A 122,500-nucleotide genomic window follows, 5' to 3' on the forward strand; every position below is an offset into this window, starting at 1 on the left:
TCCTTTTTATCTTTCATCATTATCATTTATTTGTTAACCTCCCTCCTCACCATCTTTCCTCTGATGCATATTGCTCCTCCTCCCCCACTCTCCACACATTATCAATCTCTTTCTCTTTCTTTCTGTCTCTCTCTTGCTCTCGCTTTCTCTCTCTCTCTTTACGGTTGAGTGGTGAGCAGACAGAGGGAGAGAGAGAGAGACATAGAGAGATGTGAGTCTTGGCCAATTTGTCCTGACACATAGAGATGCTCAGGTGGGAGAGAGGTGTCAAACAACAGAGAGAGAGAGAGAGCGAAAGACGGGTTTGTAAGAAGAGAAAGAAAGAAGAAAGACAGAAGGGTGGAGAGATGTAGTGGAAAGAGCTTATACATATTGTATATTGCTACTCTGTGGGCCCGATCCAAATTTGACTCTTGGAAAACCTGTCAGAATCCTTAAAAAAGGAGGCCAAATTCAAAACCAGGGACAGTGAGTCGTACTATGTTCAGGATAGGTGCAAGGTTAGTTAGACCCAATACAAGATGCTGACAACATGGACTGATCCAAACAGAGAAAAGGTCAAACATTAACAGTGCATGCCATTTTCCTGGATTTCACTCTTCATTCCCTATGTCATCTTCAAAAACTAATTTTTCTTCTGCAATGTGTATTAAGAACCAGGTGATCAGAGCTGATAGTGAGCCGCTTGCAGCTGCTTGGTGTTTCTGTTTTGGACACGTAATCAAAAACACAAATGTCACCTCAGACTCCCAACATATGACACCCTCTATATTTAGGCGTAGGGCTGGGCGATATTGCTGAAAACTGTATCACGGTATAAGTGTTTTATATCAATCGATATCGCTAATTATTGATATTTTTTATGACCTTTTTATGATGAAAAATACACCAAATTTAAACATTTTTATTTTAAATTTAACCTTCCTCTGATTATAATCCCCTCAGCTATCAAGGCAGAAAGGAAAGGAAATGTCAACACAACCATGGAAAACACTCAAATAATAAATGTAAATAAAAGTGTAAAAATGTAAACAGAGAAACCACATTGGTCTGACTACGGTCCGACTTATAAAATCAAAAAACTGCCATACTGTCGAGCCGACTTTCCCTGTTTTATCGACAATTTCTTCGCTTGCTGCAGCACTCACTTTCTATTTCTCATCTCACTCCACGCGAAGAATCAAACACGAGACAACGAGAACTTGATACTGTTACATGATTGGCGTGTTAGCGTGTCACTCCCACTAATCAGTGATCACTCCCTACGTTACCTGAGAGCGAGTGCCTTTGTTCATGCAACCAACCTTGCTTCGCAACTTCTGCTTTCTTCTGATGAAGAAAAAAAATTATCGAATGTTTTATCGAAGGCATTTTTTATTGATATTGATTACGTGTCTATCGCGAGACATATCGTTATCGTTTTATCGCCCAGCCCTAGTTAGGCGTGTGTCTTGCATGATGTTTAACACCCCTTTGACGCTGCAACTGTAGCTCAAATGCGTGAAATGTTAAAATTCAACAAAATAAAGGGAAGGTGAAAAGAGAATGAAGATGGATGAGAGAGTGAGGGAAAGTGTAGAGAAAGAGAGTGATTTTATATGAGACAGGGGAGAGAGCGAGGCGGAGATGGTTCCCGGGGCGTCCCCCTGTGATAGTGGCATGTTCCCCTTGTGTCGCAACAAGAGAGAGAGTGGGATCGACAGAGAGAGAGATGTCTAATCTTAGAGGGTAAGGGAGCGTGGACTCCCCAGGGCTTGTCGTGCTCAGCACCTTGTTAACCAGACATCTCTCTTTCCATCTCTATTTCCATCTTTCCTTCCACCTTGCTCATTCTCTCTCTGTCTGTCTCTTTCTAGCTCTCTCTCACTCTTTTTGTCAGACAGTGCAGGAACAATCAGGCATCTTGCCACTATTGTCATTCTCACCTTTCCAGTTTTTTCAATCCTTTTCCTACCAATAATCTATCTCTGTATACTGGCTGAGTTTACATAGTCTTGCATCTAGCTATCTAGCCATCTGGCTAAAGGTCTATTTCTAAAGAGGCGCAAGCAGTCAGTGTTGACAAACAGTTTGTGTCTATGTGTGTGTTTTCCTGTTGTCAGTGCATTGTCAGGTTAAGGAAACTCCTGTCTCTTGTTAATGGAACATCAGCCAAGGTTAACACAGACTGGCAGCAAAAGTCCAAGCATACACACACACACACGCACGCACGCACGCACACACACACACACACACACACACACACACACACACACACACACACACAGAGTAGCAGGGTAGTTGCCAGTCTAAAATCTGTGGAGCAAGTCTGGTTGTCACATGTAAACAGCTACCATGATAACAGTAAAGTGCTGTCTCTGGATCTTGCAGGTAAACACGTTCTTGCATTCGTTAGTACAACAAGCCCCATGGACCACACACAGCATCATACAATATGCAGACTGATTTATTTGGCATTTTGCAGTCACTATGAATCTGTTAACTTATATGCTCCTTCATATGAGACATTAGAGATTTTGATTGTATTATATTGTTTTCCATTTTTAGCCTGTCTTTAGGTATTCACATGTGCAGCATTCATAAAAGCCTCCCTCTTGCATCATGTGTGGGCTGCAGCTGTGCCTCAGCAGCTAGCACGGGTCATCTATTAATCTTAGAGTTGGCTGTTCAATCCCAGGCTCCTCTGGTCCACATATTCAGATGTCCTTGAGCAAGACACAGAACCTCAGTCACTCCTGATGGTCGAGCCAGTGCTTTGCATGGTAGCTCACTTTGGATGCATCTTATTTTCCATTTACTGTGTGCCATGCACCACTGTATCTGAGTTCAGGACCTGAAGCTTCTAGAAAGCTCATGAAGGTGTGTCCTTCAGAGGACCTGATGGGCTGTGTGAACTTCAGACAGTCTAGACTCACGGGGACCAAAACAAATTCTGACTTTAGGTGCAATGTCCCATCAAATTGGTCTCTCAAACTTTTTTTCATGTATGCGCCACTTCATTGGAAGGATTTATTTTAAAAAAGTTTGAGAAATGTCATCCGATGAGTTTGGCTCATGAACAGTTTTTGACGACAGAGTTCCAGGCCAAGGCGTCTGTGTGGGACTACAGGATATTATGCTGCTTAGTGCTGAGCTTTGAGGTTTCAGGATGCTGTAAAACAATGTGAGAAGCACTTTCTACTCGTTCAGACACTGCCGTAATGAGAAAATACTCTTAATCCAGCTCACACATACACACACACACCGACACGCGCAGAGGCGTATTTCTGCTGCCGAGTGGTTTCTTGGTGAAAGCATATTGCGAGAGAAGCAGTTTAAGGAGTGGCAATTATAGTTTTGGACAACGTCATTGATTTAAACTCCTGATTAGAGGAAAGGTGACAGAGGTGGTACACACAATGGTGTGTGTAGGGGTGGGGTGAGGATGGGGGAATGGCACACTTGCATGCATGTACACACACACACCCTTACTCTCTCCGTCAGTCATGGGAATGCCTTAGAATGGCAAGGGTCCCCCCTTGCTCTCTTTCTCTTTCTCGACACACCTGACTGAAATATTGATGTCTCCCAAGCGCTGCTGTTCATGCCTAAGTGGTTGTTTTTGTTTCAAAGAACAGGTGACTGTTTCTCGCTCCCTCTCTCTCTCTCTCCCCCACACACACACACACACACACACACACACACACACACACACACACACACACACAGACATAGAGAGAGGAAGGCACACTTGGCTTCCTTGATCGCATTAGTCTACTATACAGGTTTTACATGCTTAAAGGGTTATCTTTGTATGTTGCAGCAAAATCTGATTCCTGACCAATCTTGAATAGGTCTGCTCTTAAAGTCTAAATGTATCCCTTCATAGTTCCACATATGATTATCAGCATATAGCAGTATGGACCTTTAGTTTGCAAAAACAAAGGCAAATCTATTATCATTAAATGTTAATATCATTTAAAGGCCAGCGCATTGTCAAATTGAGACAGAGGGAATTCCCTTCTTTTGACATCTAGGTAGAAAACATTCTGGTTTGGAAGTTAACTTTCATTTGTCATTTCACCATAAAGAGTTCAACTACTTGCTGCAAATCCACCAAACTACACAACAACAAAATAGGTCATTTGTGTTTGCCACAATAACGACTCATATGAACATTTTCTGGCCTCAGGTATCAAAGTTGGACACTTCAACCAGGTGATAGGCAACAAGATGTCTGTCACCTGAAAATAAAGCATTTCATTTCCTTTATTTAGACTGTGTTATTACTGATTGTGTTACATTGTTTCCATAGGGAGTACCTTCCCAAAATATTAACATGCATACTTATATTGTACCAGAATGTTAACATGGTGAGTTACTCTTGAATTTTATTTCAGTCCCACTGGCATTCGTCTTTCTGCACAGCAGGAAAATACATGCATGTGTACACACACACTCACTCAGAAATGCTGTTCTGTTCTGTGCTGCCTCTGTGTTACCGTTTAGCATATCCTATTAATATTAGATGAGAATCATTTGTATCTGAGCGCACCATTGACCTTAGTCTGCGGAGGCATGTAGACTACATGTGTATGTGCGTGTCTGCACACTCAAGTCCCTGCTCTCAGAACCTGTAATAGTGGATGTTACTGTGTAAGCAGAAAAGTCCCTTTGGTTTTATTTCTCCAAAATAGGAAAAACACAACAATTCAACATCCTCAGCTGATCATTATATGGATTTTAATTATGAGAGAAACCATGTGCTTATCATGGTGACATGCAAGTGTGTCAGTGTATTATAGTACATATTTCATTTTAAGAAAAAAAAAGTGATGTAATCCATCAGCTAAGCGAAGGAATCCTGTTTGTAAAAGAGTACAACGTTTATGTAGATACCAATGTGACCCCACCAGAAGTCAACTTAAATGCTCTGTGTTGATGATAACTCGAAGAATATGATGCTATGTGAGGTTGGTAGCTGACTCTGTAAGTAAAACGCATTAAAACACAAACTCATCAGGGCCGGTATCATCAGCCTATATAGGCTACCATACATTTGCTGGTGTGGGACCTCTTGCACTTGTCTTCCCTGGTTGCTTGTGTGTTGGAGGAAAAAAAAGGATTTTAAGCAATTTGTACAATTTATTGTTCCACACACTAGATAAAAATGTCAGCTAAACACTTGGTAGTAAATAGAATTACCAGGTTACACCAGAATATACGCTTTCTGTCTGATACCACTTTCATTGAGAGCCTGATGAAACCTGTGATATCTGCTGTGTTACGAGATTCATTTATACTGAAGTGTGTTAACTGCTTACTCTGTATGTGTGTGTGTGTGTGTGTGTGTGTGTGTGTGTGTGTGTGTGTGTGTGTGTGTGTGTGCGCGCGTGCGGGGGAGGGGGTCTTTGGCAAAGCTGGGGTCTACAAGCTGATGTCAGATTGTAATTGAGTAACTCTAGTTCAAATACTTCTCCATTTGCTCTCCCTATCAGTGGGAGCTTACTCTGAGCCTGCACAAGAGATACACAGCCTCTAATCTACCCAGTGTTGCTACCTGTAAAGGATTTGCAGGGTGACTCACAAACTATAGTTCATCTATGAGACTTTTGCTGTTTTTAAACATGTTGGTGGACAATACAGGTTTGTCTTTTGATCCACTAATACAGGTATTTCGTAAATGGCTTAGAAAATGATGATTTCATTATATGGCATGTGGGCCAAACCTGCTACAACTTGGTATACATCAGTAATAATAGAAATTAAATTAAGAAAATGCTGGTCTTTATATGGTGATTGAGTGGCATATGTTGTGCCTGCTGCATCTTTTTAATTTGTGCTGTGATTTTGTTTTATATTTATAGTTTTTTTTTGTTTTGTTTTTTTCTTTACTTCCTTGTGGGCAGCAGTCGGGTTCCGACATGTCCCTGAAAACCTGAAAAACAATTTTCCAGTCATGTAAAAGTCAAATTATTTCAACATTCTGTTTTCCTTTAGCTGAAAATGAACTTCACAAACAGATAACATCGCCATGTGAAAGTGATAAGTGATGTTCAGGATCATATTAACATTCAAATGGTAGTTAATGGATGAGAGTATTTTGAACATGCACGTTGGATAACATTACAACTTAAGTGGCTGAAACTCCAAATAATTTACATCATTCTTAAAATGTAATTTTAGTCAATGCTGGCAGGCAACTGGTAGTATTAGATTTATGGATTAATGTTGCTTTCTTGACTTGTTTTAAACAGTTGAATAATGTTAAATTGTTAGCATGTTTGGATCAGTTGCTAAAGTTGCTAGCTTATTTGCCTGTAAAGGTCCTTTACCTTTACAGGCTTGTGAGAAAACTCTGGCTTGGAGCAGTGGTGTCAAATGTGTGTTGGGCATTGTTGACAGAGTTGGATGATAATGAATGGGAAACCAGGGTCAAAATGATGAATGGGAGCCAACTGTATGTGAGTGAAACACCAGCTAGATATTGGCTAACAGTAATTTTGTATTTTGCTTGCATCGTCTGTTTAAATGCAATGCTGTATTGTGAAGGTAAGGTAAACATTGTATGCTTGACCCATCCAACCACCCCAACCTCCTCCATAACTAGACTTTTCTCGCTCTTTGTACTACGTCATTTGACGCATTGCAAGTAAGAACAGGCTGTCTATAGAAGTTCATCAAACTACCCTGCATGTTGAAAAATGATGCTTAAGTGGTGCCTGGTGCCTTAAAAAGTAACATCAAGTGGTCCTGTCCTGACCAAGCGTCTGTATGTACGCGTGAGTAGTGAGAACCGGCTCATCTTGTTTTGAAAGTTATGTAACCACTGTGACATGTTTGCATTCATTAGTCAACTATAACTGACCATACAGTCAAATGTTACACTGACGTTATTATTGTTTGATCATGCTAAGAATATTATGCTTCAGATAGCCAAACATCTAACTCAGTTAAGTTAGTATTAGGTGATACCATGGATGTAGTGTTTGTAAGTACCATGACATTTAGAGATACAAGGGAATAGGGCTGGGCAGTATACCAGTTCACACCGAATACCGGTGTATATTTTTGTTATGATATTAATTTTTAATACACTGCCACACCGGTGTATGTGATTACACAATGTCCGGAACTTTGCATCGCGCGACACTGTTTCAGATGGGACCATTTTCAATGTTGCGCTTCTAAACAGGCAATGTGTGGGGCATGGTGAGGGTAAACTGTAGTGCTCTGGTGTTACGTTACGGTGAAGATGGATGGGACAGACATTGAAAGTTCAGAAACTGAAGCTGCAGAACTAGTAGAACATGATGACACAGAAGAAGTTGTGCCAAAAAAGGAGCCGTGTCTGTTGTTTTGTTTTTTTTTGTTAGGCTAAAGTCGTCGCCAGAGGCGGCAACACGAGCAATTTGCTCCACCACCTTAGCCGCAAGCATGTCTTGTAACAAAAAGACAAAGGTAGCGTATGTCCACTTTATTTCACCACTTCATGCAAACCACACAAGCCCGGTATCATATGAAAGCAGAGAGTGATGATCACGAAGATGTCTGCCTCCTCACTGTGCGACGAAGACAAAGAGTAGCAGAAAAAACTTTGCTAAATCATACAGTATGTCTTGCCTTTACTGTTTTGTGGTGAACAGTTATATTCCAGCTCGAAAAAATGCTGCTAATGTCTCCTCCTATGACTCTGTGTTAGTTTGAGATCAATAACACGAAGGTCCTGGTTGTTTACATAAAGAGGAGGGGGTTTCTAGAGTGGAGGGAGCGCTCTTCATGCAATAACCTATCTCTGGGCTTACTTCCTTCTGGATTGTCATTGGTGTTACTGTGGTGAATTTGGGTGCTGCCGCTCGGATCTCTTGACTCTGACTGGTCAAAAGAGGTGTCGATCATCAAAGTAGACCAATGGGTTGCTGAGCTATTGACAGGCCTAACTGCGCAGTTAGTTTCACCGCTCTGTCTCATTTACACATGAATGAGCAGAGCGCTAACAGGGGACTCTGCTGAGCAGCCCATGGTGTTATTTTACTGTTTTATTTGCATTTTGCCCTTTTATGAGAGATAAGAACATTAGCAAGCAGAAAAAAAGGCTGAAAAAGTGTTTTCAACAGGAGTTTCTCCATATGTTTGGACGAGATAACGGTACTCTGCCCAAATGAGCGCCTGGATATACCTGTGTTAAAACATCTGTCTTCTAGAAAGAAAAAAAATACCGCCATATACCGTGAAACCGTTATAATTTTGAAAAATACCGTGATATACATTTTTGGTCATACCACCCAGCACTACAAGGGAATGAACACACGTAGTTTGTGTTTTGAATGCTGTGGTTTACTATGGTAGTCCTGAGCAAATGAAACTGCACTCAGTCTGAGAAAAAGTTGCAGTGCAGGCAGAGGTCAGACTCATCTAACAGGCTATGAAAAGGTAGCTCAGCATTTCTGCAGGCATTGTGGATGCAGCTCAAGCTGGCCAAGTCAGGCTGTCTTTGTGATGTCTCTTTGCAAATGCAATAAAGAAACTGTCAGAAGAGTGAATGAGGAATAAAAGGATGTTTTGGTACCTTTTACTAGTTAACATTAGCTAGTTATAGACTGGAGGCTTATAGCTAGCTTTTAAGATGAAGTGCTTAAAAAATATATAAATTAATTCCAATCGGATTATGTAAACTTTGAATATTCTGTTTCCTTGCTTGGAGAAAAAAGTGGCAAAGCATTGTTCCATCGTTCCAGCTTCACTACACTATGGACTTGTATGATAATATGACACATTTCCACTCTGTATTCTAAACAGATTACTGTTCTCCTGTACAAATGCATGTCCTACTCTGTGATATGAGGGTTATATGAGGGTTTAACAGGTTGATAGAGGACATATGGAGGAACAAAAAGAAAGAGAAATGTTGAGGACCTCGGTAAAGATCACAGTTCTGAAAGGGAGGGAGTCTTGGTCAAGTGACAGACGGCTCTTGCTGTATGAAAAGAAGAACATACAGAAGAAGCTGTCCATCACTGAAGGAGAGAACATAGAGTTGAAGGCCGACCTCCAGAAGACAAAAGAGGAGACTGGACAGAGACAAGAATAGATTGCCTTCCTTCACCACCATCTCTCTGCTCTGCAGGAATGATATGATGCAACAATAGTTGCCCGGAGAGAACTTAAGAAAGAGTGTGAGTACGCAGAGGAGGACTTGAAAAAGAGAGATGAGCAGATCATCTTTCTTCATCAGAGCCTTCATGTTCATAAAGAAGAAACTGAGATAACAAGAACCTCTTTTGATGAATGGAAGACTCCAGTGATTTGAAGGGTACGGAAGAGAGGTGGCAGAAAGAAGTCATCAAGTTTACAGAGCTCCTCACCGAAGAAGACAAACAGATCAGTAGGGCCAGTAAACAGTCACATGGACACCTTGCCCCCACTGAGTGACACATAGTCAGCTCTAAACCAGAGCAATCTGATGTGTGATGCTCTTAAGGAAAAACTCTGAAAACAGCTAGAAGAAAGGGATGAAAGCAACCAGAAAGATCTCTCAGAGAGAACAGAGAGCTTCAAGAAGGAGCTCTTGGAGTATGTGAAGAAGGAAGGAAGAATCATGTTGGAACTCTCTGACTCTCTGATATCTTCCAGAGGGAGCTCTCAGATGGACTGATACAATCCAGAAAGGAGCTTTTTAAACTTGCTCAAATTTGGGAGAGAGAGCACAGCAGTGGGATAAAAAAAAGAGAGAGAGCTGGAGGAGATGCTGCTGGTGAAAGAAAATATATGGAACCACAAAGAGGCAGAGAGGAAAGAGGAGATCCAACGCCTCACATCCACCTTCAGGCAGCTCAGCTCATCTCTTGGATTCTAACAACTTAATTGAGCAGACTTCACACCTTTGGAAGTGAAATAAAGGAGTTCACAATGGGAAAGAAGAGCAGCTTCTGGAGCCGGTGGCTCGACAAACCCCTTCACCCAAATCGCAGTTTGCTTTAAGGATTGATCATTTTTAACTTTCCTTTTAATTCAGTTCATTCTCAAAAAAGGACACAATAATAACCTTACATTTGGAGTGCCTAAACTTTTCAGCAAACCCCACACTGACAGAGGTATTCTCAAGCATGAAAGTGGGACTAAAATGTTAATTCCTTTTATGAAGGTATGGCCCATAAGAGTAGCCTCTATTTATAGACGCTGTACGTGTTTTACTGTGTGTGTGTTTGTGTGTGCTTTCAGTGTGTCCTCTATGCCCCTACATTGTCCCCCCCCCATTGTTTTTCTTCACAAAAAGTCATGGCCTGACAAGGTGCTGCACGCTGTAAAAATTATGCCCTGTTTATACGTATTTATTTCCCCTTGACAGTTTAATTATTTCTGGCCCCATTGGAGGAAACCACATAAAAAACTCCCCATGTTCATACAGATTCTAATTAGGAATGCTGGGAAATTAAAACAGAGTTGTTTCGAAATGCTGTCATTTTTCCAGGGCCTCGTCTTGGAATTATGTCTCAATCAGCACAAGCGGAAATAATTACTTGTATACCTTCTAACTGCCAACATTTACCAAATGGCAAAGCAATTTACAGCCATCATGGCCCGAGAAGCAATCATTGGGCCAACTATAAATTCACAGGTCGACGGTTTGGAGAGCAACATTGGAAGGAAGGGTTATTGTGGAGAATTAGAGTGAGAGATAAAGGGTGGAGGGCTTTCTTTCTACCTGTGTACTCCTTTTTATCTCGTTTTCTGTTCCCCTTTCTCTTTTCTTCTACTTCAATTCCTCTTTTCCCCTCCTCTCACCAATCATTCTCACTATTTTAAATCTCTTTCTCCCTCCAGACTTTCCCACTCATGTCTCCACCTTTCAGCTTATTTTACAGTGAAAACATAGCACCAAACACACACACACACACACACGCACACACACACACACACACACACACACACACACACACACACACACACACACACACACTTCTCAAATGGAGGCAGCGTGACGATTAAGTGATTATTTCCACACACACCATTAAACACACTCATTGCTGGCACAGACATAGAAAAAAAGGCCCAGATAAAAACATACATGAGCACAGACACTTAAACACCCGCACACATTGGCTTTAAAGTAATTACTCACACACGTCATTAGACACAGACACAGATGAAGTGGAGTGTGTTTATGTTCTCTGTATCTTGCAGTGTGGCCTATTGTAATACCCTTTTACTCTTTGGATTTGATCTATTTAGTATAACAAATTAACATTTTTTTTACAATCTTACAGCACAGACAGTCATATAAGTAGCTCCAGGCAATAGCAGAATGCTGAATATCAGCCTGAAGTCTGAACACAGCTGTTCACATTGACAGCAACCACATATAAAAAGAGTGGGACTTGTTTATCATTTTGCTTCTCTGTCAGCAAAATATGGGAAATTTTGGAAGCTGCTGAAGTACTGCAGAGAGAATATGGAAATGAAAAGGAATATTAATTGTGTCTGAATGAAACTTCATGTCATTTTATGGGTAACACACGAGTAAAAATGCTTGTGAATGTTTTCTGTAGTGTCAGAAGCCTCCTGAACAATATCCACAACAGTAACTTTGTTTCTTGTCTTGTGTGCTACTGAATTGATTTAAAGTGTGTTTTTATTGCTTATTGTGATTCCTGGTTAAACTGGCCCGAAATATTCAAACATTGGGTTTGTAATTGTTTTTTTTTTGTTGTTTTTTTTCTCCATCTGTGTTTTGCTTCCTCTTCTGACCTCACATCTCCACTTATTCAGTGTCTGCCTCCCCCCTTCCCCCTCTGATCGGCAGAGGAGTTCTTGACTGACTTGACTGTTTTGGCTCTGTGTTTTTGTCATTAGCTGAGGATCAAATAACTAGAATATGAAGGAAGGTTTCTTTTATTGAGGGTTGATGAGGATTGGGAGTTTATGTTAATTCAGCATTAAGCTGCTTTTGTCATCATGTTCTCCTCACATCAAGCAAAATTGATGAGTCCACTTTGATGTAATTCTGTCAGTCAGCTACTCACATGTTTTTGATTACAATAGTTTTGAGCTGTGCTTTGTACCTCAAACCGTGCGTGTTTGAGGCACAGTGTGACTGAGGTGTGTCTCTGTGCTGTGATGGTTAGATTGCTAAGTTGTTGTTGCTTTGGGCTATCTCTAAATGGACAGAGAAATTATTTTCATATAGCCACTCAAATAAGTAAACTTTTAAATTATTGCAGAATGTAATGGTAATAATGCTGACCAGTAATGGTCACCCTTTCTTTATTGGTCAGCGGTAAAGTAGGGAGAGCAGGTTAGGACTCAACACAAAAATAGCTCTCCACCTTGAAACGCAACCTAATTCATCTCTTTAGCTAATGTCTCCTCCAAGTCTAAAACCATGGACACATGGCTTGTTTTACACTTTGGCTTGCTGAACAAGTGCACAGCTAATTTCAGTTTGCAGACCTGGTAGCTTATTAGCAAGTCAGCTGTAGCACTCTGAGCAGATGAAAGACTGGAAGACCTGGAAGAGCCAACTTTGGTCAGTTTAGACACTGGTGGTCCTTCAGTTTCATGGGTCCTACATGCTCAGATGCTTGGAGGCTTAGTGAGTATTTCTGATATATCTCCACAGACCTTTGTGTTTGTTCTTTGTAATGATATAATAAGAACAGATTTGAAAATTGCTTTGAAATCACTTCTTGTAAAGTCTGTTGGAGCACAACGTGTGTTAACCTGTGAGTAGGCCGACTTAATACTTGATAACGATATACTGGGTTTAAATAACATCAATATTTTTGAGAAAGAGCCCTTAGATTTAAACAGCAATTTTAAAGTCTAAAGTACAATGACAGTTGGCCAAACTCCATCTGCTGGGGAAAATTTTTTGATATGAATGCTCCAGAACAATTACTAATGGACCATGTGCTAAGATTGTTTTTTCATCCCCAAATAGTTAAAGAATTATTATTATTTTTTTTTATCAAGTGGGACATTATACATTTGAAATGTGAACCTTTTATCTGAAGGGCAAACTCACTGACCTCCAACATACAGTAGCAAATCTACACTGAAATTTCTTATTACTTATCGGATGACTAATATTGTATTTGTGTCTATTTAACTTTGACTTTAAATTCCTATTTCTACAATTTTAAGAGACAGACACATGAACACAACTGGTACAAATCACATATTTATGCTCGCCAGTTTGAAACTGCTGATTGATGTTGAGGTTAGTTTTCACATTTTGTTGTCCTTGAAAATCAAATTTTTTCTGTAGGCTTACCTTGCCTCTCAAGCCTTTACTCCCCCTTCTTCTACCTTTGCTGTTTTATCCCTTTTCACCCTTCATCTCCTCAGTACGCACGGTCTCTTACCGTCTTTATTAGTAGTGGAATTATTCACTTGGCTTGCACCTCAGTTTGAATAAATTGAGTGTTGAACTATTGGAGAGAGGGGCTTTTTTGGCAGGCATACATTTGTGTCTGAGTATGCGTGTGTGTTATGTGTGTTGCCTTAACAAAGAGACAGCATTGAGAGACGACTAATCCCAGCGGAATAGCCCACTCATGTTCTGTTTGAGAGCGGTGTAATTAAAGGAGCGCACCTCTCCGAAGTCACCTATTTCAATACAAAACACTGCTTTACACAGACACACAGAGAGACAAATACATGCACACACGTGCCCTCTCTCTCTCTCTCTCTCTCTTACGCACACACACACACACACACACACACACACACACACACACACACACACACGCTCAGTGCTTTCTTACCCAGGGAAAACTCACTCTGTATATAATTACATCCCAGGTCTAATTTATCCCTGGGAATATATCTAAACCTGAGGATGAGAAGGAGGGAGAGTGGACAGTGGTAGCTGTGAGGTTCATACAAATCGTAAGGTCAAGAGAATATAAGAAAATAGTGCTGTGGTGACAAAATAATCAAACTATTTTGTGTGTTATTTTTAGATACCCAATCATTCTTTCTATTTCTCTATCTGTCAGTTGGTCCCCTTTCACTACATCTTTATCAATGCAGCAACTTTTCCAATAAATAACTTCTGAGAGTCCCCCCCCCCCCACCCCCGGATTTTTGGCATTTCCACTCACAACCAAATTGAAGATATGCTCAAAAACAGGCAAATGAATACACACAGTTGATCACTGTGGCGTATCTCTTCCCTTTGACAGACAGTAAGAAAGATGTCTCTAGTGTGTCTGTGCATCAGACATACAGAGACGTCTTGGATGTAGAATAGAAGCTTAAGTGGAAGTCTCACTTGGACTGGGAGGATACACGTGTGTTTCTGTGTGCTCACACAGCATTTTGCTGCAGCAGTGTATGTGAACATTGACTGAATAGAAATGTGCTCACACACACACGGACACACTAATGCACATCTTCAGTGTTGACATTTATCATGTCTGCCCTGTCTGTCCACGTTTGATGAGGTTACACCCCAGTCCAGCCCAAAGTCTTCCCCTTTTCTCTGTCCCTGCTTGATGAGGTCAGTCCTTTCACTCTTTGATGAGGTGCGGTCCAGCCAACCTTCAATCTGACCACTGACAGGATAGTGACCGCAACTGACCTAGTGTGTGTGAGTGAGAGAGGATGTGTATGTTTTTGTGTGAAAAAGTCTGTTATCCTTTTTGTAATGTATTGAACTTGATGGAAGTTAAACTTGATAATGGCAACATTTATCAACCAAAATATCATAGAAAATACATTTACCTGTAAATCTAATTGTGTATACACTAAGCCAAAATGCATTTATGGAACAGTAAAATAGTAAAGCCATGTGAAGGTTTAGAGGATCCATCTGACTCTTTCTCGTCCTCTTTTTGTCACCTTATTACACACACACACACACACACACACACACACACACACACACACACACACACACACACACACACACCTCTCTCTCTCTTTCTCCCTCTCTGCATAATATCTGTCTGTATCTCTCTCTGTTGCACACACCTCTGTCTTCCTAGCTGTGGATCCTGCCTGACCTTTGTATGGAATAACAGAGCTGTCACATGTCTCTCTATTCTAAAGAAATCACAAGATGCTGTACATCCCCTGAGATTAGAAGCATGTGTATCTGAGTGCATGTGTGTGTTTTTTAATCTTTTAATCACAAATGTGTTACACTGCACCGTACACTGTATGTCTTGGAATGTGATTAAATTGTTGATGTGTGATTGCATAAGTGTATGTGTGTGTGTGTGTGTGCGTGCGCACACGCACGCGTGTACGCACGTGCGCGCGCACACACAAGCGTATGTGTGTGTGTGTGTGTGTGTAACGCACCACACGCTCTCCTCCAAAGGTTACCAGACAGAGTTTTGGTGACAGGCTCCAGAAAGCCCCTTAAACCCAGCGGCTTTTCCCAGCAGCTGGTGTTCTCTCCTTGGCCTTGATCGCCATCACTGCCCCTTCCCTCCCTTCAGGTGCCTTAGTGGGACACACACGCACACTTGCCCACACACATATGTAAGAAAGTGTGGTAATCCAAGCCATGATATCTCTTCTAATCTTTATTGCTATATTTACCAATTTCTAACTTAACCAGCATGTGATCTATGTAGGTGTAAGACTACATTGTGTTGATTATTTGACCAAACGGAGTGGTTCCACCTGTGCATGTGCTCATTTACCATCTATGCATCTGTTGTGCTAAGCAAACAGCCAAGCCTCAGTGTGTGTCACTCTCTGTCATATTTGATGAAACACTGAAAATCTCAATCCAGCTGTAATAGCTACTTATATGCATCTGGAAACTAGCTGTGTATATGTGCGCATTATACAGTATGCAGTACCTTCACGTGTTTAACTTTGGACATGTCTGTGTCGTTTGTGTGTATGTATATGTATTCATTGTGTAGAGCAAGGAGACCTCTTTAAAATCAGGACATTTTTTTGTTGTTACTTATTTCTGAACTGGGGATGCTATGAATAAGTTAAGTGTTAAGACCCGGCATTAGAATTAGTTTTCAATAAAAAATTAATGACATTTATCAATATCTTACTTCTCATTTTATAATTACAACTATGGAAACAAACTTCTCGAGTCCAATTTTAGTGACTATTTTTGCATTATTATTCTTTATTTCTACTAAAGAATGTGTATATTATTAATTCACGTTGTATCAGTCTTGATGTGTTTTTCTATATGAATTCTTTATTGCAGCTAAGTCATGAAAGTTTCCTCTGCTGCAGCAGTCTGATTTTCCTACACGGATAAATAAGGTTTCATCTTTAAACAAAGCATTAGAAAATAGTCCAAATGCTGCAAAACAGTGTACTTGGAGATGTGGATAAACACTCTCTCTCTCTCTCTCTCTCTCTCTCTCTCTCTCTCTCTCTCTCTCTCTCTCTCTCTCTCTCTCTCTCTCTCTCTCTCTCTCACACACACACACACACATATACACACACACACGCACACGCCTGAAATGAACTGCAGCTTAAGTGTAGTGTTTATCTAATAACACCTTACTGTAAAGCCTCACTGCTATTACACCAATAGGACAGTTTGGTGACAGAGATGTCTTTCCAGGTCTCCCTCTCACTTTTTCCTCCCTGCTTTGAGATCCTCTCTCTCTCTCTCTCTCTCTCTCTCTCTCTCTCTCTCTCTCTCTCTCTCTCTCTCTCTCTCTCTGACACACACATACACACTCTATTTCTCCCACTCACCCTCCCTCTTTTTCTGCTTTTTCTCTCTTTCTGGGTTCAGTGGATAGCTGGTTGGAGGGCTGGGCAGGGGGTCTGTGGTCAAATTGGTCGTTTCCATGTTGTGTTCTGCTGTACCTGCTGACAGAGCTATCAGATAACTTAGCTCCATCTCTCCTGTCCCTGCTGGCAATGTAACACTGTGTGTGTGTGTGTGTGTGTGTGTGTGTGTGTGTGTGTGTGTGTGTGTGTGTGTGTGTGTGTGTGTGTGTGTGTCTGTCTGTCTGTCTGTCTGTCTGTCTGTCTGTCTGTCTGTCTGTCTGTTCATGTGTGTGGTCGAGAGAGGATTTGTGGTTCCCTGATGTAATTGGATGTTATATATGAATTTTTATTGTTGGTATGATTTTTATAATTTACTATTATTAAATCTTGCATGCTATATAGATAAACACATACACTCATGCATACACGCAAGGCTCTGTGCTGTAGTTGGCTTTAAACTGACCAGAGCCCATAGCTCCCTCTGTTGGCTAGCAGTGAACTACAATCTCTCACGCTCTCTATCTCTCTTTCTCCCCTGCTTTGGCATTTCTCTTTCCCCTTACTAAAGCACAATTCAGTGTTGTGTTTTTTTTGTTTAAAAATGAAAAGTTCAGTTTCAGTTTTGCACCAGCTTTACTTTGTTTATTGTCTAGATTATTGCATCATTGTGCCAGTAGTTTTCATAATTAAATTTCACCTAATTAGCATTAAATGACAATAAGACAAAACACCCTTGTGTTATTCAGTTTGCAACACAAAAGTCATGTTTGTTTGTGGGTGCGGAGCTTTGCTTGCCTCAGCCTAGCAATGTGTTTATGACTGGCACACGTCTCGATGGGTGTCCTGAGGTCAGCTGCTTAAGTGACCACCTCTTGAATTTCTTAAAGACTGCTTTGACCAGCACACCCACACACTCACATATACACACTCTACCCAGAATGAACTTTCTGTGGCCTATCGAGTGGTGTGATTGATGTCAGTGAGAGTTGCAATGGATAATTCTTCCACAGATGTCAACAGCCTGCCACCACAGGGTCAAAACACACACACGCACACACACACACACACTCACACTCACACACGCACACACACACACACACACACACAGAGTTATTAATATAGTTGTATTCTACATTTTGAATGGATTGGATGGTTGTTTTTTTAATTATAAAGCGTGTATTTTGTTCACAGTCAAAGCATGGAAATGCCAGGGGGCAGACACACACATGAATAGACAGGGTATTTCCCTGCCTTTTACTGTAATAGCTTTGTGTTTAAGAGGTCTGCATGGCAGCAGGGGTTGCCCAGTGAGAGAGAGCAGTGGCCTAAAGGGGTCACTGTCAACATACACACTGACTGAGAAGCAATCAATAGTCAGGGGGACAGGATGGGTGGGGATGGGGGTAGAAATAGGAAAAGAGGAGGTAGGGGTGAGAAGGCATAAAGGTCAAATTATAAAGATTTCAAATAGAAGATTCAGAAGCTCTAGGAACGTGTGCAACATATGTGTGTTGACAGATTTTGAAGAACACTTTGTGATTTTGTGTGTTATAGGACTTTAGTGCGTAACAATTCTTCCCTATTTTCATAATAGACAAAAGCATTTTAAAGCATCACTCAAAGCACATATGCAGTGTGAATCCTGATCCTAGATTTCATTCTTATGCTTTTTGTTTTAAATCAAACACATTGCTTTTTGTTCAAAATCTAACTGTCAGTGTCCATAAACTGCATAAATGCATAAATTACAGAATGTGGAACTCTGCTCAGAAAAGTGTCATTGAATATTTTCCAATGTAAACTGCAACAAACAAGTACGCCTCCACAAACACGACCAGTTCATCACACACAGACTGCTTAATTTATTTTTGTGTAAGTCAGATCACTGATTTTTCAAATGTTTTTGTTTGTAGTGCAGAAATGTATGAATTTATCTTCACATCTCTGCTGCATCTCCAGACATTTTCTCCTCTCATTGTTTCACTGAAGGAATCATCTTTATATTTTTATAGGTGTTTGTGTAAAATTAATTTCCCACAGGTTTCTTTTATTTTTAGTATTTACAGAAATGGTAGATGCTTCTTTTTATATGCATTTGTGTGTGTGTGTGTGTGTGTGTTAGAGAGAGAGGTTTTGGTAAAGGATTTGTTTGCCCAGTCGTGACGGCAGCATTGATTCACACTCATCTTTGTCGATGCTTATAAGCCCCTGGATACATCATAACTGTGTGTGTGTGTGTGTGTGTGTGTGTGTGTGTGTGTGTGTGTGTGTGTGTGTGTGTGTGTGTGTGTGTGTGTGTGTGTTTTGTGTGGACGTGTGTGTGCGTGTGTGTGCGTGTGTGTGTGTGTGTGTGTGTGTGTGTGTGTGTGTGTGTGTGTATGTGTGTGTGTTGCTTGTGTACATGAACCTCATAACATCTGTATATACATGCATTTGAAAACATGGACCTCTGTGGAAATGGCAAGTGTGTGTGTGTGTGTGTGTGTGTGTGTGTGTGTGTGTGTGTGTGTGTGTGTGTGTGGGTGCACGCGTGCGTGCCTGCTTGTGTGTTTTGTGTGCTTGCAAATGTCATATAAGCCCCATTCTTGTTTGTCTTTGTTACTCCTAAAAACATTTCCACTTATGTGCATGTTTGTAAACTGCCAAAGCATGAGATGTCTTTATTCCTGAACAGACCCTAAAATAATAAAGATGCAGTAAATGTATTTATATCGCTGGTTATGTTATCATTAATACATATCTAGATATATTTTCAGTGTATTTCAGTACTATACATACTCTTGGTCAAAGGAATTAGGTAATAACCAAACTCAGCGACATGTGTGGAAAGTGACAGTGGATGAGAGTTGAGTTGTCCATGTAGCTCCACACACACACAACACTAATCTTCAGATGTTGTATGCTGACAGAGAAAGTTGTAGTTACAGTTGCGCACACGCCTGCGCGCATACACACAAACACACACACACACACACACACACACACACACACACACACACACACACACACACACACACATGCATACATCAAAGCAGAGATTGGTTTCAGGAAATGTTTTATTATCTGTTCTCTTCCAAAGCTGCTAATCACAACCACTCTCTTTCATCTTTGCATCCCCCTTTCCACCCCTCCAATTTCTTTCTTTCTGTCTCCCTCTGTCCTCCACAGTTCCCTCTTCCATCCTGTGTGCAGGAGTATCTGAGCGTTGGAAAAGTCGGATGGATGGAAAAAAGGGAAACAATTTTGAAAGAAAGGATGAAAGGAAGGAGGGAATGAAGAAAGTGTGTGCATCATTGTGGCAGAGCAGGTCCGAGTCTCCCTGTTGTTTTCCCATTTCCCTTTTTAGAGAGGAGAGCTTTCCCTCTCTCCTCACATTCCCTTTTCTCTGTATCCTCCTCTCTCTGAGGTTGAGGAGCGGTGAGCTAATTCTTCTGGAGAATCCCTCTCGCGCCAACAATACCTACATTCCAAGTTGTTAGATATAGTGGAAATGCTGGGAATATCCAACCCGCTGGTGCAGAGATGGCAGAGAGCTCGACAAAACAGCAAGCAGCAGGGGAAACCTTGTCCCAGTCATTCCCAAATCATGCCACAACAAAGGACAAAGGCTCTGGAATTGCAATAATCCAGTATTTTACTGCTGAGCTGTGATGGGCTCTGCTGTACTGTGTGTGTGTGTGTGTGTGTGTGTGTTTGCAGCGTGACATTATTTAGGCTCAGCCATACACTTTTTCCTTTGATCTTGCAATTCTCTGAATTTGATGAGGCCAATTATGTGTTTTGCAGCTGAGCGGACACAAATCTGTAATTTGTACCTGAAACATACCTGGAAACATGGTGTAACTCAGATGTTTATCCTTTGCTTGAAAGATTTTCATTCCAAACTTTTTGTGAGGTTGTTGAAACCCGCAGAAAGAAAATGTGTTTTTTCCACATTGTCTTAACATGGCAACTTTCTTGCCGGAAATGCACGTGATGGGATAAATAGAGCCCAATGGAGAGACACTTTTGGGAAAGACTTGGTCTGAGAGACAGAAATAGAAAGATTGGCTGATAAAAAGACAATGAATGAAAGAACGAAGGAGAGCGGGATGTCTTGCTTTAAATCTTTCCCTCACCTGTCTTTTTCTCCTCTCCGCTCCTTCCTTTCCTCCCTCCCTCCCTCTCTTCCCCTCTATTGCTCTTTGTCTGATCCCTCCCTCTACACCTGCTCTTCTCTCCCTCTCTCGCCCTCTCTCACTCTCCCTCCTTCTCTCCACCCCTTACTCCGCCTCTCCCTGCAGCCATTGGTCAAGTATCCACCAATCACAGCAGAACTAGGGCCTGAGGGACTGCATATGCAAAATACTGCTTAATATTCATGAGCTGCTATCGGGGCTTTAAGTCGTTGATTAGGACAGCGGCACAGCTTTCCGTCCCAACTGCCTGACTGGCTGGCTGTGTGTGTGCCTATAGCCCCCTCTCCCTGGCTCTCACATACACACACCGTGCACACACACACACACACGCTCCCTCACATCCACACACACGCAGAGCCGATCAGTGCAGGCAGCGCAGAGCCTGGTAATTGTATTGCTCCCTCCAAGCGGAAGGAAGGACCGAGAGAGAGGAAGACCAGAGAAAGAAGAGGAGGAGAGAGAGGAGAGATATTAAAACTTTGATTTTTTTGAATTTTCTCTTTTTTTTTCCCTGGAGGAGGTTGACATGACAATGACCCGCTATCGCCGATGGATTCGGTAGGACACCCGTTATCCGAGTGTTTTTTAATGCACTCTGAACAAGAGTAGGTAAATTTTACCTTTTAAATCTTATCCCTTTATTCATCATTCAACTTGTCATTGTCATTGTCATTCACTGTGTATGAGTATGTGTGTGTGTGTGTGTGTGTGAGTGTATGTGCTGGTATGCAGCGGAGGTGGCCGGCACCATGTCAAGGTTGTTTCTGCTGTCAGGTAGCACGCGTTCACTGTCTGTGTGTGTTTGTGTGTTTGCATGTGTGTGTGGCTGCAGTATCCGGACAGCAGCACTTACTCAGTGGGTAGAGGAGCAGAATTTCTGTCCCTCCACCTGGGAGTGAGCCGTACACACACACACACACACACACACACACACACACACACACACACACACACATATAGAGATACACACTCATTAATTACATAAAGACACAGTTTTTCCTTCACTTTCTCTGTTTTTAAGAGACTGTTTTACTTTGAGTCAGATTGTTCTCAGGACAAAACAGCAACCCATATCGACATGTGTGTATGCCTGTGCGTGTGTTTATGCTTGTGCACATGTGTCTTATGTGTGTGTTTGTCCGAGCAGAGAATCAGCAAGGTAACAGGGCATTGAGGTTACAGGAATAACGCGGGGAGACGGGAGGAGAAGGGCCCATAAGAGAGGCGGGAGGAGGAAAGGGGGAGAGCTGCGCTCTTAAATGCCAGAGGAGGTAGAATTTCAGACGGGCAACTCAGCGTGTGGCCCCGCACAGGAATTAGAGACAGTCACACACGCACACACACACACACACACACACACACACACACACACACACACACACACACAGGCGAGTGCCGCTGAGCTGCTCCTTTCGCCAATGCTTTGCTCTTTTAGGTGTGTGTTGAAGACACTGTTTAAAATGTAGATTAACTGATTGGCAGAATGGACACCAGTGTGTGTGTTACTGTGTCTGTAACATTCAAAGTGTGTTTTAGGAAAATGCACAGTGGGACAGACAAACTCATAGATTAAAGTGTATTAAATAGACCAGTCTACACACACTTTGTCCTTTCTCCAACATTACAAAGTAAAACATGGATTTATCTGAAGTGATGAGTATAATTCCAGAAGTGGACTGCACTCTCTTTGCATGTAGCTGTGAATCCAACAATAGCACTGATACTGTCAAATTTGCATTGCCAATAATTAATGCCAGAATTTAATTGTAAATATGTATAGAAATAAAAAATATGTGACAGGTTAATTTTGTTCCCAGTGGTCATGGCTTATAGTAAATAAATTAAACTGCTTTACAGTGAATCACAGCCTCAGTTCACAGTAGAAAGTCAGAAGCAGAGAACTGAAAGGACAAAGTCAAAGCAGGATGACATACCGATGTGTTTCCTGAACATGACATTAATGACATTTTTAAAGAAAGCTGGCATTTTTTGTATACTTTGAAGCTCTCACCTTTGTGTGTGTGTGTGTGTGTGTGTGTGTGTGTGTGTCTTACATGCAGAGACATTCTCATCTACACAGTATATAGAATAAGCAGAAACATGTTTAAGTAAAAAGAACAGCTGGCTGAATAATGACCATTGCTTTTATCACTGAACTTGACTTTAATCATTTTTAGAAACTGATTTTTGGTAGTTTATGTCTGTCATAATTTGATTTTCAGCAAATACTAGAGATTTTCAAAAGCCTGAGTGATTCCTTTTGCACTTTATGCTTATTCAGTGATTAAATAAACACCTAAAGGGCCTTTAAATGACCATTTTCAAATATCAGTATGATGTCATACATCAGGCTTTTGCTAACTTTGAGGTTTTCATCTGAACAAAGACTCTTTAGAACAACCTTTTCATCGAGCATGCTGACTGCCTTTTGTAAATCAAACGACTGGATGTCCAGAGCAAAGTCTGCATTCACTGCATTATCGACTGTAAGGTCCCACCCCGTACACTTCATATGAACAGAATTTGTACATTTTTCCTTCAACTGCAAAACGATGTGTATTTTTAGAACCCACAAGTAAATTGTGATTTTTAATTGTGAATTAGAAAGAAAAAAGTAAATACTTTTGACCAGATTTTGATCCACAATGGTCGAAGAAGTGCACAGCGTGAGATCTGTGTTTAGAAATCAAGCATAAATACATATCCTGAAAAAAGAAAAAAAGTTTGGCTCAGACAGTTATCAGTGAAATATGCTGCTTTACCTGCGTTTTTGTCTGTGAGTGCAAGTAAACTGCGACTGCTCTCACATATTTTAGTGGACCCTCTGGTCCATTCCTGCATCTATCCGTGTGTCCGCACCAACATCCAACCACCCATTCATCCATCCATCCATCAATCCATCCATCCACCGTTCTCTTTTCCCTGCTCAGGCTTCCCCTCCTTCGCTCTCAGGCACTGCTCTCCTGCACTAATTAAAATATTAGGGATAATGATGATCATACCGATGATAATAATAATAATAATAATAATAATAATAGTAATAATAATAATAACAAGTACTGCTTAAGCTGTTAACATAATTGCATTCCCTTCACGCCACCATATACATACCATTTGCATATCATTAAGAAATATTTCCTACAGTGACTTTTGTGAATTTGGTGGGTTCTGTCACTGGGTATGAAGGAGACGGGTGGGGAGGATTGCACAGCGGCCCGGCAGATCATTCAGTTTGAGGTTTGCAGTGTGAGAGACGAAGAGAAATGCAGGCAGAATAAATTTTTCACATCACAGTTATTTTCAATTAGTGATTTTTGTAGACATTTCGTTATTTTTTTAATCAGGTGGGAGTGTTAAGCAAATCAAATGTTTGTGATTGTGACTGAAAATCCTGTTCAAATCAAGTCTGAACAGTTTGGTACATGTTTGAAATTACACTCTTGAGGTGTGCCCTTGATGAAAATTTGAAATCCATTACACTAAATTTATACATGCCAGAAAAATGTGAACAAAATCATTTCCTTGTCATGATTATTATTTGCTGTTTGGATGGATTTAATGATTAACCGTGTGCACGAGATCGCGTCCAGTGTCCACCCTGTAAGTGAAACCCAAAGTGTTGTACCATATTGTATAAGGCAGCAATGAAAGCAGTCTAAGCAGATGAATTCCATTGTTCATTGTCTGTAGTTGGAGCAATACGTTTAACTTAAAGATTTCATAATGACCAGTATTTTTTCAGATTTTCAACTGACATAATGCAATTTAAATAAAATAATAAAAGACAATCTAATTGTTGAAACTTGAAAGCCAAGTGTTCTGCTTACTCTGTTAGTTAAGACTTTTTTTTCCCCCTTTTTGTAGCCGCTTTAAAAATAGGAAAAGAAAATGTGCCCCTGTTGTTGTCCAAATTTGTAGTGAAGAAAAGCTCGACATATATAGAATTAATGGGAATGAAAGGGAAATATTGCTTCCCATATAAGAAAATCAAGAACATTTATTATTCTTCTCCCTGCCTTTTTTCCTTTTCTTTTTGTCAGTCTCTCATGCAGTCTTTTTCTCAGACCATGAGGGAGAGAAAGCAGTAGAAAGAGAGAGAGAGGTAAAGCTGACTGGAGGGAGGGACGGGGGACCAAAGCGAGATTGCGTAAATTAAAATCCTTTTAATCTCCTTATAAAATCATTTACTTAATTCATCTGTCAAAGCATGTCAATATGTGCTGCACTGATTTGTTGGCTGTGTGTGTGTTTGTGTGTGTGCATGTGTTTGTGTGTGTGTGTGTGTGTGTGTGTGTGTGTGTGTGTGTGTGTGTGTGTGTGTGTGTGTGTGTGAGAGAGAGAGAGAGAGTGCGTGAGAGAGAGAGAGAGAGAGAGAGTGTGTGTGGGTGGGTGTGCATTTGCATGTGTTCGTTGTCATGCATGGGTTGTGCCTGCCTGCCCACATTTTGGATGTGTGTGTGTATGTGCATGTGTGTGACCTATTGGTAGCCTGTATGAGGAGGTGTTGCTCCTCTTTTTGTGTGTCTGTTCGCTTGTCCGTCTGTCCCTACGGCATTCATTGTCTGTCAGTTTTTGCATTGTCTAAGCCTGTGCACATGCACAAACACACACAGAAACACACACTCTTGCGTACGGCGGCCTCTCTCTCCCGTGAAGGGTCCGAGCATTCCTGTGGTAATTTAGCCCCGTAAAGAGAGAGAGATGCAATGAGAGACACAGACAGAGCGAGAGATGGGAAGGGGGGGGTGCGCTTTTGTCTGACACCAGCACTTAGGGGTCCGCTGGACACGGTCATGTCCGCATGAATGCACACATGCGCGCAAACACACACCTTCACACACATTTTTTTCTGCATTTGAAGCTAAAAAGTAACCAAAGTGTCTCAAACATGCATACTGTACACATTCACACATGTATGCACCCGTAGGTACGTATGCACCAGCACATAGTTGTGTTTGTGTGGTCTTGATGATGTGAATTTCTCTGATTTATTCTCAATCTGTCAATGCCATGTGTGTACGTGTGTGTGTGTGTGTGTGTGTGCGCGAGAGAGAGAGTATGTCATGGGTCAGTGCCGGCCTTTATGTGTTGAAAGAGCAGTAAGAGAGACTGTACCAGCTGTGGCACACACACTCACTGCAATTAGCCATTACACCACACTGTTGCTGAAGCTAAATGTGCGCGTGTGTGTGTGTGTGTGATTGAATGCCAAAGCACTGATTGAAAGAGAGAGAGAGAGTGATATATAGTGAGAGACAACGGCGCTCATCTCTTCTCATCTCTTATTCTTTCCCCTTTCCTTCCCTTCACGCCTCTCATCCACTCATTCCTCATGGTCCATCGTCCATACATCAAAGTGTGCATTCATTCATTATTACTGTTATCACAATCCATCAAATCATCTATGCTTTGACTAAGAATTACTCTTATCGCTGCTGTGTACTGACTTTTGTGGCTCATTCAAGTCTATTTTTATGACGTTTCTATTTTCTGAAGCAGTGTAGGTTGGAGGGATACGGATGAGAAGGGGGGGGGGATCTTCTTTGCTTCTGTGCAGATTTGTGCTGTCAGTGTCAAAGGATGTGGGATTTTCCTTATGTGAAAAATTAGGTCTTTTTCCAGATCTCTCTGTTGGATTTTAGAGAAAATAGAGTTTTCTTAAGTAATGTCTCTTTCAGAATTTTTACTGTCACTGCTGTGGCTTCATTATTCTTAGAGATGGAGTTAGTAAAATGTGATTTCAGCTGTTCACTGGGTAACCTATTGAGCTGCGCTTCAGAACAGGGGAACGTATATGTGTGTGTGCGCGTTCGCATGCGCGCCCATCGTGTCGTGTTTAGGGCTTCTAATGCTGCCTCTCACTCCTAATGGGAGGAGACAGCGGAGACTGGGCCACAATAGAACAGATTTAGATGGAGAGGTGCCGTGTGTGTGTGTGCGTGAGTGTGTGTATGCAAGAGTGTGTGTGCACGAGTTAAAGAGGATCGAGAGAATGATGCAGGTTCAAACGTCTTGTCAGTCTTTTGCACTTTTCCTGTTCTGCTGTTCCTCGCTGCCTCTCCTCCTGTGTGTCCGTGGGGAGAGTCCCATAGATTGGCTGCTTGGGTTGTTCTCCCGCTCTACATGCCCAAGCCTTGTATAGTATGATTAAATTGTCATTGTACAAAAGACAAAAGGGAAAAGATACAGTAGAAAGGGACATGGATATAAACTAAGGGACTAAGGGGGAGAGGGAAAGAAATGAATGACCATGCTGCCTTCCGACTGACAGTGAAATATCCCTCCTCTCATCCTCTCATCATGCTTCATGTGTGTGCCTGATGGGGAGAGAATGACAGGCCAGCCCACCACCCCACCTCTCTCTTTAGGTTTTTTTTTTTTTGTCTGCCTCTCTCGCCTTTTTCTCCTCCCGTCTCTCACATGTGCACTTGGTGTCTTACTCCTATGGTGTAATTTACCAAATTAATCACATGCAGATTGCAAATAAACTTAACCATCATACAGATATGTCAAAAACCACTCATGCATCCTCTCTAAATGTATTGTCATTCTGAATCAGACAACTGTGATTCAATAAGACGTGAGGAGTCTTTTTAGTAACAGTGGCTATACACTGAAGACTAAATGAAAATATTTCACATAAGCATTAGAAAATAGAAGAAAACTAAAGAACACATCTGGCAGCAGGAAAGTAAACAAGCACTTTGTGTATTTAGAAGAGCGGTAATGCCCACAGCTTCAATCACTGTTTTCAAACTTTTTCAGGTGCACACTGGAATTCTTGTGGACAAGGAGAAACTTCTAAAAAAGGTTTTTAAATTTTCCTCTGTTTGCTTGCGCATAACTGCTGAGTGCTCTTTAACTTCAATTGATTTCAGCACCAAAACAAAGAAAGTATTCAAACTTAAGAAATGTGATACACATTTTGTGGAAACAAATGGCAGTTGTGAAACAGTAGCTTTAGTTAATGTCATATAGTGTTTTTACATTTTTTTTTTCTTTCTTGCTCTCAATTTGTCACTGACAAACAAAGCACTTTACAAAGGCAAACAGGCAAAACTTACTCTCCTATCTCAAACATGGTGCGTAACATGGGCCTCTCTGTGTAAAATGCATGATTTGAAATGTGATATGAAAGTTTATCGTGTCATTCATATTCCGTGGTGTTTTTGAGGAAAAGCAAAGGTTTTTAACAGATCAGTTGAGGACACAAAGCAGCTCATTTTGCAAGGTTTTGTCCCGTGTTCCTGCTTCTTTACGTCTTCAATTGTCCCAACAATTCAAGCCTTGAGACAGAACTGTGCACATGTGAAACACTGTATCGACGTCTTTGTCTGCCTAAGAGTGGACTTAAACAACCTAAGCTGTCTTAGAAAACAGAAGCAAACTAGAGAACACTTCCTTTCAACATGAACACGAAAAAGGGTTTTATATATTCCGAGGTGCAGCGAAGCCCACAGCTTCTTTGAACATATTCAGGTATTCGGTGGTGCTGTGTGACTTTGACAACAACTCTTCCATATTCAGAAACTTTTTTTTTTTCATTTTGTGTAATTTTAGAAATAATGCTGTATCATTAGGACAAATACTTTGGGTGTTGGCAACTCTAAGCACAATTGACAAGGTGAAAACCCTCCTGTTTGTCAAAATATATATACATTCAAATGTACATATTGCATTAATTCAACATAAACACTTCTTGCCCCCAGGAGGTGCGTTCCTCTGCGCAGCTGATCCACACTTTTCTTGACCTCCGCAGATAATTCAATTCCCCTTTATCCCTGTCTTCCCTCACCATTCACCCCCCCACACACACTCCTCCTCTTCCTCCCCGCATGCCCCTCCCTCGTGGAGCTGTCACCTTTCTGCACCCGCTCAGTCCCTATTAAGGCCGACAGCCCATCTGCCGCCTGCCCCGCTAACAGCTCCCGTCGCTTACGCTAACGCACACACACATCCACATCCACTCAGACACACAAAGGGCTGCGTCGAACCCCACCTGCCCTGATGCACGTGCAGACACACGAAGAGAAACACAGTCACACACATCTGTATACAAATATATTTATGCAGGCAGTATTTGTGATTATCTGATGATCATTTTAATGTCTCCCTGGCACACATACACACAAACGTTTATATGTCTTTGTCAGACACTATTTACGAGACTTGATGTTTTACAGATATGTTATCATCATATATATATATATATATATATATAAATAATACATTAAATTCCCATTTTTAACAATTTCCTGACACTGTTATCTGGAGTAATTAACAATATGTATACCATGTGCAGTCACCTCACCAATATTTACCACCTAAGAGCCCAGAGGTGGAAAAAAATCTGCAAGGAGCGCCACAGTTTTATCGTTAGGATGCCAGAAAGTGAACATTTATCAGCGCTCATACATGAATGCTGCTGTGTTTGTTTATGAAACTATGTTTATGCATGTTTGTGGATATGTTTGTGACTGGAAGGCATCACACTGCCCTGACCAGAGGGGTAATTAGGTAGGGCTGTTGCAGCCCCATGTGCGTATGTGTGTGTGTGTTGTGGCATTTGCTCCCTTCAGGGATAGGTGCGTTTTGCATTAGCAAGAATGGCAACTGTCTCATCAATCACTGCATCACCATGTCACACACACACAGACACACACATATATACGCGCACACATACTGTGTCATGGTCATTCTGTTCACAGATGGGCCAGCAACACATGAGCGAGTCACTGAGCATCAGAAAGACACCCACGATCTCCCTACGTTCACACACACACAAAAAAACCTTTTCACATCCACAATGTGAGCGTGTGTGTGTGTGTCTGTGTGTGTGCTGGTGCCGCTTACATGTACTGACAGGAGCGTGAAATAGGTTAGGTAGAATCACATAGGTTAATGCTCTCCCTGTTATTTTCTCCTTTTATGTTATATGCACATATAAATATTTATGACCAGAGAATTTTTATTTTGTTTCTATGTGAGTACTTTGTGGTTTTGAATGCTGCAAATGAAATATTCCTTAAAATAATCTCTTCAGAGAGAGAGAGAGAAAAATGTTTAGTTGGTTACATTTTAATTTCCATCTCATACGTATGTCGTACAGCACCAACACCATGTGTGTGCTGTGCTTTTTTCTCTATTGAATAGGATGACAAACTGCACTTAATGCCTGACTTGAAATCTGCTGAGTTTAAGACGCCTTTTCACCTAAATTTAATCTTCTGGATTGAATAAAGACGTGAAAAAATATCCGATTACCTTGCCATAAGGTATAATGTAATATAACAGAATGTCTCTGTGTAATCCCGAGCAGTTTTAGACTCCGGGTTAATGCAGATGGCAGACTGGAGAATGATTTCATGCTAAATCATTTAGCTAAAATAATACATTTATCTCAGAATTTGGTAAAGTCAGGTTTTCTTTCTAAAACCACATCATGGTTTGTTGTAATGAGGATGCTAAATAATAAGTAATTTCACCCTTCACGTCAGCTGAATTTCTTCCTTTTTCTTCCTGTATTCATCTCTTCTGTACTTTTACTTTGCCTGTTATGACAATTTGTTGAACATGGTACTGGGAATTCAGCGATGGGGATTCAAACAGCAACGTCACGTGTACAAGGTACTGGATGTACCTTAGTTTGGTGTCACACCAGGACTCTCCCCAATAAAAAAAAGCAGTATTAAGTGTTGCCTGTCTATATAGCATTGTGACACCGCAACCAAAGCCAATAAGTGTTTGAAGCAGCAGCAGCAGCAGCAGCAGCAGCAAGATATCGATTCCTCCTATTCACCAGAGTGGAACTAAAACCTACATATTACACACCCCGGCCCTCCACCTCTTACTGAGCCGACCCAGCTCTGTGGATGGAGGGAGGCATGGCTGTCAGACAAGTGATTGGTCTGTCTACCTGTCTGTCTACATGGCCCTCACCTAAACAAGAACCCACAGTGGGACAACACACACACACGCACACACAAATGTCTGTGTGATGTGTGTTTGTGTGGTAAACATGTGTCTATCAGTTTGTGACACATACCAACATCCTACTCTGTTTACCGATACACTACGTCTGAGGCAACATGCACACAGGAATGTAGTAATGACAGGAAGATTCGAGCAAAACCACAACAATAACTGCAAAGAAATGAGATTATTTTGTGTAGTAGCTGGTTCGCTCATCTCTTATGCATTTTGCATGATTTTAGAAGGATCACTTTATTATCATTTGTGTCCTGACATCTGTCCCCCAATCTGAAATGGTTTCTGTATTTCCTATACTTTGCCTGTAATGAAGTGCTTTTCTTCCCAACAGCCCCTCTCCATCCTCCCCTGATAGTTTCCTTTAAATGTAGGCCACCCAGCCAATTTTATTCCAAACCCTCTCTCCCCTCCTCTTTGACGTCAGCACTAAGTCCTGTCCCTCTTTCTCTCACGCTGTTATTTAATTAATTTATTTTTTTGCGATGGATGATTTTGATTCTGTTGCCCGCGGTGACCTTATCACCCCGACAACAGCTCCTCCTCTGACGACATCGCTGGTTTTGATTGATGGATAGCAGTCCCTCCTCCGGTGCCTTTACTTTTTTATGCCCTCACTTTGAAAAAGCCCTTTCCAAGGCTCAAACTGGTAAAACTGCTCTGACGTTAAACACAGCCGGGGTGTGCTTCTGTTCACAGTCTGACGCATCAACCGATGCGTGTGTGCATAGACAGATGTGTTCGACAGAAATATGTTAACACAGTCCAGAACAAAAGACTTGTGTACTGGGTAAAAGTTAGAACCCGTCCTCTGTGCATCTGTCTGTCTAGCTGACCGCTGTCTGTCTGCATGCCTGTCGGTGCTGTCAGCGTGGCGGCCTGTGTGTCTTTGTGTCTTCGGACCTGTGTTTTTTTACTGTTTGCATACCGGCCTGTCTCTGTCCTGCCTGTGTTCAGTAGTTGCATACTCGTATATCAGTTTCTGTGTACTGTAGCTGTTATATCTACTGTGGGAATACCGGACAGCAAAAAGTACACATTTGGACGTGTGTGTGTGTGTGTGTGCGTGCGTGCGTGCATTAACTGCATTTGTAATAATTACATAGTCTCAGATTCATTTGCCTCACACTACATTTATTGAGGAATACTTATTCTGTCTTTGTTCTTCTGTATCTTTCTTGAAGTTTTTTCTTCATTTTTTATATCCCTGTCAATGTCCTCACCTGTTGTAAAAAATTTTAAATGAATGAATGGAAAAGTGACAGATGTTTAGTATGGTTTCTAGAGAACTTTATGTTTTTGTTTACGATGTAATGCTGTACTTTTTATTCTTCATCTGAACTGAAACAGGAAACTGGATTCCGGTACTTAGAAATCCTTTATGTAAGCAATTGATGAAAGAAGCTTGGTTTGCCTTTTTTTCCCCCACTTATTCTGCATTTCTTTTTCCTCTACATGTTTCCACGTTGTATTACATGAACTGCATTTTTTGAATGTCCCTAAACAATAACCTTTTTAACAAAAAATAGTGTGATAGTTAATCCCCCCAAGTTGGAAAGGCCGTGCCTCAACTGCTTTTTCCCACCTGCCGTTTCTTTATCTGCTTCTCTTGCACTGGCCATATTTTCACCCCTCCTTCTCTCACTTTGCCCCCGCCTACAGAATGAACTTATCGAAGGGACCATTGGTGAACAGCAGCAGTGAAGATAACTCCAAGTCAACCTATAGCAAATGCGGCGCTGGCGCCTGGAGGATGCACCAGAGCTACGATCCACTAGAGGCCAACCACATGAGAGACGCACATGCCCTCTACAACCCCAGGTAAGATGAAATGACGACAGGACCGAAGACGCAGAGAGAGAGAGAGAGAGAGAGAGACGTGAAAGAAAAAGAATCTATGAACGTGTTAGGTTGTTTTACACAGAAGGCACACTTGACCTCTATAAACCTCAGATGAAAGAGAAAGAAAAGCGAGCACTTTGAGACATCAAAACCCAGTGTTTTTAGTGGTGTGTCTGTGTGTGTGTGTGTGTGTGTGTGTGTGTGTGTGTGTGTGTGTGTGAGTGTGTGAGAGAGAGAGAGAGAGAGAGAAAGTGCGATTACAGCACTGACAGAAGTAACTTTCCTCTATTAGAATATGAGGGTTATATATTAGTGCTTTTCTTCATTTTCATTGATTTATTTCCTAATACTGATATTTCTGCAGACTGAAGTACATTTTACATTTTCTGCATACACACTGTGATTAGATCAGCGTTTAAAATAAGCTCCTCTGCTTTTGTGTCACTATGTGCAAATAGAAAAATTACACTTGCAGGAAGCAGATTGACAGTATAGTATAGATGTGTGGTTACAGTGTCTGCCACATGGTCACAACTGTGGCTGGTTCGATTCCAGCTGGCCCAGGAGTGGCCCAGTGGAAAGTTGAAGTTCCACTCTCTGTTTGATTTACATTTTGACAAACAAATTTTTACCGAAAAGAAAAATAACATGGCAAACTAACATAAATTAAGTCAGAAGAAAGACCGTTTTCTGCCTCTTATTAGTTTGCCTGTGTGTGTGGTGGTGGGATCTGTGTCCATGCACGTGTGTGTATTTGCTGCTAATTGTCCCCAACATGTTTTGCTCTGTGTCCAAAGGCAAACCTTATATTTATATTATGATAGTACCTGGGTAACCCTTGTAGCCACTGCTACGCACTTCACCTATAGTACTATCTTTTAACGAATATTTTCACAGTATATATGCGCTATCACAAGAAAGTGGGATTTAACTTCCGGCTCAAGGACACTTCAGTAGTGCAAATGTGTCGCAACACAGAAGCTTTAAATCATATCATTTGGTTGAAGGACAGTCGCTTTTACCATAACAGTAATCCCCCATGCCATCTGCATGTGCAGTAAAGCATGAAAAGCTTTAAACAAAGTGAAATTTCCCTTTAAAGTTCTCCAGTGGAGACCAGTTCTAGGTTTGTGTTGATTGAGGCAGGTGAAACTGAGGGCTGCCACGGTCCATTTTTAGAACATAAACTGTAAATATGCTGCTTGTTTCATGTTAAAACACAGTAAATGTGTGCCGCGTGAAACACGGACACACTTTCCCTCTCTTCGTACTCTTCCTCCCTCTCTGCCCCTTCTTCCCTCTGTCTTTCAATTATTCAAAGTTCCTCTGGATAACAGCCACATGCCCAGATTGCAAAACTGTAATTGTAAGTATGTGTTTTGTGTATTATAATTAGCATAATGCAGGCTTATTGCACTATTATATGCAAATGAGCATGAGTATGTGTGTGCTTTCTGCTGTATGTTTAGATTTTATTATATTTCTTCTAACCTGAGCTTGCTGTGGCTAAGCTCTAAAAAAATATTTGAACTGACTGCACAGATAAACTTGCCACTCTCTTGGTTAGTTGTTCTATGCTGATAAATGTGGAAAGATTTGATGTATTTAGTCAGTGGTCATGTCATTATTCTGCCACTAAACAACATTATGCTGCTCGATCTCACTCACTGACATGACTACCTGAATTAACATTACTATCATGTATTTTGCTGTTATTGTTCTAGTATTATTGCAGCCTATTAGAACACTATTGATTAGTGCATTGGTAGGCTTTTGCAAAGCCCTTTAATTTTAAGTGTGTGTGAGCATGTGTCTGTGTGTTCGAATGCCCGTGTACACTGTAGACTGGGAAGTCTTAGTCCAATAGGATTTCAGGGTTAGTCTGGGTCAAGCCAATTAGAGGTCTGGCAAGCCATTCTCACGCAGACTCTCAGCCAATCACCAACAGGAGTATTACTCGCAAAATATGGTGTGTGTGTGTGTGGGTGTGTGTGTTGGCAGACAGTGAAGTCTGGTGATGAGAGGTGTAAAGGTTTGCCAGGGGCTAGGGAGTCACGCCATGGCTTGAGGTCACACATTACATTCGCACACACAGAGAGACACACATGCTACACTATGAATTGGGGAACATTATTTTCCGCTGCATTGGTTCAAGTTTTGGACCAAGTCAAAACAGCTGACAGTGTAATTGTGAATTCAACTGCCAAATCTGTGTCAAGACTCAGATCTGACCCAACAATATTCCCCAGTTGGGAGATAATAGAATAACAATATATCCTGGAGTTCCCAACTTTGGTCTTCAGAATTTATCTCCAGACCGCGATTACATTACTGTAATACAAGAATATGTAATGTTACAAATCAGAACAAAAAGACATCTGTAGTGACAGTTTATGGTCGAGAACAAGCTCGCAATGGGCCTTTTTCACAGCGAGCACTTTGACTTCTCATGGCAGGACAAGCACAGGTGTTACTAATAACATTAACAATGGCTCTGTTGTATTCACATGTCCCAGTAAGATATGACAATGTGACAGTGAGCCAGCATGAACAATACCAGGACCCTGAAACTGAAGCAGCTAAATGGAATTCAGCCGTCATTAATCTGATTCTTTACACCTGTGTTTTGTCTATTGTGTCAAAGATGGCATCAAACAAAAGAACTAATCAGGGACTAAATAGTGAAGATGAAGTCTGCTCAACTTAGCTTATCCTCTCACACCAATACAAATCCATACATTTTTTTTTTCCAGGGGTGATTTTATACACACAAGCAGTATCACATGAAAAGTCTCTCCAGGATATCTGACCTCCAACTGTGTTGATAGGATGTAGTCACACATACACATTCTCACACAAACATGCACTTGACACAGCTTTGGGGAAAAAAAACTCCAATTTAAATTGTTATTCCACAGTATTTATATATTTGTAGCCAAAATATAAAAATTTTGAAAAAATCAAAAGGTATGTAAATTATTCTTGATTTGTAATAATAATTAAATTTTCTGAGAATGTCAGTCGCTCAGTAAATCCATCAAAAAGCTCAGCTGTTTCTACAAAAGTATTGTGAAAACTTTTCGTATGCTTTGTTTTGAGGAGCTTTCACTCATGAAATCTTTTTTGAGTTCTGAAGAAATTCTTAATTTGTTTTGGGGGAACTGCTGTTTTCATTGGACAGCAACAATATTATTCCTATTTTTATTTAGGCCATCAAACCATGGGAATGTGATTAATGTCAGGCAGCCAGGGTGCACTTGAATGCAGACACACACACACACACACACACACACACACACACACACACACACACACACACACATATGCACGCACACACACACACACACACACACATTGCTGTAAACTGAGCCCAATGTAATCATAATGATAAAGCAGATTGCCTTAACACACAGATGGGCCTCCCAACAGCTCTGTGTGTGTATGTGTGTGTGTGCGTGTGTCTGTGTTTGTGTATGTGTGCGTGTGTGTGTAAGTGTGGACAACGCTGATTGGATTGCAGATTTATAGAAGAGGATTACTGCTAGAGCAGAGAGAGAGAGAAAGAGAGAAAGAGGGTTTCAGACACTCACCTCTCATTAACTTCCACCCCCTTCACCTCAGCTCGCCTTATTCTCAGTCATGGATAAACAGACACACATACCTACACTATACACACACATGAACATGCAAAATTAAGATGCTGCATCGATGTAGCTCCTAATGTTTCCATAAAATGTCAAATTGATGCTTATATATTAATTTTACCATCAAATGCTGAAGCAGTATTTAAATTCTTGCAATTTGCAATTATTTGAGTTTTTACGAAAGCAAAGTTTAAAACCCTGTGAGAGCAAAGCCAGTTCTGCAAAGACGAGCAGTAGTGTATAATACACATTATACTGTAACACAAACAAAATATTTAAAACCTCAAACTTCCCACAGTGAAGTTGTTCTGTCATTGTTCCTGCACTAGTGCCAGTTTTGTGTTTTTTACTGAAGTGTATAGGAAAGAATAAAGAGAGGAAGATGTTGATGAAACATCCAAATATTGGAAAACTGAATTGAGACAGACAGACGTGGATGCTATAAATGAAAGATAGGCAATCAGAGACAGAATATAACATAGACAGAAAGATGCAGGCAGGCCAGAAAGAGACAGAGACACAGAAAGAGAGGCAGAGACAGTGGGCACTCCAGCAAACCTGATTATGACTGGATGTGAATTAGATTCCCTAACAGATGGTCCAGGAGCGAGGCTGTAAGGTGCATCAGCCAGCAGTGAGGGGAGGGAGAGCGGGGGGAAGGAGGACAGAGGGAGAGAGAGGGAAGAGAGGCAAGGAGGCAGAGGGGACGAGTGTCAACAGCAGCTGGTGACAATATAGATCAATTCAGTTCAAAGCGTGCAGCAGCAAAATGTTTTGTCTGCAGGATCGAGTCTTGCTTTCAGATGATCATTATATATATATATATATATATATATATATATATATATATATATATATATATATATATATATATATATATATATATATATATATATATATATATATATATATATATATATATATATATATATATATATATATGTAAATATTGTATCTTCTTCCTGTTTCTAAATGCATTATTTCGAGAATATTGAATACTGGGTTGAAAAGTAAGCTGTGAACTCAGCCTGTTCAGGATGGATTTTCTCAATTTTTACAGATGCTGTGCATTATTGTACATACTCTAGCTCTGCTTCTCCCTCTCTCCCTGTGATGGATAGGTGTAAATCATCACAATCCTGTAGTGACAGCCCAATTTCCCCAAATCTGATCTGCTTAAAGAATGCAGCCTTGATGCTCCTCTTCCTCTCCTCTCCTCTCCTCTCCTCTCCTCTCCTCTCCTCTCCTCTCCTCTCCTCCATTTCTTTTTCTCCTTTATTCTACTTTTTTCCCCTCATTCTCTCAGATCAAGCGCCCCTTAACTTCACACACACATACACACACACACACTCACACACACTCACTCACACACACACACACACACACACACACACACACACACACACACACACACACACACTATCTCTCCTCTCTTTTGCAGCATTGCGCTCTCTTTTCCCGTTCCCTCCTTGTCTGTATCCTCTTCCTCCCCTCCCCTCTCTCTGCCTCCCTCCCATGTCACATTTGAAAGCCTTGTCATATTTACTAGAGTGGAAATCCTCTTTCACCATCTGTTTAATAAAATGTGTTTTTAATCCGATGGGGGGTATTTTGTTTTTTTTTTTTAAACACTTTTTTTTATTATACTTCTGTGCAATTTCATTTGATACGGCACCTTGCCCGGGTCTCTATCTGTCTGAGTATGAGAGAGAGGGGGGGCGGGAGTGTAGCAGAGCTGTATGTCTCACTGTACACAAATGGTCAAATGTGTAAGTGTGTATATGAATGCATGTGTATCTGTCACAATGGCAAGCATTGTTAAGTGTTTGGAAGAGCTGTTGCACCCCTAATGCTCAGCGATAACACTGCTAATCCACACACACACACACATTCACACAGAAAGGCAGACGAACACTCACCTTGATCAATGACCTTTCTTTTATAAAGGAAACCAGCCTACAATGTATATCCCTTATTCCTCTGCACAAACATTGCATGTCAAGATCATGTGAATAAGCAGTATGAATATATGTTCATCAAATTTATTGTGTGCATCATTTAAAGAAATTGAGTGAACATGTACCTGTATATACTGTTCATTATATCTTGGCATAGAAAGAAAGATTACTAATTTCACTTTTGCTATATACAGTATCTTTTATAAAAGGTTTACCTAAAGAGAGGATGCATTCAGTATTTTCATTGATTTTCCCTCTTCACCCTGGCCGGTAAAAGGCTGGAGGTCACTTCAAGTATATGGTATGCAATTTAGTCTGCCAAGTCCCAAAGTAGAGCAGAATTAGACATCTAATTTGCTTGTCTGGATTTGAGTATTTAGCCAATAAATGCTTGAATATGTTTAACAGACAAACTGTTAACTGTACTGCTGATGTGCAGCCTGCTGGATGTTTCAGATGTTTGAAGCACTGCTCTTACAGTAGACAACCACCCTTACAAATACAATGACACACAGCAGATAAAGGAGACATAAAGAGGGGCAAAGAGAGAGAGAGACAAAGAGGGAGGTATGGAGAGAGAGAGACATGGTGACAAAGATAGTGCCTGGCAGCAACACACTTATCAGCCCCTGCTCCGCAAGAAAATGACCTAAATCATCAAGATTCCCATCTGACACACACACACAGGGTTAGCGGTGCACCGCCTTAACGTTTTTGCCCCGAACAAGATCAACCTCTTCATATCTTTTCACTTAAATAACTAGACCAATGCAGTCAGTCTCTCAAATCCAAATCATCCTTTATTCAGACCAAGGAAGACTTTGACCGAGAAAAAAAAAAAAAACTCCCTCAAAAATCTGGAACGTAATCACATTTTAAGAGAAGAGAACTGACCGAAAAAGAAAAGAGAAGAAGGAAGCACATGAAACCGTCTCAACAATAGCATGATGATTGAAAATAGACGATATACATTGATATCCCCAGACTCAACATGATATCCCTGAATAGTCTGCCGTCTGCAGTTTGGAAAGCACATAATTCATAATCAATCGTGTTTGGCTGAGCCTGCCCTGTGTGTGCTGTTTCCCACTGTTTGTCCACTCACATCTACAGAATGTGTGTGTGTGTGTGTGTGTGTGTGTGTGTGTGTGTGTGTGTGTGTGTGTGTGTGTGTGTGTGTGTGTGTGTGTGAACTTTATAAACCCCAGGAAGCATCATAACAGCTTTAGCCCTAGTAGTGTGCCTCTGTAAGTCTTACCCAATTCATTTCACACCTGTGTATGTGTCTGTAGATAGTTGTGTACAGCAAAGGTGTGTGTAAGTTTGTGTTTGTTATATTAAAATTCATACCTAGAAGGAGTGTCTAAACACACACACACACACACACACACACACACACACACACACACACAGAGTCACCGACATATACACTCAGGAATATAGACACACACACATTCACATTGCCTCTCCTCTGCCAGTCTTTACAGCCCGGCAGCCCATTGGGCAGAATGTGTTTTAGCCATTATCACATTGATTGTATGTAATCAGGGGTTTATTCTGCAGCCAATGAAGTGAATTACAGGTTTCCTGCCCGCCTAACACTGTAACAATTGATCTGCTCCCTGATGTGTGTGTGTGTGTGTGTGTTTGTGTGGGGTGGAAGGTGGTGTGTGTGATAGGGTGTGTATGAACGAGAAAGACAGAGTGTGTTTGTGTGAGAGGTAGAAAGGACCAGCGAGAGAGAGACTGAGACCCAAAGAGAGCAGGAAAGAGAGGGTGAGAGAGAGCTCAGTAGGAGGGAGAGTGGTTTAGAGTGACTGTCGCTGCGTGAGTTTTTATTTCTTATTTTATTCATTTCTCTCCCTGAAAACAACTATAATCATCGACACACTGTGAGTCTATGGAGCTCGACTCCAACACAAGCACTCACACAAAAACACACACCACGGCAGCACACATTATTTTCTCCCCATATTTCTCTGCCTTTTAACGACGCACACACCATACACAATGCTCATGCAAAAACACAGATTCAATTACAACTTACGTGGAGAACACCACACATGAAAAAGATTTCTTTCTGTGCATTTTTTATATGCACGTGTCTGTTTTTTTTCCTGCCCTTGTCCAATAATGCAGCCAGCAGAAAATAGAAAAGCACAACAGCAGTCACCTACTCATCAGTGTGCAGCTAACAAGTCAAGCTTGTGTGTGTTTTTATACACCAGTATTTTTATCACTAGTGCATTCATTGAGCTGACAAGCTGACAAGCAGTTCAACAACCCTCCACAGATAGGTGAGGGTTGAAAATGGACTAAAATTGAGAGAGAAATAGAGCAAAGAAAGAAAAATAAACAGACGAGTGTAAGGGCTGAAAAGCAATTCAGTCTATTGATGAAATCATTCTATTCATTTGACTATGGAAATGTAAATGCTTTTTTTTTTTTTTTTTTTGCTCCAGTTCCCCTCCTTACCCCATTCTTTAATTCGGTGTATTTTCTTTTCTGTATTCCATCCTTCCATAACTTTCCCAAAGCATTGCCGGTATCATCTAGATAGAATTGTGTGGGTTTTTTTCCTCTCTCTCTCTTTTTCTTTTTGCTTATTGGACTGTGTGTTCTTATCAGCATCGAGAGCACAATGCTTGGTGTGATGGAAAGGTATTAGCCAACCCGTGGTAGCTACATTGTCAGCACTTCTCTCTTCTCTGTCTCTATTGCTACCACTTCTCTTTCCTCTCTCGTCTTATCCTCCTCTACTCATTTTTATTGCTTTTTCCATAGGAATTTGGGTTTTAAGATAACGTCTGGACAGTGAGATGCTTCATTCCTCTGCATGCACTGAAGTTTATCAAGGTGTTTTCAAATGTGTTTGTTCTTAACAGGGTAACATATATTTTGAAAGCTGTTTTGCTTTAAGCTCTAAATGTTAACATCTTAGCTGCTCATTGTATCTCTGTAAATGCTCTTTATATAAAAAAAAACATGTGTTGTTGATCATATTTTGGTCGTTGGACCAGCATTTTTACTCACTAATGTAATTCCTCAGATCTAGTCAGTATTGACAGAAGAGTCCAGCAGGTCAAGCAATGTGAGCAGTCAGACAATCAGGCAGGTTATAAACAAACTGAACAAAGTGTTTTCTAAACCTCTGATTTGGCGGTGGTAGGTGAATGTTAAAATGACAGCCAGACTGTCTGTTTTAAACCTCGATTCAGCTCTCAGCTAACCTGCACTGCTCCATCCTCCTCTCTTCCCTCGTCTAACCTGGGGTGGGACAAAAGCAGTTTGGAGTAGTTTGTGGATCAGTTTGTGTTTATGACCGCCATCTAGTGAGTCAGTCGCACAAAGATTGTATATAATGAAAGAGCGCACACAGAAACACAGGAGCGCACGGCAAACAGCACAGAGACACACAGCGAGGCAGAGAGTAGTTGCTCTAATACGATGATTGTATGTTTGTCCCTGCCAGTTGTCAGGGAGCTGCATCAGCCCACCGCTCTAATGACAGCTTGTCATAAGAAAGTGGCCCACCTTCCTTCAAAACACTTCCTTCCTCTTCTTTTTCCTTCCTTTCTTTCTTTTCGAGACATCGTTCCATTCTGTCTGTCGCTCTCTGTCCGCAGATCCACATATTTATCTCTCTTTCATGAGTCACTGTGCCTTCAAAAAGTGAGAAATGAAAAAACAAAGACAAAGAGAAAATGACAGGGATTGGGGTGGAAATGGAGACAAGGGAAGGTGGTAATCTTTCTGCCCTGTGTGTGTGTGGGGGGGGGGGGAGTGGGGGGGGGTAGTAAGGGAGGGGTAATAGGACTGCTGAATATTTGATGTCTGCAGAAATTAAACAGCCACTTTTGTCCCATTGCTGTAACTGTTTGAGAAACAGTGTGTTCAACTTTATCACAGGCACTAATTCTAAAATACAAACATTGGTGACTTAACTCAAGTTATTTATTTCAAAGCGTTCAGGAAATGCTCCAACAAAATTAATTTTTGGATGAAAGTGTCCACTAGTTAGCCTTCTTTTTGTTTGATGTTGTACACATGAAACCTTTCTGTGTGTCTGCTTTGGTAAGTGATAAGGTTCTGCCTGAAATTACACATAACATCGAGGAATGAACAACAGAAGTAATTGCTTTCATCAAAATGAAATAAGAAAATTATTTATGCCAGTTTGAGCAAAAGAAGCTTCGTACCACTTCTTAGACATAAGACATGCCATTCAAAAAGCAAAAATCTCATGTATGTCAGAATATGTTGCTCTTCCGCTGACGTGCGACAAAATGTGGTGAATAGCAGAAATAAAAAGAAACTCATAACGCCTTTTCTGCAATAGAATTAAGCAAACCAGGCAATACTAAAATCTGATTCCTGCTTCTCTTTGTGTTTTTACTGTAATCATGTCATAACACACTGCTCGTGTCTTAGAGCTCCTTGTGAAAGGACAAAAAGAAGAAGAAACACACTCAAGCCTTTTCCTCTTTATATAAATCTCTTTAAATACCTAAAAACATACAGAATTGATTAAAAAATTGAGACCCAACTCCTTCCCTCTCTCTCTCCACACTCATCTGAAGAGCAGACAGGCACAATAAGACTGCTCTTTCAGCACTGAGCCGTAGTTACATAGCGCCATAATTATACTGATAACATACATACATAAATGCATTCAACCTCTCGCTCGGCACAGCGCACTGGCTGTGATTTCTTAATCTCCTTTCCTCTTCTCCTCTCCTCTGCACGCATGTCTTCTTTTTTATTCTTTTTATTCCTCCCCCTTCGACTGCCATTATTTTTCATTTATAAGCAGAGAGAGAGAAAGAAAGAGTGAGAGCACATAGGAGAGATGTGAGCAGGAGAAAAAGAGATGGTAGAGGAAAAGAGAGAGAGAGAGAGAGAGAGAGAGATGGAGCAAATAGGAATGGAAAGGAAGAAGGAAAGAGAGATAGATGCGAATTTGAGAGAGAAGGAAAAAAGCGCCTGAGATCTTTTGGCACTTAAACTCTTTCACTTAATGGTACTCAGAGGGATTGACGGTCGAAGGGAGGGGGCACAAAAGAGCATAAAGAGTGAAAAAGGAGAGATTAAATCATCACCATCACATCATCTACTTAAATGGGTCTACTCTCTTTTCTGTCGCCACTGTTTTCCCCCCCTCTGCCTGAACATAGACAACCCCGGTGCGATCTCTCACCATCCCATCACTCTTTCCCACATTTACATTTATTTCTTCTTTGCTTACTCTAGCACCTTATATACGTTTTTGGCTCTCCTTCTGGATCCCTCCATCCACTCTCTCCATCCCTTTTTACCTCCTTCCCGTTCTTGATTTGTGTCCAAACCTTTCGCAGTGTCCCCCTCACTGCAAACTGAAGACTTACCTTAGCATCAGATAAATGGATTTATAGACACAATACCACAAAGCCACGATTAATAGAGTCACTGAATTAGAAGAACCTGTGAGGAGGGGAGAGAAGAAGGGAAGAAGTGGTGGTGGAAATAAAATATATGATGAAAGGTTGGGGGGGCCAAAGTATTGTACATTTTAAATGTCATGTCACTTTATGAAAGGAAAAATGGACTCAAAAAAGCATTGAATTTCTGGTAAAGGAGCGTGTTTGCCTCACAGTGCCTGTGTAGTTCGGCTAAAGATAGAGGACAGCTTTGTCTCATCGTGCTGCTCACCAAACACATTAAAGTTCTGCTGCACATTATAAATCCTAACAATTCAGATGTGAAACTGCTGTCTGTCATTTGGCCATCATCAATCACTGCAGCCAGCTCCTCTTTCTCTCTTTCTGCCTCTTTCTTGCTATGGCTGGCTGTCTGTCTGCCTACCTGTTTTCCTGTCTATATCCATTCCCCACTCCCCCCACCCGTCCCTCACCCAGCCAGCTCTCCATTCTCCGTCAAGGCGCTGTCTGTGTTTTATGGGTCCCTGTAGAACAGGGATCTTTTACAGGCCGACTGGACTTTTGAAGCCCCTCGTTTAGCAGCATCCTGCCTTAATTAAAAACCCCTTTTGTGCTTTCTGCCTTTAACAATGAAATGGGAGAGAAGGGAGGGAGGGCAGGGTTAGAGGAATAGAGAGTGGTAATGCAAAGAGGATGAGAAAGAGAGAGTGGTAAGAGTTAGAGTGAGAGAGAGAGAGAGAGAGAGAGAGATGGCAGTGAATAGGAAGTGATAGGGAGACAGGCAGATAGATAGTAAGGTAGACAAAGGGAGGGATGGAGAGATATGGACAGAGAGAAGATAGCTGTTAATTACAACTGCCATTAACAAGACACCAGTCAGCCTCCTCAGGGAGACGGAGAAGGAAAAGCAGGAAAGGAGAGAGGGAGGGAAGCAGAATAGAGGAAGGAAGAGAAAGCAGAGAAGAACAAGAGACGAGGAGAGGAATTCAGTAACCGTTCAGAGCGATTAGCTGAGATTCATTTTTTTCAATATGGTTTTGTTTAGCATTTCTTCCTCTAACTTCTTCTATGTCTCTGTCTGTCAGTGTGTAAGTGTATGAATCTGTGTCTCTGCATGTGTGTGTATGTGAGCATCATGTATGTGTGAGGCTGTCTGTGGGATGATTGAGCAGCAGAGAGCCTGCTTACTGATTACCTTCATGTAGAACAAGCTGCTATTGACTGGAGAGTGACGGATGACCGTCGGCCCCGAGCATGTGTATGTGTTTGTGTGACTGGGTGCTACTATAGATGCTTGTCTGCTACTCTCTTTTCCACACGGTTCCCCTAATGAGGCACATTCTGTTTATTTTTTATATTTAAGTCTCTTAGTCTTTTATTACGTCGTCCCTTCTGTCTCAATCCGCACAACTATCATTTCTCTCAAGAAAAGAATAAAAAACGTGATGGATGGATTGTGTGCATACGTCTGTGTGTCAGGCTCAGTGGAAGAATATAAATCCATCATAGAAAGTGACAGTGAGGAAATACAACATCATAACAAATTATTGCTGCAATTGGATTTTCAAAAACGGAGTTTCATTCATTGAACGTTGCCTTAACGCTGTCAGTTTTTCTCTTCTCTACCTCTGCCTCTCCTCTCACCCTTTGCTCTCTTGGTTTTTGTATGAATTCTTCTACGTTTTACACGTGACATTTTCTTGTAATACTTTCTTCCTCTGCTTTGTCTGATTGTTCCTGTCTCTCACCCTCAGGCTTCTCTGCAGAATGTCCAGTAAGGAGCGCCACCTTGAATCCAACTGTCCGTCCTCTTATATAAAGACTGAGCCGTCTAGTCCTGCCTCCCTGACTGACAGTCTAAACCATCACTCCCCTGGTGGCTCCAGTGACGCCTCAGGCTCCTACTCATCCACGATGAACGGTCACCCCAATGGCTTAGACTCCCCTAGCCTTTACGGCTCCAACGCAGGACCCCTGGGTCCTGCTGGCGGTCCCGGATCAAAGCGTTATGAGGACTGTTCATCAACTATTGGGGAAGATTCACAGATTAAGTGCGAGTACATGTTGAATTCGATGCCCAAGAGGCTGTGTCTGGTGTGCGGGGACATTGCATCAGGGTACCACTATGGAGTGGCATCCTGTGAGGCCTGCAAGGCCTTCTTCAAACGCACCATCCAAGGTTGGCTTCCATTTTGACTTTCTGTCCATAATTATGTCTCTATGTACATCTCTCTACATATCTGTCTCTGTGCACATCTCTTACTGTATCAGTTGTACCATCACAGATTTGCTTTCTAATTGTCTACAACCTTGTCTTCACAGAAACTTTGAGTGTCTGTGTTGTTTGTTAAAAACTGTAGACATTATTAGCTGTGGTCTATTGCTGGCAGGCCTTTAACGCTGTCAAGAAATGTTTTCCTAGTAATTGTAATTTGATTTCTTCCAAATTTGCATTTATGCAGCAATGACAGTATATGAAAGGTCATGAATACAGACACAACAATAGAAGCTGAAGAGTGTTTTTCTACATCTTTATTTAAAGGGCACAGCCTGTCAAAGAAATATTGCGCACAAACTGTACAGTAGCACCAAAAACATAAACTCTGATTTTCCCACATGAAGTTCATACACACATAAACACACATGAAGTGCACTCTGTCCCACATGCACATACTCCTGAGCCATTATGCTAGATCCAGGATATATGATGAAAGCCCCGGGCCAGATGTGAACCCAGATTTTTATATGGTACATGTATCCTCCTCTCTCTGCTAAGTGAGCCACCAGGACACCCACCACAGTCTATTTTTTCCTCTGTCCTTCACCATTTCTCTTCCTGTCATGCATGCACATACACACACTCACTTATACGCATCCAATCAGGTCCATGCATGTACACCATGCACATCAACTGAAAGACACACCCTCCTTTCGCCCTCAACCTTGACTTCTTCTTCATCAACAGCAAAGAGTAATTTCCAGGTAGTGTTTGCATTCACAGATCTAGCTGCTTATGCTTCGCAGCAAGGGTGTTAGCTATAAGCCTGTTGTCTAGGAGATAACGTAGTGTCAGAAGAAGGTCAGAGGTTATGTCTGGGGGTCAGGAGTTCAGGTTAGGGGGTAGAGGAGAGAAGGGATAGAGCAGTAATCCACATGATGAGAAGAGTACCAGGAATTAGGCTCAGTAATCCTTTGCTTGTCTCTTGTTCAGGGTAGAAGTAGTGCAGCAAGTGCACAGGTATTTATCCCCTCCAGTTTTGTGGATTTTCAAGTCACACTCAACCTCGCAACTTGATCAGCATTTTGTCCTACATTTACCCTTGTAAACAAAACACAGGTCATTCTGACAGACAACCAATTAGTCATAAAGGGAGCCAGTAAGTCAGCCATTTGTTCATTAATCCACCCAGTTCAATGATTATGCAGCCATTCTACTTTCATATAACTTATATCTCGGACAGAGCACAAAGTCTACAACTTGACTGATAAATTTGTTGGGTTTTATGATGGTTTTCACACGTTTCTCTCCACAGCAAGCACACCTTAAGCAGATACTTACCAAGCTATTTGTCTCTTTTTTGATAGTTTATCGGTAGCAATGGAGCTCTGTGGCCAAATTATTGGCTTGTGTTCCATGGGATTGGATTTGAAAAAAATATGTAATATCACCTTTAATAGCCCATTAAACATATATGTATATGTATATGAACCTTTTTAGGTTGGTTTTTTGACCTAGCAAGACCGCCTTCTTGTCAGTTTTTATGCTGCTGCCATAACCAAGCTACCAGTCAGCTGGCCAGCCAGCCATCATCGATCCACCGAGTCAGTCAGTCAGTCAGTCAGTCATATCAGACAGGATTCATCTATCTGCGTTTTCATCCATCCACCTATCCGTCGCTGCTTTCTTTTGCCACCGATAAGCAGCTTTCGCAGTAAAGCCCTAGAGAGAGAGCGAGACACAGGGAGGTCGAAATCTTACATCCACTAGATGGTCACCACTACCTAGAGATGACCTGTATGTGTTTATTATGGGATGAGATCAGGACACGGTGCAATCTTCACAAAGAGATTGCAGCACACACATACAGAGATAAAGGCAGAGACATGCACTAACTCAGAAGCACATTCACACATGGACACCAACACACATGCACAGACAGTCGCACACACGACTTTGTAATCACTCTGTGTATAGATTTAACCCTTGCTTCATCTGTCATGGCTGTAGTGTCTATTAGTTGACCAATTCCACGTGTCTCATTTCATTTTGAGGGCTTGTTAAAGGTTACATAGGTGAGGACACAGTTACAGATTAAATACAAGGGCTCTGCGAAAGTATAGATATGATGCCATGTTGACAGTAGAGCCTCTTCGAAGTATGACCTTGAATAGATTTAAAGCAATGCTCTCTCCCACCTCTCTCTCACTCCCTCATTTTCACTCTATTTGTAATCCTCCCTTCTCCTGTAGTGGACATGTTGCAGATCAGGAAGGCTCAAGTTTAAGGTTATGGGTCAAGACTTTGGCAAAACTTGTTACAGGACAGTCACGAAAGGCTGTTCAGCAAATGGATGGGAAGCCATATTGAGACCAGAGGCCACCAAGGCGATATAAATCATAGCCATTATTTTGCATTTTTGCAGTCAAAATTAAGATTTAATTTATGGATGTTTATTAAGAATTTGCAATTAGTCAATTTTGAATGGAAACAACTTGGAATTAAGTAAAGCAAATCTATCACTGTGAGGCCAGCAAACTTCAGTTTTATCAATATGTATGCTACAGTACTGTTTGGGCACAGACTGAGCAGTCTTGGATCCACTGGAACAAATGGGTCATGACATTATCTTTGGCTACCACGCAAGCCAGCCACATCCACAGATCGTGTGGATGTGTGCATTATCCTGTGTCTGTGTGTGGGCTTGTGTTCATCCATGTAAATGAGTGCAAGTTTATGTGTATGTCCGTGCAGATATGCCTGTGTTTATGTGCAGTTGTGTGTTAGTGTGTGTGTATCTTGGCTGGAAAGCAGGGCCAGCCTCAGATGGGCAGCAGCAGACATATTGGTATGTTTCAACCCATTAGCCAATAAAACCGCAGGTAATCACCAAAAAAACACCTCCAGCTGGACAGGGAGGAGAGCATGGGGTGGGAGAGGAGAGGAGAAAAGAGAAGAGGAGTGGAGAGGAGAAGAGGTGTGTACACTGGTTTGGATAAAAAACAAGTTGAAACAAGGAATGAGAGAAAGAGGAGAATGAGGAGGGTGGATTGGACACATGGATGTAGGAAGGAATTAGTGGTATTTTTGTGTGTGTGTGTGTGTGTGTGTGTGTGTGTGTGTGTGTGTGTGTGTGTGTGTGTGTGTGTGTGTGTGTGTGTGTGTGTGTGTGCGCGCGCGCCACAGCATGGAGGAAGTGGCTGTGGCAGCTGCTGTTTCTGTGGCGTCAGTCCAGCGACACCTGACAACCTGCATCTATCACTCCCTTATTGAGAGAGAGGGATAAAGGGGAGTGAGGAGGAGGCCAAAGTGTGGGAGAGGGAGGGATAGGCCAATGAAATGGGAAGAGGAAGACAGCAAGAGGGACAAAGAAAGGTGGATGAGAGCAGGAAAGAGGAAGACGAAAAATGTGATGGTGATGTAGAGCAAAGGAATGAGTGCAGTGAAAATGGTAGGTGGAACCATCCAATGAGGGGGTCTGTGCGATAGTTCAGCTCATACTGACTTAAAGGTAAACAAATTCCTCAATAGCTGAACAGTTTTAAATGTGCAAATGCATATCACCAAGTCATTTAGATGTAAAATGGTCAGGGGCATGCCATGTGTGTGCATTCGAATCTGGTCCGGAAACCTTGTCCCCTTCTCCCCTCTGTTGCTTTCTACCTATATATTTTCTGTTGCTCCCCAGTTAAAGCTATCTAATAAAGAGCCAAGGTAACAAGAAAAGAAAGCAAATGGGAGGGAGAGGCGGAACTGATGTCAAGACAAAGTTAGAGCTGTAACGTAGGTAAAAAGAGATAAAAACAGCAACAGCTCAAGGAGTATGGCAGGCCAAAAGCACACACACACACACATGTCACATTACACAGCCTGTACAATGGCGGTCAATTGTCATGCAGCAGGTGGACATACACACACATCTCAAAGGAGATTGCAGGGGATTTGAGGCCCTCAGATATCCCCCTCACTCACACCAACGCACCTGTACGAACTCACATGTTATACATAGAGGCTTCCAAGAACCTCTCTGCTCTAAGCCCACCCCAGTGCACAATAAGACACATAAAGGCACACACACATACACACATGCACAAGAGAGAGAGAGAGAGCTATGACATTCTGATATAAACCCTTCTTTTCTAATTCATACCCTATTCCCTCACTCTGAAGAAGGGTGTTTATGTCTGTGTGTGTGCATACAAAGAATCTACCGCCACATGACCTATGTCACACCTTTATATCAACCTGTAATTTATGCCTACAGTACCTAACCCCTTTCTGAATATGTACAATCTGTAATATTAAATTAAAATCCATCACACTTTACGTAATATCACTGTTGAGTTGAGGTACTGTAAATTCAGGTTTCACAAACATTGTTATATCCGTCATGGATGTCACTTTAATCAACAAATAATAAGCAATATTATCACTGCCCATGGATGCCCACTTCCACAGTAGCACTCAGTAATTGTAGCTGTCAGCATTTTTTTTTCTCAGTCAGGATTTAGCACATTTAGTGTTAGTGCTGCAGACCTATAAGAGACTCTTTACTGCAGTTATCCATTTAGCAGCACTTGCCTGTTAAGCCTTCCACAACCAAGGCCTTTTTACTGACCACCCATTAACCCACGCAGATTCTGTGTCAATAGCACATTTAGCCTTAGCGCTAGGTACATGCCGCTCTTAACTGCTGAATTAGTCTGCTCCTCCTGTATCATCAGCATGTAAAGGTGAGGTGTAAGCTAACTAGTCCCATTAGTAGTATCCATTAGACTGTAAGGGTTCCCCCATCATTTAGCATGTTTAGCCTTTAACTAACAAGGCTGTTTAATGAGCATCTTGTTGCCCATTAAGAAGTGTTCATGCATTTAGCCTTTTCCCAAGCTAACTAGCCCCCTTAATCAGCCCAGTAATGAGAAAACATCCTCTCCACAGCAGCAGTCAATAGTAATCACTGTTTGCTCTGTTTCAGTGGGAGATGCATTGGCTTGCTGGGGTACTGTAGTTGTCAGGTGGGCACAGGAGGAAGGGGACAATGGGCTTTCTGGTTCAAATCTCAGCACAGTTCATACTACAGATAAATAAACCTTCCTGAAGAAATAAACTTGTTTGAACAATTCAGTAACAGTCCAAACTGCCCTAACAAATCCATAACTGTTTTTTGCTTTAGAACTGACTGGAAGCAAATTATTAAGCAGAGGAAATGAGCAGAACTGGTGGGGACTGAAGCTGAGAGTGAGAAAACAAAACAACCAAATAAAATGGGAATGAAAACAGGAGGCGCAGTAGTCTGTTAGAAAAGGGTCTTATTTAGACATACAATTAAAACCTGAGTTGAAAAATAGCAAAGACAAAGGATGTACGATGATACAGAAATAGGAAGATGTAAAGAGAGACTGATGAAGCATGGTTAAAAGGAAGGTAAACAAGAGAAAGATATTATTATATATTGAATGCGCAGTGGTGTATTCGAAATGCTAATTAGTAAGTGAGTTACCCACAACAAAGAGACAAGACATAGAGGCAGTCGCCAACTCCAGGTGTTTCTGCTGGCAAAGGTTGTGAAGTTAATAGACTTAGGTCAGTTAATAATCTTAACCTCAGCTCTACACCTGAGTGTCACCACGAGTGAACCACAGCTAGTCACGCAACCTCAGCGTGCTCTCGCCATGACATATGCACATTTACTGTATATTCATGTAGTGCACATGTATATAAAGACACTGTTGTCTTCGCCAGTTTTTTAAACAGAGTGATAACTTTATGAGGAATTTGCTCTGTGCTGTATGTGGCCACTATGCCAACAAAGGGCCAACTTGAAGTCAAAAGTCAAGACCAGGGTTTGTTTTGATGTGATAGTTTTCTCTGTCTGTCCATCCAAATGAAAACATACACAGTATGTTTTGTTTTTTCCTATGTCTGTGCTGAGTACTGATGTCTAACAAGCTGTCTGCCCTCCCGTCTGTTGATGTGTCTGTCTAAAATGAGACCTTCCTTTCTGTCTTCCTCCAACATGTCTACACACAGGCAACATTGAGTACAGCTGTCCAGCCACCAACGAGTGCGAGATCACCAAGAGGAGACGCAAGTCGTGCCAGGCCTGCCGCTTCATGAAGTGTCTGACTGTGGGCATGCTGAGGGAGGGTAAGGGAAAAGGTCTCTTCCTTATCTTTCTCTGTTAACCGTGCTACACGTAGCATTTTAAAGCCTATTAAATGTGTTTATTTATCCGGTTAATAGAGACCAATGGTGATGGGATCAGCAACTTCTACCATCCTCAGTGCAGCATTCTGCATCACATGCCAGTGCATTAAATTTAGGAAGTAATCAACCAGATTTATTTATGGCTCCTACATATGCTGTTTTACAGAATGAAACACTAAAAATGGCTGCGGTTTCACTTCATGACACATGGTGAAGTAAATGTAAAAGGTATGGAAACATTAGGTCAAATCTGTTGATTCCGGCTAAAGATTCAATCAGTACATACATAGGACCACTATGAGAAGTGCACCAGCATGGTGTCATGGTTTATGGTATATATACCAAGAAATAATGCTACATGTAACACTTCTAAGAAATTGTTAATACTTCTTTTATACACAGTATATTGTAATCTGTTTCTGTTTGCATCACGTCCCTCTTGTTGCCTTCTCACTTCAATCTTTTACATCCACAAATGTTCACAGCTGTGCTTCTTTCTTACCTCACTCTTTTCTTACCATGACTTAATATTGATATATGACATACATTTAATAGTTTCTGAGGGCACGTTCTCTCAAAAAGACCCTTGTTTCACATTACCAAAATGAGATAAACATAGAAATTACTGGATAATTGCAACACTCACACTCAGCAGTTGTTCAGTGGTGAAGAAAGGTAAAAAAAAACAAGAGATATTATCTGCCCCCACACCACTTTGATTAAATACACTCACTCTCTCATTTTCACACTCCCTTGTTGCCTCTGCCTTTTTCTCTCCCTCTCGTCTGCCCAACTCTGACCTTTCTACTCCCACTGCACTTCCAACGATGAAAGGAAGGAGAGGAGTGGCAAGGGATGAAGAGGACGGCCGATAGAGGGAGAGAGAGACAGAGGCGTAGTGGGAGGGGGAAGGTGGGAGAAGGCTGAGGGGAGGGAGGGAAGAAGGGAGGGAGAAGAGATTGATTTATAGGAGCAGAGGAGAGGGACCAGGGGAGGATGAGAGGCAGGGGGAGGATGGTTGAATGAAGCAGAAAGTGTGTGAGAGAGAGAAAGGAGAGGAGAGGAGGGTCAAGGTTGTAATTGATGGGAGACCTGGCCTACGCCCCCTTCCTTACAGTGGTCAGGGAGCATGCCTCTGCCGACGCCTGCCAGCCCTCCCTCCATCCATTCCTGTCTTCTTCGCTCCCTCCAGTTCTCCCACTCAGTATTATTGTACTGTTTCTGTTGCTTCTCTTATGCCTCATATCCATCCATTCTCCTCTCAACCATGTTCTCTCCGTCCTGTTGGCACCATGACGCTCATCCATACCTGCTGCTTCTCACCCACTCAACATTATTATGTGAAAGCATGACAGTTAGAGGTAAACAGCTGTTGTCCCATGTGTGCACTATGAATTTTATCCACAAAAACTATGACAAAGCAACATGAAATGACACATTTTTCACAAAGAAAAGATTAGTGTTATTTTTGACTGAAACTACAGTTAAACTTTCAACAATTGAATATAATTAAATACTAATATTGGTTGTGGAAAAAAGGCTAAAATTACAAAAGAAAAAATCTAAATGAGATATCTAAATTGGAGCTTCAGACACTCACAAAATTCACAGATTTCACTGCCTCCGACAGCACAGTTTTACTTCACTGTAAAAGGATGCTCATCTCTCTCTCTCCTCTTTCCCTCTCTGTCTTTTTTCCACACACACACACACACACACACACACACACACACACACACACACACACACACACACACACACACACACACTCCCAACAAGCTGCTGTCGTAGCGTTTGTTCTCCCAGTTGATCTGACATAGGCAGAACCTATGTCTCATCTCCTGTTTTGTGTCGCGTATGTGTGTGTGGCCACAAACACACACACGCGCACACGTGTAATCGCATGTATTATTGGCAGCTCCAACAGTCTCACAGTTCACAAGGCTCAGACGGCATCCTCCTACTAGACATGGAAACCGCGTCGCCCTCATCGTTAAAACTCCAAACAAAGCCATCAGCTGGAAGAGAATATTTTTTGGTGGTCATTTCCTTTCAGTGCTAGACTTTTAAATACATTGTTACCTGTATGTTCTTCAGCAATGAATGAATGAGAGCGGTAGACATGCTATTGATTTTAACTCTTCAGGACTGTGGTTTGCCCACTAAGCCAATAAGAGAGCAGAGCAATAGCTGCCTTTTCTTGCTGCTGCTTCCCTGCTCCACACACATACATTATAGACACACACAAACATGCACACACACACCGAGGCCTACATATATATATATCAACCTGACAGACCACAGCCACCCCATTTGTTGTGCTGAGTGTGAATTTAATACAGAGGGTCCCGCTCTACATATGAATAAGGGTCATTTAGAAAATTGATACATCCATTTTCTTTTCTCTTTTTGAAGTGGAAATTTTTGAAAAAGATCAATAACTTTAAGAAGGATTTAAATGTATCCCTTCACCTTTGCTTTATTCTGCTCCAGATGTTAATTTAGAATATGTCATCTTTAAAGACCAAGTGCATCGTGCAGGTTCTCGAAGTATCTGCTCAAACATCCCCTTGAATTATTGTCTTAAGGAAGAATCCCACCTGCCCATTCGAATGCAGTGGTGTTACTGGAAAGGACTTCACCCAGCTCAAACTAAACCAATTACCAATAAAAAACATCCAGCTAATTATTTCATTTACCAGGTAGCGACCACATGAATTATATGTGTGGATTATTTCATCCTTAGAAATACTTTGGTACATAATGTTGAATGAAATTTACTCTGGACTCATAATAATGGATCCTTATAAGACCAATGTACAGAATGATATTACGATACTACCTGGTTAAACATTTTTACACTCTCAACCACAATACTTTGCACATAAGACATTTAAGAACATTGCCTGCTCTGTTTCATGCCACCCTTCTGGGTAGAAGCATTGTTGCCGCAGAATTACATAGATGATAATGTTAAGTGGCTACATCAGTTAGCATCAAAGCTAACTGTGGTTGTCAGGGGCTAGCTTACGGGAGAAAGGTGAAGATAAAGTGGTAAAGGTGGAGTGGGAGTGGGGTGGAGGACATGGGGTAGAGCGTGTGTGTTTGTGTTTTTGTGTCTGTGCGTGTGTGTGTAGATGCTGTAGTTTACCCCTCAGGGCAAGATCTGCCTCAAATTAGCTTTGTCGCCCTGGGAGACAGAGAGGGTGAGATGAAGAGCAAGTGAGGCAGCAAGGAAGTGTGTGTGTGTGTGTGTGTGTGTGTGTGTGTGTGTGTGTGTGTGTGTGTGTGTGTGTGTGTGTGTGTGTGTGGTGGGTGGGTGGGTGGGCGAGTGAGACAGAGAGGGGAGAACAAGAGGCCAGAGGGTCAGTAAACGGACTCAGAGTGAAGCCTCTTCTTCACACATTCTCTTAAACACACACCTGATCATGTGAATACACACACACAGCCCTGTCTGTGTGGAATATTGAGTGTTTCTCACCCAGAGGAGAGGAGAGAAGTAAATGAGGGGGGTTTGGGGGGAGGTGGACTGAAGGAATGAACGAACATGGGGCACCCACCCACCAATATGTAGCAGCTAATTTCTGGAGCGAGGCAATTAAAAGGCCTGACTAAATTATGAGAACTTTCCCTCTGGCAACGGCTGTCTGTCCATTTTTAATGAGGTCATAATGATGCGTCAGCTGAAGACTGAAAGGTCACAGGGGCGGAGCTTATATCTGCCTAGACAGAGGGGAGGGGGGTGAGAGAACATGAGTATTATAGCAGGTAGATATGCAGGTAAATATTTGAAACAGGAAAAGGCTGAAAGAGATTTTGAACAAATGTGTTTATCTATTTCACAAGTTAAAGAAAGTAAAAGTAGTAGCAAAGGTAATAGCACTGTAGCTATCACAGTTATTTCTATTTCTCCACAGTTGGCATGGCAAGACAGATCTAATGCATTCAAATTCAGCAGTAATGCATACAATTGTCATGAACAGAATACAAAACACAGATCAGACATTTGAACATGAAAGGCTTTGGCAGAAGCACACGGTCCCGGAGCCAGCAGTGTTCACTATGCATGTATATTGTACATATGGTCACATTGACAGATTTGCTCCCTTACAACATAACAGCTTTGATGATGGCGCGTCTGATGAATCATGGTTAAACAGACAGAATGTGTTGAAGCCACAACCAAAGCCTCCATCTCTATATTGGCGGAAACGGCCAGCTGGATTCAGATGGTAGACTACTAGAGAGACAAGTCCACAGACCGCAAATATAAACCTTGGCATACTGCCCACACACACACACACACACACAAATGCATACACACACACACCAACAGCTCGTGCCAACTTTGGCCGTGCTCCCCATGGCCTCTAAGACCTAATGAGTGAGATCGGGTGGAAGGCCGCAGTCTGTGTGTGTGTGTGTGTGTGTGTGTGTGTGTGTGTGTGTGTGTGTGTGTGTGTGTGTGTGTGTGTGTGTGTGTGTGTGTGTGTGATGTGTACATACAGCTGGTAGTGTGCATCATAACTCTCTTCATACCTCAACTGGCCTGACTGCAGCTATCTAATCTCATTGCTGCACACACATGCAGTCATACACACCACACTCAGGATGACTGGCCAACACATGTCCACATGCAGAACACACAAAACAGACAATTTGTCGCTCATAAAGGACACATTTCTTGAGAGATGTCATGTAAAAAATAAAAGATGAAATAACAAGGAAAACCCGGTTTGTGGGACAACAGAGAGGAGTGCAAGAAGAAGGGAGGAGGGGAGAGCGACTGATGAGGAGAGGGACAAGAGGAGAGGACGGGGAAACAGAGGAGGGGAGTGCCAGACAACTGGTGGCGTCTGGTGTTCCCCCATGGGAAACTTGTAGCTAAATCTGGCCCTGTAGCGTCTGTCCTAAGCGAGTGTGTGTGAGTGTTTGTGTGTGTGAGTGGCATCTGGTTGCATCCCAGCTAGAAAGGAGCGATAATGGAAATACTGTGAGAGATCTGCCTAAGTGGTCCGCTCTCTTTCACATTTTCTTTCTGTTTGTCTTGAGAGGAGACAAGATGTGGCAGGCAGACTGTTTGGGAACAGCAATGCATTTAACAGAGGACAGAAACTTAATGTAGTAATTGTTTTAAGTTAGATTTGACAGCACACAATAGCATTGCTTTCATCAGACTCACACAAATAAGTGTAGTCATATCAAAAGTCAGAAGAAAATAAAATGTAGCCTTGAGTGTAAAATAAATACCCTCATCTCAGTAATGTTGGATGTGCCATAGTTAGTAGTATAAATCTATTGCTATATTTAAAAAAAAAGGCCCCTTATGTGGAAAAGGCAACATTTCATAGGGACCTCACATGGTCTCACACACATGCCTACATTCACACAAACACACACACACACATATTCACACACCAGTGACAGCCACCTGCCCGCTGCCTCAGGCAGTGCTGTTCTGATCTGTTCTGGTCTAAACAAACGTCACTGCATGACATTACACACACTCTCCTCTTAACCTCCCCTCCATCCCTCTCTCATGCTCTCTTTCTTTCATTCTCCTCTCTTTCTTTAAGCTGCCTTGTGTCATTTTTCTTAGATTTGAGCATAAAAACCTTTACCAACCTGAAGACAAACAAACAAAATAATCCCTGATCTGGTATTCCTGGAGCTAAATATGAACATCTGTTTTCTTTATCCTGATATTTTTTATTGTACCTCACATGCAGAAGATTCAGAGACACACACACTCACACATTAGATTTAAATGGGTCTGTTGTCTCACTCAATCTACTCGACCATCAGTTCTTAAACCCACATAGCAAAACCTTTTATGTTATTACATCAGCACTGTGGTTTCACACACACACACACACACACACACACACACACACACACACACACACACACACACACACACACACACACACACACACGAGCACTCACAAATACACTCACAGAAACATAAGGTGATAACCTGGTCGAACGTGGAAGAGAGACTTCAACCCTGTTACAACTTCAATTATCATAAAACTCCCATCTCTCTCTTCCTCTCTCTCTCTCTCCCTCGTGTCTCTGCCCCTTTAAACGCTCTCTTCCTCTTGTCATCCCTGTTTCTCTTTGCAGTGATCAACAGAAATCAATCATTTTATTTGTCTTCCTGCTCCTCTCTCTGCTATCCTTCACTCTTTCATTCTCTCACTCTCTTATCATATCATTGACCATCTGAAATCAATCCATTTTGTGTCTTCCTCTCTATTCTGCCTTTCTCTTCCCATGCTCGATGCTCCTCTCTTCAAAAGCACTTAGGTGTCAAAGGCATTTCACTCACAATCCCTCACTGTTCAAACACACACACACACCCTGACACAGAGTGACGCCAGTGCAGTGTAAAATCTATGCTGATGTGATCAGCGCAGATCGTGATATTGACAGGCAGCAATATTCCCACGATAGGAATGATTCACCTTCATCGTCATCACTGTGTGTGTGCATGCGTGTGTTTGTTTGTTTACATATACCATATTATGGCAAAAGTGGTACATGTATAAAAGTGTGAATGAGAACAGGTATGTATGTTAATATATTGTTTTATTTATTTATTATATGGTAAAAAACACGTTGTACACACACTGTGCTCCATGTAAGTTGAAGCAGTGGAGTGAGTAGAGGTGTACTGTTAGTTGACATAATAATTAAAGCTTATAATTAAGGCATATAACCTCTGTGGGCTTCTCTCTGTTGCTTTCTTTCATGGATCTTTCCTTTTCTCTCATTATTCTCCTCCTATCTCATTTTCTTTTATAAGCCCTCACTTCATCCTTCCTTTTCTCTCTCATTTCATTTTTTTCTCTTTCTCTTTTCTTCTTTTGTGTACTAGCCCATCTATTACTTGCCCCTCCCCTTCTCCTCTTATTTTACAACCTATGCTCTATTCCTCTTGCCTCCTGCCTTCTCCTTTTTCCTATACTTTCTTCTATCATAATCTTCCATTAATGCTTTTTATCATTTTTTAGCAAAATTTTATTTGTTCTCTCGTCTTTTTATTCTATTTCTCACCAGTTCAGTTATTCTGTTCTTCCCTTGCCTTTTCTTTTTCCACCATTTTTATTTTTGATCCTTACATTTTGTCTCCCCTGACCCTTTTCCCCTGCTCTCCTCCCTTCATTCCCTCCCTCCTCACCTCTCTTTCCCATTCTTTACGATTTGAAGGCTCATTTGTTAAGAGGAGGTACAGCACTCTCACTCTCCCCCCTAGCCTCCTCCTGTCTCTTTTTTGTGGGCTTTGGAAATATAATTTTCAATTTTTAATTTGATTCATTTAGATTTGATCATTAATCAGTGGTGAGAGAGAGTTAATTTGGTGGAAAATAGATGAGGTAGTTAGAGAGGGCTCTTTATAAAGTGATCTCAGCAGAGCAGTGGGTCTTTTAGGTGTAAGGAAGAGAAAAATTGAGAGTCTGCATGTGAGAGTTTGTGTGTGATGGGGAAAAGTGTGCAAGCTGTAGAAAGTGAAATGAGAGAAAGTGTGTGTGAATTGATTGTTCATTTTTTTGTGACTGTAGAATGAAGAAGTATTTCTGAGCGGGCTGTCAGCATCTACCAATCTCAGTGTTGTACTTTACATTGAAAATAAGGTGAATTACTGTGTGGCACAAAGGCAAAACACTCCCCCAAACTAGGGCAGGAGCTGGTTGTAGTCGCTTGCATCGCGTCAGGTTGACTGCTCCCACTGGTAACAGTACAGTCAGCGCTGTTTTCTTCTGTTCTGATACCTGCTGCCTTTTTAAATGAGTGGCCAGGCTGGTGGTGCCACTCGGATATGTGGTGGCACTATGCATGTTTGCATATTACAGTGATTCAAAGTAGGTATGTGATTGGAGGGCTTAACAGGAGGTGTATCATAAATGGATGCCACAGCACAGACATGGGATATAGAGTTTGCTTTTTGACACCTGCAATGTAATGTTAATTACCACAATTTAATTAAAACTGAATTTAATTTGAATCTGTGGTTTGAAAGTATGTAACCATATTATTGAGACACTCATACCTCATGATTTGAAGGTGAAGGTGTACTTTCATTTTGGGTGTCTGTTAGAAAATGTTTACATACGAACAGCACCTCTGTTCACTCTCTGTCTGAAACACAAGTTTTAGTGCCTGCCTCTCTAACCAAAAAAAAACCTCGTCAGCTCTCCTTGGTCTGAGCAGACACCACCCACTGTGTTTTTGCGTAAGCTCTGCCAATGTCTTTGCACCCACAGCCATGCTGAGGCGCGGGCTGTGAGCATATCTCAGTGAGTTGAGTGTTTCACCGTATTTATGCAGCACCCAGACCAGCTTTATAATCAAATATGGAAGTCTCACTTTCTACAATATTGAAGCTTCTCCTCAAACCCTTTCTTCAATTTTTCTTCATCCTCCCCATCCACACATCATGATCATCAACAACATCATCTACCCTAACCCTTCATTTCTACTCTCTCCATCTCCCTCTCCTGTCCTGACCAACCACTGACCCAGGTAGTGACTGAGCAAGCAGCTTGTAGGGGCTTACCCAAACACAATTGCGAAGTGCGATTATGTGTGTGAGAGAGAAAGCACAGAGTGGGTGTTTGAGTGGGTTTGAACCCCCTGGAGTTAAGAGTTTCTTGACCGTTTGTTGACACTGCCCCACCCCCACTGTACCTGGACTGTCAGCCCTTCTGTCTACCTATTTCTGTCTTAAGCACACACACACACACACACACACACACACACAGGTGCGCGGTCAGTTCACCGTGTTGGCTGCTGCTTAGGCCAGTTTGAGGTTTTTAAATGACTTATTTTCCATAGAAAAATGTGTGCACTCAAAAGCAGCCACCAATGTGTACAAACACAAATAAAACAGGGAAACACACCTACTTACAAACACTTACAAATGCAGACGAATGCACGAACATGCTCCCTCACATTTTTTTTTTCATCTTTTCTGCCAATAGGAAGTCTTTCTTTTAAATCTTTTAGGTGTGTTGTCTTGGTCATGGTCAGCACATTTTTCAGAGGATTTAAATCTCTGTGTGTTAGCAAATCTCTCTCCTCTGTTCTCTTGCTTCCCCCTCACCTTCCTTTTCTCTCTCAGTCTGTACATTACTATCAAATCCTTCGTGTTTCAAACGCACTTTGCGTCAGAAAACCCTTCAAATCAGTGGTGCTGCTGCAAATTCTTAGCAAACACGCTAACTTGCCTCTTACATTTCCCATTGCAGTAGTGTTAAATCTTCAATAACAGAATGCATAAAAACAGAAACTAAAATGAGTTTTTCAGTAATTCTAATTCTTCCCCTCTCACTTCTACTCCTCAGGTCACTCACTCAATCAGTACCAGGTGCTTTTTTGCTGTGATTGATAGGTCTGATTTCATCAAGTGACCACTTCAAAAGCTGTAATTTACATGGTTTAGGTTGAAATAAAGTAGACCTAAATGATAGTTGGCATAGAGTAACATTAAAAGTATTCTATTTATTGTTCAAATCATCAGATTAATACCTCTAAATTACTTGAAGATATAAAAGACACATCATTTGTGTCTGCAGCCATTCTGAAAAAGCCATTTTGCATTCTTTCCACAAACAAAGTGTTAGTTTGGAAACATTTAACTGCCCTCTCAGGTTCCTCCTCTCCTCTCCTCTCCTCTCCTCTCCTCTCCTCTCCTCTCCTCTCCTCTCCTCTCCTCTCCTCTCCTCCAGGGCACATGATACCTCTGTCTTCCTTATCCATCTTTAAGTGGTAACCACGGTAACATCCAATCCCCTGAGAGATAGGCCTAATTAAATTAGGACTCCTTTGTGTCAATTAATTAATGAAACAGAGAGAGACACAGCAACAGAGCGACAGAGATTGGGCGAGAGGCAGGAGAAGAGTAAGTCAGAAAGCCAGAGAGACAACGTGGGGTGGGGGGGATTTTACTCAGATGGTGTCTCTATAAATTAATCTTGTTGTAGAATAAAAGAGGCAAGTGTGTTTAGCAAACTCGTCTACATAACAGACACACACACATACATGCATGCACCACAGACATACAAAAGTAACCACAACATCACACCCGGACCAGATCAGTGCTCTCTGTTTCAACCGCTTCCCTTCATTTCCACTCAGATTTCTTGCACATTTGCATATTTCGTATTATTTCTTGTATTCTTGTTAAGGAGTCAATAAAGTCTCTTCACTCGTCATGCACAGTGTATTGATCCACTTCTTCAATTATTTCTTACAGGTGTTCGTCTGGACAGGGTTCGCGGTGGGAGACAGAAGTATAAACGCCGGATAGATGCGGACAACAGTCCATACCTGAACCCACAGCTGGCTCTGCCTCCCAAGAAGCCATGTAAGAACACACACACACACACACACACACACACACACACACACACAAACACTCTGACTGGTAACAGTACATGCAGTAGCCCTTTTCGCTCCGATGTTGAGCAGTGACTCTCAAGGACAGACATTTGCATACTGTCCTCCATGCACAGTAACTCTACAAATTGACACGTGTGACAGTGGCAGCAGCATCTGACACACTACGCAAAGGGAACAGTGAAGCAGATACAATGGACAGTACACAGAGAAAAAAATCCTCACTCGACATGAACAGAAAATATTCAATTCTGGCATATTACATCACTCAGTATAGGCAATGTTCATGTAATAGGCAGGAGACTAGAAAGACAAGGAACTGCCCCTCCATCAGTTTCTATCCTAATGGGGACAGTTGGACAGTAAAAACATTGAAACACACACGCGCGCATACACACACACACACACACTCACACACATAAATAGACACAGGGTAGTGAGAAGCCCATCTGTTTGGGACCAAGTTTATCTCCCTGTCTCTACTGCTACCAGTTTGGGGTCATAACATTTTATATGTGTAATATTTCACTATAAAGGTATTCATTTAGCTCCTGCTGGATTGGCTGCGTTTTTTAAACAATAAAACCATCGCCAAAGCCTGATGATTGAAAAATTAACAAGGGAGAGAGTCAGTGAGAGTGACAGGGAGACAGGTGGAGACAGACCGAGAGAGACTGAACCAAAATGGGAAGGTTTCTCATAGAGAAGAGGGGACGAAGGGAGAGAGAGGGAAGGGAGGGGGGCCAGCCAGAACCCTAATCCGGATTAAATCCAATCTGGCAACCACATCAAACTAGAGTTAGCTCTTTAGCTAACCGTCTGCTCGCACACATAACACACACACACACACACACATACACATACACATGCAGTGCAGATTGAGTAGTGTTTAGCAGCTTGGTCCCCAAAGCCCATTTTGCTTAAAGCTGGAGCATATTCTGCTTTAGGCCAATATGCTGAATGGCTGCACCACAGCTTTCAGGACTTCTGTACTACTAATCATTGAAGTGATGGGATAATATGAATATGTGTACACACTGTGTTTGTGTGTGTGTGTTTATAATGCATGTGTTTACATACAGAGCATGCGTGTGTTCCAGGTAACTGAATGTCTTCACTAGCAGCCTTTCGATCGGTTTTCTGTTAAATTGGTTAAGTTATATGCAAATATTTTGTCCTGTTATCATTTTTTCATGCATCTCGGTCGAGTCATTTACTGTAATCACCGATGACCACTCCCAATAGCTATTCAGGCTGTAATCCCTAGTTTAGATATTTTCCTTAATGCATGTATGAACACAAATCTCTCTTGAAAAACAAAAAAGATAAACGTGATATAGACTTCCCAGGTCTCTCTTGGTCTTTTCCTCTCACACACAGTCAATAGACAGAAAAATCTTTGTGTCCCTCTGTCTCTCTCTCAGATACACGCACACAGCCTATCTATCTGTAGCCCAATCCCTAGCCTCAGCGTCCCCATTGATTGTGTGAGAACAGAACAATAGCCCAGGGTTTGGAAATGGGCTTCCATTGATTCTAATTAGGGAAACATTAAATAAGATTTACCCACAGATACTGCAGTGTGACTGGGATTGGTTTGGCTCAAACGACCCTAGAGCTGAAGGGAAGAGGGTGAAAAGAATATACATATATATATCTACACACACACACGCACATACACACATATATAGATATATCTTGTGTGTGTAACAGAATTGGGGGTGGAGTGTTAGATCAATACACAACTCATCCCCCAAACTCTGTTTCACTCCCTCTTGCTGTTTATCTCTATCTAGCTGTCGCTCTCTCGACTCTTGCTGTCGGTCTGTTACAATCTGTCCACGGCTCTATTTCTACCTGTCTGTCTCCTTCCATTTTTTCCGTTGCTTATTTCTCTCTCTTTCTCTTTCACTCTGTCCCTCGCTCCTCTCTTGCTTCTCTATCCTCTGTTATTATTCCCATGCTTGATTAGTCAGTGGATTAATTTGGAAGCAGGGTATCAGTCTGTTACTAATGGGCCATAGAGATCTCATCACCACATGTCACCATTACCAGCTGAGCTGTTTGGCTTTCAGTATTATCTTTCCCTTCTGTAATGTATCAGCGGAGCTTCTTAAGGCTGTGATGCAAAAGACAACGTTTTTTGGGCAAACTGAATCACCAGCAGTAATCGCCTTTAATCACACCTTGAAGCATTTCCTAAACTGGAAACGTTCCAGTCGTTTTTTGATCTTTTGTTAAGTGCATTCATCTTTACTCCTGCCAAATTACTGCAATCAAATCAATTATCCTGCTTGATTGTTGAAAAATTCCACAGGACATGAAGGCAACACATTGTAGGCCAGCATCCTCTTATTTGATCTTGTTTCAGATGCACATTGTGATATGAAGTTGCACAAAAACTGACTATATTATACTTATATATTTTACACTATACTGTATGTTATTATACTCTAGAAAAGGTGTGAGTGTGTGTGTACACATATATACACACACACTCACACAACATGTATTAAATACTGAAATACTGCATGAGCAGTATCAGACATTGTGATACTCTCGAATATACTGAAATGTATTGTGTGTTGATTTGACACATGTCAACATTTTGCTTCTTGGGGAAATGCCTTTATACATATGTCTTATCTAGCAAGCCATGTTATAAGGGACCTTTGCATGTGACCTTTCACATTTTTGCACCGGATTGGTGTGGAACAGCTTGTAGCCTAACATGGCAAAAATTCACCATCTCTCTGTCTCTGTGTCTTTCTCCTTGTCTGGTGGTCATGTCAGTTGCCTTTGGCTGCCTTGCAGATAACAAAATCGTCTCTCACCTGCTGGTAGCCGAGCCAGAGAAGATTTACGCCATGCCTGACCCAACAGTACCAGACAGCGACATCAAGGCCCTGACTACGCTGTGTGACCTGGCGGACAGAGAGCTGGTGGTGAACATCGGCTGGGCCAAACATATCCCAGGTAGGGGGAAAGAACTGCTGAACCTTGACTTTCACGCTGAACCTAAGCCCACTGCATGTTGTGACACACAGACACACACACACAGACACACACACACAGACACACACACACACATGTTCATCCATACATTTTTTTTTTTCAATTCCATAGTATAGCAGACATCACACACAAACACACACACACATATACAGGATGGACACAACACGTACACACATGTTGTGTGAATTGGCAGAGTTAGTACAAGGTTAGAATCAGCAGCTCCAGAGGCAGTTCAAGCACCCTACATACATACAAGTACACCTGGTGCTAAGGTGTGACCTTTACCCCTAATCCTTGCACTCAGACCGTTTGAACTGTTGACTCCTCCAACTGACCAACCAAATGCCTTCAGTGGACACACACACACACACACACACACACACACACACACACACACACACACACACACACACACACACACACACACAATTCCAACCTTTTGAACAGTGCAATCCCTTTACCTTCAACTGTGCCATATATAAATGATGCCCTGTGAAACCACAGCTTTATTACACTGGTATTAAAAATCACAGCCACAAAAATGTCCTACAAATATACAATGAGAATGAAATAAAGCTCTGCCTTCACCTGAGGCTGTTTGAACATTGCATAACATATAGAATAAGGCTTTGTTTTCTTTCTTTAGTTTTTTTTTTTTTAAGACCTTGTTTTGTCGTATGAGAGACATAATGTGTGTTTGGACATAGAACATTGTGGTGAATTGTGGTTTTAAGTGATGAGCGTAAATTAATATTTTTTGTGTGGTTACAGTGTTAATATGGTATTTAAAACAACAGAGTTTTTAATCAGCAGGTGATGTAAATCAAACAGAAAAGGAAGGAAAGTAAATCAATCAAACAAAGTAAAGTACAATGAAAATTCTAATGATGAAGCAGTGAATATTGTTTTTTATATATGCAGTTGAACATGTCTGTTTTAGCCTCTCCAGGTTCATCACTAAAACAGAGGAATCTAATCTAATCTTCTTAAACTAACTCTTCTCTCTTAATCTGTTCAAAATTGGATCTGGACGACAACAGGGGAAAATTGAAATAATGGCAGACACACAAATGAGCAAAAAAATGAGAAAAGGAGTAAATAAGAAAACAAAGGAAAGGATAAGAGAAAGATAATGATGAATGGCAAAATGAAGAGAAAGACAGGGAGCGAGATGTGTGAGAGGAAGAGATGAAAGCTTTAATCTGGTTTTGGTTTTAGTGAGGGAGCCTACTGTGACAGCAGTGAGGAGGGCAGAGCAGTGTCTCAGATTAACACAGATTAGTACAAAGATTAGTCCCATTGTCGACTGGAAATATGGTTATATGTAGAATAGAATAGAATAGAATAGAATAGAATAGAATAGAATAGAATAGAATAGAATAGAATAGAATGGAGTAGAGTAGAATTAGCCCCTGCTGCCACCACTCAAACAGTATAGGAGGTTGTTAGAGTATAGGGGGAAACACCAGATTAGAAGCATAAATACCACTCAGTCATGCTGCGTAAATCTATAACGATGAAGCCAATGGAGTTGAATAATAGGGTTTCCAAATATAATATATTGTATCTTATCAATACATGTGAAAATAACAGCGAGAAAGAGAAAAACTAGCTGAAGATGGGAATGGACATTGCTTCTTGTTAATGTATTGATCTATGTGCTACTATATGGGCAGTAAGCAGACATATATATTGATCCATATACCAAGTATAGCTCTTTGAATATTTATTTTTCTCTTTCAAAACAACATACAGCTTCAATCCAATACTATCTCCTTTCCTCTAATCTCCCCGTCCTGCGTTTACTCTTTTAATCCATTTATCTCTCTCTCCTACTGTCTCTGTCTCTTTCTAAATACCCATACACAAACAGAACTCACACACCAACATACACGCTAACACACAACTTGATGTCTGTTTTAAGGGTTGTTTTGCATCAGGCTTGCCTTTTCCTTTGCTCACTACTTTTACAAGTGAGTGGACTGAGTAGCTAGGTTATGTGCTGGGATGAGTGTGTGTGTGTGTGTGTGTGTGTGTGTGTGTGTGTGTCTGTGTGTCTGTGTGTCTGTGTGGGAGCGAAGTGCAACGATTGCTTGGCGGAGGAGAGAAGATGGCGTGATTAGATGAACGAGAAAGGCAATCCACTGCTCACAGGGAAAGATAGAACTCTTCATCTTCCGTGTGTGTGTGTGTGTGTGTGTGTGTGTGTGTGTGTGTTGTGACACTTTATGAAATCCTCATTGTTTACAACACTGAACACTGGTCTAATACTCTCTCTCTCTCTCTCTCTCGCGCACACACACACATACACACACACACACACACACACACATGAACACACAGAAAGTGATCTACTGTTCACTCAGGGTGGAAAGGATTGTCAGAAAGAAATACACCTCCTCAACATTCTTTATCAGAGTCTTACACACACACACACACACACACACAGCAAACAATAAAGAGACTACAATGACTCAAATCTTGAATAGAATAGAAAAGAATAGACCTGTTAACCTTTTTGGAGCCATCTTGTCTTCATCTTGTCATGTCGTCTTGTGCGTGTGCGTCTGACTCTGCGCAGGGTGTACATGAGAAGACACACATGCACACGTCTTTGCTCGACATGGTACAGTAATTTTTTTAATCAAATTGATGGAGAGAGACAGAGAAACAAAGAGAAAAAAAGACAGAGGTAGAGAGAGGAGAGGTGAAGCCAATTTATGCTTCATGATATGGCTGCGCAGCGCTGCATGCACACATGCGCACACACACGTACACACACACACACAGGCTGCTAACAGTGGTAACAACGTGTCAAGGCGAGCGCCAGGCAGCTAATTTGAAGTCATTAGATGTCTGCCGTACTGGCAACAATTTGTTACGCTCACACACGCACAAACACACACACAAAAACACATCACATACACACACTGAGTTAAGAGCCGTCTGTGGATAGCGAGGAGGCTAAATTGTAAACTAATTTAAACATCACTCAGCGTTAGAGAGGCTGCCTGCAAGACAGGCCCCCGGATAACAAGGCTAGGGACGCGTGTGTGCGTGTGCGTGTGTGTGTGTGTTTCTAGGTATGTATGACACAGACTCGCCCAACCTTAGAGACTTGTGACAACACACACATATACACACATATCTCTTTGATTGGTTCTTTTATTCAAAAGCTGTGTGTATGTGTGTGTGTGCATGCTCATTACCATACTGATATGGCCTATATGCAAACATTTGATATGTCATTAGGAGAAGAAAATGAGGTTGCAGACACAGTATGTGTCTCTAGTTTCCCACAAGGAATGGGACACTATCGTGGACATGCACCTCACATGTGCATGTGTGTGTGTCAAAGAGAGATCAAATGCGCACAAATTCATAAACATAAACGTATTGGAAGACTTTTTCCTGATTCAAACTGTGGGCTACACACAGACAAGTGACCCCACACGTCCACATATTTGCTCACTTAGATTCTAAAGTACATGAACGGTCTACTGTCACACTCAGGAAAACTGGAAATATTGTAGGAGTTGTTATTCAGAGGCCCTGAAAGGCTTGGGCGTCCAATAATATGGATTAGTCACGAGAAGATCTCATTTTAATAGCTCTCAGAGAGACAACTCCAATGGCATATTAGGCTACATGTCACAGTCAAGTGTGTGTGTGTGTGTGTGTGTGTGTGTGTGTGTGTGTGTGTGTGTGTGTGTGTGTGTGTGTGTGTGTGTGTGTGTGTGTGTGTGTGTGTTGAAGGAGGAATGAGGAGTGGTCAGGTGAGAGGAGGAGGAGGAGGAGAACAGCAAATATTTAAGCAGGAGTGAATGAGAGAGTGAATTAAAATGAAGAAAGGCCATTCAAAATGAGCCATTTATCTGTCTGTTGAATTAGTCTTTTCATCCTCTTTTCTGTTCTCTTACTCCTTCATCCTCTCTCTCTCTCCCTCTCTCTCTCTCTCTCTCCATAATAACTAAATGACTACCAAGCAGTCATGCCAGCAGCTCTTATCTAGAGTCGCGGACACAAAAGGGAAAGACAGACAGGCGAGCACTTGACTTGACGAAAGAGCAAGAAACGAACAAATGAATGAATCAACGGACGAGAGCCAAAACCTATAACACAGTCTATTTTACCAGAACCAGGGGCCTTGCCATTACTGTTTTTTACAACCCCCTCCCCCACTCTTCCTTTATTCAAGAGAGAAATTGCTCTCCGGCCGCCCCCCACTTCCCCTCCACTATTCTCTTGCTTCCCTATCTCCTCTCACTTGCTCTTTCTTTTCTTACAGTCTTTCTTCCTCTCTTCCTTTTGTTCCCCTTTCAATTTTGACACTCAGGATAAGCAGTCTATGTGTCTTCAGTATGATTGAGCTGTAAAAACAGGGGAAGGGAGGTGGAGGAAGGTTGCTGTCTGTCTATTCATTTAATCGGCCTTTATGGAGATATGGGAGAAGGGGTTTGGGTGGTGGTGGTGATGGGATAGTAGAGGAGGAGAGAAGTCCTCTTGCTTCATGTTCTGCATGCTTCTCTCTGTCTTTCTGTCATTCAGTCATTTATTGGTCCATCTCTTCATCATTTCTTCTTGTCTGGGATGATCCTGAGTGTTGAAATGCCTCATGGTGATGCTGAAGACCATAAACTCTGACATTTGCTGCCATCAAGATGATGTTGCTTCTTCACTGCTTTCGTCAGAGTGAAGATGGTGAAGATGGTGAAAGTGTGTTTCGACAGTTTTGCTTTAGCCCTGCTTTGAACAGCCCTCTTCCCCATTCAGTTTAAAGGGCTTTAGAGATGGCTATTCCTCTGAGAGACTCATTTCCAAAGAGTAATTATTGTTTCAAAATTAGCATCATTATAATGGACGAAACATTTATTTTACAGTGACTTTGTACTTTGAAGAGGGTTGACTTGAAGATAATTATAATATGAGATTGGGCTTACACAGTGCAGTTCTCCATTTGATTAAATAGGGAGGACACTCTTCAGCCCAGGTACTTTAAAGACATTTTCAGGCCTGGAATGAAGGCATTTTTAGGGAAAGGCCACTTTGGCCTTTGACAAATACAGATTTATTGGAGCATCACAGCCAAAATGTTGGACACCAGGGCCAAAATCAATGGTGCAGTAACAGTAAGTCATAATTATATATTATACAGTAGACAGTCAAGTATTAGGAGTGTTTTCAAAAACAGCACTGAGTTTATTATTACAGTAACCTGAATGGTTGAGTCTTCCGCAGAATGTTGTCTGATTGATTATTTTCAAATGTAAACAACTTGTATTAATTATTATTTATTTTAGTGATGAAATGAAGTCTATAAATGGGCGAATAGTGATCAAGATTAATCTGAACAAGTTTCAACCCATGCAACTACTTGCATTTTAGTCTGAGATCAGATGTCACAAAAATGTGACAATTACAGATAAGTGACAAGTCAGATCTCACAATCAATCAACTCAATTAATTACACTGAGAAATGTGAGTTTATTTGCTGTGTCGCATACAGTTTTCACTTACTTTTAAGAGCAGTTTATTTATTGCTTATTCCTCAAGGTTCAGCTATAGGTCCCATGCTTGTTTTACTTTTTTATAGAAAAGGGGCTGGATGTTATGTAAGATATTGAAGCTTAATTTAAAAAAATTAAAAAAAAAAAAAAAATCAGGTCATTTTGCACCCTACCCTGCACCAATAAATTGCACTGACTCATAATGAACTTTGCTGACACAGAAGAAGAATCACTTTCACCTTTTTTTTTGCCTTACTACTATTTTATGATTATGTTGTTACACATTGCTGTAAGCATTAAGAGTTGTGATTTTTCTTTTTCCATTTCGTATCCCTTACTCTGTGTATAAGGGAAATTGATGAGGGGAAAGGATGAAGAAGAATGGAGAACTGAGAAGGAGGTTTGGGAGAAGAAGAGTGCAGGAAATGGGAGGAAAATGGAAAGCAGGGTGGTCACATACATTACCTCAGTATAACATAGATACTCCCAAAGAGCCTTTAACACAATACTTTTCTGACCCAATGGTTAAACATCCTCCACCTCTTCAACCTCTCTTATGACCTCTCTTTTTCTCTCTCTCCACTTCTGGCTCTTTCTGGCTCTCGCTCCTTTTCTCCCCCTGTCTGACCTGACCTCCCACCCTCTCTCTCCATGGTATCCTTAACCTCTTCATTATCAAGTCAACCTCATCTCTCAACCCCATCCCCTCCCACAACCCCCACCTCCCTTCTTCTCTCATCCCCCCGGCCAGCCATCGTCACCATTTTCCTCATAGATTCTGTCTGTCTGTGTGTCTCTACAGATACTGGGTTTATTGAGTTGAGTTCAGCTCCAGACTTTGAAACCGTATGATTGACTGCTCATCGATAAGATCGCTCATTCAAATATGCCTTTTTCCTGACATTGGTTCGGCATACTCAGTGACGTACCCAATAAGAAAAGCCCTCCCTGTTCTTTACCTCTGCTGTTTCCTGCTGTACTCTTTCTCCTTTGGCCATGTTATAAATGGTTTTCATTTAGAGATTTAGTCAACCAGTCATTCAGACTGCCAGACAGACAGTCAGTTAGTTAGCCAATCAGTCAGTCAAGTAACTGCGCAGCCAGTCAATCAGCCAGAAAGACACCCAGTCAGTCAGCAAATATTGATTAATAGAAGTGTCCTGCTCCTTTTAGCAAATCAAATGTTGAGTCTCAGCAGCCAAGGGGAACCTCTGCACGCGCGCACTCTCACGTATGTGTGCACATGTACACACATGGATACACAAATCCTTGACTGTGAAAGTGCAGCTCTCTAAATTAACAGTGACACACATTATAACAATTCAAATTGTGCTCCACAGCGTGTGTGTGTGTGTGTGTGTGTGTGTGTGCGTGCGTGCGTGCGTGCGTGCGTGCGTGCGTGCGTGCGTGCGTGCGTGCGTGCGTGCGTGCGTGTGTGCGTGTGTGTGGTGACAGAGGAGTGTAAAAGCCCAGACTGGTGGTGATGTCACTCTATGGCTCTCCTCATTAAGTCTGGTGTTGTCATCAATCAGCAAAGAGCTTGTTGGGCTTTGGGTCAGAGAGTGGTAAATCAGAGGAGAAACATCTCTCCAGCAATAGTCACACAAACACACACACACACACACACACACACACACACACACACAAACACACACTTTCTTTTCCAATTGTTAAATCAATGAGCTTTATTGGCATGAAACTTCTATAACAGCACTTCTCTTCACTGTTGCTCCCCAACTTCATCTTTCAGTCCGTCTCTCCCTTTCTGTGCCATGAACCTCTGCAATAAAATGCCTGGTCTAGGTCGACTTGTACGCATAAACTCATGAAAAAACATACACGGAAATACACATGGACACACACACGAACACACAAGCAGATTTGCCCCCATTCTGTCGGTTAAGGCTAGCTCACCTTGACAGTCACAGCATGCTGGGTGCCTTCTTAAAACACAACACGCAAACAGTACATTCACATCGACACACACATATGGCACAGTGTATGGACAGAAAAGCATTTACATGGCGCTGTCCAAGCAAACACATAAACACAGATTGACTGACATTTTGCACAGTTACACTCACACAGATTATTAGTTTATAGTTACAGGCATAATATGCAGAAGTGAAAAGGTTTAGTTTAATGGTTGAAAATTCAGACAATTTTTAGGGATATTCACACCTGTCTTCTGATAAATTATCACATAAATTCTAATGTAAAATAGAATTACTTCACGCGAAGCAATCTTTAGCCATGAGAGATACTTTAGGGAAAACGAAAAGAAATGTTCAAGCAATATATTTTGTTCTTATGCTGATTTTGAAAATATGTACATGGTTCACAAGGTTGCTTTGTAACACACTTCATATAGTGAGTTCAGGTAAAGAAGATAAGAAACGTGACTGACAGCACTCGCTCTGCATCGTCGTGAGAGAACTGACTCCACCTTTTCCATATTCTGATGAGACTCAACTCATAAATATGACTTTATTAGGATCTGATTTAGATTGAGATTTGGAATCAGAATTTGATTTAATAAATTGCTTTCATCAATGTTGTTGTCTAGTGCACATCTTTGTGTGTGTGTGTGTGTGTGTGTGTGTGTGTGTGTGTGTGTGTGTGTGTCCAGCCGCTGTTGACTTTCTCTGAGTAGGCGTGTTTGATTTCCATTTCTGCTCATCCCTGAGCTACATAACACATTTAGAGGTTGATGTCTTGGTTTCTTGTGTGTGTCTGCTTATGTGTGAGTTGTGTGTGTGTGTGTGGGAATGGGTGCATGTTTGTCTGTTTCATTGTCTACATTGGTGCATAAGAGACGTCTAATTTTCCAGTCCACCACCGCCATGGTTTTCTCTTGCAGCCCATACAAACAAACATACCTCTGTTTGCAGATGAAAACAAATATTGATGAAATCAAATTAGGAAAAGAATATTTGATATCTGAGCTTAATATTTGGATTAAGTTGGGCTCTCTTTATTGGATTAAGCCTGTGGGCATTGGAAGCATGTCATCAATATGAGAAAACAAAGGAGGGAAAACATTTTTGTTTTTCTGTGTGTTGCGTTTCTTTCTGATGTAGTCACTAAAGTTTGCAGTGCCGAGATGAATAAACGCCCTGGAAATGTTTCCTCCCTTTCAACTGTGTCGATGGAACGTGTGTAGAAAACAGACCGAAAGCTAATATATTCATTTCTTTACTGTGTGTTGTGATGCTGGTTTTATGAAGAAGCTATTTATGCCAGATATGATGTTCTGATGAACACACACACACACACACACAAATGCACCTTATTCAGTCTTTGAGGGCACGTTCAGTCTGTGTTGACTCTCCTGTCTGTCCGGTGTCCTCTGTTTGTTTTGTCATCACCGTGTTGACAGTGTTTCCATGACGATGTGCCTATGATGACACTCAGACGCACACAGCTTTAGGTTCCCACTTTAAAAACACACATTGTTTTACTCAACACAAATATTCACACACACACACACACACACACACACGCACACACACACACACACACACGCACGCACACACACAAGCACACACACACACAAGCACACACACGCAGTGGTATTACCTCTATCAGGTCACACCTTGGTGGTGACATGCACCTTATGCCTTGAGAGTGGAGCAAGCTGACACATCATACAGACAGACACACACATGCACGCACAACTTGCCTCACACATCTTACCAGCTGTCACCGTAACTGTATCCACGTGTCACACAATATCAGACAGACTTTAGAACAAAAAATACAAAACACAGCAGTGGTGGCAGCCTATAGAAGTGTGAGTGGTGTGCATAAAGAAAATATGATGATTGATGATGATGAATTCCAGCACTTTAACAAGTGAATGAAATACCTGTATACTAAGAATTCATGTGATTTTAAAAGTGGTGTCTGATGAAAATCAGTTTTTTTCTGACCAGCCTCAGATTACAGCCTCTCATTAAAAGCAATTTTAATAATTTTGATTCAATTTTTTTTTTAAATGTAGTCATTCTGTAGACACATGTTCAAGTAAAAGTGAGAAAAAGACACAAATATTGAAGTCATGAGATTTGCACTCAGCAGCCCATTGCTGTTTTTCTTATTAGTTTGATTACATTAGCAAATCAAATTCATTTGTCTATCAGCCTTTGAGACACAGCCTGCAATCTGAGTACACTGACTAATCTGCATCAAATAATGTCTGTCACACATGCACACAGACAGAACACACACCAGAGAGAAGCTGCATGCATAAACATGCATACACAAACACATACATGGTAGAAAACACCCATGAACACACAAATGTACACTTCTCGACACACATACACCCACATTGAAAGTAGCACTAATACTCAGTGAAATGTGCACAAATGTACACATATGCAGACGTGCACAGTTTTATAATATGTGACATCAGAGGAGCAGTAACAAATAAATCAACACACCATCTGAGCCCATCATCATCTAAGTCATCACTAGCAAACAGTCAGCTTTTACCACTTTCAATTTGCTTCTGTGTGTGTGTGTGTGTGTGTGTGTGTGTGTGTGTGTGTGTGTGTGTGTGTGTGTGTGTGTGTGTGTGTGTGTGTGTGTGTGTGTGTGTGTGTGTGTGTGTGTCTCTGGGAAAGAGAGAGAGAGACCAAGAGAGAGAGATGATGTGATGTGATATGATATGATATGCTGGCGGGGCATAAAGATAGATGATCATAATTACGCACAGGCCAAACTCCATTTCAAATCATCATCATCCTATTCTATCTGTTGGAGCACACATGTACACACACACACACACACACACACACACACACACACACACACACACACCAAAAGCAATATGAGTTCACACACATACAGGGATTCACAGACATCCACACCCACATATCACACACCTGTGCATGCAGCAGATCTAGTGGAAGGAGGGGCAGGCTTGTCATGGCGTCACATTATTTCTGTCGGTTCATGCAAAGTTCACAGACGGCCATGAAATAGTTATTCTCTCTCTCTCCACATACTCTGTCTATCTACCTTTCCTCACTGTTTATGTCTATATCATCCCTTTTCTACCCTTGATTTGTATCTTTTCTCCCTTTCGTATTAACTTTGCTCAGTTTCAGGCTCCTCCATTGCTCCTTTATTTATTCCTCTCTCCCCATCACTGTTTCTCACCTCCTTTTCCCTCTTTCTCCACTTTCTTCCCCTCTCTTCCTTTTATGTTTTTTGTTTATTCCTCACACCTCCTTTGTTTTTTTACTCATGTATTTTTCCACTGTAATGCACCTCCTGCCATCCTGTACCCTCTTCTACTTTTCTACCTCCTTCTCCTCTTTCTCTCTCTCTCTCTCTTTCTCTCTCTCTCCCCCCCCCCCATCCTCCAACATCCATCGTTCTTAAATAACAGTCCAGAGGATTCATCCTTTCCATCAGGGAATAAGCAGGTGGGAAAATAGGATTGGAGCGTGCTTGTCACCAGCTGGGGACAACTTATGGTCTGTGCACACACACACACACACACGTGTGTGTGTGTGTGTGTGTGTGTGTGTGTGTGTTTGTGTGTGTATATATATATTTCCCTTGGAAAACTATGCCAAAGCAAAATGTTTCATGTGAATGGATGAAATGCCTCAGGAAGTTACTTGTCTACTTGTGGAAGTAGACAAGTAACGATGTTAGTTATAGCAAATCTTTTCCAGCATCCAATGAACAAGATGCTCGTGTTAACAATAATAATAAAATGTATATATATATTTTTATATATACACACATTGGATGTAAACACACAAAGATATGTATACCCTAGGCATATACACAAGAAAATGCCTGCAGATTGGTACATGGTGCAGCAGTGTTGAAAGGTAATATAACATAACTGTATGTAATTAATGGTTTTATCAATTTTGAGGATTCATTAGCTTGATTTTTTTTTTTTGGTCTATCTTAAGATACCCACCGCTCAAATGTGCCTCAAAATTGCTGGCACTAAATTAAACACATAGATGGGTGAATTTGAATCTAAAAAATTTCAGAAGTTCCAGGATTACATTTAAAGTCAATGTAAAGATGTCAGTGAAAGCAAGCACATGCATTTCTAGATGTGTTAGCTCTAGAACACATCTAGAGTGACTCCACATCTTATAGAGACAAAGGGAAAAAGGAGAACAACTGGAGAAAACAAAGAACTGTGGTTTTTGTGAGATCTAAGCTACACAAGAATCTGAGCTGTTAGCTCACTGCAGCTAAAGGATCACTGTGAGTACACTGGGTGTATGGTATGAATAAATATAGACTGCAAAATGCTCCATTAGACTAATTTGCAAGAGTAAGAAAAGGCATACATTTTCTATGTGTTCTGTCTGAACACTGTTCCTCCAGCACAGAAACTCCTTTATGATCAAAACTATCATCATTACTTGGGATAAAACCTTACAGTTACATACATGATAGAAGTACATTATATAATTCAAAATGGGTCAAGGTTGACTTTAAGTTTCACATGAAACACGATCAGCATTCTCCTTGATGACAGTCCTGTGTTTGTGTGACCCAGCTAACCTCCCCATCTCCTCCATATGTGGACTTTCTTGATGTTTACACTACATCACCTGACTTCCTCCTTTGTCCCGTCATAATTACTATGGCCACTAGAGTCGCTGTCTAACATTAAACTTGAATATGGTTCGTAATCCCCTGCTTGCACACGACGACCTACACAGCTGTTTTCTCTGGTTAGGATGTTTGACACTGCTGTGTCATTCCATCTGGTCTTCCATACTCTTCATATCCGGCTGAATATGCTTCCTTTCATACCTCTTGTGTCTGGTTGTGTGACTGCTTGAGCACTTTTTTAATAAGGTACATTGTATAATGTGCATGCGTTGGTGCACAGCACTCCATCCTTATACAAGTGTGTCACTTCCCACCTGCTATGTGGCTGAGGACCGTGTATGTGGTCTCAGCACTTTGCTCTGCGTTCACATGCACACAAAAAACACACGCAGCAGTAATAATGTGTGTATTTTTGTGTCCATTTAATCTTGATGGGATGTTTCATCTGCAGGCTGCTATCACAGCTGGCTGCCTTATTGTCTGGATCAGACTGGCGCATACTGTATGTATGCAAGTGTGTGTATCCGTGTGCGTGTGTGCACATGCGCGCGTGTGTGTGTGTTCTCTCGTCTGTGTGCATTTTCAGTTTGTGTTCCCCTATTAGTCTGCATGGACATTTATACATTTCCCCTGTTTGCCTGTATGAGAGCAGACACATTTCTAATATTTCCAAACATATACCTACATGATAAACATGTACATATGCGACTATAATGCATTGTGTATGTGTGTGTGCTGTCCATCAAGCCCCACACACAGCCGCACCAAACCATTGGCTTGGTTGCTGATGATGACATATGAGTTCCTGGCTTTGGTAATGGCTGTTAAATCTCATAATTACACGCTTCTTTATTGCAATGCATAATGACCCCGCAGCACTATTGGACAATTAATTAAGATTTTCAGCCCAGGCTTTTTCAGGCCCAGATGAGGAGGTGGAATGAGGTCTAATGTTCTTGTCTTCGAGCGAGGACATTAAGGCATGATGCTGTGGAGAAGGCTGTCTCCCTGTGTGCATTCGTTTTCATCTCTGTCTTTCTTTCAGTCTGTGTATGTGTCTCTCTCGTTCTCTCTGTTCTCCCTCTCCTCATTGCTCCATTGTTGAGCCCTTCCTCTCAATGCCTGTCCTGGATGATGATATTGGAGACCATATCTCTAATCTGTGAATGGTAAATTAATCCCTGTGGAGCTTCTACGGTCCTCTCTCTATGGAAAGCTACGGGGGATTAGAAAGATAGAATCAACACAGCCTCATAATCTCATATACAGACACCAGGCCTGGACAGGGACCATTGGGGTTTGTCTTAAAGCCATAATCAGCAAGTTTCTATTCATACATCAGTAGTGCTTTACCAGAAAATATTATTTCTATATTTTTGCTTGTAATATGTATATTTTGGTACCCCTTTGACAACCAAGAATTTTACAGAATCGTCTTTGAAAACAAGAAAAATGTTCAGTCGTTTAAATAGCAGGGCAGCCAATTTGCTGACGCTTAGACTATGGATTTTGTCTTTTCAGGAGAATGTGTTATGGCAGGATATTGTTCTGAAAAGGTAATCCACCAAGAGATCAATACACTGTCACAACCCAATTAATTGAACAAGCTGGGAAAATGAATTAATTACAGACTAGATAGATAGATAGATAGATAGATAGATAGATAGATAGATAGATAGATAGATAGATAGATAGATAGATAGATAGATAGATAGATAGATAGATAGATAGATAGATAGATGAAATCTCTTATGTGTTTTCCAACTGACAAAGCTAACATTTTGGATACGTACTTGGAAATAGTGTACGCCACTGACTGGGTACTGCTGATGGCTTGAGAGGGACTCATTCTTTGTGTGTCTTGCAGAGTCTCAGCAGACATGGGGTGACTTTCCCTGGGGTATGAATTTTGATGTAAGGTCCAATCAGTGTCTTAGTGTGTTTCTTAATGACGCTTTCAGGTCAGTGGCAAAAACATCATACAAATAGAAATTTGGGGCAGACAAATATTTACTTTATGTCCTCTTTATTCTTTAAATCACTTTTTTTTTTTTTCAACTTTTTTACTTTCTTGAAAATGTCTGTCAGCAGTGTCTGTGAGACAGAAAGACAGAGAGTTGGTATGTAAGCTTCTTAGTTTTAATACCCCTGACAGATGTGCACACACGCACACACATGCACACACAGAGAGAGTGGTCATTCCTGCCTGCATCAGCATTGTATCTGAGGAGGGAGAGACAGGATGCAGTTAGAAGAAGACAGCAAGATGGGTGGATTGAGTGAAAGAAAAAGGGAAAAAGAAGATATGATGGATAATGTCTGAAAACAGAACATCGTGGCAAAAGTAGTTATTTCCCACAGTGTGTATTTCACCGAGACACTACGTGCAGAGCAGACTGTTGTCGCTTGAACAGTACTCTTGACTCTATATAAAGTCAAGATGACGTGGCCCCAGTGGAGCGAGCTGTGGCACATGCCCACACGCACACACTCACCCACACACTCTTTGACACGGCCCTTGTGGAGCTAGAAGTGGGTAATTAAAATGTAAATATTGATATTTTATTATTTGAAATGCCTCCACTGCAATGCTCTTAATGTCACTCCATCTGTCGTCTCCACAGAGATGTGGGGTTGCCCTCGACGACCGGCTGCCCCCACCTAAGCAACCCCCTCCATGGCAAAGAGCTATAACTCTCGACAACCATCTCCATGTTGCTGCGTCTCCATTTTGGGTCTAATTAAGTGTTAAATATTAGCGCCCGCAACCGTAGAGGCTGCACACACCACACACACACGCAGAGAATACAGCACACGACCCTCCCCTCCACCTCTGCCTGTCTCCCCCTGACTCTCTCTTTCACGCACACACATTGACACACACACAGAGCACTCATCTCCACTACAGCAATGGGAAGATTTTAAGTGTTAATCTTGCAGTGCTGCTGATGGTGTCTAATGTATGCAATTAACAGTCAGCCAGGGCTGAGGGTTTGGTAATTAGCTCGCTGTTCACACTGATTAGAGGCTACTGCAACCCTATGACTGCTCTACTCTCCCCGAGGCCGCATGGAGAAAAAGGGGGAATGAGGGGGAAGAGAGGGGGAGGGTAGAAGGGGAGAGAAATAGAAGAAAGACATTTTAGCCAACGGTACACAAGGGGATGAAGGTGAAGGTGATGACGCGTGTTTGTGTGCAGCACTGTTCTCAAATGTGGATGCAGAAGAGTCAGCCAGGCAGTTATTTTTACCATAAACTAAGATAAACCATCATCTACACATAAACCTGTGTCAATGAGTCTTTAACAACACTGTTTTAGATTAACTATGAAACCAGCAATAAGTATTTGTCCTGAGACTTTTCAGAGGTCCCCCCTCAACATGTTTCAGGTCATTTAAAGATAATCAGCTTTGAATAATAATTTCTGTCTCATATTTTAAACATCCAAGTGCAGTAATAGCAAAACTCATTTGACTTGAGAGGGACTTTATATGTTTGTTTCTTTTCTGTTACCGCAAAGTAATGTAACTTGAACTGTTTGGAGATAGTTACCCTTAGACAGGAAGAACAGCAATAATAAAAGGCAGATTTGGCTGGTTCATACAAATAACAGGATACTGAGTGATGGAACCATGGTGCCACCTTGACCTCAGTGTCAACGGTGTGAAGAGACATACTGATCAAATCAGAAGGATTCCTCTTTCTCTTGCCCCCAGTTCAGTTGGGTTGAAATACAGTAATGGTGAGCCGAGGTGTCGTAACATAACCACTGTCTCAGCAGCCTCAGTCTGTTCAGTCTTAACACACCAAATGGAATTAGGTGAGACTTAGCATGAACATGGATAAGAATACAGACATGCAACACAGACCAGAAATGAGGCAAAAGAGAGGATAAAAATGGACAGAAATGAAAAAGGTGTGACTTGATTTTTCTGTCAGCAAAAGGTAAAACTTATTCTGGAATGGCACTTTCATATATTAGCAACTCCACTTGACACGTGATGTTTTTATAATCTAAGTGACTGTAGTATACGTGTGTGTGTGTGTGTTTGCGCGCGCAAGTAGGTATGTGTCCTGTGTGTGAGTTTGTCTTTAAGCCCCTCTAAATTAGCTGGTTCTCTGGGTAGATTTGTTTCCATTTCGTTGCGCATCTCTGTGTAATTGGGTCAGCTGGTGTGTGCGCGTATGTGTGCGTGTGTGTGTGTGTGTGTGTGTGTGACAGCATTTGCCAGCATGCTTGTCGTGTGTATATCTGGTGTGTGTTGTTTCAGCTTGGCCAAAGCCATTACAGGGGGTCCGTGTTCATTTGGGCCGGCGTCTGGCCGTATGGTACAAAACAGTTTGAGATGTGCACACACACACACACGAACACACACTGCAACAGCATCACAAGGGAGCACTTGCGTTGCACAGCATGCAACAATGTGCACACTAACACAAATTTAAACACAAGCACATACAGAAAGTGGTATGAGAGAGAGCACTGGAGCCACATAACACAGTGTGCATACAGAGTAAACACACACACACACACACACGCAGGGCAGCGATGTGCTGGTAACTGTTGGAAACTTCACGTGTCCTAATGCAATCTCTATCTCAGTGGGCCAGTAGACTTAAATCTGTCCCCTGCAGAACACAATACGTGTACATGCTGCACATAGACAATCCACTGTTCTCCTCGCACCTGTGAGCAACCAGACAATCATAAAACAGTTTACATCACAGTTCTCAATACTTCTTTTAAAATGCCTCCTAACAAAAAGGATTGGGTAAACTGCATCAAAGAGGACAGTGACTGTTTTTATATGCTGTGTCTTCTCTGGGTTTGTCAGCCCTAGAAAATGTTAAAAGTCCTTCCTTTTTTCATTTGGCAAATGTCTTTTACATGTCCATTTCACATTAATATTGTACTGTTGTGGCATTGTTGGACTTCACATTGTCTGCAATAGTAACACACCATCTACTTTTTATCATCATCATTTCCTCATTTTTTCAAGCTCCAGGCAAGGATGCCCTATTTACAGTACACGTCCAGCTCCTGTAACTGTGCTTAGTGTGAGTTCAGGTTTGCCATGTCGTGTTACATTTCTATGACAATGTGTGAAGCTTATTTTTACAACTTCAAGACCAATAACTCTTGATAAGTGTGTGAACCTTTGCTGTTAAATTGCTGAGACAGACTGAGAAGTTTCCTGTTAAATGTGTCCTGGGGTCATGATCAGATAGGACAGAGCACCGTGTCATTGGTAACAGAGCAAGCAGGTGCTCAAACCATGCAAGGTCCACTGGTGTGCAGATGGACCACCATATGTATTGTGTGGTATTTGTAACCTATTTGTATTCAGATATGCTCAGTTTTCCACAAACAGTAAGAGTAAAGAAAGGTAAAATATGTTTGATTAAAAACAGGGACCGAAAGGCTTGTTTGAGTCAATATAAACAAGACAGACTGCCCAGACTCTGTTGGCCTTTTCTGTCCGACCTTTAGTCTCACACTGGGGGTTAAGTTGGTCGTTGGCTTATTGAGATCATATGTAGTCCAGCAACATTGAGCTGACCTGCGTCTGTGCTGGCAGCATCCTGGCCGTATACACACACATTCTCACCGGGACACACTTTCTCTCCCTTGTCCTTTTTGAGCTGTCAGTTCTGATAAAAAGATAAATGAAATAAACTGAGCCAATGCAACAGTCAAAAGGGTGTCATCAGTGAAAAAACATTTTTCTTACTTAGAGGTATTCATTTTTAATTCAGCGTTCAGGCTTCAGGTGCACAACAAGGGCCACAGTAGCTACCTTGAAATTTAAGACATTGACAATTAAACTTAAAACAAATGCTCACAGGGTTATAAAATAGTACCCAAATACATGCCAAAAGTCCTGTTTTCCATTGAAGTGACAGAATGTGAGGACTAGTCGTGTGGGGCCAACTGGGACCAGATCAGCACTGCAACCAGTTTTCACACCTGGTACATTAATACACACACACACACACACACACACACACACACACACACACACACACACACACACACACATAACTGCATCAGTTATTGAAGATGCACATGGGCACTGTCATACAAACACACAGACTCACATGCACACCCAAATAGCTTCAACAGCACAAACTGTACACACATAATCGCGCAGGTACTCATAAGCATCACAATCGGTTCTCACTGGTTCCCATTTGCCCTGTAACCACAAGAAAACAAATATAGGCCTCCTGGATATGTATGTTTGACTGTGTAGCAACTGGGGCATGAGAAAGGGCTATCCTGTGTGTGTGTGTGTGTGTGTGTGTGTGTGTGTGTGTGTGTGTGTGTGTGTGTGTGTGTGTGTGTGTGTGTGTGTGTGTGTGTGTGTGTGTGTGTGTGTGTGTGTGTGTGTGTGTGTGTGTGTGTGTGTGTGTGTGTGTGTGTGTGTGTGTGTGCCAGACTGTTGTGCGGTCTCGGGTGTAAATGTGCAGTCAGGACTCATTTGGCAGACAAACAGGCCGCAGGGTGGCTGGGGAATCGACGTGTGTTTGTGTGTGTTTGTCTTTCTGTGTGTGTCTGATAGAGCAAAGGGAAGAGAAAAAAGGAAGAGCACGAGAGCAAGCAGTAGAGGTTAAGTCTGCATGAATGCACTGCAGCCTCTTTCTGTCAGACCAATGTGTGGCACATGCACACACACACAGAGCTGCACACGCGCGCTCTAGCCGTACCTTCAGAGATACAATAGAGTGTCAGACACGACCAAATATAAGTACACACATGTCCAACCAAATACAGAATTTTAACTTCATCACGCACGCCTTAACTCATCCCACACATTATGATCACCCTTGTCTTTAGTAAAAACAAAATGAATGTCCCACCCTGTCTCCTAGAAATGAAGGTTATATTCGCCAAAAGTTTTTTGCTGTACATGCTTACTATTCTTATGATTATTTTCACTGGCAAAAGTACCAGCCCAGGACGTGTTACTTTGTTATACTGAGAGACGATAGAGAGGTGATCAGGGTGGATGGTGGGCATTGCGTGGGCATGTGGCACACACCACGGCTACAGTTGAGTAACTAACCTAGTTAGATAGTGAATAGAAGACTTACCTGGACATTGAGGAAACCAGTGTTTAGAATATCCATCATACAATACGTTAAGTATTAGTTCAGTTAACATTAATTGAGAAAAAAAACAAAAACAAACCAAAGCATGTATCCAAGAATGGTGGACTCATATTTTGGATAATGTGCTGTAGTAATATTCTCCTCTTTAAAGTTAAATTGTTAAAGCAGAGCTTTGAGCTTTACTTTCATGGTACATTACTGTAATTTCAGCTCAGCTTGTCACCACAGCAAACAGCATACAGGTTGTACAACATCCACACACACACACTCCCACACATAGGATGAGATGCCTTATCAACAATGGGCAGAAAGGAAATGTAATTAGAGTCAACTAAGGAACCTTCTTTTGTCAAGTGAAATCACAGGTATGAAAGAAAGGTCTCCACCCCTCCCACCACCACCGCCATCTCTTCTAACACCTCTCCCACTTTTATTTTCTTCTCCCCTCCATCCCACTCTTTCTTGTGCTCTCTCTCTCTTCATCAATACCTCTCTCTCTCCATCATCAGCACTAAATTCCCATTGATGTTTCTTTTCTTCTGCTGTATCGATCGCTTCATGAGAAGGAGGGGAGGAAGGGAGGAAGGGAAGAAGGGAGAGATGGCGTTATCTGTTAATTAATTTGTCCTGAAGCTGGCCGCCTATTAATCAGACAGATAAGAGGCATTGGATGGCTGAACAGCGCAGACAGGCTGGTGGGAAGGGGAGGGGGTCGGGGAGGCACACACACAAACACACAGAATTACACACAGATGGAGACGCACATGCAGAGACTCACAGATGCATATGCATGGGAATGTATGTATGCAAACATGCTGATGAAACAACAAGCCAGCACACTCACAGTACAATTATGTACATTATCTTCAACTCCACAATATAATCTTACACCTATTCACAAAAGCACACAGACTGCCTTCACACACCACTCTCTCACACACACACACACGCACGCACGCACGCACGAACCCCATCCTGATAAAATCACTGATGTACCTCAATAACAAAAGCTGCACTTTGAGCTCAATAAATTAATCACAGGGGTTTTAATTATTGGTATTTCCCTTGTGTGTGTTTGTGTGTGTGCACATATATGTGCATGTTATCTGTAATTAAGAGGGAGATGGTTGTTAGTGGGAGGTATGTTCACATTACACACATTATTAGTTATTAATATACAGCTAGTCGTGGACTTGTTTTGGATAACATTTACTTTTTCTTTTGCCTTGTGTGCACTTCTGTATTTGTGGTTCTGTGACCCTGTATGTGTTTGTGTGTGTGTGCCTGCGTGCGTCCGTGCGTGCGTGCATGCATTTGTGTACCATGTGTGAGCCATGTGTGCCCCCACTGGCCCCTGGATCAAATTCCACCAGAGGGATGTGTGCGAATTGATTGAACCCTCCAGACTGCTCCCACTGCCAGAGCGCTGAAAAGACACACACAGGGACAAGTTAAAACACACAACTAGTGACACTATTAAATGATATTAACCCCTCACTCGTGTCTTCCTCTCTTCACTTGACCCCAGAGTTTGAACAGATTCAATAAGGGTGTGTGTTAATTTTAGCAATGCCTGTGCTTATTTCCCCTGCCCACAATGAGTGGTGAAGTCCTAAGGACCCCCTAAAGACATCTGATGGTGTGTGTGTCTGTTTGCGTGTGTGGACGTGTGTCTGTGTGTGTGCATGAAGACCCCCTTAAGAAATTCACCTCTAATCCCTTCTGATGATTTCATTAAGTAGAAGAAGACACTGCCAGTTGGCAACGATACTGCTCTCTTCACTGTGGCGTGCGTGCGTGCGTGTGTGTGTGTGTGTGTGTGTGTGTGTGTGTGTGTGTGTGTGTGTGTGTGTGTCTGTCTGTCTGTCTGTCTGTCTGTGTGAGTGAGAATCATACACATTTGGATTCATTCCAGTGTGTTCCTATGCATTTGTGTCTATGCATGTGTGTGTGTGTGTGTGTGTGTGTGTGTGTGTGCGTGTGCGTGCGTGTGTGCGCATGTGTAAAAAAGCATCCTTCTACAGTATATACGTGTGTGTGTGTGTGTGTGTGCGTGCGTGTGCGTGCACATGTGTGTGTGCGTGTGTGTGTGTGCGCATGTGTACAAAAGCATCCTTCTACAGTATCTACGTGTGTGTGTGTGTGTGTGTGTGTGTGTGTGTGTGTGTGTGTGTGTGTGTGTGTGTGTGTGTGTGTGTTTGTGGTGGAGATGTTAGCAGTTGTAGATAGAATGAATTAGAGCACATTACAAACAACAATAGCCTGCAACGTGGACATAATGAGACGCCTGCCATTACCCATCAACACACTGTGAGATAAGAGCCCCAAATGCACATGCGCGCCCGCGCACACACACACACACACACACACACACACCCCTACCATCTCAAGAGGAGGCACATTGCAGCAGATGTTGTTGAAGAAATATCTTCCTTCTCATCTGCCTGCTTCTCCTGGCAGGATGCTTATCTCAAACACACACACACACACACACACGCACACACACACACACACACACACACACACACACACACACTGGAGGGCTGCAGTGAAGTCTGACAGGTGTGCTCACATGGGCCACTGTCTTTGCCTGTGCCTATGAAGGCTTCCACACACACAAAAACAGAGACAGGCAGGTGTGAATGGACAGGTGTGTGAGGAGAGGACAGCTGTGAGGAAAGGTGTGAGTGGGCAGGTGTTCCATTAAAGAGAAAGACAGAGACAACAAGGAAGAGTCTGCTGAATTTAAGAGTGTAATTGAAAGACAGGAAATAAAGAAGAGAAAAATAACAATAGAAAAAAAAAAAGATTCAGACCAAAACAGACCAAACTATCAAATGACAGAATGCAAAACTGTGAAACAGAGAAAGACCCAAACACACAAGATATCCAGACCAAGATGGATGGTAAAAAGGTGAGGCCAGAATCGGGCACACAGATGGTCAGTTGTAGACGGACACTGACAGATAAAAAGGCATGGATTGCGATTGGAGAGAAGGACAGATATAGACGAAGGCAAATAGAAAGACATGGATTGACACCGGAGAAAGCCAGAGTTTTGAGGCCATCCCAGCAATTAGTGTGTATGTTTGAGTGGTGCAGCCGCGATGGCCAGCATTGATCCATGGAGGTTGTGTCAGAGGGAGATAAGGCCTGCCTTTCCCCAGAGAACAGCCCTGGGCATAGGGGAGAGAGGAAGAGCAGGAGGAGGAGGAGAACTCTGGTCGACTGGATGGATGGAGGGTGGGCAGGGAGGGAAGAGAGATCTCCTCAGCAGCTTCAAAACAAGCTTCTTTCTCTTTTTCATCCCCTTTGTTCCTCCTTAGTTTTACCTTTAAATGCCAGTTCATTCACAGTGAAAACAGCCCAATGTGTTTTCCTAATACACAATATTGCATTAGATTTTCACTTGTTCCTTTCTGTCTCTCGCTGACTGTTTGCAGCTGTAATGTTACATTAACAATCTCTTGTGCTTTTCTTCTCTGTCTCGATCTCCCCCAGGTTTCTCTACGCTGTCTTTGGCAGACCAGATGAGTCTACTGCAAAGCGCATGGATGGAGATCTTGATCCTACGTGTTGTGTACCGCTCACTGTCCTTTGAAGACAAAGTTAGTGTCTTTGGCCTTATGTTTGTTTCTCGCTCTCATCACATATATAGACGCACATGTTTATCTGCAACCTCCCTGTGTTTCTCTTTAGTTGGTCTATGCTGAGGACTACATAATGGACGAGGACCAGTCGAAGTTAGCTGGACTTCTGGATCTGAACAATGCCATCCTTCAGCTGGTCAAGAAATACAAGACTATGAAACTAGAGAAGGAGGAATTTGTCACTCTCAAGGCTATTGCTTTGGCTAACTCAGGTTTGAAATGATTCACTCTCAGCTGATGTGTTTTCTGTGTCTGTGTTTTGAGTTTGTGAGCACATGATTGGTGGAGAAAGAGTTAATCCTAGGAATCTCCAGTCTCATGGGACTCATTTAAACTGAACCATCAAAGGACTCATTTCAATACTCTGCATCCCAACACACACACACACACACACACACACACACACACACACACACACACACACACACACACACACACAAGTCGTGTTTCCATCACTTTTGGGGACAATACATAGACTTCCATTTCCTGTAGACTTACCCTAACTTTAACCTTAACACAAGTGTTCACCTTAAGATTTAGTGGTTTATGTTACTGATACTTTCACACATGTTTCTTGCTGTTGTCAAACCTTCCACTCTCACCGTTGAAGCCACACACAGTTGTCTTACAACGCTCTTAATAGTCACATACGTTTGCAGTTATTTATTTTTCCATGTGTGCACGCACACACACACACACACACACACACACACACACACACACACACACACACACACACACATACAAAGGCTCCGTGCAAACACACACACAACCTGAAGCCCACCTCCCTTCCCCAAAGTGGCAATCCCTTTTACAATTAGCATAGTCGTCTCTTCAGATGCCTGTTAAATAAGGTGAAATCATTAGAACCCAAAGTCTGTCGATAAAGCCCCCTCTCTGATGTGTCCAGCTGCATCGACAGCTGACTGACACACGCGCACACACACACACACACTCTCTCTCTCGCACTCACACACACACACGCCTTCTTCCTCCCATGACCCGTCTTTTGAACTTTGTCTTGGAAGCCGGCCAGCTCTTCAGTACTCTTTAATTACAAGGGGGGAGCTGTCAATACAATGTGTTTAAATGGGAGAGCTTTGAATAGGGAGGGAGGGGCCTTTTGTTCTGATTCTGTCACCGTCAACGCGCATACACCAACATTCACACACAAAAACATTGACCCTCTTTTTGTCAAATATGTCGATTTCATCTCTCTGGCTCATACATAAACACACACGCTAACATATAAGATGAGTGTGTATTTAAATATGAACGTTTTAAAAGCAACGCTCGCTCACATGCTGACATACTGTTATGTACATGAAGAAAATATTGACATGTTGTTTTCCTGTGGGCTCTGTGTGACAATCAATCTTTTGGCTCTGCCTGCTGGTGTGTGCGTGTCTGGTAGTCTATAAATGTTGCTGACTGGAAGTGCAGAGAGCTGGATGGTTCTGCTATCATGATGAATTATTTGGCGAACAGGTCTAACGTAGTCCTTGTTGCCTCGAAGATTTCCATTGGCCCGGATTGGTTGACAGGTCTGGAGGAGAGAGATAGCATTTTAAACGTTGGTGCATTTCAACAGACTTCAGAAGCCTAATTGAAATGTCTGTAGTCATAAGCAAACTGAATGGTAACGCACACAGAGCAGTAGGTGTTTGTTTTGCCTGATCAATGACCAAAAACCAAAAACATTTATTTTACAAAGATAGAAAGCAGAGAACAGCAGCTATTTGAGAAGCTGATTAATCACTAATCACTAGTTAGTAATGGTGCTGTAATGGTCTGTGTCATAATGAAAAGTGTTTCCAATAAGAGCTGCAGCGATTAATCAATTAGCCGTCAAGTACTAAATAAATCGGCAACTGTTTTGATAATTGATTAATCAGCTTCAGTAATTGTCACAATTCTCTGATTCCAGTTTCTTAAACGTGAATACTTCCTGGTTTCTTCACTCCTCTGTGGTAGTAAAACGAATGTGTTTGGGTTGAGGACAAAACAAGATTTGATCATCAACTTTTTTCACCATTTTCTGACATTTTAGAGAGCAAACAACTAATCAGCCAATAGAGGAAACAATGGACAATGACAATAATCATTAGTTGCAGCCTTGTTTCTAATGTTTTGGTCAGCCATAGCAAAGTTCATGAGAGGGACAGACATAGCTAAACAGGTCACTCTGTGTCCACTCTGATATCAACATCTTCATTTTGTCTCGTGTTTATCTTTTTTTGTTTTATTAATATTGAGGGCCATGTCAGCAGTGTTACAGCATTGAAGGATATTTACCACAAGAATAAAAGTCATTGTTACTGTCAGTCTGTGGACCGCCAAAGTGCTGGAACGGTAGATGACTAATTGACTAAATGTCAAACTGAAATATGTATTTTATTCTGCAACTTGAAATAGCATGTTGCTGTTTCTGAGGCTGAAATCTTTAACTCAAAACATATCCGGATAAATCCCATGGGTAAAATTCCATCAAAAGCTTACCTCACTGTCCAGAAACTCACATTTGAAATAGTCATTCTTTTAACTGATTGATATCAAAACAGCTGACGCCAAAATACGAACTTTGCATCATTGCCCAGACTCTCCAACTGCTCTTCAAGACAACAGAATGCTAGCATTAGCATTTTGAAGGGCACTGACACTAATTAATTCACAGGATGCTAATCGTCTGCATTAATGAAGCCAAGCCTTAAGAAATGTTAGCAAACGTGCCCCACATGCAAAGACAGCTAAACTAGCCATGGGAAACAGGAGGCACGTGTGTGTGTGTGTGTGTGTGTGTGTGTGTGTGTGTGTGTGTGTGTGTGTGTGTGTGTGTGTGTGTGTGTGCGTGTGTGCGTGTGTGCGTGTGTGTGTGTGTGTGTTCATGTGCATGTGCGCGCAAGTGTGAGCTCTATGTTAACATGTGTGGTTTTAACAGCCTTTTGTGCTCTTGCTCATTAACGTCTGCTGTTTTACTTGAGAGTGTACTGCAGGTCACAGCGCAGGCAGCAGCCATGTCTAGCACCTTAAATACTAAACACACAGCATTAATCAAAAACAATGTGGAACTCATTAAACTTCATTTTAACTTGTGCCCATTATAGGCTGCTCTTATTACAAAATCCAGAATAAAAAGGAGAAGGGGATTGTTTTTTATGACAGTAATGCTTGTTAATTTGTACATTTAGTCCGTGTTTGTTAAGCGTTGTCAAAAGAATATAGTGTTATGCATCCTGACAAAAAGTAGAAATTTACCTTAATGAATATCATACTGCTTTCCACTGTTATTATGGACCACCCATTTTCAATCTAAACTGGCAAAAAGTAGAAAATTTGAGAGCAGATAGAAGCTGAGTTTTCTATTGATCCCTATAGAATCCAGCCCTCTGACTGGTCTGGCCCTGCATACTGATACATGCATTACTCTATAGATCCAACACGGCGTATTTGATTGTGTTCGTGTATGTGTGCACATCTGTGGCTGTGTATGCGGTTGTGATCACACAATTTGTCTGCTGGTTATAATTCTCACGCGTGTCTAAGTTCATACTTTCTTTGCCGAGGTTTGTCAGTGTGTGCATTTGTGCATTCAGTTTCTGTGCATGTCGTTGATGGGAGCATCTGTTTCTAGATATACATACAAGATGTTTCAATTGAAGCCACCAGGTACTTTGAACCAAACACACACACACGCACACACATGCGTGGACTTCGCCACTTTCCCACGGAAACTTTCAAAATTTCAGAAACTCATAGAAGAATTTCATCGTGTTTAATATTTACACCTCTGTTGTTTTGTCATGTTGCTATCAAATACACAGCGACCCTAAAGGAGATAGTGAAGTAAAATGAGGAGTGGCTTGGTGATAAAAGGTCCCAACAAAAGCTGCTGTTTGTGTACCACTCACATGTCACACATTCTTCTACCTACCTGCAGACACACACACGGTATTGTTTGAGAGCTCCTTGCAGAAGATACTGTGTGAACACACCAGCTTGTGTGTACATGTGTGTCTAAACGTGAAATACTCAACATTTGTTTATTTTTCTAAATGCACTTATAGGTCTCTTATTGTTTGTGCGTGTGTGTGTGTAAATGTGGGTGTTGGGGTGTGGTGGCCTATCAATAGTCGCCTTGTGATTATTATTTAACATGCATGTAGCCATTGATCGGCGACATTGATTGGAGGTTGGGAGCTAAAGGCCAGCTCACATTAAGACTTTGCTTCCCTACGGGGCAATATGGAGCATTATCATTGAGGGACATTCTCAGCCTTTTCTGCCACATATGCTGAAACACACCTTGCATGCCAGCTCAAAGAGAGATTACAGATGTGTGCAGCCAAATACTTATGCACACACGCACGCACAGACTCTCAGATGTTCCTGCATCTCTCCATCATTCTACAAGTCCATCTCTTTTCTCTCCACCCACCTGTCTCGTTGTCTGTCCATTCATCACACCCACAGATCCACACTTTGAAGACAGAGATGGGAGCAGCCCCTGCATTTAAAGCCCCACTCCTGGATTTAGTTTCAGCTAAAGATTGTAGGTTTTAAATCTACATGATGGAGCACATTGGGATTTTGAAGTGCAGAGAGAGTTTCATTGATAATTGTATTTTTAAAGTTGAGGAAATTTGACAAAATTCTCCTCGGTCCGCCCTAAAACCCACTGCTCTATTTTCAAATGCAAATGTAGGGAAGCATTTTGCACTTTTTTAAAATTCCTTTAAATAATTTTTCACTTCATCATTAACAACGTCCGACCCTGAGTCGTGGCTTGCTGTAGCATCGCTGCACTGAGCCTGTTCGGATTTTGGATTGGACCTTTAGTAGCTCTCCCCTTTGCAGTGCTGAGCAATAACACAGCAGACAGAGGGGGCACAGGCACTGGCAAAGACACATACTGTTGTAAACGTTATCTGAGAGTGTTGTGGGAGCTTCCTACACTGTAAAACCTGCCTGCCTTTGTTGCTGGAAAATGCATAACATAAGCATTTCAGTCAGTCAAGGAGTTCAGTGCACACGAGGAGGCTGATGGCAGTTTCTTTTTTCATTCATATAAATGCATTGTCCAGTTGCTTCATGTTCTGTTAATAACAAATAAATCAAACCATAACCCCCATTTCCCTGTTGCATATGAGATTTATATGAGCTACTCCTGTATAAATCACATGTCATGTCACATCTGTGGACAGCACTGGTTATGGAAAATATCGTAAAATGTTGAAAAAATGAAAATGTTGAATCAAATATCTTTTTTTTTTTTCATATTTGAGTATCAGTCATGTGTTTTTCCCTCCCTCTGCAGACTCCATGCACATTGAAGATGTAGATGCAGTGCAGAAGCTCCAGGATGTGCTCCACGAGGCCCTGCAGGACTACGAGGCTTCCCAGCACCAGGAGGACCCCCGCCGGACGGGCAAGCTGCTCATGACCCTCCCCTTGCTCCGCCAGACCTCCACCAAGGCTGTGCAACACTTCTACAGCATCAAGCAGGACGGCAAAGTCCCAATGCACAAACTCTTCCTGGAGCTGCTGGAAGCCAAGGTCTGAGGACAGAAGAATAGACGGAAGGACAGCTAGACACCAGTCTGGACCACCTGAGCTTCAACTCAAACTCTCACTTTGAATGACCTCTTGCTCTTTTACACGCACACACACTGACACACACACACAAACACAGAAATATGTCCCTGAAGTATGTCTGCTGACACGTCCCCCTATGAATAAACAAGTAACCTAAACATCTTACCTGAACCCCTGAACCGCCGCCGTCTTTGACAAAAGGGTTGTCACTGGACCTTTTGTTTCGGGGAAGATGCTGATAGACTGACATGACCCCCCTGTTACCAAGGGAAGACGATAATTCCTTTTAAAACTATTAACAATCACTGACCAGTTACCACGGTGGCTCCGAACATTGACGACGGCAAAACTCTTATGCATTTAATAACGATTAAGATGTTATTAATGACAAACTTAAATGAGGACACGTTTAAAAGAAACTGAAAACTCTTCATTTTAGTCCTGAGAGACTGTAAGACTGCACTCATGTCTCCTTGTCCTTCCCCTATTTCCCCCAACAGAGTTTTTTAAGTGTTCAAGAAGAAGACGAGTGGGGAAAAAAATGAACACTGAAGAAGTATTAATGACGTTTGTTGTCAGATTACATGTACAATGAAATTTGGATGGATGGATGGACAGAAAGAAAAGAAGAGGAGATTGTCCCTGCCAAAGAATGGAGCTCATCCATTCAGAGGATGCCAGCAAACTTTACTGTCATTACCCAAAACTGTTTCTGCTTGATCCACCAGTGGCTTTCAATGCTGGGCCTGAGCACTGCTGGTTTTCTCTAAGGTCTTTGTGGTTCTTTTGAAAACCAGCAGAGATGAAAGGACCAGGATTGGAAACCACTGCTGTAAAAACTCTATGGTTCTCCCTAAATTCAGCTCCTGGTTTCCAGTGACTCCCCAGTTTCAACTTCAGCTTTGCTATTTGTTGTATTTGTTGAGGACCAGCGACCCCTGGCCTCCCAAACCCGTCAGTATTCACATAGTGTTTGCACACTTGACGTGGCTGAAAACACTTTCAAATATTCAAACCACTTGAGGTGAGATCGATTGGCCGAGATTCCCAGTAAAAAAATGTTACTAACAAATCACTGAAAAGACTCCAGTGCTGTAAGAATGGATTCCTGCTGGTCCGGCTGGTGGGCGTAGGCTCAGCCCACATCCTCTGTGAAGCCGTTTAATCCGCCAAACACTCCTCATGCGATTGAACACGTGTTTGAAATGTTTTCGGCCGCTCGGTGTTCCGGGTTTTTAGCTCTCCACGCGCAAGTCAGTAGAGATTTCAGTCTGTCAATGTGCCACGAAGAATAGTCCAGCCCATGCTCATTACCCAAACTCCGAAAACTGCAGTGTCACGTCATTGCTCCCCTCCTTGCTCCGTTGCAATCACAGTTTCCAGCTCGTCTCGTGCGTCAGTACGGAGATATTTTTGTGACTCATTCAGGGAGTGATGAGGGAGTTTCAGTCTCTCAACGCAATACAAACCAGAAAGAAAGGTGTGCTGACAAAACTGACTGAAGAACAACTATTGTTGCTTTCAAACTCCTTATTTTTTTCTTTATTTCTATCTTGAAAATAATCTTAGCGATGATACCAGTATTAGGGTTGTAAATAACTGTCATCCTGTATATGACATATAACACGGCTTTGTTTTTGTTATTAATATTGTCTTCTTAAAACTGAATCAATCAATATGTCTTTCCTTTTTTCTATCAGCTTGACCACTTTCAGCAATTATCATATATATATAAATATAACACATAATAATGTATTAACAAGTCAGCGTTTATCTTAGAAAACTCTGAGCAATAGTGGTTTTTAAAGGAGGGGTTTGTGCATATGGACTAAGTCTGCAATATTAACATAATGTGCCAGTTTAAATTTGGGAGAGAGAGGAGGGGGATTTGAGGAGAGCTTGTAGCTTCTCTTTCTCTCTGTGTAACTTGCCATAAGCTATTAGATAACAGTCAGTATTTACTTTGTTAGAGACCGTTACACAACAAACAAGTAAGGACCATGAGGTGTTGATGCTGCCGTCACGTAAACGCTGTTTGGAGGGTTGCACAAGTATCACAAGCAGCTGAAATATCCAACATCCGGTTCGCAGATATCATATGGTTCTGGCGTTTGCACCTTTTGCGTGACCGGGCTCGTTCTGCCGACACTTTGAGTCGATTAGGACAAAAGACAGTGCTCTGTTTGAAATCAACTGTAGTACGGTGATGCACAGTTTTTGTCCTTGTACAGGTGTACGTTGGTCCAGCCGCGTATGGCTGAGTGCAGGGACCATCAGAATAAGATGACTAAACCTGGATCTGTGCTCTGAGCGAAATGGTACGAAATGCAGAAACAAAACGTCCGCCGAATTAAACAAAACACGACAGTTTCATGTTAGCCTGCTGTTCAACTTCTTGTTGTTAGACACTTTGATTTAAAGGAAGTGTTATACGTTGTAATGGTGAAAGCCAACAGTCATACAAAGTACAATCCAAACTGATAACATGAATAATAGGTAGTCTTTTGATTCAGTGTAAATCTACAGCATAACATGTATTTTAAGTAGACGTGCAGAGGTCTCATCAAGTACCATTTTTGGAAAATGTGATTTTAATTACCTTAATTAATTAAACCCACAACCACACAGACTTAAGTGGTAATTTTTTATAGGACTTTTTTTAATGTCAACATAAAAAAGGGCCTGTTTCTAGGGGCAACAAATGGAAAGCCGAGCTAACAGGAAGCTGTCTGACATTTTCCGATGATTTCAGCTTTAACAGGTGAAGACTGTCGAGGGATTACTTTTATTTTATTTTTATTTTTTGTATGAGTTTATTTAATTTCTAAAGCCGAATAAGAATGCCAAAATGTGTAATCTAGATGAAGGTGTAATCTAATGTAAGATGGCAACTTGTCACAGTTGAGGAGTGCTGCAGTTTAAGTGTAGTTGATCTCTAACATCACGCGCTCTGTATCAAACATCAGTATTATTAGTAAGGGGTATTTTCTCAGCCTTCTTAAACATTGTATATTGTAAATTATACAGATTATAATTCTAACATAAGACATTTTATTGGAAACAAAATTGAGAAAAAAAAAAAGAAAAAAATCTAGTTCAGCCTCGATGTGTGTTTCATGTTCGCTGTTTTTTCTACCAGGAAAAAACCTTGTTTCTTTGGTTTTATCTGTTTCTGTTTTGAAGTCCTCTTTCTGTTTCTCCCTCCTCTGTTGAGTCCTCTGAGGCATTGCTGTGTACTTTTTCTTGTGGTGATTCCCGTTCTTGTGCCGTGTGCTTCTTCTTTAGACAACACAGAGTAGAGTAGAGGCCATGTTGTCTGTCTGTCGGATCAGTCCGCTGGGGGTCTGGGTACTGGATTCTCTCCCAATGAACCGAACCGGATATAAGGCTCTTCTTCTAGAAACTTAACTAGACCACCGAGATCAAATTACAGTATTCATCTTTACCAAACTATACATAAATAATTAAATATTTAGTATCTAAATGAAGAAACACCATACAAGTATTTAAAAAGGGATCATTTGTGTAACTTTTCCTGTAGAGTAAACGATGTACTGTATATCTTTAGGTTAATAACAAGAAATGAAAAGGACATTTGAGTAATTCAGAACTGTAGGTGACTCTTTTGATAAACTCGCTGTACATAACTGCCTTCCATTCAGCTCGGCTCAGTCATTATCGTCAAAAAATATGAAGATGAGAAACTTTTTTTTGTCCCCCCCGTTGTTGTGTCCTGTTTTTCAGCTCATTTCCAGGAAATATATTGCTTTACAACAAAGAGTGAAACGTGATGGGACGGGCCGAAGGTTAGGACTTTAGTGAGTTGATGAGAAATATTACAGAAAAGCTCGACGTGTTTCGTTTGCACTTGCTGTTTCTCCTTTCTCTTCTGCTTTGGCCCCGGTTATTACACTCATTGTACCTCTTTGTACACATTTGTAGATTTCTGGATTCTGTGCTACAGATAGCTTAAATTCGAAGAAATTAGGACACATTAAAGGTCTTAAACATCAACACGTAATGTTTTTAGAGAGGAAATATACATACTAATTATTTCATAAAAGATGTTTGTAAGTGAAGTCCCCAATGACAGAGTTTAACTTCCTGTTTTAATTGTAGCATCAAACGCCGTCATTGTCAAAATGACGGTACTTCTCTTCATCTGCTGTACATTAATCTACAAACAACTGATGGAAGAAAGGTGCTCTTTTCTTACTTATTGTTTCTCTTCTTTTGCTGTTTTTATGTTTTTGTCAGTTGTTAAAGCCGTCCTGTGTACTTCTGATCCATTCAGCACGATGAAAGACGCCACACGTCTCCCTGAGGTGATTGAGGCTGAGCTGGATTTGGGCTGACAGTCATGTTTTAACATGAAGGTACATTTCTGCTGGTGGCAAATACTGATTTTGTAGAATTTATTTGAATGTCACATTATCAGTGTCAATTAAGTAAAGAACTGAAAACGATGGTCACGGTGAGTTGATCACTGGAGTCGCTGAATGAAAGCAGAAGCGCTGTTATTTCAGATGACTAAAAATGAGCAAACCCACCAGCTAAAATCAGGAGGGAGACTGTGTGAGTCTTTCACAGGTTTTCATATGACTTGCTGCTCATAGCCAACATATGATTTGTATGTACAAGACAGCAGTGATTTCCCTTAAACAATTTATGTTTCTAGTTAAAAAGCAATATGTTCATGACCGTACAACGACGAGACAAGAGTTGCACTAGTTTGTGTTGGGTTATACATCCAAATGCTGTTGTAGCTATTAAGATGACCTTGCAGTTAGTGTTTAAAACCACATAAATGACAACAAACCAAACTGGTATTTTCTAGGAGGAGCGTCGGAAGAAGGACTGTCTGGGTTTTTGCAGAGCCAGGGATAGAAAGAGTTTGACCTGGTTGCACTTTGGGCACCATGTTATCGCCCTCATCTGGAACTTATACTCATTAGCTGCGAATACTCTGTGTACCAATACTTTAGCCAGGAAGCAAGTAATTTAAGCATAGCGACAGAGCAGGATGGTCCGTGTACCGTGGCTGCCCCTGAAATCTGCTAAGGCCAAACTGTGTCTATCTACAGCTCTGCAGCATTGAGTCACTGAGTTGTATTTAAGCCCCAAATGTTAACTGCCACTTGTACTGCAGCTAACCCTGCGGTCTTAATTTGCAAATGTGAAGAAAATATTTAAGGGAGAGAGAAATACAACACATTTGGATACAAAGCTTATTTAAAGAGAAAAGGACCCTTGTGTGGTGGAGAAGAGAGTTGTGTACGAGACAAGACCTTGTAGTGTTATTAAAAACATGTCCGTAGATTTTAGATGTGCTTCACATCAGTAAATGAAAAAAAAAAAAAAAACAATAACCTGTATATTTTTGTGATGTGTATCATACAAGTGTGCTCCAACAATAATGTCCATTTGTGTAAATGTATTTATTTCACATTGTATATATTGTTCAATGCAAAAAGAGAGACCTATGATTCTGTAACTTAAACTACTATGGGTTGAAACATTACATGTGTTACTCCAGACTATGCCTTTCAGGATTATTACAGTAGAGCAATATCAATTAAAACCAGGCTTCCAGTTTTGACACCTGTCTTTTGGCTCTGATTTTGTTTTTTGAACACACATTCTGTTGTTTCCAGTGATGTGTGTGTTATCTTTTAAAGTGGCGCCACACAGTAGCTGCATCATTTAGAAGTTGGTTCACAGAGAGTACGCGCTCGTTTCCGGTTTGTCCTGTAAAAAAGTTGTGTGAAAGTGGCTCGACGACTTGAACACAGTACCACGTCATGCAACAAGGCCTTGGTCAATCAAATAAATGCAAACATGCTTAGATTGCTTCAATGTCGCCTTTCTACTCTTTTCCTGCAGCAGCAGCCATGATAACCCTGCAGAGTTGTAAAATCCTGTTTCTCTATTATTCAGACTGGACTTCCTGGACGGCAGTTCATGTCTCTGGTACCTGAAACAATAAGCCCTCACTGTGACAACACAGAGCTGATTTCTGTCAGAAATCTATCTATCTAGAAACTCCTTTTGGGATGAAGCATTGATTTAGTTTTAGGTTTCACACCTGTTCCTTATAGACTGTGTGCCCACCTCACATCAGCTGCCGTAATTGTCGTACTCAGTGTTACCTGAGGCACACCTGGTCGCACAATGTCAGTCCCAAAACTGAGTGAGAATTCACTCTGTTCAAGCAGCTAGAGGACAAACATGATTGATAGCAGTTGGGACAGCACGTACAAGGTCAGGAGCACAGGAGGGAAATTAAATAGGGGGACCACAACCGTCCCGCAGCATGGAGCAACGAAACCTAACCGCAACCTGAGCAACCCGACCAGTGTGCGGATGAAACCCACTGTCCCACCCCAGCTCCAAAACTTCAAACTCCACCTTCAAACTGAAGGTATCCTGAAATCAAACACATCTTTGCACAACAGAGAAGGTCAACACATAACCAGAGATCTGTGGAAGTGTTCAGCTGCTTTATAATGGATCACAGTGACTTGCTAAAGGGCACTAGAGCTGTAGGTGTCAAACTAGGGGAGCATGATTATCATCTATTTGCTGAATGCTAATTTATCCATTAGAGCATTCAAACATGTACTAAGAGGTGAACTCTGGGCTGCTGTCACATCGTTATTGTTCTGTGTTTCAACTATCGTCTTTTCATGTGGCGTAAAGAGGAAACGAACAGTGAAGACAGACTGGAAAGAGTTGGGGGGGGGGTAACAGCTTGCTCTGGTGGGTGGCTAACTACTGTCCATTCTGAATTGCCAGTAGCTCTTGCTCTTGCCAAGGGCACAATACACACATACACACACACAGACATACTTAGTACAATATTACAAAGAAGAGATCGTTAAACTACGTAAACAAACATGACTAGAAAACAAATGAACAGAGGCTTTACATCCTTTTTGTTCCTCTCTGATCCTTTAATTGCTGTGTTTTAAACTATTAGCCTCTGCTCTCCTTTATTATTCTGACTTCTGTTTTTTTTTTTTTTTTCAGACAACCCTTCACGTCCCCTTTTTTTCTTTTCCATTCCTCCTCACTGTCAACACCTCACATGCTTCCTTATTTCTCTCTCTCTCTCTCTCTCTCTCTCTCTCTCTCTCTCTCTCTCTCTCTCTCTCTCTCTCTCTCTCTCTCTCTCTCTCTTTCTCCCCCTAATAGCCAGCAGCAGTAAATGGGATGCAGAGGCCAGATATTTAATGTAGCAGAGAGCCGTGAAGCATTTTAAGAAGCCTTTTTCTAACAGGGGGAGCCCTGACCCGCAGGCAAATATTTTTCAACCAGATGACATAAGAAGATATTATCTGAAAGAGAGCAAGATTTTTATTCCCTCTCTCTTGTTTCTCTCTCTCTTTTCGATTTGGGTTGCTGCCTGGTCACCCGGCCCTCTGCACATACGCTCTCTTTTACTTGCTTGCTTTTTGGAGTTCATTTATTTTATTTTATCTTTGATTCATTATTATGATACGATAAAAGCTACTTGAGCATTTCAGCTGCTCAGGGGCTCTTATCGTTAACCTTGTGGAACGCATGTAAGAATGGGCTCCACACGCCGCATCGCTAATGGCCAACTTAACTCCTCTCTTCTCCTCCTCCACCTTCTGGCTTCATCTACATCTCTCCATCTATCTCTGTCTCTCTCTGAGCATCTTTCATCCCTTTATCTTACTCCTCTGCTATCTCCTCTTTTCTCTCATATTCTCCTCTTGGAATATTCCTCTATTGGCTGCATCTCTTTTGTATCCCAGAAAATAAAACTCACCACAGGTTTATTCTACTCTGCTCAGCCTAACTGGCCAATAAACGTCACAGCTTATTGTGACTGTTAAGCTAAAACCAGGATATAACCCTGACCCGTCACTGTTGATAATTGTGATGAGCTGGCTTTTTCAGTGGTTTAAAACTCAGCCGTCTGATGAGGCATTTCCAGTCACCACAGGCAATTCATCCATAGCACACATTATTTGGGGGGTCCCGCAGGGTTAATTTTTCGGCCCCATTTCATTCACCATTTACATGCATAAAGTTTCACTGTTATACCAATGACACACAGTTATAGCTTCCCATAACACCTAATGGCACCATTAGTCTAGACATCGTAGAAGCTGCCTCGCAGATATGAAGTGTTGAATGTTACCAATATTTCCACAACTTAATGAATCCAAATCCAAAGGATAAGGTCCTTTTCTCTTCAAACGCCTCCATTACATTCATTCAGTATAATAGAGGTACACTTTGAAATAAGATTCAGTAACAAGAGAGGTTTGTGATCTGATGGACAAAGTGCGCCTGCCCTCATTAACATGTCACGCACAGGCTCCTGCAGTAAATGACAAGGAATCTTTAAGTTTTGGACCTGAACTTACATAACTTCAGCAGGTGATTGGTCATAGTTTATATAACCCAATACAAATATCCCTCAAGAGGATGTACAGTGTAAGCAGCATATGACCACCATCCTCAGATCCTCCTTTCAGGTAAGGGAAAACTCCCCAAAAAATCGTTAAACGTGGAAGAAAAATGGAAGAAACGTCAGGAAGAAAAACAGGAGGGATCTATGGTGTAAGATCATTGTCAAAAAGACGTGTCCATAATTTAAGTTTTGTATTTGTAAAGTTAACAATTTGTGTGTCATAAAAGTTGTTTTACACAAAATTCTGCTGTCATATACATAAGTCTGTGAAATTGGGTTCGGGTTACGATTGTTTTTATATGAGTATGAATCCAAAAGCTGTGAGTGCAAAGTCTTGAGAATACAACTCATTTTTCTACGACTACGAAGCCTGCAAGAGAGAAACGCTGTTCACTCCACAAAACAGAAGTGCCCCAGGCCACTAGGGGGACTCGACCTGAGGGATGGACCGGTCCTGCAGGACCAGACCATAGACATACAAAGAGTAGACGCCGCATCGACCGCTACTGCCTATTGGCGCTGACGAGCCGTGGGGCCGCCATCTTGGACCTGTCACCTACTCCACTCAGTGCTGTTTGGCTGGTTCGGTGTATTTTAATATTCATGTGGGATTAACTCTGATGTAGCCTAGACTGTGAATGACATGGAATGATATTAATACTCTATATATGATTTATATATTCATTTTCTCTGATAACTATATCTGATATATAACTTATCTATTATATATGTATATATGAATGATATTGATACTGTATATATGATTTCTATATATTTTCATTTTCTCTAATAACTTGTATCTATTATTATGTTTTATATAGAAATATAATGTGTTCATTAGTCTGTATTTTGTTTCTATATGTAAATATTTATATATAGCCTAATCATATATTGTCTCTTCAAATTATTGAAATAGTTGACCTAACTGCCACTATCTGCTTCTCTATCATATATTAGTGTGTGTGTGTGTGTGTGTGTGTGTGTGTGTGTGTGTAATGTGTGTGTTTACAGTCTAGTCTACATCAGAGTATTCTATTACTGTTAATCCCATATGAATATTAAAATACACCAAACCATTTGTCTTGCATCATAGCTACATGTATGACGTTTGCAGCAAAAAACGCGTGAAAATCAGTTTAGTATTCAGAGAGTTACGATGGATTAAATGCGCTGACACCTCTTTGCGCCTGCCAAACAGCACTGAGTGGAGCGGGTGACCAGCCCCACGCCACATCGTCCGCACCAATAGGCAGTAGCGGTCAATGTGGCGTCTACTCTTTGTATGTCTATGGTCTGGTCCTGCAGGACCGGTCCATCCCTCAGGTCAAGTGACCCTAGTGGCCTGGCGCACTTCCATTTTGTGGAGTGAATTTGCAGCGTTTCTCTCTTGCAGTTGTTTTGGGGATGTGTGTGTTTTGATATTTGCAGCATTTTTCTTTCACATTTGTTTTGTGTGTTTGTAAGTTTTTGCTTCTGCTTCGTTTCTGTGTTGCAGCATTTTTCTCTTGCCGCGTTTTTCTGTTGTATTTGCTTTATGTGTTTGTGTGTTTTTGGCTTTGCATCATTCCTGTGTTTGCAGCGTTTTGCCGTTTGCGGCGCGTTTGCCTTTGTCAGCCACCGTAGGATACCCCAGGTGAGCACAGGGAGAACATGCAAACTCCACACAGAAAGGCCCTTTTTCCTCGAGATAGATTTTCCTATAGATAGATTGCAAACATATATAAAGAATATGCATCCAGTAGGACGTCAGGTTACTTCTAGGGGCCTTCGGATAACACCTGAGCCACACAGCCATCTGTCCACCATGGAGACCTGGAAAGAGGACAGACTGGACAAACACACGAGAGGCAAAACTCAAGCACATCATTCACACAGATATGGGACAAGAAACAAACACACACAGAGAGAGACAAGAGGAGAGGCTGGATCTCCTGGAGGACCAAGACTCAGATGCAAAACATCTGGAATGAAGAGCCAGGGGGGAGAGAGAGAGAGGTCCCAGGACAGCACAGAGAAGCCTGAGTGAAAATAGAAGAGAAGAAAGAAACAAGGATGAGAGAGAGAGAGAAAGGTACACAGCTCCAACGCTCATACACTGATGGGACATAAACAAACAGAGGTTTAGAGAGATGCAGCGTTTTTCAGAAAGTTTACAATAACATCATCTGCAGGACAAACATGGAGTTGAAGAACCAGCCTTTATAGATAAATTGAGACTGAGGCCAACCAGCCAGAGAAGGAAGTCCATCCATCCATCCATTATCTATACCGCCTATCCCTTTCGGGGTTGCGGGGGGCTGGAGCCTATCCCAGCTACAATGGGCGAGAGGCGGGGTACACCCTGAACTGGTCGCCAGCCGATTGCAGGGCCACATTCAAGGACAAACAACCATTCACACTCACACTCACACCTACGGACAATTTAGAGTCATCAATTAACCTAATGAGCATGTTTTTGGTCTGTGGGAGGAAGCCGGAGTACCCGGAGAGAACCCACGCATGCACGGGAAGAACATGCAAACTTCACACAGAAAGGCCCCGCCTGACCCGGGGATCGAACCGGCAACCTTCTTGCTGTGAGGCACGCGCACTACCTGCTGCACCACCGTGCAGCCCCCAGAGAAGGAAGTAATTAAAAAAAAAAAGCAGCTCACTGAAGTTAAGGCGGGAAGATGAGTTTTAAGTTTTTTATTGATCAGCAGAGTCAGACTGTCTGCTGAGCCCTGTCCCTGAGAACATGATGCTCAGCATGGAATACAAAGAGGGACAGTGTTTTCACAGTGGCCATGGCTGACTGCCATCCTTTTATTTACATGTTCACATCTATGTTATGCTCTTCCTGTTTGCTTCTGTCATGGTTTCCTGCCATGTGTGATGTCAGTTTTCCTCATGTGTTGACATCTAAATTGTCTACCTTTTAAATGTTCATTGTTACAGTCTGAGCTGCTACTGTATGTGGATCATTAGCAGTAGCTGGTAAGAGACAGTGGAGCCACGGTATGCTGAATAAATTCAAAGAATGAATTGAAGAACAGAGACAAAAGAGGAAAGCTCTGAGGTGACTGAGTTGTTTTGAGGTGCTCTTGTTCATACTGATTACCTCCATTTTGTCACAGGGGGAAGCCTTTAGATCAACAATTATCTGACATATGAAGAAAACCGGAGCAGTGATTATGACCTGTCATCAGGTATGCAATGCAATACTTCCTGCATTTTTATTTTTTGTTTTTGAAAGGCAATCGCTCTTTTCTAGTCCTGGGGGAAGATCTGGCCATTTTATTCAGAAATCTGTGATTTTTTTTTTTTAAATGTGGAACATATACGTAACACAGTTACACAAAGTGGCTGCTTCATTCAGACCTCACACTGGACTCTGATTTCATTTCAGAGCAGTTCTTATTGGGTTTGGGAGGAAGTCTGGATGTGATTTTCTCCTCCTAATATGGTGCCAAATAGGGTCAGTCTCCAAGGGTGACCATACGTTTAGGCGCTCTGACCTGTAAAGTGCTAATGTGTGGCAGCTTCACACTGATGGTGTTTCAAAGGCCTGTTGTGGGGCTATTTAACCCCTTGTGTCTTTATATATATATATGTGTAAATGGTGGTTGTCTGTTCATTTTGACATGTGTGATTTATAATTTTACAATATTGTGGAGTCCACGTGTGGTCATTTGTAAGCTCTATTTGTATGTGTCTAAATTTCTATGTGCCTTTGGGGGTGTGTGTGTGTGTGTGTGTGTGTGTGTGTGTGTGTGTGTGTGTGTGTGTGTGTGTGTGTGTGCGCGCATTGAGTATGTGTGTCTTATCCCCATATCCCCTTGTATCAGTGGTGGGGTTCCCTTGGGTTTCACAGGCCTAGTGACATGGACTCACGGTGGTAATGGCCTTTCACAGCATCCAGCTCCCCTGACACACACACACACACACACACACACACACACACACTAGATAGGGAGAGTTACACAGTGCACAGTGACAAACGAACTAGTGCACAAATGCAGACACAGATGGAGAATAGCACACAGGAAATATATGACATATTTATTGGTGTTTAATAAACAGAAAAAATAAAGAAAATATAATTTATAGATAAAGTACAGTAACATAATTGTGAGTTCAGATTGCTCTAATGACTTTCATAATAAATCACAAACTGCCCCCCCCCCCCCATTTTTCCTATTTCGTCTCCCCTGCTTTGTTTTTCTTTCCTCTGTCTTCTCTCCTTGTCCCGTGCTCTCCATTGACCCTCTCTCCATCAAATCGCATATGGCCTACTTAGCTTACATGCTAACTAGCAGACCACTCTGCGGGTAATTTACAGCCTCTCCTTTGTGCAAACCTTCAGTGATTTACTTCTTCTGTGTTCTCCCCCTCTTTCACTCTTTGTGTCTCCCTCATTCATTCTCTGATCCTTCCTTCTGTTTTGTCATTCATCTTTTTCACTATAACTATAAATCACCTTCATTCACTTGCCTCACTTCCATCTTTGCCTCTTTCCATTCCTCCAACATCCCATCCTCCTGTGTCATCCCATTCTCCATCCTCTCTGCTCCCTTTTCCCCATTCTGTCCCCCCATCCCTCTATCTCACAGGGTGTAAAGTGGCTTAGGTGGCCACAGGCTTTTGAGCTGCATGTGCGAGCTATAAGAGGGTCAGCTGTCTATTTGCACTTTTAGCGTCTTAACTCTATACGATGGGCCATTTATTCTCGCTCTCTCCTCTCTCTCTCCCCCGTCCCTTCCTCTTTCTGTGTCCATTGCTTTCTATCTCTCTCTTAGGACAGTAAATGTGTTAACTCTCCATTCTATGGGCCATTCATTAAGTTAGTGTACTTTAATAAATAGTCTGATGTGTCACTGGCCAGTGAATTAGTGGCACTTAAAATCACCCACTAGTGGCCAATAGATAGCTGGAAGGTTTGATATGCAGCTGCCACTTTTCCTCAAAAAACCAAGTAGAGCGAACCAGAACTGAAATGTACATTAACAGCACACATGTCTGTATTTAAAGCACAGACAATTTCACAAGCATTTTCACAAACAACAATTTCATCTCTGCTTACAGTGTGTCCAAAGGCAAGAGAAAGCTCTGACATTAAGTCCTGAAAAAAGAACGCAGTTTTATGAACATCAGATTAAATTCTGAAGTCAGACTACATTTTTATTTAAGGCCATGTATTAGAGTTATAAACATAACAGATTAGTAGTGGTACAACAATGAAACACAGTAGTATTACACCTGTAAAGCATTCACCCTGTAGACTGGCAAACTCATAGTCCAAACCGCTTACAGTCTAAACACAAGTATTACTCTGATGCTGTGTTTCACTATCCCTGGGTCAATCAATAAAGTTTATTTAAAAAAATCATCTTTAAATTATGCACACAGTTTAACATTTGCCTAAAATCCAGCAGACTACAGTTTGCAGCCTGGAGTCTGTTCTGTGGTGCACAATTTACGCCCGGTGTCAACTTTCAGAGCCAATGCAGGAAGCAGTGTGTCTTTTATTTAACAAGGCAGAAAAGGTGTAAAGGTGTGGAGATTGGGGCAGTGAATGGATGTGAAATGTATCTCACTGTTGAGTTGGTGTCCTATCACAGACCAACCACCAGAGCAGACTTTCTTTTTTATCAACCTTGCTGCAGCGATGCCGAATTGTACTCCAGTGTGAGTCAGGACACGGTGGCATCAGTGTTGGGTGTGGTTGCAGGTGCAACAGAGCACATTTCTTACCAGCAAAGAAGCAGCTGGTGATACACTGCTTTTTGGCCTGGAATTAATTAAGGTCAACTTTGTTTAATGTCATTCATCCATATACATAGTACACAGGAACAGGCCTGAGGTACCGCTCCTCAAATAAGAAATAAAGTCAAGTAAAATACTATATGAATAATATAGAATAGAAATCTAAAATTGAAATACTGTGTTTACATGCTTGTATCTAAACCTATGTAAACATGGTGGAAAAATTCAGTTTACTCAAAGTGTTCTGGTTGCCTCGGCCTAACCATACCTTCAGCTGTTACCATGTAGTGGAAAAAATGGCATTATAAATGTTAGAACTTGACTCAGAGACGTGGACTCAGAAGCAAAACTCAAGGCCGGCAGTAAGGTTTAACAAAGGTGCTCTCTGAAGAGGACCAAAAGTACAAACTCAAAGCAAACAGATTCAATAAACTTGACCAGACGATCTCTTGGAGCCTGACAGAACACATGTGATCATGACACAAGACAAACTGACACAAGACAAAGGGAGACAAGGACTATTTATTCATGAGGGAGGGGAACACAAGTGAGACCAATAGGGCCGGAGAGACAATCACAGTGGCGGGAAAAACATGCAAAGGGATGAGGTCAAGTGCCTGAAACGAAAGGGAAAAGGTGAGTACAAAATAAAACAGGAAGTGAATGACAAGACTAGACATGAGTGATGAAACTTGACATGAAGGTGCTCAACAGAATTAACACACTTTACGTGACATGACACTTTACGTGACATGACACTTTACGTGACATGACAATGAAAGCTGAAAAATGCTTCATTGGTTTGTTGACTGATTTGAAATCAAGTCATGCTCATAAAGCAAAAAAGTGTATTTATTTAGTATTGACATTCAAAGTGGTGAAATGACTTAAAGGGACATAGTAAATTTTTCCAACTCAAAGTAGTAAATCCAAACTGAACGAAGAAACACTGAAGGCAAGCGTTTTTGTTTTCCACTACATTCTGCCCTCTCATGGTCAGAAATCAATCAATGCAGCAGCAACTTTTAGAGCCAGCAAAACTTTTAATACCACAGCTGTTGTTGTGCCTACGCAGCCAGCGATGTGCAATTTATTCTGTGATATAACCTACTAAATAAACATTCAGCAGGTTGATTCTCATGGGTGAATCTAAGTGATAATAGTTGCTGAAGTGCCTGAAGCTAATAATATAGCCTTGACAGGGGAAAGGTGATTGGCTTAGACAAAGGGCGTGTGTGTGTGTGTGTGTGTGTGTGTGTGTGTGTGTGTGTGTGTGTGTGTGTGTGTGTATGTGTGTGTGTGTGTGTGTGTGTGTGTGTGTGTGTGTGTGTGTGTGTGTGTGTGTGTGTGTGTGTGTGTGTGTGTGTGTGTGTGTGAGAGACTGGATGGTTATGTGTATGTGCATTGTCAAGAGAGGCAGGAGGTTAATTCAATCCTATAGAAACGCAGCATGGAGGGGATTGGACAGCACAGCCCCGAGGGTGTCACTGGCCTCAACCCCAATAGGGGGCAGAAAACACACACACACACACACACACACACACACACACACACACACACACACACACACACACACACACACACAATATGGACCCTGTGACTTAAGGGTAGAAAATCTGAAAAGCCAAATTGTTTTTATATCTAGTTTGTGGTGCATTTCATTTAGAGCCAAGGAGGATAAATGATGAACATGGATTAAAATATATATATCTATTTATAGAAAATGCTGCATAAAAGAAGGACAAGAAAGAGGAGGACGTTTAGAGAAGAGCGGTGGTGGAGGACGGTAAGAGGGATCGAGGGCATGGGGAGGGGAGAAGGGGCTGGAGTGAATGAAGGGACGAATGACTGGTGTCTGTAGAGAGTGGGATGTGTGGGAAAGGTGCATGAGTGGAGGACAGAAGTGACCAAAATAGAGTATAGACAGCAGGATGATGCAAGTGCCGGAGGAAAATGGAAGAGATCGCCTAAATAAACCTCACACCAGCACAGCAGAGTACATTTTCAGTCAGACCAGCGTAGTTGCCAACTAAGCATGTTGCTGTGGCCTTTCTGGTATTTGATGCAACTCTTGTATTTTAAATTTGAGAGATGGACCACAGAGACTGATAAGAACAACCCTGCCTATTCCCCTTTCATCCCCTCTCATAAAGCCATGTGAAAAAACATTATAGACTGGAGGGAAGTTATTCAGCTGGAAATGTTTGGATGCCAGCATCTAGCAGCCTCTGTGAGGCACTGCCAAACCAGCTTCAGCTTTCAGCCATGGTGCTGTTCTCTTTATTAGTATCGTGGCTCTACTGGGCCTACAGCCTGTGCAGCCAGAGCCAAAATACATGTATGTTTTGCAGGGTACAGCTTCTCTACATGCTTTCCTAGCACAGCCTCCCTTCTCCAAGTGAGCATTAACTTGTTGTGTCTTTTCCCCAGGATGGTTGACTAAATCCATCCCCGACTGTGAAGGATTTAACCACCATGTGTATCTGAAAAGTGATCTCATCTGAGGTGGTGAGTTTGTGCAATTAAATCATCGAAAAAATGAATAAAATAAAAGTTGTTATCTGAAGGTAGGCTACCTTGTGGAGTTTATGACCACTAGTAGCGCCATGGAGCAATGTTTTTACAAGCGAGCCCTGTGTTTGTGTCCTGCAGGCCAGCAAGCACGTCCGTGTGCCACCACGTGTCTGTGAGGTTTGTTAGAGCTCAAGGTGTGAAACACTGAATGCAAACAGTGCTTTATTTTTATTTGCAAGAAACCTGCACAATGTGCCTTTCAGCTACATGTTCATGTGACTATGAATACATGCTAAAGTTTGTGCACACAGACATGTGCGCATATACACGGGGAAAAAAATCAGAATCACTATGCTATTAATTAGAAGTTAAAACTGTTCTTGAATGCATCGGGCCTAAAATAGGTGTCTATGTATGCGCAACAGTGTGTGTGTGTCTAACATTTCCATATGGACAACCTAATATTGTATTTTGCTAAAAAACACACAGCCCAGCTATCAATTTATTCCACTTTTCCTAATCAGCAGCAAGACCAAGGATGTTCCTATACATATTCATGCTGCTCTGGAGACTCAGGGAGATGGTACATTTACAGCCTACATTTACCTTATTACCCTTAATGTTATTAGACCAGCAAACACAATTTAGACAAATATAAGTCATACATAAGTAATTTAGAAAATGAGACAATATTAATTGTGCGATCGTCATCCTGTTTTAATCCCGTTTCTGTGATAGCACTTCAATCTCTGGAATTGAATGCGCCCAGCTGAATAAATTAGTACAATCAATGTATGACTAGATCCTCTGTCATGTGGACACACTCTGTGCAAATCTATGCAAATGTCTTATGAGGAGAGGATAAGAGAAACTCTTCTTGGCTAACAAAGCTCTTGATGATCATATCTGACACAGTGGTGTGCCGTCATTTTCACCCTCTCAGAGGAAAAGAAAGAGGTAGGAGGAGGACGATGTGATGAGGGTGGCTAAGAGAGGAGGTTTGAAGCTCTTTTCTGGGGAAATGCTCATGCTCTGTATGTGAGTACTGGCTTGTTTAGATATGTGCAGCATTAAAAATACATCCTCACTTTCCTGAAGACAGCCAGTAACTCACATATCTGCCACCATGACTTTTTTTTTTTTATATTTCTCGAATCGTTGATGTGATACTTTAGCAAATATTCAAATATCAAGTTCACAGTTTTATTCCTCTCCTTTCCTTTTTCTCCTTCCTTCCTCCATCCATTCAGTTTAAATCTTCTCCTTCCGCTTCCTCTTCACTCCTTCCCTCTTTCCCCCTCTCCACCCCTTTCCTCCCTACCTCTATCCTAGCCCCTAGCCACCTCCCCTCCCCTCCTCTCCCCTCCCTTTGCTCCTCTCTGCCTGGTATTGATTAGAAGGCGAACCTCTAATCTCCTTAAGGTCATTAGGAACACTTAATTAAAACCTAGTTAGAATGCCTTTGTTCAACCAAAGCAAATTGCAGCTGTTCAAACGCGATTAGTATGATAACGTAAAAACTTGTCGGCTGGGAAAAATATAAGAGAGGGTCTTTTTTTTTTTTGGGTAGAAATGTTTACACAATTTAAATGCAGAGCACTTAAGCACACAGTGCAAGTCTAAACTACTGTATACTGCTTCTGCTGTATGTGTGTTTGTGTGTGTGCTGATGGGATTGTATATATTTTGCTTGTGGATATTCAACTTTACAAAGCAGAGGATTTATGCATGTAAGTGGCTGCAGAAAAAATGTGAGTACACATTTAAAACAATTTTGTCTAAAATTGGCTGTTTTATAGGCCTGAAATACAGAAATGAGAGACCAGATCAAATACAGAATAAGATCTATATGCTGTATATGTTTTCCTTCTACAGCTACTATAATCATGTAACACCTATATACACATATAAATAGTTGGACTTTTTTTTTTTATGACAAATATTGGACAAATATTTTTAATGTCTAAGTTATCATCCGTCTATCCCAAGGCGTTCGCAGCAGCTTTAGAATACATAACTTGGTCACTTTTGCTGACAGAGCTTCACCAAGACTCAACCTGTAATTAGTAATTCATGGTTAATTGTTACCAAGAACCAATTAATAGCACACATAGCAGAGCATCCCTGGTGACCACCATGAAATTGCTGACAGGGAAAGACACCTTCCCGGCTCCTTTGCCTCCCCTTCTGGCATTCGTGCAGGTTAAAGGGCCGTCTTTAAAATCGTCCTTCGCTTCAGTTCTGTAGCTCCCTCTCACATGGAGATACAGAGCTAACTCAGTTTATTCTGCTAACAGACTATAGGTTATGCACAGGGGCCAGTAGTTACTGAGCCTGGAATGACTGATTTCAGATCTGCTGCTCCATCCTCCTTCTGGTAACTGATATTTTGTTGACGCCTGCAATTTCACAGAAGTGTGTCTAATTGTAATTTTTGATCGATACATCTCCCTCTACTTGTCTTATGATGCATTATATGTCTTTGGCTACATTTCTGTCTGTTGCTTCCTTGTTTTAATGTCATTTAATTCCTGTTTTTGTGGGGTAAAAAGGGTTCATGTTTCTCACTGTTGAGAACATGAAACAAAATAAATAAACCAAAACCATGCTGCCTAAATCAAGACTACTAAGGGTTTTGAATTTTAGTTTGATTACTTTATTTTGATCTAAGCTGAGCTATTCAAACATATTTACATTTAACACTCTCACTTGTTATATGTGTACAGCAGCCAAGTTTGTAGACAGAGGCTGCGTCAGTGCCTGATAGCCTTACTGAACTGTACATGCTTCCCTCCACATGTTCTGACAGGAATTATGAACGAATGAATGATTTCTAGCCACACAAAACTCATTCTCATGATCCATGTTTGGGTTTTTTTCTGTTTTACATATGTCATAATGTATTGCACTCTCAAACGGTGACGCAGTATTTTAATAAAAAAATAAACGCATTTTACTCTTGGCCCCTCTAATGATTTCATCCCCACGCGCTCTGTGTCCGGAGCGGATCACGGTTGCCTAGCGACGGCAGAAGCGTTCCTCTTCTCCCTGAGAGCCACTTGTCTGAAACGCAGACGCATCTCACGTAGGAGGGGGTACAGCGTAACTACCAGCCAGGCAGGGGGGTAATTAGGGTGTTTAAGTCGCATATTATATCTTGCTGTCTTTAATATTCCTTAACAGATACAAAACGGATATGTCGCACTGTTTGTTCCCCCGGGGCTCTCAAGTTTCCGTTACTTTGGTCTCAACAGTGTAACGACGCATCATCGTTACTTTGTGCCCAATATCCTGCCGCCTCGAGCGCTGCTGGCCAGATGGCACCTCGCGGTAATCTCCTTAGCGCCGCGTGCCGCATGTTCTGAATGAGAGAGGTAAGACCGAGAGAGAAAAAAACAGGAGCTTTGTAAAGTTCACTTGTGCTGTCATTCATTTTTTTCTGTCGAAATGCGGGCTACAACGACGGATAAGATAATTGAAGCCATGTTTGGAAAGGACTATTTTTTGTGCTGGAACGGCGTCTGCTGTCGCTGACAGGCAGGTGTGTGGAGAAATACAGGTAGCTTCTTTTGCTCGACTCGTGCCAGAGCAACAAGTTGAATGTGTCCTGACGCTGCACTTGTGATGGGGATAGAGCTTTGTGCTGGGAATCCACAACGACAGGTAACCACGAGGAGCTGCCAGATACTTTAGCATGTTCCAATATCTGCATAGATTTACAAATTTGTACGGCAGATAGTAGCCGCTATTAGTTACACCGTGAGCTTTCCTGTTTTGTGAGAGACGACGCAGACAAGAGGGTCCAAGTAATTGAACACCAGAGAAGACTGCACTGCTGGCCTCTTTTTGTGTGTCAAAATGTGAAATTGAAGCTGATAAGTATTGTAATGAAGAGAGCTTTGGCCTAAGCCTCAATTTCCAACAAACTTATGTGAAAACCCGTTCAGTTGGATAAAAACCTGGAGGCCAGATGCCAGAGGAAAAAGGGCATGTTTAATTCAATGGAAAATGAAGAAAAGGGGAAAGCAATGTAGCAGTATCAGCTGAGCTGCGCCTCCATCAAGCTGTACATGATAGTGTGGGCTTTGGCTAGGGAATAGCCTGCATGGCATTTCACTCCCCTCAGATTTGTCTCATGTTGGATTTTGGTCTGACCACGTCTCTCTTTCCTTCTCTCCTTCTCTCTTTTCCCTCTCTAGATTGTGAAATCCTACCTATCATGTGAAGGCTTTGGTTGTGGTTTGTGTGTGGGTGTGGGTGTGTATGCGAGGGACAGAGACAGTGTAACAGAGAGCTAAGCTTCGTAGCCTCACCCCAGGGCCACTGGCCTGTAAAAAATGCCCCTGTAACCCTGGAACCATGAAACCATGACAGTCATCACTTATTCAAGCGCCGCTGGAAGGCTTCCGAAAGAAATCCAGGTTCTTGAACATCCCTTTGCCTCCGGAAATGTTCCAGAACCCCTGTCTGAGATTCTAGAACCTCAGACCACGCCGCACCCCTCGGAGAATCCGAGTCTGGTATCTGGTGGGGTTAAAGGCCAGAGATGGACTGAGCATAGAGACGATGAGGGAAGAGCAAAGGGAGAGAAAGCGAAAAGAAGGTGGCAAACATGGGGGAGAGGAGTCAGCGGGGAGAGGATGAATAGAGGAAGGAGAGAGGAGCCGTGTAACTTAAGGAATAAATGCAACAAGGAAGTTAGAACAGACCTAAAAAGTGGGAGGGAATCTGTGGAAGGAAGCCACAAGAGCAAGACAGACATCTCTGGGATACTGTCAGCCGCAGAAACAGAAGGTGAAATCAAGCAAGAAGACGGAAGGATGGCGACAAGGAAGAGTTGGCTGGTTTCTCCTCGGCCATTTTACCTGAAAAACATCACTGAAGGAGAAGTGAAGAGAGGGAAAAACATGATGAAAGGGGTGAGGTGGCATCATATCTTCCTCTGGTTAATTCTCCTCCTCTTCAGCCTGTGTCCAGAAGCTGCTTCAGCACAGGTAAGAGTGGCTTTTAGAGCCAGTTGATGAGTTGGATATGAATTATTTGTTGATTGGCAAAATAGGCCTTTTCACAGCAGACATTTTGACTCGTCATAGTGTGAAAATCACAGGTATTACTACTGCTAACATTAATGATGACTGTTGTGTGCCTGTGAGCACAATACCAGGTCCCTGGTACTGACGCAGCCAATGAAATTCAGCGATCATTCATTTTTTTATTTACACTTTTGCTTTTCCTACTGCGACATGTCAGTGCGTCTTCTGTAAAAATGGTTTGCTGGAAGCTTCAAATGAGTTCATGTTCATGCAACAAATATTTCCAAATTTGGCTGTTTTATAGTTATTGATATTTTTTATAGCATATAGTGTGTGTGTGTGTGTGTGTGTGTGTGTGTGTGTGTGTGTGTGTGTGTGTGTGTGTGTGTGATGGTCATGGATTTCGCCACAAAATGAAATATGCTGTATTATAAGCATTTCCTACAACCCACTGGCTGCTTCATTTTATAGCAAGTTGAATTAGATTCTGCAAATTGATAAAAATTTCATCATAGGCCATTACTGTATCCAAACATCTTAGGCTGCTGCCGTCACAAATAAGCAAAAGTAGCAAGAGACCAACATTAATTAGAAGGATAATACTTCTTAAACCGTCTTGATTCTCAGGGAAATTTCCCAAGAATGGAGAACATTGCTGCCTTCAAACCCGTGTCCACCTCTCCGGCTCGGTCCACCTGTGGGGTTCCAGAGCGGAGCGCCTACTGTCAGTCGCCGTCCTCCCAGCCTGAGCTGATGACATGTTATCAGGCCTTCTGTGTCCAGGAGTGTCCCTATAGATCCTCCACACCTCCGTATGCCCCACTGCTGCTGCCTGCACACAGGTACATCAAATTCATATTAATGAAATTAAGTGTGTTTAGACTGCTGCAGCATAAATGACCTCTGACCTTTCAATCCATGCAAAATAAGTAAAAAAAACTTGTAAAATAATTTTAGTGACACCATATTAGATCTAAACTGATTTGAAATGGATAGAAAACACTTTTTATGGTCCATTTGAGAGACAGTGTTGACATATCCAAACTTTATTCCACCAGGGGTAACTGTGTAACTGAAGACAGTAACGATGTTCGTCCTGGGACTCAGACAGAAAGCAGAACCTCTGCCAGTTCAGAGGGGGCTTCTGGTGGATCCAGTAGCATGCTGTTTCGGCCAATCCAGGATGGATGTCTGGCCTCTCCCCCCTCACAGAAACTAGGAGCGTTGGGTTCCCTCACCCTGGCACTGTGGATAAAACCAAGTCGTCCTGAAGAGATGTGAGTTACATTTTTGTCAGTTGTATATCTTACAGTACATAAACTGTGCATTGCTCTGTATCTGCACACAAAAATACATTTAAATGACCTATTTTTTCTCATTTCATTTCCTGTGCAATGAAGCAAAGGTCAGATGTATGAGTGTACATGACAGCCAGTTGTTGGTTTCTCTGTGTGAATGACAGTTCAGTAATTTTGAAGTTGATCTCAGATTTTGCTTTGAAACTTTATTCATCACAGCCTGTGACCATCACTGGAAATGCTTCAAGAATTGTGTGAAATTCTATATTAGCCAGGGAAAAGTGGAAGATATAACTGATGGATAGATTCTGACCTCAGTGAGAAAGATGAGCAAAGACATGTCAGGCCTCCCAGTTTTGTTTGGCGCAGCCAGTTAGAACAATAAAAACATCATGTTACATCTATCAAGCTTTGTTAACGCTGAGCTGGATGGAGAAATGGCTGATAGCTCCAACAGTTGTTGGTCTCCAGCTGACAGCTCACATTTCCTGGTTAGAAATATGCTGTGTCTCATTCAGCTGTGCTCCTTAACACTGGATCACAAATCAGATACCCAAGAGCTGACTCAGGGGCCAGAGAAAAAAGGTCTTTGAGAGTGAAAAAGCAGGTTAACAGTTTGCAAAGGAAAGGCAGTCAGACCAGGTGAAAACCACACTTTCTCCTGCCTGTAGAGGTTGGCAGCAGGTGGGGATGTCTGGTGGACAGATAATGAATGGAAGGTCTGGACTGACAAGTTTAGTTGATTTCACACTGATTTCAAAGTTAGGTTTGCTGTTTTTACAAGAGTTGCTAACGCTGAAGGCTTCAGTTTGCATTGCTGACAAGCTATTATCAAGTTCATGTAATGCATCCACACTTAAGATTTAGTCCTCTTATAAGGCTGCAAATTCTCCAGAGCGTTGTTACTGCCAGTCTGGGAGACTGTTGCTAACTTTGGTTGATGCTGAAGAGTATTTTCTGTTTCTGCTCTGTGCAGTGTGAGTACTCCAATTATCCTGTGCCCCTGATGAAATGTAGCTCGTTGCAAGAAACACTCTACGATTTTGATCTAATAACAAGTAGCAACCAGGTCAGGTCTGGTCAGGTCAGTTTCACCATCAGGAAATGTTGACCAGCAACTGGTTGTCCTGTCCTACTTAGACATGTGTGTGAGAGATAGGGGATGAGAGTGTGCTGGTATGTTTCAGGCAGCGCTGGCATGGTGTTACACACACTCAGATCAGCTTGCAATCACATGCATACACACAAGGCACATGCACACACAAAGACAGATCAGTTGGCTTTGCTTGGCAACACTATCTCCTCCAGCGTACAGCAACACTGAAAGTAGATTGCTTGAACAACACGGGGTGCTTTGTCAAGATACTAAAAATAGAATCAATGTGCGTGATGTCTTGGTTTGTATTTGCTGGTTTATTTGTTGCTTTTGATGCACCAGAACCACAGATATCGTCCTGGAGCCTACATTACCCACAATGCACCTCGACCACTGACAGTTTGGTCAGAGATTTGGACGTGTTTTTCTAGCAGTGGCTAATGTAGCTTCAAAAAGAGATTAGGAAATCAGATGTCTGGTCAAGCTTACTTCTTTCTATTTCCACACCACCAGATTTATTCAAACTGATGCTGATTCAAGTGACATCACTTGAAGACATTAGACTTCATACAGCTCCCTCGGGAGACTCAAAAGGCTTTATGCAGCGCTGTTCAGTGGTCCTCTCCAAGACCTGTAAACAGACTTTAATGTGTAAAATCAATGTAATTTATTGACAGAGCAGATTATAAGCAACCAACCAACCAGTTATTTATAAGTACATATGAACTTAAATTCAAAGAACTGGTGGACTTTAAAACTGCACAGCTTATGTTCAAAATTAATAACAACATGCTGCCCACTGTATTCAGAAAATGTTCAAAAAAGACAAAGTTATTACAACTTCAGAGGGGTATGTATGTTTACAAAGACTAAAATCAGAACCAACATAAAACAAAGATGTACAACTGTAACAGCAGTCAACGTGTGGAATAATCTTGAAAATGATCTAAAAATGTGTAGAACAATTTATACATTTAAAAAAATACTTAAAAGCAGGATGAGCAACTTATTCAAATTAGAACTATGAGCTGTGGGGCCTTCTCTGTTGAAGAGCTTTTCTTTTCTTTTCTTTTTTTTTGACTTTGTTTATTTGTTAATATAAATGAAACAGTAGATTGCAATATAACCTGTTTTGTAAAAGGGTAGGTGAAATAAGCTATGCTTCAGCCTACACCTTTTTGGTCTTGAACATTTATTGAATGCCTTCTTTAGTTATTTATTTATTTGTTATTTTGATTTGCCTAGTCTTGTTTTGTTTTCCTTTCTTGGACCTTGACCAGCTGCTGTATTTATGTTGAGTTGGCATGTCTATTGCGCAATGAGATGTTGTGTCAAACCAAAGACCTAAACAAAACAAAACAAAACAAAACAAAACAAAACAAAACAAAACAAAACAGATAAGCTGCCATAAATTACTTTAGCGGGAAAGTTATGTCATGAAATTTCATTAGACTGTCTTTTGATATGATCAGAAATGGTCGGCCGAATGTGGACAAACAAGGAAAGGCTCGGCGAGAAAATAATTTCATGTTTGTGGATTAAACAAACATTTAAAGTAAGCTGTCACGGTTTTGTTGGTCTTTCATGAGATAAAGTCTGTCACCATTCACATATTAGGCAGTGTGCTGAAAGGAAACGTTAACTTCACAGTGGTGACAAGTCTGAAGAAAGACAGGTTGAATGTGTGTTGTAGGAACTCACTGGATGTTAAGTTTAAATGCTGCTGTCAGTTCAGTTTAACTCGAAGGAGGAGAATCAGACAGGGATCAAATCTCTCCTTTAAGTTTCATGCTGTGATTTTGTTTGTGAAGTTGTCTGTCTGGGGATTCGGATGACAGACAAGTCTTGTTGTCTTGGTCTGCCGAACATGACACCTGTATGGCTGAATGCATCTGAATGGAGGGAATATTTCTCCCCCTCTCTCTCCCTTGCTCTCGTTCTGTTGCTGTCATTGGCTATCAGTCTTTTGTTGTAGAGACGATCGTGGCTGCCATCAAAGCAGCCAGATGAAAGGAGGTCTCTATCCTCACCTCTGTCCATCTCTCCTCACCCCTCTCTCTTTGTCTCCCCCTCTCTCTGTGATTTCACTTCCCCCCCTCCTCTGAACAATGAACAGAGCCAGCCACCTGTTCTTACAAACCCTGATATCTACTATAACATGGCATCACAACCAGAAACTGATTATGAAGTTCTATTTATGTTGTTTTTAGGATTCTCGTTATAAATAGACTTATTGCAGGTTGGTTGCATGCTCTGGACTTTTCCTATGTGGACAAATCATAATTATCATTATTGTGCTTCATTTGAAAGTTGTCAAGTTGTCTTTTCCCCAACTATCACCTTACCTCAAATAATCAAATATGGTGTGCTGTAACATTTAAGCCAAAAAAAATCATTTGCCACTCATTAATCGTTGAAGTATGCATACTATTTTCAGAGAGAGATGCAAAAGTTTTTTAAAACATCTGCATTTGCTGGTTTTCTTTGTCTTCTATTATAGAAAACTGAATATTTTTGCACTTTAGTTTAGTTAACTTGGTCTCTATGAAGTACATTTTATCAAGTAAATGATTAATGTATGCAGGTTAATCAATAATGGCAATAATGATTAGCTGCAGCCCTGAATTAAATCAGCATTCTCATGTATATCAAAGGTTCAAACACTTCACACAAAAAGCATTTTCAGTCCACGAAATCACAATTCTTTGTTTTTTTTAAGTAACCTACTCATATTTACTTTCTTCTTGCACTGACTGTCTTCGTCTTCACACGGTTAGTCTGTTTTCCTGTTTGTCTCTCCCACAGGCACACGTGCATGTGCAGACATACATACATATGGTCTTTCCCTCATGCATACGTACATCTATGTGTGATTTATAGGGTATGCGGCTCTGGGTTCATAAAAGCCATGATTTCCCATAAAATGTCAGTGATGGTGGTTAATATGACACGTGGAGGGTGTGTGTCTGTGTCTGCACCCAGTGTAGCAGCTGAAAGCTAGCAGTCATGTAAAATATTGATATTCCATGTGTAAATGTCAGAATGAGGGACTGCGTGTAGTGCCGCTCGTCTCCATGGGTGCTCCTGTTTTCTGAGTCAAGTTATAACAACTTATCACTGACAAATATTCAAACGACCCGTCTGGACTGTCTTTTGCTGCTGAAATGTTTATTTTATGTTTGTGTGTGTGTGTGTGTGTGTGTGTGTGTGTGTGTGTGTGTGTGTGTGTGTGTGTGTGTGTGTGTGTGTGTGTGTGTGTGTGTGTGTGTGTGTGTGTGTGTGTGTGTGTGTGTGTGTGTGTGTTTCTTTCCCTCAGGATGCTGCTGGAGAAGAGCTCGGGGGAGCACTTGTTTTTTTCTGTGACGGTGTCGGAGCCGGCGGTCACCCTGCGGTACAGTCAGTCCGGCAGTCAGACTCCTCTGACCATCAGCTTCAGAACAGAGGGGAGGCTGACACTGGAGAGGTGGACACACCTTGTTTTGCAGGTAACAAATCTCAGGGGTTTTGGGGGCGCGATGGTGGGACTGTCTCGTTAAACATGCCTTTGCCTGTCCCTATGAGAGGCATAAGCGCGTGAGCATGTCTGCTTCTCAAAAACACAGGTGTCTTTGGCTGTTTTTCAGTCTGACCGGGCATGACCAGTGACCGGTCAGTCAGTGTCAGATGTATCCAATTCTGTGCTGATCAAATTTACACACATGCAACCCACCCCCCAACAGGACCGCCAGCCCCCATGAAAGAAAGAAAGAAACAAAATATTTTTTTATATGTTATTTAGCTACTCTTGGTGCACTCGTTCATTTCGGCTCGCTGTGAGAATCTGTCATTTACAGTTGTGCTCTCTGAAAGCTTTCTCTCCTCTCCTCTGCTGCCTGATTGTGTGTTTCACTGAGGGTGGGGCTTTGCCCATCTACACACACACGCACGCGCGCACGCACACACACACACACGCACGCACAGAAAACAGACTTGAGTAGAGACATGGGGGTCGACCATATGATGTGGTGTTCTATAGATCTGTTGCACCTGTTTTCTTTTGGCAAAGTGAAACATGTTGGATAAAGTGAGATGTACTGCAATGCAAAAGAAGCTCAGTCCAGTAACCTGGAGCCCCTTGTTTTGAAATTTGTTTGAATGAGAGAGAGAAAGTCCTGTAACCTGATTTGGAGAAAACGTGAAAGTTACTTAACAGTCAGATTTTTTTATTATGGACGTGTGTGTGTGTGTGTGTGTGTGTGTGTGTGAAACACATACATGATTGTTTTTAGATTTTTGTGGATACTGTAGTATTTTGTTATCTGTTCAGGGGTTGTTCTGGTATGCTGGAGACCCTTTAGATAAAATTTG

The 122,500-nt window shown here is 41.7% G+C and overlaps 2 protein-coding genes across 4 annotated transcripts in view; both read left to right on the forward strand.

The window, feature by feature from the left end:
• Positions 1–21,118: 21,118 nt before the first annotated feature.
• Positions 21,119–99,870, forward strand: esrrga (estrogen-related receptor gamma a). 3 transcript variants are annotated; one of them, XM_070963119.1, is made up of 9 exons: positions 21,119–21,476; positions 32,517–32,675; positions 45,470–45,894; positions 51,964–52,080; positions 62,399–62,509; positions 65,335–65,517; positions 88,281–88,387; positions 88,479–88,641; positions 93,744–99,870. In XM_070963119.1, the coding sequence occupies exons 2-9, from the start codon at positions 32,518–32,520 to the stop codon at positions 93,986–93,988; spliced, it is 1,509 nt and encodes a 502-aa protein (XP_070819220.1). In that variant the 5' UTR covers positions 21,119–21,476; position 32,517; the 3' UTR covers positions 93,989–99,870. The 3 variants fall into 3 exon arrangements, with proteins under 3 accessions (XP_070819220.1, XP_070819203.1, XP_070819213.1); XM_070963102.1 differs by having other exon boundaries at positions 21,119–21,472; XM_070963112.1 differs by having other exon boundaries at positions 21,119–21,472; positions 65,356–65,517.
• Positions 99,871–115,076: 15,206 nt separating this feature from the next.
• Positions 115,077–122,500, forward strand: part of ush2a (Usher syndrome 2A (autosomal recessive, mild)) — a 192,936-nt gene continuing 185,512 nt past the window's right edge. Inside the window, exons 1-4 of the mRNA XM_070986267.1 lie at positions 115,077–115,720; positions 116,387–116,601; positions 116,818–117,036; positions 121,470–121,638. Coding sequence (XP_070842368.1) covers positions 115,094–115,720; positions 116,387–116,601; positions 116,818–117,036; positions 121,470–121,638 — 1,230 coding nt within the window. The 5' untranslated portion in view covers positions 115,077–115,093. The remainder of the gene's footprint in view (positions 115,721–116,386; positions 116,602–116,817; positions 117,037–121,469; positions 121,639–122,500) is intronic.

The sequence above is a fragment of the Chaetodon trifascialis genome, chromosome 1, assembly GCF_039877785.1.
Source record: "Chaetodon trifascialis isolate fChaTrf1 chromosome 1, fChaTrf1.hap1, whole genome shotgun sequence".
Lineage (NCBI taxonomy): Eukaryota > Metazoa > Chordata > Actinopteri > Chaetodontiformes > Chaetodontidae > Chaetodon > Chaetodon trifascialis.

Coding starts and splice junctions, on each gene's coding strand:
- esrrga (XM_070963102.1), top strand. CDS start 21,417: ATGGATTCGGTAGGACACCCGTTATCCGAGTGTTTTTTAATGCACTCT. Junction 21,473..32,516: donor TTAATGCACTCTGAACAAGA/GTAGGTAAATTT, acceptor CCCCGCCTACAG/AATGAACTTATCGAAGGGAC. Junction 88,642..93,743: donor TATTGCTTTGGCTAACTCAG/GTTTGAAATGAT, acceptor CTCCCTCTGCAG/ACTCCATGCACATTGAAGAT.